The sequence below is a fragment of the Dromiciops gliroides genome, chromosome 4 (assembly GCF_019393635.1).
Source record: "Dromiciops gliroides isolate mDroGli1 chromosome 4, mDroGli1.pri, whole genome shotgun sequence".
In the NCBI taxonomy this organism is placed as follows: Eukaryota; Metazoa; Chordata; class Mammalia; order Microbiotheria; family Microbiotheriidae; genus Dromiciops; species Dromiciops gliroides.
The window spans coordinates 158,732,712-158,875,749 of NC_057864.1; the positions used below are offsets into that span (position 1 = coordinate 158,732,712).

At 46.0% G+C, this 143,038-nt stretch overlaps 6 protein-coding genes and 1 non-coding gene across 7 annotated transcripts in view; 2 read left to right on the forward strand and 5 right to left on the reverse strand.

Moving 5' to 3' along the window:
- Positions 1-537: 537 nt before the first annotated feature.
- Positions 538-25,143, reverse strand: SEMA4A (semaphorin 4A). The gene is given in 17 exon segments (XM_043964483.1): positions 538-1,434; positions 1,436-1,465; positions 1,467-1,921; positions 2,402-2,502; positions 2,945-3,108; positions 3,280-3,398; positions 4,254-4,434; positions 5,174-5,324; positions 5,961-6,133; positions 6,264-6,388; positions 6,619-6,735; positions 8,118-8,223; positions 8,628-8,726; positions 10,385-10,447; positions 11,085-11,245; positions 18,292-18,445; positions 25,062-25,143. Coding segments are annotated over 17 exon segments (2,361 nt in total). The 5' UTR covers positions 25,116-25,143; the 3' UTR covers positions 538-1,326.
- Positions 25,144-36,745: 11,602 nt separating this feature from the next.
- On the reverse strand, positions 36,746-64,251 carry LMNA (lamin A/C). Its single transcript, XM_044004154.1, is given in 15 exon segments — positions 36,746-37,903; positions 38,090-38,356; positions 39,039-39,128; positions 40,561-40,680; positions 40,795-40,902; positions 41,251-41,473; positions 41,644-41,864; positions 42,464-42,589; positions 42,807-42,977; positions 43,271-43,396; positions 45,733-45,889; positions 63,652-63,682; positions 63,685-63,769; positions 63,771-63,794; positions 63,796-64,251. Coding segments are annotated over 15 exon segments (1,989 nt in total). The 5' UTR covers positions 64,009-64,251; the 3' UTR covers positions 36,746-37,876.
- Positions 64,252-76,507: 12,256 nt separating this feature from the next.
- LOC122726994 lies at positions 76,508-76,614 on the reverse strand. Its single transcript, XR_006352979.1, has one exon. It is a non-coding gene; the product is annotated as a U6 spliceosomal RNA (small nuclear RNA).
- Positions 76,615-102,860: 26,246 nt separating this feature from the next.
- Positions 102,861-111,187, forward strand: MEX3A (mex-3 RNA binding family member A). The gene is given in 6 exon segments (XM_044005135.1): positions 102,861-103,041; positions 103,044-103,313; positions 107,964-108,041; positions 108,044-108,118; positions 108,121-108,714; positions 108,717-111,187. Coding segments are annotated over 6 exon segments (1,572 nt in total). The 3' UTR covers positions 109,091-111,187.
- Positions 111,188-115,572: 4,385 nt separating this feature from the next.
- RAB25 (RAB25, member RAS oncogene family) lies at positions 115,573-130,402 on the reverse strand. Its single transcript, XM_043963204.1, is given in 10 exon segments — positions 115,573-115,602; positions 115,604-115,696; positions 116,194-116,273; positions 118,645-118,785; positions 118,788-118,837; positions 127,095-127,111; positions 127,113-127,151; positions 127,153-127,241; positions 127,244-127,292; positions 129,938-130,402. Coding segments are annotated over 10 exon segments (630 nt in total). The 5' UTR covers positions 129,980-130,402.
- Positions 130,403-131,916: 1,514 nt separating this feature from the next.
- LAMTOR2 (late endosomal/lysosomal adaptor, MAPK and MTOR activator 2) lies at positions 131,917-134,636 on the reverse strand. Its single transcript, XM_044004314.1, is given in 4 exon segments — positions 131,917-132,541; positions 133,620-133,712; positions 133,714-133,783; positions 134,313-134,636. Coding segments are annotated over 4 exon segments (435 nt in total). The 5' UTR covers positions 134,381-134,636; the 3' UTR covers positions 131,917-132,337.
- UBQLN4 (ubiquilin 4) overlaps positions 134,379-143,038 on the forward strand; it is a 16,379-nt gene continuing 7,719 nt past the window's right edge. Inside the window, 7 exon segments of the mRNA XM_044003217.1 lie at positions 134,379-134,408; positions 134,471-134,560; positions 135,950-136,241; positions 136,244-136,298; positions 136,906-136,909; positions 137,296-137,447; positions 142,108-142,358. Of these exon segments, the coding sequence (XP_043859152.1) occupies positions 134,379-134,408; positions 134,471-134,560; positions 135,950-136,241; positions 136,244-136,298; positions 136,906-136,909; positions 137,296-137,447; positions 142,108-142,358 (874 nt within the window).

Sequence of the window (143,038 nt, forward strand, 5' to 3'; positions counted from 1 at the left end):
GAGTCAGGAGGACCTGAGTTCAGGTCTGGTCTCTGACACTTGATACTTACTAGCTGTGTGACCCTGGGCAAATCATTTAACCCTCTTTGCCCACCAAAAAAAAAATGCTTGTTGACTTAAAGACATCAATAACTCATGGCTTCAGTCATTTCTATAAATCAGGTAATATTCTGAGAGGGAAGAGAATGTAGAAATGGGTGTAACCAAACCATCATAGGGGATTTGCTAAGGAGTGGAAAAGGGATGAATAAAAGGAATGCAAAGCAGTTACTAGATAGCATGAATGTGTAACAAATGAGTTCACACTTCTCTGTCCATAGTAGTAACCTAGAAAGCAGATGGTGGTGGTAACTTTAGGTTGGGCATTGTTGAAGGAAAAAGTCAAGAGATTGAGGCAGTGTACAGGGTCAGAAAAGGTATGTTGAAATGGCCAGCCATGGGGTTCAAAATGTAAAACTTAGCTTGTGCACCCTACCTAAATTTATCCCAACTTCTCCACTGCGCCTTCAAGAAGAAAGTAGCCACATTTAAGTTTTGTCTTTTTAATAAAAAATAAACTGTGGCAAGACATACACTTTTCCAAAGACAAAAACAAAGGGGGAGAGTAGAGGAGGGAGGATGCATCTGTATGGAGACTGTAGGGTGGAGAAGGGCAGAGCAAGTTGAAAGAGGCCAAAGTTGGCCAGATATGTGCAAGGCTCAGATTACCCCACTCCCCATAATTCTATGGGGAGGGGAAGGGGAATTGGAAATTGTTCCCCATTGCATCAGGAGAGGTGAAACCTTGGGAGAGAACACCCAAAGGTCATTCATGAGAACACTGGGATGAAGAAGGCCATGGTCTGATCTCAGCACAGCTTATGATTGGGTTCCAGCCAGGGTCAATGACTGTATCACTTGGGAATATTATTACAAGAGGATTTCCAAGCATGGTCTCTTTCTGGAGGGCCTCTTGGAATGGTTTGTAACTGCCAAACTGACTCAGGACTCTGAGCAGTCTCCTGAAAAGAGAGGTTCCACCCTATGCTCTTGGTCAGAGGAAGGTGCCTAGGGCTGGCGTGTCCTTGCAAGATGGGTCATGTCCTAGGGGTGGTATTAAGCTGCTGGGTGTGCTCCTCGTTATTTCTGTAGAGTGGCTCAGAGTGGCAGAAGGAGGACGAGCTCCTCTTGGTAAGAGGAAGGTGACCATCCCTTCCCATTTGTTGTTGTAGGGTCACCCCAACAATTTCCTATGGTAGGATCAGGTGATCTTTACCAAGGATAACCTTTGCCATACCATAGTATCCATTACAATCTTTCATCATCTCATATGTGCTGTTGTAGGGTCTATGCCACTTCAGTCCCCAGCTGGTTGTTGTCAGCATCCACACCCCCTCTGTTCAGGGTCCTCGTGTCCTTGGTAGGCTGGAGAGGGGGCTCTCCACTCAATGGGGCCCTTTTCCCCAGGAGGCAAGGTACCACAGCCCCTGAACTTTTCTCTGTGCTTGGAGTGCCCTCAGTGGAGAAAATGCGAGGCCAATTAGGGCTCCTGAGAGCACTAAAACCAAGAGGACAGTGACAATGATGAAGTGGGACCAGTATGACCTAGGAGTGGCTAGGGGGCTGAGTCTCCCAACAGTCAAAGGAGTGTCCACTTGTTCTCTGGGAATCCCTTCCAATTCTGGATCCAGGGGCAAGGGATTCTCCTGGCTTTGTATCCAGTAGGAAACAACAGGATGGGTGAAACCACTCTCAGTTGCCCAGCACTGGTAGAGGCCTCTGACTTCCTCCCGCAGTAGGAGCATGAGGGAACCATTGTAGACTGCTGAGGAAGAAGTCTGAATGGGGGTTGCTCTGTGAGTCCAGTGGTAGGTAGCCAGGGCAGAGGTTTGGGGACAGGGGAGTTCCAAGATGGAGTGAAGGGGAGCCAGCACTTCTTTAACTATGTGGAGAGAGAAGGGGAAAGATATGTAAGGAGGTGGAAAGAAAGACTTTAACCCATGTCACTCTCTGGTATTTGGAAAAGGGATAACCCTGGGTTCCCTTATTTTCTTTTCTTTCTTACAATGGAGAGGCAGAACAGGACTGACAAATAAAGAAGGGAGCACTTGAAATTGTCAAATAGAAAGGAACAGGGTTCTAGGCAGTTCCTTACCTCAACTCCAAATGCAATTCTGGCTTCAACTTATTCTTGGGCCAAATACCTTCACTCTCTCCTTCTACAGAACCTGCTTCTATCTCCTGCTAGACTGTTTAATTCCTGCCTCCAAATGCCTGGGGCCCAAAATAACCAGGTAAATTGGACAGGTAGAGTTTTAGTGAACAACAGTCCTGGCAGGGGAAAGGATGGATTATCCCTCAACCTCTGTACCACCATCCTAACACCATACCCTCTCTCTTCCTAGTCCCATTCCATACTCACTGAGCTGGGGTGGACTCTTGGGTCGGTGGCTTCTGCCCATGGGCCCATTGACACAGGCCCATGCTGGGTTCCCTCGATCTACATCCTGTTTCCAGGAAGTTCTGGAGAGAGAAGGCAAAGAGAATAGGTTGTTGGAGGTTAGGATGGGGAGAGGAAAGGGTGGAAACCAGAAACTGCTAAAGGAGCAGGTGGGGCTCTAGAAAGCCTATTGTGGGAAGGAGTAGGGGTGGGGTGGGGTCAAAGATCCTAAAACTGTCCATATAGCTGGTTGAGTGGAGAGCCTGTTACCTCCAAGAGTAGAAAGATAGCAAAGATGGGGTGCCTCAAAGCAACTGTGATGGGGGAGAAAGAGAGAGCAGGCTGGGAGACAAGCCAGAATGTGAATCTATATATTGCAATTAGAGGAAACTTCAAATGAGATCCCCTCAAAACAGACCTAGGAGGGTTTGGTATAAGACAACCAGGGTGGGGAGGCATTGGAAAGCATCATTTCTATTCTGCCATCCCTAGAGCAAGAGTAGAGCTCCAAGCAATGACACTTACAAGTCTGTGGAGGTGTTGAAAAAGACACGGCAGCTTCTTTGAACAGGGTCCCAGGCACAGTGGGGGTCCCTGGCAAGGATACAGTCTATACAGCTCCCATAGACACTGCAGTTGGCTCGGGGGACCCTCAGAAGCCCCCCAGAGTAGCCCACAAATAATGCTCCCTGGGTGAAGGAGGCATAGAAAGACATGTCACCCTGAGCACAGAAATCCCAAGCCCAGCCCAAGTATCCCTTTCCCCAGAAGAGACCCACACATAGGCAATCCCATCAATGGCTAGCAAAGTTCCCTCCCTCTCCTTCCCCACTTAAGGCAGGGCTTGCATCCCGTCCCACCTGGGCAGGTTCCAGTAGTAGGTTTCGGATGGGCTCAGGTTCCTGGAACAGCTGGATCTCCTCCACCAGATGTGTATCCCTGTCCTCACTTACCACAGCCTTGTGGAGAGATCCCGTGTCTAGTAGGAGACACAGAAAGACTAGGGCTTTTTTTTTTCCCATGTGAGATAACTCCTTTCCTAGGCTTCCCTTTTCCAGCTATCAAGAAAGTTGGTGGGTTTTTTCCTCTTTCTGAAGTCTAACTTGCATCCTTCTACTAGATCACCTCTCAGATTCCTTGTAACTCTAAGATTCTACAAGATGGATTTCAGAGAATCCTTCTTAAAAATTCCCCCGTCTTCTCTTCTCTGGGCCCTAGCGACCCATCCCTTCCTTCTTGGTTTCCCTCACCTCTGAAAGGTATAGAGGCATGGCATAGTGGAAGGAGCCAGGTACTTAAAGTCCAGAGACCTGTGTTTGAATTTGTCCTTTGACATTTTCCACCTCTTTTGTCGTTGTTCAGTCATTTTTTTAAACGTGTCTGACGGTGACCCCATTTTGGGGTTTTCTTGGCAAAGACACTGGAGTGGTCTGCCATTTTTCCTCTAGCTCATTTTACAGATGAGGAAGTTGAAGCAAAAAAGGTCAAGTGACTTGCCCAGGGTCCCACAGCTAGGAAGTTTCTGGGGCCAGATTTGAACTCAAGAAGAGCCTCATTCCAAGCCCAGTGCCGTACCTACTGCACCACCTAGTAGGTGACTTTGAGCAAGTCACTTTCCCTTTCTAAACTTGTTTCTTCATCTAAAACACAGATAATTAAATTTATGCTGCTTATCTCATCGGATTGTTGTAAGAAATACACTTTATATATCCCCAAATGCTATAGAAATGGATGTCTAGAAGACATCTATGGTTTCCCACATCATAGCTCCCTTTTGTCTAGCAATAGACGGCCCTTATTCAAGTTTCTCTGAGGGGGATCTCTAAGCACTTACTGGTGCCCAAGTACATGACCAAGTAGCTTTTTCCACCGACATCTCTGGCTGTCTCCACAGCCAACTTAGTGTACTCCACATCCAGTTTCACCAACAGGGGCTTCCCCACCACCTTCTCATCCATCAGGAAATGTTCCTTCACGAAGGTCAGGGCCTTGTCAGAGGATGGACCCACTGAACACTGAAGCAAGGTCAAGGATTCCGGTTAAATAGAGCACTTATGCCCACCCAATTCCTGTCCCACTGTCTTCCTTTGGGGTCCTCTCTCCATATTGCCTTTAACCCCAGATAGAAGGGCATAAGGTGATAATAATAACTGTACTTTGTAAATCTCAGCAGCATAGGTGGCACAGGGGAGAAGGGTATTCTACTTGGAGTCAGGCAGGCCCGAGTTCTTGCATTAGATACTTACTAGCTGTGTGACCCTGGGCAAATCACTTAACCTCTGTCTGCCTCAGTTTCCTCATCTGTAAAATGAGGATAGTAATAGCACCTACCTCCCAGGGATATTGTGAGGAAACCATAAAGTTTTATATAAATGCTAGTCATTTATTATTATTATCATTATTTTATCTTAAAGCACTATAGATATCAGCTTCTACCCCTCCTAGTTGGAACTCCTCATTGTGGGGTTGGGCCCCAAGACATTGGTATCTTGGAGACAAAACACTGACTCCTTTGGCAGTCCCTTCAAAGGCAGGACCTTTGTCCCCTTTCCCCTTTCCCCTCATCCAGGATCCTGGGTCAGGTCTTCCTCCATGTCCTTGCTTTCCCCTACCTCCCTTTGGAGCTGCCGACACAAACAGTAAGGGTTGGCGGGCCACATTCTGGGTGTGCACAGAGAGACGGGTTGGCCCGTTCTTATCAGGCCTGGAAAGTGGAGCTTGCCAGGTTGTGTAGTGTTTAGAGGTGCAACTCACACTGCCAGGCCGGGGGCTGCTCACAGGGCCACTATATGTATTCCATCGAGAGCTTTCTTTGTTCATCTCCTTGTATTTCCCCTCGAAGACCTTCTCAATGTCTGAGAGAGAGAACTCACAGACCGCTGAGCTGTTAGTCTCTCCAACCTGCCTGAAGACACACACAGGGACTGGCATAGGCCTCTGCAGGCTGGCTGCCCTCCCTTCTGCAGGAAGGGTGGTGCTCAGCACTTAGAGATCCCCTCTGTGATGATGGCCACCCAGCCTAGGGCAGGATCTTTGCCCAGCATGTGACCTGAAGTGCCATTATCCTTAATGAGGATTAATTGGGGCTCAGGCCCAGAGGCAGGTGGCGGGCACAGATGGGTGGAGGTGTTTCCCACACCTGCTCTTCTTGCTTGCTCCACCCAGGACTGAGCTGCTGAATGGGAGGTGTAGTGAGACTGGCATAGTGGCAGAACCCAGGTTTCAGAAAAATCTCAGGAGCAGAGAGGGGATGATGGAAGCTAGATTTCTTTGTCCCTTCGAACCAGATCACAGATCTCTTACAGACCATCTTATGGTTAACCAGATTTCCAGCTGCTCTCCATACGGGGCTGTTGGAACACTATCTTTTTTTTTTTTTTTGGAACACTATCTTTAAAATTTAAAAACCCAGATAATTTGAGCTCCTGACCCCTCAATGACCAGCTCTCCTGGACACCAGATCCATTCAGATGCCCCAGGATTCTCAGTTACCAGACTTCCCCCCCTTCTCCACCCTTGAGCTCCTGAGCCTCTTCCTCACCACTGGGATGTGAAGACTGCATAGACTCTGGAAGAGGCAGGGGGGTCAGCAGGCATGAGGACTGCATGGCGGATCACATTGAAGGGCAGCTGGCCAGGCTGGGCACAAAGCAGTTGAGCTTTTAGGAATGTCGTCCACTTCTTCTGCAGTAGCTTCTCTCCACCAACATCATTCTGGAGAGCAGAGGCAGACATCAGGACCCCCTTCTTTCTCATGCTTTAGGGTCCATCCCCTCCGGTCAGCTTGACCCATTGGCCCCTCCATTTCCAGCTCCTCCATCCTATCCCAAAGGTCCCCTCTGACCTTACAGACTCGTGCTACTCGGGAGATGGTGAGTCTCTCGAAGAAGTCAAACTCTTTGGCTGTTTCCTCAAAGAAGAAGTAAACGACCTGGGTAGAGGGGATGGAGGCCACAAAGGAGGCATCCGCTTCAAGGGGGAAGAGGAGATGGGATTAGGGTCTGGGAGCCCAGAGGCCTAGGTCCCTCCTCACAGTGAAAGCCCATGAAGCTAAGGACCCCAGAAGCTAGGTTGCCTGGGTGTCCATTTCCCCTGTCTAGTCCAGGCCCTAGGATGCTACGGTTACATCCCACTCAAAGTTCTGGGACCTGTGCTGAGGTTTGAGGCCACCAAGGGCCACACTACTCAGGGGTCCTTACACTGGAGCCACTGAAGAAAAGCATCAGTCTTGAGGACAGGCTGGGTTCCCAAGGTTCGCATCAGGATGGGCTCATTACCCAGGAAGTTGTTCATGGTACCAGTGTAGAGCATCCCATCTGAGGCAAGAGTAGGAGGAAACAGAGTGATCAGGCTTTGGCAAGGTTCCCCTTAGGTAGGTTGGGGAGGGCCTGGGGAACTGGCCTTTTTTCTTCCTTTGGTCTCCTTGACCATTCCTCAGCCTAACTCCCTTCTTCCCTTCCTTCCTCCCCTCTAGTCCATGGATTGAGAGAAGACCTGGGCTCACACTGGGACTGTGGGAAAGTCATTTCATTTTTCTGACCTTATTTTCCTTTTCTGTAAAATGAAGAATTTGAACTAAATGATCTCTAAGATTTCTACCAGCTTTAAAAAGCCTAATAATATATCTGACATTTATCTGGTGATTTAAAATTTGTAAGGAACTCTACATGATACTAACTCAATTTCACAAACAACCCTATGAAATACATACTGCAAGTTTTCTTTTCTTTTCTTTTTTTTTGGGGGGGGGGCGGGGCAATGAGGGTTAAGTGATTTGCCCAGGGTCACACAGCTAGTAAGTGTCAAGTGTCTGAGGTCACATTTGAACTCAGGTCCTCCTGAATCCAGGACCAGTGCTTTATCCACTGCGCCACCTAGCTGCCCCATACAGCAAGTATTATTATCCCCATTTTATGGATGTGGAAACTCAAACTCAGAGAGGTTAATTTCCTTGCCCATGCTCACACAACTAATTAAGAATTAGAGGTAGGATTCGAACTCAGGCTTTTCTGACTCCAGCTCTATCCACTGCTGCTTCCTGAGACCCAGTGATTCTTCTCCAATCCAACCTGACCACTTAAAGAAGTCAGAGCAACTTAAAATTCTCTTATCATATTACTCTACAGCTCAAAATCCTTCAGTGGTTTTCCAGTCATGCACAACTGAGACCCAATGTGATCTAGACCAATCATAACTTTCCAGCTTTGTTTCCAACCACCCTCCTTCATTGTTCTGTTTGACTTTCCTTCCTCGACACACACAGCTTGTGTTTCTCCCTCTTGTCTCACTGGTCTCTTACCATGTCTCCTTTTACCCTCATCACACCCACGTTTTCTCCACATTCCCTCTGGGATCTTCTCTTGCCCCTCCTTTCTATTTTTTTTTTTTTTAGTGAGGCAATTGGGTTAAGTGACTTGCCCAGGGTCACACAGCTAGTAAGTATTAAGTGTCTTAGGCAGGATTTGAACTCAGGTACTCCTGACTCCAGGGCCGGTGCTCTATCCACTGTGCCACCTAGCTGTCCCCTTGCCCCTCCTTTCTAAATATCAAAAGCTGAGATGAGGAACATGTAAGAAAGGACTTCTAGCTTCCTTTCTTCTTTTTGCAGCCATTCTTCCAAACCTCCAAACTGGAGACCCCCAAGGCTGAAGATCCTAGGAAAGAAACTAGGTAGGAGAAAGGGGAACTTGACACTTACCCACCAGAACTGCTGTGTGCTTGTGGGCAGGGTCAAAGGGGCTCTGTCCTTTGCCATCCAGGATCCTCTCTTCTGGGATAGGGACTGGGGAAAAGTCCTGCAGCTCCTGGATTGGGGGCAGAGGGAGAGTGGAAAGGAAAGGCTGGAGACCAGGTTGATGGAGTCACAAGTCTGGGAAATAAGTTGCATGGGAGAGGAGGGAGAAGGGGTGGTTAAATCATAGGGCTCCGGGGGTCAGGATTTGAGAGTCTAGTATGTCAACATTCCATGTTTGGGAAAGAAATACAGAGAGTGAGGAAGGTTGTTTTTTTGTTTGTTTGTGTGGTTTTTTTTGGGGGGGGGAGGTGGGGAGGTAAGCCTGGATGCTAGGTTATTCACCCCATAACAGCCCTCTGAGAAGAAAAGCAGAAGATTATGAGTTGAGGATGCCCTCCAGCCCCGTGTCTGTAAGGGGATAGAAAAGGGGTTGTGGCTGGGTAAGAAGGGAAAGCCAGGAGGCCCGAGACTCACTATGTAGGTACAGGCTGGGCTGAAGGCAAAGGTTCCACAGGCATAGAGCTGAGAGGCATTGACAGCCACTAGGACTCTGATGAAGTTGAAGCATTCAGTCTGGAGGACAAGGGGAGGCAATATTTTCCTGATGATATCTGCCCAGATACATGAGTCCCTCCAAGAACAGGGCCCAAGGTTGGCCCAATGTCGAGCACTGGGAGGAGAAGGGCAGGGACTTGGGGGGCACTGGAGGACAGGGTTAGAAACTGAGGGAGAAGGTCCAAGACAATCCCAAAGGACTAATGATGAAACATACTATCCACCTCCAGAGAAAAAACTGATATTGATTGACTAGATTTTTTTTTTTTTTGGTGAGGCAGTTGGGGTTAAGTGACTTGCCCAGGGTCACACAGCTAGTAAGTGTCAAGTATCTGAGTCTGGATTTGAACTCAGGTCCTCCTGAATCCAAGGGCCTGTGCTTTATTCACTGTGCCACCTAGCTGCTCCCCCGATATTGATGAACACAGACTGAAGCATGCTATTTTGCTCTCTCTTTTTTTTTACTTGAGTCTTTTTATGTAAAATGACTAATATGGTAATGTTTTACATAATTGCACATGCATAACCTATAATGGTTGCTTTGGAACTCAAAACTTTAAACAAATAAATAAAAATAAAAATTTTATATCAGAAACTGAGGAAGAAGGGCATCTAGGTGGCACAGTGAATAGAGAACCAGCCCTGGAGTCAGGAGGACCCAATTCTGACTTGAGACACTTAATAGCTGTGTGACCCTGGGCAAATTGTCTCCCCAAAAAAGGCAGCTGAAGAACAATGGCAGGAGCTAGGAGAGAAAGGAGAAGACTGAGGGGACACAGGGGAGACCGGCAGGGACTGGAGAAGACACTGAGAAAGACAGGAACAAGTGGGGTAGGAATAGAAGGTGGAGAGACACAAAGAGGACAGGAGAGGAGTCAATCCCCATCTGACTTGTTGCCTCTTCAAATTCTGAGTGTTGACTGTCCTGTCCTATTGGATACTCTCTCCTCTCTTGGCTTCCCTGACACTGTTTTCTTCTGATTTTCCAACCTTCCTTCTAGTCTGGCTCCTATTTTACCTTTTAAGACTCGTTTCATGTCACTTTCCTTTCCCAAATGCTCTATTTGCCAAGCTGGCATAGTTACAGTTCTCTGAACTCAGCATTCCTCCTCCAACTCCTTGTGTCTTGGCAAAGCAAAACTTCCATTCCTGGAATGCATTCTTTCTTCACCTCCAAAGCCTGGCTTCCTTCTAGGCTCTGTTCAGGGGTCACCCTTTACATGAAGCCTTTTCTCATCTTTCCAATTGTCAGTATGTTCGTTCTCTCCCCCCTTCTCTTCCCCTCCCCTTCTCTCTCTCTCTCTCCCTCCCCTTCTCTCTCTCTCTCTCTCCCCTTCTCTCTCCCCCCCAATAAACTTACTTGTCTGTGTGCATATTCTATGCCCCCTGTAGAATATAAACTTCTTGGGGACAGGCACGGTATTTTATTGTAGTATTCCCAGCTCCTAGCATAGTACTGTGCATAAACATCTTGGTTGAATTGGATTGGATTAGAGGCTATCAATGGCACAACTGTAACACCCAAACTGGCATGCAAATAGGTGCCCATCCGTTGATGTCCCAGCCTGGGGATAGCCAGAGACCAATTCAGCTTTACAAACATTTATTAAACAGGTCTCAGCCCCCAAAGCTCCAGATTTCACCTTCCAGAGCTCTATCCCCTCACTTCCTCTTACCTCATTGCTCTTTTTCTTAAAGACACAATCTCTTTTTTTCTTGGGACTGGCTTCCCAAGGAATCTGGAAAGAAGGAAGAAGGTCGGGGGAGGGGTGTCCAAAAGGAAGCTCATTAATCATTGGACCCTAACGTTACCGTTTCTCCCCCCCCCCCCATCTTCCCCTTATATGGACTGCCCATCAAGTGAAAGTAATTTGTAAGGAACTCCCTTCAGTGAAAACTGCTGTTACAATTTTAATTAGCATGCCTATTAGCAACATTAATGTAAATCATTGACCTCTCTTAATTTTAATATTAATAGTTATAATGGTTCTTCAAACACTTCTACTATAAGTGGTGTTGTGATTGCAAATGTTTACAGGATTTAGAGCTAAAAGGGACTTTTGTAGTCTGATTTCCTCATTTTCTACATCTACTATTCTTTCCATCAAGCCTTGGAGCTCCTGAATATAGTGATTATATAATATTAGTCTATCAATAGGTGAAATCGATGCTCTTTTTTACCAAAATTTTAACATAATTATAATTATTATAACATTCATTATCCTACATGCTCATTCTAATTATTTCATTAATTAGTTATATTATTCATGAACATTAAATAATTAGTTACAAGTGAACAACCCAAACAGCCCACCCAGGGGCCATCAGTCTGTGTCCCTTTCTAGCAGTCCCCCTCCTTCTCAGTCTGGCACTCACCATACTCTGAAGGCCTGGGATGCCTGGTTTGCCAATGTTCAAGGCCAGGATGGAGTCCCGAGCACCCACGTACAGAGTGGCCCCATCCTCACTTAGAAGCAGTTCATCAAAATCCTGAAGACCCTTCTTGCTAAAGAGGCTCACAGAACGATGCCTATCACCTGAAAGAGGGTGAGGGTGAAGAGAGGAGAGGTCAGAGCTTGGTTTGGTCGTTGGAGAGCTGGGCAAGGGGAGGACCCAGCTAGGAAGCAGCAGAGGAGCAAGAGGATGGAGAACAGGGAAGGGATTGGCAGTGTGTGCCATCACTGCCCAGGCTCTGGCAGCAGTATCCCCCTCCTTCTGCCCCATCCTGCTGGCAGCCATGCCTGCTTTGTGTGAAGAACCAGCTGTGTTGGAGGGCTGGGCATCCAGAAGGCAGAGTAATCACAGCCCTGGGGCTGGAGAGTACAGAGCTTGAAGGAGGGGGACAGGAGAGGAGGGGCAGGCACACAGACAAAAGGAGAAACAGAATGTTAGAGGGAGAAAGGCCCTTAAAATCAAACCTGTCAAAGCCAATGCCCTTATCTTATAAATGAAGGAAATGAGGGTCACAGAAAAGATAGGACTTGTCCAAAGTCATGCAGGCAATTAATTGTTTTTTGGTTTTGTTCTTGTTTTGTTTTTGTTTTTTGTGAGGCAATTGGGGTTAAGTGACTTGCCCAGGGTCACACAGTAAGTGTTAAGTGTCTGAGGCCACTCAGGTCCTCCTGACTCCAGGGCCGGTGCTCTATCACTGCACCATGTAGCTGCCCCTGCAGGTAATTAATTGTAAAGCCTGAACCAGAAGGCAGGTCTACCATCCCCCACACTAGTATTTTTTCCACTGCACATTCAGCATATGAAGAAAGAGACACCAGGTGAGAGGTGCATGTCAAGGTGGTGGTGGGGGTTGGAGCTGAGTACACCAATGTCCCAAACCAAAGAGGAAGCTAGGAGGAAGGAAGTCGTGTTAAGAGATGTTCTCACATCATTGAGCACAGTAACCATGTCGTAATGATGAACAACCGAGAAAGACTTGGCTACTATGATCAATACAACGATTCAAGACAATTCCAAAGGACTCCTGATGGAAAAATAAAATGCTGTCCACCTCCTGAGAGTACAAACTGAGGTCTAATTCTCTCACTTTAAAAAAAAATATATGGCTAATATGGAAATAGGTTTTGCATGATTTTACATGCTTGCCTTCTCAGGGAGTGGAGGAAAGCGTAAGAGGAGGGGGAGAGAATTTGAAGTCCAAAATTTAAAAAGAAAAGGATGTTAAAAAAAATAAATAAGAAATTAAAATTTTAAAAGAAAGAGAGATGGTTTCACAGATAGACACGAAGGCCTTTGCAGATGAACAAACAACTAGAAGATGGAGCATAGACACACCAACAAGTGCAGAAATAACCCCAGACAGGATCATCAACAAGCAGACACACAGATGAGAACAGAAACACCCGTAGGTGGCTGCCTACTCGGTGTGATATTTAAGCAGCACCATGCAGTGTCCCCTCCCAATGATACCCCCCCCCCAGGAGCTTCCTTTCCCTCCTACCTGACTCAAGCTTTCCACCATTCCTTAGCCTCTGTTTTGGGAAAGAGAGAGAGTGTGTGTGTGTGTGTGTGTGTGTGTGTGTGTGTGTGTGTGTGTGTGTGTGTGTGTGTGTGTGTGTGTGTTCGCTCGAGCGAGCTCATGCATGCACTCAGGTGCATGGAAGGGATAGGAGGCTTTCCTCCAACACTCTCTTATTAGTGCAAATGAGTAATCCCAAGAGTGGGAAAGAATAAGCTCCAAATGAAATGCTGGAGAGTGAACAAGGCAAAATCAAGAGAACAATACATTATTACCACTATTACAAAAGGAAATAGCTTTAGATGGCAGCAAAACTCAGATAATAAGAATAATTAATACTCGTAGTTAATGTTTACTGTGTGAGATATATGTATGTACATACACACACACACACACACATAAAATTTCACTTGGTCCTCAGAACAACTCTATGAGGTAATGCTATTATTGCTCCCATTTTGTGGGAAACTAAAATTGGAGGGGGTTAACTGCCATGCCCAGGGTAGTGAGGCTAATATGATCCTGAGGTAGCTAGTTGGAGGAGGGGGTCAAGTTTGCAACTTGGAACCAGGAAGATGGCCATTTAAATCCTGCCTCAGATAGCGCCCAGTGTCAGAAACATTGGGCATCTTTGGTAGTACCTTATAAAACACCCATCTATCTATTCTTTCTGTTCACAAACAGAAAACTGCTAAAGAGTAAGATTTTAAGTACTATCAGTCACAGTCCTTCATTCATGGTATTTTATTTAACTGTTTTTAGGGACTTTGTAGGGTTGGAAAATTCCACTGTAGAGACACACAGTAGAGACAGACAGACAGCCTTTATTATGTACCAGGTACTATGCTAAGTTTGAAACAAATAAAGCAAGCAAGACATTGGGGTTGTGTTTGGTGTATTAAGACAAACTATATTAACAAAAAAATTTCAATGGGAAGTTGTGGGCAACATGGGGTAGGATGAAGGCTAGATGTTCCAGGTGGTCAGGGGATAGCCTAGGGCGTGGAGGATATGTTGAGGGGCATAAGAAGGTTTCCGAAGAGATCCCCCAAAGTGGGGAAGTGCAGCAGTAGTGGCAAGGAAGATGGAGACAATACACTCCAGAAGTTGGCCTGGGCCTAGTGTTAAGATAGATATGGGGGCAGCTAGGTGGTGCAGTGGATAGAGCACGGGCCCTGGATTCAGGAGGACCCGAGTTCAAATGTGACCTCAGACACTTAACACTTAACTAGCTGTGTGACCCTGGGCAAGTCACTTAACCCCAATTGCCCAGCAAAAAACCCCAAAACCACACCAAAAAACGCCCAAACAACAAAAAAAGACAGATATGAACACGTAGATTTGTGTCCCTTTTACCTCTTCAACTTCAGCCTCAGCCCACACCCTAACTAATCCCAAAGGAGAAAGATGAACAGTTCTAGATGCCTTGAGGAGAAATCCTAGCCCAGCCTTTTCTTGACAACAGGAAGTGCATCCTTCCTGAGTTATAGATAAGAGCCTAGGCAACCATGGGCCTCCAGGCAATGGGCAGGGTGGCCAGAATCTCCCTCTATGGCCAGGCTGTGTCATTGTGACCCTTGTGCCAGGTTTACTGTGTTTTCTTTTTATTTTATTATTTTTTTTATTTTTTGCGGGGCAATGGGGGTTAAGTGACTTGCCCAGGGTCACACAGCCAGTAAGTGTCAAGTGTCTGAGTCTGGATTTGAACTCAGGAACTCCTGAATCCAGGGCCGGTGCTTTATCCACTGTGCCACCTAGCTGCCCCTGGTTTACTGTGTTTTCTATCTCCAGGTATAATCATAGGTTCATACACCTGGAGTTGGAAGGGACTTTGGAGGTCAACTGGTCCAACTCCCTTGTTTTACACAAAAGCTAAGACAGGTTAAGGGACTTACCCAGCTCCTACAGGTAGTAAATGACACGTAGAATTTGCACCCAAGTCTTTTGACTACAAATCCAGCACTCTTTCCAATGTATTCTGCTGCTTCATAGCCTTAGATATGAATATGTGCTATGGAATAGTGATTTTTTTTTTTTTTTAGTGAGGCAATGGGGGTTAAGTGACTTGCCCAGGGTCACACAGCTAGTAAGTGTTAAGTGTCTGAGACCGGATTTGAACTCAGGTCTTCCTGAATCCAGGGCCGGTGCTCTATCCACTGCGCCACCCACCTGCCCGATAGTGATTTCTTAACTGTCAAATCCAATGGCCTTTTCTCAAGCCTCCTTCTCCTCAGTGTCCCTCCAGCCTTTGACACTGTTGATCACTCTCTCTTCCTCCATTCTCTCTAGGTTTGGAGGTCACCAACTATCTCCTGGTTTTCCTCCCACCTGTTTGACCACTTTTTCTAGATCCTCCTCCAGATCAAATCATCTAACTGCAGATGTCACTCAGGTTTCTGTCCCAGGTCCTCTTCTCTTTTTCCTCTATATAACTTCACTTGGTGATCTCATCAGCTTTCATGGTTTTAATTATCATCTCAATGCTAACAATTTTCCTATCTATCCATCCTGCCCTAACCTCTCTCCTGACTTCCAGTTTCACATCTCCAGTTACCTTTCAGTCATCTTGAACTGTATGTCTAGTAGACATCTTACATTCAATATGTCCAAAATTAAACTCATTATCTTCCCCCATTAGACCCTCCCTGTTAGATGGCAGCCAGGTGGCACAGTGGATAGAGTGCTGGGCCTAAAGACAGGAAGACTCATCTTCCTGGGTTCAGATCTGGCCTCAGACACTTAGCAGCTGTGTGACCCTGGGCAAGTCACTTCACCCTGTTTGCCTCCATCTCCTCATCTGTAAAATGAGCTGGAGAAGGAAACGGCCAAAGCACTCCAGTATCTTTGCCAACAAAAGCCCAAATGGGGTCATGAAAATTCGGACTGAAATGATTAAACAACAACAACAACAACAAACCCTCCCCATCTCCTTCTTTCCTGTTACTATAGAGGGCAACATCAACCTCCCTGTTTCTCAGGCTTACAACCTAGGTGTCATCTTCAACTCCTCATTATCTCTCACCTGCCACATCCAATCTATTGCTGAAGTCTGTCATTTTTAACTTAGTAACATCCCTCAAATATACCTCCATCTCTCTTCTGTCACTGCCATCACCCTGGTACAGGCTCTTATTTCCTCACACCTGGACCACTGGAATAGCTTATTGATTGTTCACCCTGCCACAAGGCTGTCCTCACTCCAGTCCATTTTCTACACAGATGTCAATTTAATCTTCTTAAAGTGAAGGTGCAGGGCAGCTAGGTGGTACAGTAGATAAAGCACCGGCTCTGGATTCAGGAGGACCCGAGTTCAAATCCTGCCTCAGACACTTGACACTAGATGTGTGACCCTGGGCAAGTCGCTTAACCCTCATTGCCCTGCCCCACCCCCCAAAAGGTCACTAGTTCTCAGAAAAAAGTATCTTCCATTTGTTTAAAGGAAAGGTCCAACCACGTCACTCTGCTACTCAGCAAACTCCAGTGGCTCTCTATCATCTCCAGGATCAAGTACAAAACCAAAGCCTTTCATAATTGAGCCCCCACCCACCATTCCAGTATTCTTCAATCTTCTTCCTCATTACATACTCTTGGATTTGGTGACACTGGCCTCCTAGTTGTTCCTTGAGCAAGACACTCCATCCCCCAAATCAGGCCATCTTCACTGCCTACCCTCCATTCCTGGAATTCTCTCTCCTCATCTCGGCCTCCAGGCTTCCTTTAAATCCCAATTAAAATTTCATCTTTTATTGGAAACTTTTCCCCAGCCCTCTTAGTTCTAATGCCTTCTTCTATTATTGGGTTTTGTTTTTGTTTTTGTTTTTTGTGGGGCAATGAGGGTTAAGTGACTTGCCCAGGGTCACACAGCTAGTAAGTGTCAAGTGTCTGAGGCTGGATTTGAACTCAGGTCCTCCTGAATCCAGGGCCAGTGCTTTATTCACTGTGCCACCTAGCTGCCCCCCTTCTGTTAATTATTTCTCATTTATCCCATGTATAGTTTGTACATATTTTTTTGCTTGTTGTCTTCCCTATTAGATTGTAAACTCCTTGAGAGCAGGGACTATCTTTTACCTCTTTTTGTATCTCAGGTACTTAGCAGAGTGACACATAATAGATGCTTAATGAATGTTTCTTGTTCTGTGCCAGCAGATTCCCAAGGATTTCTGTGCTATCCCTTCAGGGTAGGGAGTAAAGGGAAACCTGTGACCCTGGGGAGCTGAGAGAGGAGCACAGGCCATCTCCTTAATTTATACTCTTCTCAAACCTTCCCTAACTCAATCCTCTCCCAAATGAGTTTTCACTATCCATGTCTTTCCCCTCCTGCTCTAGCGTGTCTCTCTTCTCTATTTCCTACAATGTTACTCTATCTCAGTCTCTATAGACATTTCTTTCCCTCTTTTCTATAACTTTGTGTATAAATGTCTCCTGCCTTTTCTCTCTGTACACTCTCATCTTTCCATCTTTTTTCTGTCTTCCTTAATCACTATCACTTAGTGTTTATCACTTAGATCCCATTTCTTTTTTTTCTGTTCTTTTATTATCTTTCTCTTATCTGTTTCGCTTTTGTCACCCCACAGTAACCAAATCTTGTTTTTGTCTTCACGACACTTTACACATCTGTTCCCCTTTCTCCACCCCAGGCCCCCACCCTAGTTAAGGCCCTCATCACCTCTTGCCTGGACTACTGCAATAGCCTCCCTACCTTAGGTCTTTACATACTCTAGTACACCCTCCTCATAGCTATCAAAGTGATTTCCCCAAACTACAGATCTGCCCATATCACTCCCCTATTCTGTAAACTCTAATAGCTTCTTATAACCTCTAGAATGAAGAAGTCCCAATGCAACCCTTTGGTGCCTAAGGCTCTATATGTCCAGTTTCATTTCAGACTGGTCTTCTTATATGTGTGTAACATGTATATGCAATATATGTACAGATGTGTTTATGTATATACATGTTATCTGTCTGGATTATAAATCCCTTGAGGAGAGAGCTTATTTTACTTTTATTTTGGTATCTCCATTTCATAGTCTATTGCCTGGCACATTTAATATTGCTTGGTGATTGACTGATGGATCTTTGCTACCTCTCCCATCTCATTCTCTCTCCCTTTTCCCTTTCTCTCTTCCATCTCTCTGCCTCTACCCTCTGTAACTTTCCTGTGTCTCTCTGTCTTTCTTTATCTCCCTTCCAATCTCACTCTCCCCCAGCTTTGTGTCTCTGTCACCCTCATGTTTTTGTTTCTCCCCCATTTCCCTGTCTCTCCCATCTCTCTGTGTCTTTCTACCATGTTTCCCTAGCTCCCTCCTATTGCTTTCCCATTTCTCTCCTTGTTCCCACCTCTGTCCCCCTCCTTCTTCCCTCTCCTTTGAGACTCTTCACCTCCCTCTTCCTGTCTTTTTCTCAGCTGCTGTCTTCCACTTCTCTGTCCCTGTCCATGTTAATCTTTCTGTATCTTCCTCCCCTCTCTGCCTGCTCCTATGCCCTTCTCACTCTCATGTCTTCCTTTAACTCAATCTTGCCTTTTCTTCCTCCTCTCTTTCCTCTTCCTCTTCCTCTTCCTCTGCCTCTGCGTCTCCCCCTGCCCTGCCCTGCCCTTAAGGACCTTCTCACCTGCAGCATATTTGACCCTGGGTACTGGACCCTGCCCCAAACCTCCTGGGAACAGCAGCAGTAGCATGGTGGGGAACAGGAGAAGGAAGGAGATCCTGGAGTCCAGGCGGGGGGCTGAATGCACCATGGTGGCTCCCAATGTCACTTGGAGGCTCTGTAGAAAGACAGAGGAAGACACATATATATTCTAATTGAGGAACCCTCCCCACCCCCTTCACTCCACCCCCTATCTTCCCTCCCCCAGCTCAAAGAGACACAGCCCAGGCAGAAAGAAGTAGTAACTGGTAAGTTAAGGGTGGGGGGATGGTCCGGAAAGATTCAGAGTAGAGGAAATTTCTATCCCTCTCACTAAAATTTGGGTGGGTCCCCAACTCTGCCCTTGGTGGTAAATGCTCTCATCTCCTCTGGGTCTCCTCTGCCACCCTCGATGCCCCTCCACCTTCACATTCAAACCTTACCCTTTCAAAAGTCTAACCGATCTCCCTCCTGCTGCAGGGTCCTCCCCTCCCCTTCCCCTCTCCATAGAGGGGTAGACTAACAGTACCCAGCCTCCTCAGGATCTTTCTTCAGAATCTCAGGGACCAAGACACCTTCCCTCATCTTTTTTTTTTTTTTTTCAGAGCTTCTAGAGTCAGACACTGAGCCAGTGAGTGGCCGAGAAGGCCCACATCCACTCAGGTCCTGGATGGCTAAGGTTTCCCTTCTCCTCCATCCATTCCCCCCCCCCCTCAACAGTCCTCTGTCTCCATTAGCCTCCCCCCAGCCTACACGTGACCCTTGGGCACAGCTCTTCCTTTGCCTGAATCCGTTTGAACTCCAACCTCCAGCCCTGAGCTTCTCTCTCCCCCTTTGCCCACCCCCTAGCAAATTAAATTAAATTGAATTGAATTGCCCCACCTGATGGAACAGTTCCCCGACCTCAATTCCAGCTAAATGCAAATCAGTAAGTCCTTTTTGCCTCACACCTCTCCCCCACCCCTTCAGGGAGCAGAATGTGAGGGTGTCACATTATTAGTCCGTCTAACTGAGTGTGGGGACTGCTGTTTCTCTGTGTCCGTCTTTGGGCTGCCCTCTCTCCCTAGCCTTTATTTCCCTCTTCATGCCACCCTACGTCTCTGTATCTCCTTTCTCTATGTCCCTATGTCTTGATGTTTCTATGGTTCCCTGTCTTCATATTATCCTTCACCCTACCAACTTCTTCTCCCTCCTCCCCTTCCCCACCTAAGTCCTTCCCATCCAACCCAACCCCCAGCCCTTCCCACTCTCACATACCCTTGAGATGCAGTGCTCAGCTGCCCCCCAACAAGAACCCAGACGTCCTGGCTCCCAGCTGGGAGGATTATCCAAGAACAGGTGGAGTTAGGAGGGGAGTGGGGAGTGGGGAGTGGGGAGGGTTGGGAGGGGGTCGATGCCCCAGTGGGGCAGTGGGAGGGAAGGCTCAATCTGGCCGAGTCAAGAGGGCAGTAATCCAGGTGCCCATGGTGTCCAGGAAAATGCCAATTTCAAAGCAGGGAGTCCTGGGGCGGGTGAGTCAAACAAACCAGAATTTCCGCCTCTCAAGTTGCTACAGATCTCAATCCATACCCGGAAGTTGGGAGATTGGGAGGAGAGAAAGGTAAACTCCCCCTTCTTCCCAAGGGACCCGCCCCTTCTTCATCTACAGCCATCCAGAAAACTAAAGTTAAGTACCAAAAGGTAAAAAAGCAAAACAAAATAAAACCCCTACCCTCAGCCCTCTAGGGTCATATCAGCCATCCTCCTGCTGTTAATTCATGCAGTTACTCTCCTTCCCTTCCTCCCTATATCTTTTCTTACCCAAGATCTCCCAGGATGGGAAACAATACACCCTCTGATTTCCCCAAATTCATCTAACCACAACCTGGAGTCTTCCCTCTCATCCCTGACTCCTGGAAGGCCCTCCAGAGGTCTGATTTTCATTCTTCCTGCATAAATCCCAGCCCTGACCATCAAAAATAAAATAAAATGGGGGCAGCTAGGAGGCGCAATGTATAAAACACCGGCTTTGGATTCAGGAGGACCTGAGTTCAAATCTGGCCTCAGACACTTGACACTTATGAGCTGTGTGACCCTGGACAAGTCACTTAACCCTCATTGCCCTGCAGAATAAAATAATGAATAATATGAGTAGAAAGGATCATGCTTAGGGCCCTACAGCATCCACCCCTCTCATTTGCTCCCCCCCCCAACAGAATTGTCTCCTCATGCCCTCTTCTGTGACAGGATACTATTCTACCCACCCTCTTCAGCCAATTTTTCTTGGGGCTCCAGTTCCCTGGATCCTCTTCCTTCTTCTCCTCACTCCTAGCTCCAAGGAGAAACTCATAAAAGCCAAGTTAACAAGGCATCCCTCCATCAGGGGCCCAGCAGCCCATTAATCAAGCTTCCTGTTCACCCAGACAAGGTCAGCTCCAACCTCCACTAGCCCTGGGGAGGAGATGATACCAGGGCTGCCAGTTAAGGGTGCTTAGAGATCCCATGACCCACCTCATTCCTGGCGCTAAGGGACAAGATTCCTGGGTCCTGATTGCAGCCTCCTAGGAATGGGAGGCATGGGGGTCAGGGCTTATTGTACTCAGCCTCCTGCCTCTGTGCCCCATAAGTCAGGGTACTCTGGGAGAAGGAGCCCTGGAGGGGGAGTCAAAAAATTTGTCTTCCATCAATCAACCTATCAATCGATCAAAAGGCATTTATTAGGTGCCTATTATGTGCCAAGTACTATGCTAGACACTGGCAATACAAAGATAAAAAAATTGTCCCTGATCTCAAGGAGCCTATTCTATTAGGGGAGATGGATGATATACAAACTAAATTTCTACAGCATAAATATGAAATAAGGGCAAGGTGGTTTGAGGGGGAGAGCACCAGCAGTTGGAGAATCAGGGAAGATGAGGGAGGGTGCTTGATCCGGGTCTTGAAGGAAATAAAGAATTCCAAGGTAAGTTGGAAGTCTCAAGGGATGGCTAGAGCAAAGTGGAGATAGGAGATGGAGTGCTATGTGGGAAGTACAGAGAGAAGGCCAGTTTGAATGGACCATAGAATTCAGGAATGGGAGATTTTACATACAGTGCTGAGCTATATCCATCAATCCATCCATGCACATATACACACACATACATGCATGCATATATGTGTATTGTGGGCATGTATATAAGTATATGTACCTACATGTGTTTTGTACATGTATACACATATGTGTGTGTGTGCATGGAGTGAGAGATTAGAAAGCTAGGTTAGGGCTATGGTGTGAAGGAGAGAGGGGGAAGGAAGGAACAGGTTTTGGTTAAGTCCCAGGGACTTGTGCTCAGTGCTTCAAAATGACTTTCTCCTTTGATAATATTAGTCTCAGTTTGGCTTGAAAAGCCCAACAGAGAAGTTGATTTTGGTTTCTATTTTATCCTAGGAGGAAGTCACTGGAGTTTATTAAGTAATGGATGGTCATATATGGTCATATTCCTGGAGCAAATCATTCCATCTGCCCACTCTGATGGCTCCCCCCCTCCCCCATGATGGGAATGCTCCTCCCTCCTTACCTCTGCTTTCTGGCTTCCCTGGCCTCCTTCAAGTCTCAACCAAAATCCCACCTACTACCAGAGGCCTCTTCCAAGACCTCTTCAGTCTAGTGCCTTTCCACTACTGGTTACTTCCATTTAGCTTGTATATAATAACTTGTTTGTACATAGTTGTATGCAAGTTGTCTCCTCCTTTAGATTTTGAGCTCCTCAGAGGTGGGGATAGTCACTTTTTCTTTTTATCCCCAGAGCTTAGCACAGTGCATAGTATTTATTACTATTATCTCCACTTATGGAAAGTTCCTTGAATAGTTCTGTGGAGGCTATATAGGAGCAAGAGACTTGAGGGAGACCGATTCTAGTCTCAGTTCTGTTACTACTAGTTGGGGGAATCAGAAAATTAGTCACTTCCCCTGTCTACACCTCAGTCTTCTCATCTGTAAAATGATGTTAAAAAAAAACCCGCAACTACAACAATTTAGCAGGGGTCAGCTAAATCTTTCCAACAGGAGATTCATCCTTCAGAGTAATGGATCTCTTTGCTATCCATTCTTCCTGGATTATCGTTTGTTTGTTTGCTTTCCTGTTTGCTTTTTCCTATAGCATCAGCCTCTCCTGTTCTATGCCCTCCATAGATCCAGTAAAATCAGTCCATCCCAGCTCATGAAGAAACTGCATCCAAAGCCTACTTCCTTTCCCTGTCTTATGCTCTTTTTCTTGCAGTCTTTGCATCTAAATCCTCCTTTCTATCCTCCCATACATCTGAGGGGCTGTGGCAAGGCCCCAGGTAGTCCCTCTTCCCAGCAATTACTGTCCAGGTTAGAAATAATAATAATAATAATAATAATAATAAGCATTTATAGAGTGCTTTAAGGTTTGCAAAGCACTGTATATGTGATATCTTATTGAAAGTTATAGTTTTCAACAAGGCATCCCATCTCCCCTACCATCAGATGCCTGGCTCCCTGGGAGAGAGGACTGCATCAACCCTTCCTCCCCTGTCATCCATGGACTTGAGGGAAACTGAGTAACTTTCTTTTTTTTTTTTTTGGTGAGGCAATTGGGGTTAAGTGACTTGCCCAGGGTCACACAGCTAGTAAGTGTTAAGTGTCTGAGGTCGGATTTGAACTCAGGTCCTCCTGAATCCAAGGCCAGTGCTCTATCCACTGCACCATCTAGCTGCCCCGAAACTGGGTGACTTTCAATAAATACCCAGCCTATCCCAGCCTCCACCCCATCCCATTTCTGATTTAGGTGCCTGCCCTTTACCTCTAATCCCATCTGAAGAGATACTCATGCATCTGGGTCAGCTGGGAGGGGTTCTGATAAGACGGGGCTCCACCCTCAGCAGAACCTAGGACACCTGAGATGGGTTCCTCTGTACCCAGAATGGTAAGGGGCCTGGACACCATGACATATGAGGATCAACTGCAGGTGTTTAAACCAGAAGGAACATGATGGTTATCTTCAAATATTGGAAGGGCCTGATGGTGGAAGAGAGATTGAATATGCTCTGCTGGGTTTCAGAGGACAGGACTAGGAACAATAAGTAGTAATGTCAGAAAGGCAGATTTAGGCCTGATATAAGGAAAAACTCTCCAACAAGTAGAGCCGTCCAAAAGTGAAGTGGGAGGTAGTGGGTTTCCCCCACCTCTACCGCTAGAGCTCTTCAAGCAAAGGTTAGATTACTATCTAAAAGGAACAGGGTGTGTGTGTCTGTATGTCTGGGGGATTCCTGCCAAGGTTGGAATAGATGACCTTTGAGGTCCCTTCCACCTATGAAATTCTGTCATGTGGGGTCCTCTGGCCCAGTCCTGTGGAAGAATGAGGGAAGGAAGAACAATTGTGGAGGGTGAAAGCTAGAGAGGCATTCTGGCCCTTAGTTACCTCAGGCATCTTAATCCCCAGTACCCCCAAGACTCAGGCAATAGGGCCCTCCCCGCTTCCCAACTCCCACAGACACAGGTATGTGTGTCTTCCAGGCAACTCCTGTTGGAGGTTCACCCTGGGGGTAGGTGGGGAGCAGGGTATGCTGAGGGAAATTCCAGAAGCTGGATGCTCCTTTCCCTCCCTCTGTCCTGCTGTAGGGGAAATGGAAACCTCAGAAGAGAAAGTCCATTATCACTACCCTCCTAGAGCCTTTACAGTGAACTGCTTCTTGCTCTCTCCCTAAATCCAGCCCCAGGGGGATGGAAAGTACCTTCCTCCCTCCCCCTTACCTATGCCACTCAATCTAGTCCCTCCCAAAGGCTTTCCTCCACTGTGTGAATGGAAAAGGGAGGAGCTGATTTGGAATTCCTCCTCACTTAGAAACCAGAGATTGAGCCTTCGGACAGTGCAACCCAGAAGCAGGGGACTGACCATAATGACCTCCAAAAGGCCCTGGGAAACTCTAAAGTAGAAAGCCTTAGAAAGGCTTGGGTTTTCCATTAAGGGCTCCTCCCCCTTAGTTCCCAGACCACATCAAACATTAACCCCTTCCTGTCTATGCTTTATGGCCTTCGAATGGAGACCAAGGTGGGAGTGGGGACCCAGGCATCCCTAGCATCCCTGTGTTAATCACTACCACCCACACGCTCCCTCTGAAGCCTAAATCTTGGGATGGATAAGTTCCTGAACTCTATTAGAAGCAAGGTGGGAGGGTATCTTCTCTTCCAAGGGGGAGAAAGCAATGAATGATCTGGGCTTTTCTGAGGATTTGAAAATGGAAAAATCCATGCTGGTTCTTGTTCCACCCATCCACCCGGTAGGTCCCTTTCCATCTGACCTGGGAAGGGGGAGGGGGCCTTCCACTCTCAGGGAATCCAGGAAGTCCCAAAGGATCTCCTTTCTGTTGGATGCGTCTCTTTTTGCAGCTTTGATTTTCCTTGTGGTTTAAATAACCTCACACTCCCTCCTCACTCCTCCATGTCCTCAGAACCCCTGGCCCCTACCCCTCTCCTAATATTCTCAGCCCCTCCCTTCTTCCATAGTGCCTCTCATCTTTCCTTCCCTTCCAGTGTCCCCCTAACCCCTACCCCCTCTCTTCCTAATGATCTTTTCCAGCCTTCTGCCCTCTCCCCCACCCCCCAATCCTTTCCAATGCAATGACACTGAGAGAGCTGGGGTCTCCACACAATAGCTTGCCCCCGCCCCTCAGTCTATCTCTTCCTCAGACAGGAAGCAGTGCCAGACAATAACACGGCCCCCACCTCCTCAGTATACCATCTGTCTCCTTACTTTCGCCCCCACGACACTTACCTGGAGCTTGGGAATTCCGAGCCTCCCTCCCCCTTGCAATCGGGATGTTCCCATCTCCCTCCGTTTCAGTTCTTGCCACACCCCCGCCCCTCACAGCATCCTCATCTCCGCCCCTCTGGTCCTCTTGTCACCATGGCAACCGCATCTCCTTTGGGGGGGTGGGGCCATAATCTCCCCCATCTCTTTCCTCCTACCCTCCCCACCTTCTGTAACAGGAAACCAGATGTGGGGGGGAAATGTATGAGCAACCCCCAGCCATCTAATCCTCTGCCATTCCCCCCTCCCTCCTCTCCATGGATCAGGATGCAGATGTGCTCCAGATGTGGCAAGCAAATCTAACTACAGTCAATACTTCTTGTGCAGACCTTTTCTTCATCACTCAGATCTTACACACCCATCATGCCCAAGAGACTGTTGGAGAGACGGGACACCTGGGTTCCAGCCTGGCCCCAGGCAAATAAGGATAGTAATAGCATATACAGATAAGTGTGTATATCAGTGGGCAAATGAGGTAGTGTCCAATAGCATTCTGATCCCAAACCCAAATAAGCTTTTTCTCCTTAACCTGCTTTTGATGGGAAAGGGGACCCCAGGATATCAAGCACCAGCTCTCCTATTTGGTTACCCAGAAAGTCTCTCCTGACCTCCTCCAGGCAACTCTCTTTGGATTGCCCACTAATGATGCCCAAATAAGAAGGAGTGAGTCTGGCACTGAAATAAGGATAGAAGGTTGATATCAGAAAGCAATTCCCAATGTTTTGATTGGACTCTCTTCTCTAAGGAACTTAATCTAGCCAGGTAAGGAAGAGGAGGAGCCAGTGGGTTCAGAGGTAAAGGTCGGCCCTCTGCATTGTCAGTATCAGGTTGGAGGACCTAGGGGTTGGGGCTTATTTTATCTTGTGATACCCCAGCCCTAGGCCAATTTCCCAGGTGTTTCTTTTTTTTAAGAATCATTAGGCTGGAGCTTGGTAAAATGAAAACGGCACTAATCTTATATTCAAAAGCCTGAGGTTTGAATCTTAGCTCTGACACTTGCTAGCTTGGTGACCATGAGCAAATCATAGAATCATAAAACTAGATCTGGAAGGGGCCCTGAAGGTTGGACACAAGGTCCAACTCTCTCATTTTACAGATGAGGAGTGACTTACCCAAGGTCACAAAGGTATCAAGCATCAGAGGCAGGATTTGAATACAGGCCCTCTGAATATAGCGCCCATGCTCTTTCCATTATCACACTTAACCTTTTTGAGACTGTTTCCTTAATCATAGAATGGGGATAATAATACCTGTTCTACTTGCTTCAAGAATTAATACGAGAAAAATGCTTTGTAAAATACTACGAAGAGGGGCTGCTGGGTGGTACAGTGGATAGACCATTGGTCCTGGAGTCAGGAGGATCTGAGTTCAAATCCAGCCTCAGACACTTACTAGCTCTGTGACCCCAAGACAGTCACAACTCCAATTGCCTTTTAAAAAAAGGGGGCATTGTAGAAAATGTCGTCCAAACCATTCTTGAGGCTTTGAGGTGCCATGACTTTTTTCCAGAATCAGCTGCATTTCCAGTAAGAAATAAAAGAATAAGAGTGAAATAGTGTGTGTGTGTTTGTGTGTGAGATCAGAAGACTTGGAGGGGGTTTCAAAGGTTACATGAAATATACCCAGTTCCCCTTTAGAATGGCAACCAGTCTGGGGGTAGAGTTGGGGGGATGAGTAATTTCCTGCTGAGCAAGGTAGAAAGAGGAAGACCAGCTGGACCCACATCCCCTCCCTACCACTTCCTGTCAATCTGATCCAGCTTGTACCATTCAACATGATAATAGACTGTTGGTGGGGCCCCTGTTGGGGTGAGGGCATAGGGATGTTTCCTGTTCTGCCCTCTTTAGGACTGGAATAGCAACAATAGCTGGAGGAAATAGGTACTACATTTAGTAGGAAGACAGACCTACCGCAGGATAGATTTCCCCTGAGAAATTCTGCCTCAGAATGACAGTGATGAGCTGTCTCCATTTCCTCAACTGTAAAATGAGGGGATTGAGCTCAATGGGTCTTAAGCTCCCTTCTAGCACTCCATCTGTGATCCTCTGTCCAGCCTCATTGAACATGACTTTCTTTCCAATAGCCTGAGATTCAGCCAAACTGGCTTTCTCTGTTCCTCACTGACCCACTCAAATTCCCATCTCTGTGCCTTTGCCCTAGCTGTCCCCTCTGCCTGCCATGCATACTCCCTCCTGACTTCAGAATCCTTTTAAGATGAAGCTCAGCCACCATCACACACATGAAGTCTTCTGATCTTCCCAAGATCTGGTCCCCTCCCTCCCAAACAACTTTGTATTTAACTGTTTGATAGATTTGGATGGATGTGTTACATCTTTTTATATTTGTTGTCTTTCCTAACAGACTTTAAATTGCTTGCTAGTAGAGATTGCTTCATTCTTTGTACTTGTAATCCCAGTACAACGCCTGGCAATAGTAGATACTTAATGAATTCTTGTTAATTGATTGACTGATCCCACTTTACCCAGTTGAGTCCTTATGGCCCAGTTCCTGCTATTCAAGAAAGAAGCTAAGTTACTGTGATAAGGGATCGAGGACTTTGACCTTGGCCACAGAAGCAAGGGAGGAGTTGGTTGGGGTGAGCTGGACATGTGAAACCTTCCTTCCAGGGCCCATGTGAGAAAAGCCCTTTCTTTGGTCTAAACTCCATCTCTCCCGATATAGCAATTCCATCGCTATTAGTTTGCTTCTCTTTCCCAGCTTTGGTTTCCTCATTTGGGGGAAGCTAGTATGCTTGGGGATTAGGCCTGAGACTGGAGGGAACCCAGGAAATAGAGACCTGGAGACTGGAGAAAAGCAGCAAAGATGGGGGATCCAAGCATCCAACCTCCCTGTGTCTGTCTCTCAGGATCTCAGTGAGTTATCTGTCTTGCACCTATGGGTCAGAAAACTTCCCAATCCTGGAGCTGTACTCTCTGAAGAATCCAGAAATACTGGGAAGCCAGCTAGGGACCCTTCAGGAACTTGAATTAGAGAAGAAATCCAGGCATCCACATGTCCCAGCCCCCAGCTCCAGAGACTCAGGGCCCCTTCCCCCAACCCCAGATCTTACCCCTGGCCCAGCAGTAGAGACCCCAACCCAGGCGTCCAGGCTCCCAGAAGTGTCTGTATCAGGCAGGGGGCGGGGCAGGGAGGGCATGGTAGGGGGAGGTCCTCTGGTGCCAGCCCCCTCTGGTGCCCCAGTTCCCAGGCAGCTCTTAAAGGAGCCAGGTTGGATTAGCTGGGGGCAGCTTAAAGAGGTTGGTATGTGTAGAAGAGTAAATGGTGGGGCTGCTTGGGCCTTAGATCCACTCCACTCCCTTGAGTGCCCCAGATCAACACTGTTCAGTCACTTTCTGGGTCATGGAAAACCCAAGCATCCTATCTTCCCAGATGCTTGGTTTCTACTCTTCCTGAGCCTGTACTCCCCTGAGGGACTCTAGTGTCCAAACATCCCAGTTCCCCTTGATCCCAGGCTACCACTCCCCACAGGGGTCCAGGCACCCAGCTCCCCTCCCCCCCGCATTAGTGCCACCTCATTTCCTGACTAGGGCTGCCAGCTGGCACTGCCTGGCACGGAGCATGGGCACCCAGCCCCTGAGACAGGGCCCAGGGAGCATAAAGGGAGGGAGGGGGAAGGGAGCCAGATCCTCTGATTCTATAGGACAGAGTTGTCACATTTAGGGAGCTGAGTGGGCCCTGGGAAGAGAAGGAATCTGGGCATCTAGGTGCCTGGGGCAGGGATTCTCCTGTCCCCTTCTTGTTCTTCTCCTCAAGCCTTTCTTGTTTGTCTGTGGAGTAATTATGGAAAATTGGGGCTCTGAGGTGAATGACAGGGACGCGGGCAGCCTTCCCTTCCGTTCCCCTTTTCCCTTCCCCCTTCCCTTTCCTGGGGCTCTAGCCTTTGATGGAAAAAGAAAAAGTAAGCCCCTCTACTGAATCCTTTGTCTATGTAGGGGTGGGGCAGAGGGGAGCAGTTAGGGGAGAGAGCACTGAGGGAGGAGCTGTAGATGGCATTGTAGCTCAGGCTTTGTTGTTAATTGGCCCTGGCCTCATGGGCCTCAATATCTATAAAATGAGAGATTTGGACTAGAGAGCTCTCACTACTTGCACAAACACATACATATATTTATATGGGACTAGATAACATTATATATGCATACACATATATACAATTCTAGATAGCTCTATACACAAGTATTTGTACATATTTATGCACTGTTTTTCAGTTGTATCTGACTTTTTTTTTTACCCCAGTTTGGGCTTTTCTTGACAAAGATAGGAGAGTGGTTTGCCATTTACTTCTCCAGCTCATTTGACAGATGAAGAAACTGAGGCAAACTTGCTTAGGGCCATACAGCTAGTAAGTGTCTGGGGCCAGATTTGAATCCATGTCCTGCTGACTCCAGGCCTACCACTCTATCCCTCTATTCACGGTGCCACCTAGCTGCCCCATTATGTACATATGTCCAGACCTCTCTGATATGTAGATTTGTGTGTGTGTATATATATATATATGTATCTGTTTATATAATGTCTATGTGTACGTATGTGTGTGTATATTTATACAGGCCTATGTTTTAATATAATTGGTACAGGGAACTGAGCAAACTCCCTCTACCAATCCATAGCAGATATCAGTATTTTCTCTACAACACACAGTCTTCAGAGTTGGCTGGGGCACAGAGAGGTTAAGGGCCTCATCCATAGTCTCCCAGTCAGTCTAAGCCAGAGGTTGACTTGAATCAATGCTTTCCTGTCTCTGAGGCAGATTCTCTATCCACTGTAACATGCCACCAAGTACAATTGATAGAACATTTTATAAAAGCCTGGCTCAAGGGCAGCTAGGTGGCATAGTGGATAAAGCATCGGCCCTGGATTCAGGAGGACCTGAGTTCAAATCCAGCCTCAGACACTTGGCACTTACTGGCTGTGTGACCCTGGGCAAATCACTTAACCTTCACTGCCCTGCAAAAACAGATAGATAGATAGATAGATAGATAGATAGATAGATAGATAGATAGATAATTTTTTTTAAAGCCATAGCTCACATTTCTCTGGTACCTTAAGGTTTACAAAGTGATCTGCTAGCCACAGTCCTGATCTGCTAGCCACAGTTCTTTTCTTTTCTTTTTTTTGAGAGGCAATGGGGGTTAAGTGACTTGCCCAGGGTCACACAGCTAGTAAGTGTTAAGTGTCTGAGGCCGGCTTTGAACTCGGGTCCTCCTGAAACCAGGGCTGGTTCTTTATCTACTGCGCCACCTAGCTGCCCCGCAAATATTTCTTTATACCCATTTTAGATCTGAAGTTCAGAGAGGTTGCCCATGACTGAGCTAGGACTTAGATCACTGCTGACTCCCAGCTCAACTGACCTTTTCTTTTTCTTTTTCTTTTTTTTTTTCATGGCAATGAGGGTTAAGTAACTTGCCCAGGGTGACACAGCTAGTAAGTGTCAAGTGTCTGAGGCTGACTTTGAACTCAGGTCCTCCTGAATCCAGGGCCAGTGCTTTTATCCACTATGCCACCTAGCTGCCCTCAGCTGAACTTTAATGATGCCACATTGCCTCTCTTAGATTAGGTTAATGATTTCTTTTCTTTTCTTTTCTTTTTTTTTTGTGGGGCAATAAGGGTTAATTGACTTGCCCAGGGTCACATAGCTAGTAAGTGTCAAGTGTCTGAGGCTGGATTTGAACTCAGGTCCTCCTGAATCCAGGGCCAGTGCTTTATCCACTGTACCACCTAGCTGCCCCCAATGATTTCTTTCTTTTTTTTTTTTTTGGTGAGGCGTTTGGGGTTAAGTGACTTGCCCAGGGTCACACAGCTAGTAAGTGTCAAGTGTCTGAGGCTGGATTTGAACTCAGGTACTCTTGACTCCAGGGCTGGTGCTCTATCCACTGCGCCACCTAGCTGCCCCCCAATGATTTCTTTTTAAAAAATTTTAATAAACATTTTTATTTAAAGTTTTGCGTTCCAAACTCTATTTTTTCCCTCCCTGAGGCAGTAAGCAATCAGATATAGGTTATACATGTGCAATTATGTAAAACATTTCCATATCAGTCATTTTGTATAAGAAAAGTTGAAAGTGAAAAATTGCATGCTTCAGTCTGTGTTCAATTAATATCAGTTCTTTCTTTGGAGGTGGATAGTATGCTTCATCATTAGTCCTTTGGGATTGTCTTGGATCATTGTATTGCTGAGAATAGTTAAGTCATTCACAGTTCTTCACCATATAATATTGCTGTCACTGTGCACAATGTTCTCCTAGTTCTGCTCATTTCACTATATATCAGTTCATACACGTCTTTCCAGGCCTTTCTGAAATCATCCTGCTTGTTATTTCTTTATTATTATTATTATTATTTAGTGAGGCAATCGGGGTTAAGTGACTTGCCCAGGGTCACACAGCTAGTAAGTGTTAAATGTCTGAGGCCGAATTTGAACTCAGGTCCTCCTGACTCCAGGGCCGGTACTCTATCCACTGTGCCACCTAGCTGGCCCCTGCTTGTTGTTTCTTATACACAATAATATTCCATCACCATTATATACCACAGCTTGTTTAGCCATTCCCCAATTGATGGACATTTCATTGTTTCCCTCTTCTTATAGGCTAATGATTTCTAAGGTTACTTCCAGCTTTGAGGTTTTGTGGTTCTTCATGATGCTGGAGAGCCAGAGAGAAAGTGACTGAGAGAGAAGCTGAGACAGTCCAGGGGTGCCTCCCTGAGCCAGAGGGATGGGTGGATGGCACCCTGGGATGACACAGACTAGAAATACAGGCAGGCAGGAGGCAGAGCTGTTGATATATTCGTGCTCAGCTTCTGGGGAATAAGGCCAAGATGTCAACCACCTTATGATGGAAAGAGCAGATTTGGAGTCAGGAGAGACCTAGGTCCAAAGCTCTGTGTGTGACTTTAGACCAGTCATTTCTGCCTCTGGGACACTCAGTTTGCTTATCTATAAACTGGGGATAATAATGATAGTTCACTTCCATGTTTTCTTTCTTTCTTTTTTTTTTTTTGGTGAGGCAATTGGGGTTAAGTGACTTGCCCAGGGTCACACAGCTAGTAACTGTCAAGTGTCTGAGGCCAGATTTGAACTCAGTTCCTTCTGACTCCAGGGCCACTGCGCCACCTAGCTGCTCACTTCCATGTTTTCAAAAACACTTTACAAACATTGTCTCATTTGCTCATGGACAACCTAGTGAGGCAGTTATTATCTTCATTTCACAGAAGAGAACAGTGAGGCTTAAATTGGGGAAAAGGCTTCACCAGAGTCATAGCTGTTTGACCATACAATTACTTGACCAGAGTCATACAGGAGCCCTGGACAATTCTCAAGGACCTGGGGATGCAGAACAATTTCTAATGTGTGTGGATAGAAGAGCTTTGCCTGCTGGAAGTTCCCTGTAGGGGTAAAAATGACAGTTCTGGGCCAAACTGGTATTCCCAGGAATAGCTGGAAGGACCATTAGAGATCATCAAGCTTCAACCCATTAGATTATAGATGAGGAAACTGAAGCCCAGAGAGACTAGATGACTTGGCCAAGGTCACACAGGTAGCAAAAGGAAGAGTGGGATCTGAACCAAGCTTCTCTGACTCCAAATCCAGCACTCTTTTCATGCTGCTACGCTTCCTTCCATGTCCTCCGTGTCACCTCCTGCTCAAAAATGTTCACTAGCTCCCTATTACCATGAGGACATAATGCAGTCTGACACTTAGAGCCCTCTACAATCTTGTTCCCATCTATCTGTCTGGTCTTATTTCTTTTTCTTTTCTTTTTTTTTTTAAGTGAGGCAATTGGGGTTAAGTGACTTGCCCAGGGTCACACAGCTAGTAAGTATTAAGTGTCTGAGGCCTCCTGAATCAAGGGCTGGTGCTTTATCCACTGCGCCACCTAGCTGCCCCTGGTCTTATTTCTTATTACTCTCCTCCAAGTACTCACTGGTCCAGTCAATCTGGCCTGCCAGCTGCCCCAAGACATTTCATCTCCAAATCTGGGCCACTGTACCAGTGCTCCCCATGTGCTTGGGGGAACCACTTCACTCTTCACTACTGCCTCAAAGAATTCCTACCTTCCTTCAAGAGATAACTCAGGTATACACACACACACACACACACACACACACACACACACACACACGCACACGCACGCACATGCATTTCCATGTGCTTGTGTATAAAGGTATGTATATAAGTACACACAGTGCAGATTGTGGATAAATATTGCACATGCAAATAAATGTGCATACACACGCTTATGCATACAGTGCAGTGTATTGTGTTTCACTACTTACATATACACGCATGTGGGTACTATACACACAGTTCATATATGTACATATATAGGCCTATTGGATGTGGCTTTATAGAAGTATGTGTGCAGGGGCGGCTAGGTGGCGCAGTGGATAAAGCACCGGCCCTGGATTCAGGAGTACCTGAGTTCAAATCCGGCCTCAGACACTTGACACTTACCAGCTGTGTGACCCTGGGCAAGTCACTTAACCCCCATTGCCCCACCAAAAAAAAAAAAAAGAAGTATGTGTGCAAATGTATTCTGTACACAGTACATATGCACACACATGTATGTGTATGTTGCATTGTATATGTACACATTATATAACATACGATGTACACATATACTTATGTGTGCATTGTATACATGCAAATAATGTACATATATGCATAGACTCACTGAGTGGATTTGTGTGCATATATGTACAAGTATATGTAGTGTATATGTGCACATGTGTGTTGTATGCACGTGGCACATATATATATGTCTGTGTATATCCTTTCCTGAAACCTTCTGTTATTATCACTCTGTCCCTGTTGAAATTACTGTGATATTTTGTATTTACTGAGATAAGAATATCAGTTTCTTGAAGGCCCAGATTGATTTAGTTTCTGTGTATCTCCAGTGACCAACACAGTGCCTTTGCCCGTAAGGGCTTTAAAAATGTTTCTTGAATTGAAGTGTAAGAGGCAGGATTTGATTTCCCATGCGGCAGTGTGTGCTCCATCACACCACCATGGTGATGTGTACTTGTGCCAGTGACCCCCATTCCATGCATCCTTTGCCTCTGGGACCTGAGGACTCCTTGCCGAGGCTGGCAAGCCTACTCTCTAGCCAGGGGATGGGGGAAGCAGGGGCTCCTTTGCCCAATTAGAGGGTGGCCTCCTTTGAGCCTCTCTCCTAGTGTTGCCCACTCAGTGTCAGGGCTTGCAGGTGCTCACACTTGTGATTCCAAAGACTCTCAACCCTTTTTGCCAACCTCCTTTATAATGATACTAATTATTGTTATTAATAACTCACATTTCTATAGCTTTTTAGGTTCACAAAGAACTTTCTTCACAGCATCCCATGAGGTAAGTGGTTTAAACAGCATAGTCCCCATTGTATAGAGAATAATAGTTAGGGAAAGGCAGAGTTGGGGGGGGAGGGGAGAGACAGAAACAGAGACAGAGAGACACAGGGAGAGAGAGAGGGGGGAGAGGGAGAAACAAAGAAGGAGACACAGAAAAGAAGGGAAAAAGAGGAGAGGTGGAAGGAGAGAGAGACAAAAAGAGAGACAGAGGAGGAGGCAGGGAGGGAGGGAGAGAGAGACAGATGTCAGCCTTGGAGTTAGGAGATTTGGGTTCAAGTCCTGCCTGACATGTGCTGACTGTAGGACCTTTGGGCAAGTCTTTTTACTTCTCAGGAGCCCTAGACAACTCTCAAAGATGTTAAGTAGCAGAAGTTTCTCAAAGGCATAGAGGTTTGCTTGCTATACCTATAGAGATAAAACATCATAGGTCTGAACCAGACAGGGACACAAACAGGATCAGTCATTTCATTAGCATAGGGAATTCCTACATAAGGAAATTTCCTCTATCCATGCAGGCTGGCACTTTTTCTGGTCTTTTTTTTTTTTTTACACTTTTTCTGGTCTTAACTTGCCCAGAGCACTGAGATGTTAATTAAATTAACTTCTCCCAAGGTCGCCTAGCTAGTATGTGTCAGGGACAGAACTGGAACCCAAGTCTCTTGACTTTGAGTTCAGTTCTTTAACTATTATGTCACCCTGCCTCTCTGAGCCTGAATGATAAAAATGAATTAATTAATTATGATAATAATGAATTAATTAATGTATGTATATTATCTCCTTGGATGAAGAAACTGGATAGACAGTGTGGTGGAGTAGAGAGTGGGCCACAGTGGATAGTGGGAGTTAGAGCCAGCTCAGATATAGCAATTCGCCTGAGCCTCAGTTTCTTCACCTGTAAAAGGAGTGATGGTGAATGGGATGACCTCTAAGGACCTTTCCAGCTTGGAACCTTTGATCCCAAGGGGGTCATGTGACTTTCTTTACTCGAAGCCGGGCACTATTTCGAGTAGGCCATGTTGCCTCACCTTTTCAGCCCTCCTCACCCATAACCAGAGCTCCATTTCCAGTCTGTCAAGTCCACCCCTTATCCACTTCTGAACAGCCTGGAGTAGTTCCATAGGTCATTTTCCTACCTTGAGACATCATCCCCTCCTCTCCTTCCTACTTCTGTAATCGCTTCTTTTTTTCCAGGAAGACTTCTAGGTCTGTGTCTCCTCTTTGTCTTCAGCTGTAATGGCTAAAGCCTTGTCACTCCTTGTATATGTCCTAACCTGACTCCCCCTGGGACTGGGAGCCCCACCCCTCCCCAAGAGTAAGGTTTAACTCCTCTGGTGGGGAGAGAGAGAGGGAAAAAAAGAGAGAAAAGAGGAGATGGAGGAAACCCCAGGAGGGGAAAGGAGAGGGAGGAGAGAATAGTAAAGCCACGCTGCTTTTTTGCTTGAGTAGAAAACTAAAGGTATTTGGACATCATTTAGAGCAGGAGTTCTTAGCCTGGGGTCTGTTAATAATGTGTGTGTGTGTGTGTGTTTTTCAGTGAGGCAGTTGGGGTTAAGTGACTTGCCCAGGGTCACACAGCTAGTAAGTGTTAAGTGTCTGAGGCTGGATTTGAACTCAGGTACTCCTGACTCCAGGGCCGGTGCCTTATCCACTGCGCCACCTAGCTGCCCCATCTGTTAATTTTTAAAAAATATTTTGATAATTATTTCAGTATAATTGATTTCCTTTGCAATACCTTTTATTTTGTTTTAAGCATTTAAAAAACCATTATTCTGATAAGGGGTCCAGAGGCTTCATGACTACCATTCAGGCCCACGACACAAAAAAGGTTAAGAACAGCTGATTGAGTAATTGTCGGCAGAGCCAAACGGGCTTGGTGTGCCTGGGAAGTGACCCACCGGACTTCCTTTTCCTCACATCCCTCAGTCCCAGGGCTGCTAGCTTTTTGACTCTTCTTAGCCTTTTAGGAACAGGATCTAGATTGAAGTGGTCAAGGTCAAGGGCTGACCTCGTAGGTGACTACTGGGTCTGAGGGACAGAATCTCCAACTCTTCTCCTCCAGGTTACACCATCTGCCTTGAAGAGATACCATGGATGCCTGTTGTGGTTGAGTGCACTATGTTACAGGAACAAGGGGGATATTAAAGCGGACACAATGATGTAACATCTAGGGTATGTGGTAAAGGGTGTGAGCATCAGTGGCGACACGGTGGTTTTTTCCAACATGTTGTTCCCAGGATGTGAAATGTGAACCTGCCCCATCCCAACAAAGGACACCACACACACAGGGACATAAAAGTCTAGTGTATTAATTTGTTGGGGTTGGGGGGAAGGAGAAATAGGGTAGGGGAAAGCAGATGGGTTTGTGGGATTGGGGCAAGGGGCTCCTTAGTGTTTGCCAAAAGCCACCTGAAAAGCCTACTCCTCCACCCCACCCTACCTCCACACACTCCCTTTTCTTTTCGGGGGCTGGGATCCAGGTAGGTTATCTTCCCAGCTCTGCCCCCACTCTCTTCCTCTCCCTTCGTCAACCTTCAGTGACATAATGGAGCCCACCAACCATAAAAGCAGGTGGAGAGCAGAGACTCAAACTCAGCACCTCCCCTCAATTCCCCTCTCCCCTCATTCCCATCCCTTGTCTAAATAAAATGCAGGTAAAGGCACTGTAGCTGGGGGCTGAGCAGAAAGGAGGCAGCAGGAGCGACCCCCAAAGGACCAGAGAAGCCTCAACGAGGGGAATGGCCCAAGCGCCTTTTCTCCCAGTATGTTGGCCACCCCCTGGGAGAGCAAGGAAAAGACCCTTGTTCCTCATAGGACAGAAAGCGGCTGGGCAGGTGACTTCTTCCACCTGCAGATGAGGCACCATTCAAGAGGGTTCCTGGTTATATGAGGGGAGGAGGATATTGGAAACAGAAGCAGGCAGCATCAGAAAGCAAAAACTGGACTCCCTAAAAGCACCTCTCCCCCCTTGGCCCCTACAGGAAACCCTCTTTGGCTTAAAATATAGGGTTTGGGGTTTGGAGGAAGGGGCAAAGGAAGAGGGGGAAAGACCATTATCTGGAAAGAGGAGACTTTTTTTTTTCCCTTTTGTTTTTCGTTTTGTTTCTTTTTTTGTTTGTTTGTTTGTAGTTTTTTGTTGTTTTTGGGTTTTTTTTTTGGCGCTTGTGTTTTTCTTTCAGTATAAAACCACTGTAGAAAATAACTTCTCTTAGAAAAAAAACACAAAACACGGGAAGGGGGAGCAGGGAGGAGAACAAAACCATAGAAGGGTTGGGGGGTTGGTTTTTGTTTTGTTTGGGTTTTTTTTTTTTTTTGGCTTCAGACTCTCCCTCCAGGAAAAGAGGAGGGGGAGAAAATTGGCATGAAGTGGGAAGAGGGAGCAGACAGGGCTGCTGGGTTCTCCCCTCACCAGATTCCGGGTTACATGATGCTGCAGTTCTGGGGAGTCTAGAAGAGAAACAAGAAAGGGGAAAGGTGAAGACACTCCTAGGCACCTTCTCTCCCTACCCCACCCCCAATTGGGTACCTACCTCCTCTCTGGGGGTGGCTACATGAAAGCTTCCATAAAGCCCCTCCCCCAGATAACCAGGAGTATGGGGGAGGAGGGAGGAAGAAGGGAAGGAGCTGACTCACCTGGGTTCTAGGGCGTGAGTTCCCTAGGAGGAAGGATCGGGTAACCAGGTTGTCCCCAAAGCCACTGCCCCCAGTGCCTCCAACACTTCGGTAGCTTCGAGTAACAGTGACACTGGAGGCTGAGGAGGCAGAGGAGACAGAGCCACCAGCCCCGGCCCCGGCACCGCTCCCGGACTTGTCAGCTGGCTGCCCACAGGTCCCACACAACACCGTGCGAGAACGAAGGTTGTACTCGGCCGGATCCCCCGAGCCGCTGCAGTGGGCACCCTGGGGAGGGAGACAAGACTCAGGCGGGATGGGGCGAGTCTGGGATTGAGAGCAACTGGCCCCAAGTCCCTAGACTTCCAGGCATGAGGCTAAAAATAGGAAGGATCTCTGCTCCCTAAAAGACTAATGAGGCCAAGGGTGGCAGAGCATAAGGCAAACCAGGTAGGCAAAGGAAATGCCTTCAGAAGGTAAACAGTCCTCATATTAAGAAGGACCCAGAGGATAAGAGTCTGGCTTTGCCTTAGCTACTTCAGAGTGCTAAAGGGATGAGGAGCAAGGGATGAAGTAGAAGACAGAGGTATATGGATATATACAGGGGCTTCCTCTTGCTCTTATCTGCTATTCCTTGAAGCCCTAACTGAGGAAAAGCCAGATCTCACCCATTGCCTTGCCTCCCCTCCTATGGGAACACTACATGACACCAAGATGTCCTCCCCTCCCTCCCTCCCTCTCTAGGACACTCAGACACCTGAGTCCCAGGGTTTGAGGCATGAGGGAGGAGGAGAAGAAAGGCCAGGGCAGCTGTGTGAGGTTATAAAAAAAACTCTTTAATGAGAATATACTTGGCGTGGAAAGGCCCAAGGAAAGAATTGGCAGGGAGTAAGAGCACCCCTGTGGGTTGGACAGGGTGCCTAGGCTGAGGGCCACCTGTCCACTTGGCTCAGCGGCGGCTGCCACTCACGTGGTGGTGATGGAGCAGGACCTCTCCATCCTCGTCCTCATCATCATCATTGACAGTCACCGTGCGTACCAGCTTACGCATGGCCACCTCCTGGTAAAAGGAGACAGAGTGGGAATGAGGTCAAGGAAAGGGGGGAGGGGAACAGGGAGGGCATCCATCCCATGTGATTTAACATCAGGCTCACTTTGCTCTGCCCTTTGCCCTCCAAAGAATCCTTTCTTCTCTTCATAGTTGGAAATACCATCTCTTCCCTTAGGTGCCACAGCCCCCTTTGCCACTCCAGCTCCCATTGGCTCTCACCCTCCCTAAGAACCCTTTTTAATTTCAGTTTCATTCAGTATGCATTCATTAATCACCTACTGGATTATCAGTAAGAATATATGTATACTATATATAACTATATGTATAACACTAAATGTGTATATATAACTATACACACATACATATATACACACTACATATAAGTAATGGGGCACCTAGGTGGTGAAGTGAACAGAGTGCTAGGCCTGGAGTCAGGAAGACCACAAAATATAAGTAACAGCCACTGAAACTACAAAGATGAAGGGGCAGCTAGGTGTTGCAGTAGATAGAGCACTGGCCTTGGAGTCAGGAGGACCCGAGTTCAAATCCGGATTCAGATACTTAATGCTTACTAGCTGTGTAACCCTGGGCAAGTCACTTAACCCAAATTGCCTCACCAAAAAAACCCAAACAACAAAAAAACAATGAAATAAAAAAGAAACTACAAAGATGAAAAACCATATAACCCCTTCTCTCTCAAGGAGCAAGGAGCTCTGTACAAAATGTAAATAAGTACGCTAGAAGGTTGTACTGGGGCAAAGGAAGAATCTAGACAAAGTGCTCTAACAGATTTCCTGTTTCCCTACTACTCCCCCTCTCTGATCTTTTTTCCCAAATTGGATGAATTCTACTGTCCCTGCCCAATAATTCTTTCTCCAGTCTGACCTCTAGCCCTCCCACAGCAGGGAGACCCCCACCTCCCAATGCCTCATAATTCTAGTTCTTTCCCTCTGTTGTTGTTTCCTGTTGATCCCGTCCAGATCTCCTTTGTTCCCAGTTATCTGCCAGTCATTTCTCCCATTAGATTGTGAACTTTTAAATTCAAAGGCTAGCACTGCCCTTTTGTCTTTCTTTGTATTTCCAGTGATTAGGGAAGTGCCTGGCACATAGTAGGCAGCTAATAAAGGTGCCATTACTGACTTGCCAACCCTCTGAGAGGTAATCCTCTAAATGAAAACACAACAGAAAAAAGATAGGGATGGAGAGGGGAGAAGGAACACACAGTGCCAATAAAGGAGAGAAAAAATAGCCACTAGAGGGCGATCTTGTACAGCAAAAGGAGAGACTGGATGGGTGTGTGTGTGTGTGTGTGTGTGTGTGTGTGTGTGTGTGTGTGTGTGTGAGTGAAAGGGGTGCATGTGAGAGAAAGTGGTGTATGTGGGGGGGGAGTTATGCATGTGGGTGTATGTGTGAGAGAGGGGTGTGTGTGTTAGGACCTCACCTCTCCAGTGGCACTGATAAGTGCTGTGCGCAGGCTGTTTCCACAACCCCAAGAACTCTGAGCTTTCCATACCATGTCAGTGGGAGGACTATGGGTGGCTCCTGCCCCGGAGGCCCAGATCTGAAAAAGGAAAGAGGACAAAGTTCACAGCTGATCCACCCATATTCTTCATCACCCCCCCCTCCCCAGGACTTCCAAAAGAAAGCCACTCAAGTATGGAGGCGCCCCACTCACCGTCACCACCTGCCCAGCCTTGAGAGTGAATTTGGGGGGAAAGCGATAACTCAGCAAGGGCTCATCTCCATTCTGGCGCTTGATCTGCCAGTTGCCCATGGATTGGTCCTAGAAGAAAGGAAGAGGTGGGGATGGGAAGAGAAAGAGTCAGAGGAAGAGGAAGAAGGCAGAGTAAGCCAGAGGAGAAAGAAGAAAGGAAGCCAGCATCACCCACTGATTGATTCCCCACTTTCTTTCTTCCTTTACGTCTAACCTCCACTCAGAAGTATCTGACCTTAAATTCCTCCTCCATCTTCATCAGCCCTTTGAAGTCTATCCCCGTTGTTTATACATAGCAACACCCTCTCTCCAGTCCCCCAAGCTATAGGAGGTTGTATTGCAGGGAGGGCCCCTTGGAGAAGTATGCACAAAGTATCCGAGCTCCTCCCCACCCCCTTTGCCCACTTCCCCACCGACCTCATTGGACTTGTTGCGCAGTCGCACAAACTTGCCCTCTTCATCCACCTCCTCCACGGCCACTCGACCGCTGGTGCGGGCATGCTGGGAGAAGCTGCTCCGGCTCTCACCACTCTCCAGCTTCCGCTTCTTGGTGGCGCTACCCCCACTCTGGGTGTGGGATGAGTGCGATGAGGTCCGGCCCCTGCTTCGCTGAGATGTGGGGCTGGGGGACAGCCTCAGCCTGGCATAGGGGGAGGTAGATGAAGAAAGGGGGAGAGAGGAAGACTGGCACTTAAGGCAGGGACCTAAGGCTGGGAATCTTGGCCCTAAACCCACACCCAGCTCATCCTCCCCCTCACTTCTCAGTCCTCCCCAGCCGCCTGACCTCAGCTTTCCTCTTCCTGGCCTCACCTCTCCTCCTCTCCTTCCAGGAGTTTGCGGTAGGCGTGGATTTCCATGTCCAGGGCCAGTTTGATATCCAGCAGCTCCTGGTACTCGTCCAGCTGTTGCTGCATCCTTGCCCGCATCTCTGCCATCTCCCTCTCCTTCTCAGCCATCAGCCGCCGGCTTGTATCCCGCTCCCGGGCCAAAGCGTCCTCCAGATCCCGCAGCTTTGCCTCCTTGGCCGACAGCTATTTGAGGAAGAGAGATCCTTGAGGATCTAATGAGCTCTCAAGAGGGATCTGAGATGCCAATGATGAAATCCATAGATACCTAGGATCCATTACGTTCCCCTTTGTGGTAAGGGGTCAGCCTTTAGGATCTCCAGGAATTCCAGCAGATCCCAATAGCCCACTGACCTCAATACCACTTCCCTCAATGCCAGGAAATATTTCACAAGGTCTAACAATTTCAATTACATTCCACAAAACTAAATGACTCAGATAGAAAATGAACTGATACCTGCTGCTCTCAAAAAAACTGCTCAGCTGCTGCTAAAAAAAAAAAAACAAAACCCATGGTCTCCATTCAGAAGCCCCAAATGCACTCCCAGAACCCCGAGAGCTCCTAGTGTTTAGAGCCCTGTTCCCATACATGGGCTAACCTTGTCTAGCTATATCCTGTCTCTATTTGCTTGGAGGCTCCTGGAGAATTTCCCTCCTTCCTCCCCTTCCTCACTGTTTTACCTTGACAGCACCAGGGGGCAAATCTTTCCTCCCTGACATTGGTGACTCCATCACCCCCAGCCTCTCCTTTGCCATTCCTGCCATGGGGTAGGGCAGAGTAATACCTGCTTCTGGAGCTGGCTGAGCTGGGCAGAAAGGCTATCAATGCGGATGCGTGACTGCTGCAGCTCCTCATGGGCAGCCCCTACCAAGTTGCTGTTCCTCTCAGCAGACTGCCTAGCGTTGTCCAGCTGGTAGAGGAGGGGTGGAGAGAAAGTGGGAAAGGCAGTTAAGTTAGGGCTCCAGAGGCATGGTGGGACAAAGGGGAGAGAAAGCCATTGTCAGGGTGGATGGTGGACAGCTCTCATTGGCCACCCCACCCCTCCTGTGCCTAGAAGGCAGGGAACAGGCTTTGTAGAGAAGGAAGCCCATGAAAGCCCAAGGGAAGGCAGAGGGGGGTCGGGGCACCTTGGCAGAGTAGGTCTTCTCCAGCTCCTTCTTGTATTGTTCCACTTGATCCTCATGTTGAGCCCGAAGATCCTGCAGGGCATCCGCTAGCTTGTTCTCAAACTCCCGCTGCTTCCCACTGTCAATCTCCACCAAGCGAGTCTCATGGCGACGTTTGGTTTCACGAAGCTCCTAGGTAGTGGAGGGGAGCCGGGGGTGGGGGGCAGGATCAGAGTCAGGGCCAGCCAAGCATACAACCACATGAGCCCAGCTATCAGGCACTCTTCTCACACCTCAGCAGTGGCCTCACTCCAGGTGTTCCCCCTCCCCACCATCAACTCCTGCCAGCAAGCAAGGTTTCCTGGCCACTCAAGAAGCCTGCACCTTCTAAATAAACCCTAGGCTTCACCAACTGGGGGGGTCCCTGTGAACCAGGTAAGCCTTGCTACTCCCCTGCATCCCTGCAGTTCTGGACCCACCCCTACCTCGCTATAGATGTTCTTCTGGAAGTCCAGCTCCTCCTTCAGTGTCTGCAGTCTGTTCTCAGCATCCACTCTCCTCAGCATCTCATCCTGAAGTTGCTTCTTGGCCTCGCTCAGAGCTGCCTCTAGCTGTGGGGAGAGGGAGAAAGGAAGAGAGGGAAGTGTCATAAATCCTTAGTAGTTTTAGAGAGTGCCTACAACAGAGGTTCTTACTCTCTTTTGTGTCTTGGGACCCCTTCAGGAGTCTAATGAAACCTGGGGGCCTCTTCTTGTTGGTTTTTTGGGGGGGACAATGGGGATTAAGTGACTTGCCCAGGTTCACACAGCTAGTCAAGTGTCTGAGGCCGGATTTGAACTCAGGTCCTCCTGAATCCAGGGCCAGTGCTCTATCCACTGCACCATCTAGCTGCCCCCTGGGGGCCTCTTCTTAATGTTTGGGGGGTTTTTTGTGTTTTTTTTTTTTTTTTTTGGCAAGGCAATGAGGGTTAAGCGACTTGCCCAGGGTTACACAGCTAGTAAATGTCAAGTGTCTGAGGCTGGATTTGAACTCAGGTCCTCCTGAATCCAAGGCTGGTGCTTTATCCACTGTGCCACCTAGCTGCCCCCCTTAATGTTTTTAAATGCATAAAATAAAATAGAGGACTCAAAAGAAACTAATTATTTTGAAGTAATTATCCAAAAAACCTATTTCAGAACCCCTAATTTAAAATCAATTAATCAATAAACAAATAAGCACCTACTATGTTTGAAACACTGGGGATAGAAGCAATTGCTACTCAAACAGAGCTTACAATGTATTGGGGGGAGACAAGTACAGATAAACATATATGTAGCAAAAATACAACTAAATACAAGGTATCTTGGAAGGAAAGGCCTCAGCATTAGGGGGAAAACAGCATTAAAGGTGAGGAAACAGAGGCTGAGAGGACAGCAGGGCTGAAAGCCTGGTCTCCTCTACTCCCAGGCTAGTATGCTTTCTGCTGTACCACATGACCTGACTATCTCTTTCTCTTGCAAAATGGGACTTAACTCCACGTCTACCCCAAGGTCACCTAACTAGAGTTCGGGTGGTGGGGCCATGAGAAGACAGAAAGAGAAAGAGAATTCCTTTTTGGACTTTGGACTGGGTTACTTCCTTTCTTTCGTTTTTGTTTAATTAAGAAAAATTTTAAAGCAATTTTTTCAATGAATAATATTCTATTTTTTTCTCCCTTTTATTACCACCCATTAGAAGAAAAGAGAAAAAAAGGGGGAAAAATATGACAAGCATGAATAATCAAGCAAAACAAATTCCCAAACTGGCCATATCTTTAAAAAAAAAAAAAAGTCTCCTGCACCCTGAGTCTATCGGCAATCTTTCAGGAGATTCTTCCCTTCTCCTTCCTTGTAAGCACACACTAACCTCAGTAGAGGTGATTCTTCTTCTAGGGTTTAGTAAGAGTTGGAAATGAATCTGACACTAGTTAGGGCTACATCGGGCTAATCATCTGCCATCAGTCAAATCTTCGCCTCAGAAAGGAACTGTATGTCACGAGGGCAGGAAAAGACAGAGCAAGAGAACTCTGAGTCAGAAGGCAGGGCCCCAGCTTGGCCATTAACTAGCTAAGCTGAGCTTGGGTTGCTTACAGAACTTTTCTGGGCTAGTTTCCCTAGCATGTAACGTGAGGATAAAAGGAGATAATAGATAGGAAAGTGCTTTTGAAAGTAAAGCACATTATATAAATGCAAGGTGTCATTAGGACAATTACTCTGTGTGTCCCCTGCACACCATATAATTAATATTAAATAAATAGTCAACTCCCAATTATGACTTGTGTGCGCTCCTTAGAAACACACAATTCCCCTACAATGGAGACATGCAGGTCAAAGGGGGAGGAGTTTAGGGTCAGGCCTGGGCAGGATATATCCATTCCACAGAAAAATTGAAGTGATTACAGATTTTTAACTTCAATTCAACTCAAGTAATTAATGAGAGCCCCATGTGCCCCACAGAAATGTAAGACATTATTCCCTGACCTCAAAGAACTTTAGGATCTAGTGGAGACAAGATATACTTGGGTTGGTTTTTTTTTTGGGGGGGAGGGGGCAGGGCAATGAGGGTTAAGTGACTTGCCCAGGGTCACACAGCTAGTAAGTGTGAAGTGTCTGAATCCAGATTTGAACTCAGATCCTCCTGAATCTAGGGCCAGTGCTTTATCCACCACACCACCTAGCTGCCCCCAACAAGATATACTTGGAAACATTCACACCTCTTCTTCCCTTCATGATGTGACTGAGAGGTGATTATTCTTGTGTGTAGCTCAGATGGGAACCTCCTGAGGGTATGAGGTATAAAGTAAGCTTGCCAGAGCTGGAGAAAGGAGGAAGAAAGGTGGTGGGGAGTGGGGGGAGAATGAACGATATTTAGAAGGAGGAGGAAGTGTGTGGATCGTAGCTACCTGTAGAGCCTATGGAGATGGTCTTACCTTGGCCACCTGACCCCGGAGTTCATGCACCTCTCCATCCAGGGTGCGCTTCTCACTCAAGGCTGTGCTCAGAGCTGCCTCCTTGGAGTTAAGCAGTGCCTCCAGGTCCTTGAGCCGGGCCTGAGCCGACAGCAGATCCCCCTCCTTTTTGGCATTGCTGGATAGAAAAAAGAAGAGAAGGTCAAAGAAGGCACTGGACAAACCAAGGAAACTGGGATGGTCAGAGATAGAGCTACAAAGGGGAAAAGGCCAGTGTCCTGAAACATCTCAGCTCAGCTACTTATCTATTAGCTGCGTGGATGGTGGACAAATCAGCTAACCTCTATGGCCCTCAAGTTGCTCATTTTGTAAAATGAAGGACCAGAGTAGATGCCCTCAAAGGTCCCTTTCAGTTCTATCAATAACATTCCCTTTAAGACCGACAGCTGCTTCTTGCCTTTCCACTTGACACCAGCAGAGGGTGCCATTGGCTGCACCATTATTTGGTTCCTACCTAAAACAAAGAGTTAGGATACTGCCAGGGTCCCTCCCCTCCCCGCTCCACCCGCCCCGCCAACCCAAACACCAGGATGCAGCCAAGATTACCCAGGTCCCATGAAACAATCCACCTCTCTCATGACTCAGGGGCTAGGAAACGTGCCTGGGGGGTTGTAGGAGAGCCTGGGGTCCCATGATTTGAACTGATTCCCCCCTCCTTCCATTCTTCCTCTAAGAAACAGGGGTACCTTTGTTCCCCACCCTCCTACACAAGGCCTTAACTTTCTCTTCCTTAGGCCCAACCCACTTCTTTCAAACCAGCCTTCCTCACTCCCTCAACTCAACCACCCACATCGGAACCCAGCCACCACGGCTCTCAAGTTATTTCCATGTCTGTTTCCAAGAGGCTGCCACAGCAGTCAAGTCTGGGATTCCCTCCTCCCCTGCCCCTTTCCTCAATGCAGAGGGAAGAACCAAAAGGAAGAATTTGATTCTCCTGGAACTTTTGGGAAAGGGAAATCTCACTGGAATCAACATCCCAGACCTTGGAAAACAAAGCCAGAGGATTCTCCCTTTCTCTGCGCTAGGCATAGAAAGATGGCTAGATTCTCTCTCCTCTTCGTTCTTTCCCAGTTGACCACTTCTCTGGGAGCAGGGTGGGGTGAGGAGGGATGTTCCATCAGATTCATGGGAGAACTCGACCCACACTTCTTGCAAATGAGGAACCTCAGTATCTGACTCCAGATGTTGCTTCTCAGGCCAACTAGGCATATGTGGGTACTGACCTCAGCTTCCCTTAAAACTATTTCGAACCCAATTTAAAGCAAATCTAGGGACAACAGGGATCAACACATTCAGCTATCCCACCCTGGGGGCACTGGCTATTTCAGATAAATGGAGAAGTGGGTAGAAGGACTTCTTTCTTCTTATTAAAAAAAGACAACTCTTAGAATCCAGACTCAGATCAATGGATCCTAGAGAGGGAGAGGAGAAAGAGGGCCTATTGTGGTATATAAACTCTGGTCAGTAGGTGATCGCAATTTCCCTCTTTTGCTGAAAAATAGTCTCACTCTGTTCTTATGTGCATTAGGCTGCTCTGGTGTTTTGGGTTTTTGTTTGTTTTTTTTTAACCGCATTATTTGGGAGTGAGTGGACGGGTTTATCTGGAGCTTGTGGGAGTCACAGCCTCTCCTTCGCCATCTTGGCTCTGCCTCAGTATAGAAACTCTGTATATCTTTCATGGGTTTTGAAGTCCAGGAGTCTAGAATTCCAGCTGGATAGGACCTTAGAGACCATGCAGTCCAACCCTTTCATTTTCAGATGAGTAAAACTGAGGCCCTGAGAAAGATTAGTGAGTTGTCTAGGGTCATGCAGCTGAGTTAGAGGTAGGATTTGATTTCAGGTCTTTCTGACTCCAAATCCAGTGAGTGCCCTATTATCCACCTATATCACATTTGAATCATGGCTCTACTTAGGACCTGTGTGACCTTGGACAACCAAAGGAAATCTCCCTGGACTTTAATTTCCTGATTTGTAAAATGAAGGTGTTAAACTGAATCATCTTTCAAATTACTTTTAGCTCTAAATACTACCATCCTGTCTACATTGGGACACCCTTAGGATGGAGAGGGAAAGGGTTAAGAAAGAATCAGTTGGGGGCAGCCAGGTGGCGCAGTGGATAGCAAACCGGCCCTGGATTCAGGAGTGCCTGAGTTCAAATCCGACCTCAGACACTTAACAATTACTAGCTGTGTGATCCTGGGCAAGTCACTTAACCCCAATTGCCTCATCAAAAAAAAAAAAGAAAGAAAGAAAGAAAGAAAAGAATCAGTTGCTACCCCCTTCCTCCAATGCTATCTGAACTTCTTAAACTTAAGACCACAGCAGTAAATAGAAAGGGGAAAATTCAAGAGTGTGTCCCCACAAAAACCTATACTCCCTACCCGCTATGGAGAGAAGAGTCCACACTTTCATTTAGGCTTCTAGTATGAAAGCCCTAAGAATCATTTAAATTCACACTACAGCAGGACAGATGGAGGTTAGAACTTTAGTCTAGGGGAGGGCATGAGATTGGAACAGGCAGGCATATTTCTTCTTTCACCACCCAGAGAATTATAAAGATAAGAAGTCACCCTACCCTAACTAGATCTGATTGGCCCATGGAGAGGGACATGATGACCCTGGCAAGGAGGAGGTTGTCACTTCTGAGTTTTTGCCTTCTGGGTCTCTTCTGCCCATCGCTGCTATACACACCTCCTTCGCTCCCACCCCCACCCCCCACCCCAATCCAGGACAAGGTGCCTCCCTCATACAAACACTCAGCCTGTCTACAGAAGAAGTGATTTCTCCCTTCCTTATCTCAGCCAGAAAAAAGCTAAAAATAAAATCAAAATCCAGCCCTGGGTTTTGGCCGCCATCCCGTCCAGCCCCTGGCTGGGAGTACAGCTCCAACTTTCCATGACTTCAGAACTTTTCCAAAGTTGAAGCAGCTGGAGTTAAGAAGGAGGAGGAAAAGAAAAGGGGAAAACCAGCCGCAAAGTGATCGAGCAGAGGAATCTTTGTCTGACTCCAGAGCTGCAGGGGCTTGGTTTTTCCATGGGCCCTCAGGCCCAGAAGCACATAATAGACGGAATGCCCCAGATCCAGTAGGTTGGATTTAAGGTTAACCAGCAGGAAGGCCTTCCTGAGCCAGGACCCAGTAAAAACATGGCAAACTGGGAGGGAGGGAGCCATCCCCCACTCCCACACAGGTGAGCGTGAGCTGAGAAAGCTCTACCACCCTGGGCAGATGCAGGAGAGGAAAAGGGTGGATCTCAGTGGGCTGGGCTCCCCAGGGTTCCTGATGAGTCAGTCTCATTCTAAGAGGAGACATGTGGAATTTTAGAGCTAGAGATCACCTGGTGATTCTTATCACCATTGAAAAATGAGGAACTGAGGCAGAGAGGGATAATTTGTCTAGGTCATTTCTTCTTAACCCCGCCATCCATTTTCCTCCTCCTTGGTTTCCCCTTTTTGTTCTTGTTTTTGTGTGTGAGCAATTGGGGTTAAGTGACTTGCCAGGGTCACACAAGCTAGTATTAAGTGTCTGAGGTCGGATTTGAACTCAGGTCCTCCTGAATCCAGGAGCACCGGTGCTCTATCCACGGCACCACCTAGCTGCCCCACCCATTTCTCAAAAACACCTTCAGAGCAGATGAGTTATTAACACAAAAGGGAGGTTAGGGGTGAGAAATTCCCTCCAATTGGGCTAAGTAGGTAAGTCTTTCCTTAAGTCCAACTAGAATCCTTCCACTGTTGTTCCTAACCATGATAGTCCTGAGAAAAAAATGAACGAGGTGTAATTCCCTTCCCTTTTTGGTCCAGGGGGGCCTTAGTTATAGTTTGAGACAGAAAGATATTAGGGTATGGTGAGGAAGACAGACAGATCAGAGGGTCTCACCAAGTCACACCCCTCAGACTAGGGAAGCCGCTTAGGAGAGGAAGAAGAGTTGAGGCTTCTGTGGTTTCCTTAGCCAGGCTCAGGGGGTTCCCATCCCTTGGGAGGAAAGCCACCACCTCCCATGGCCACATGACTCAGAGCCTCAGAACCACAGCCAGTAACCACGAGGTGGCATCTGAGGGGTGTGGACTCCCCCCTCTCTTCAGTCCTGTCAGCCCACTGCGCTGATCTCACCATCTCAGGAGAACCTCACTTCCCAAGTTTTCTCTTTGCTCCAGGACCCAGAACCACATATCTAAACTGAATCCATCTCACTAGAAGTTACACCTGAGGAAACCGAAGGGAATTCTTCTTGTCCTTTCCTTCTGAAAAAGTTGCAGGGGAGGGGTCCTTCAAAAATAACTCATGACTGAAGGCCAGTGGAGATCGGGAGAAAACCCAAACTTCCAGGCAAGGAGATAGGTTTGAGATCGCCGTGCCTTAGTTTCCTCATCTGTAAAATTAGGGAGTTGGCACAGTGATCTGTTCGAGTTCTAAACTGTATTATCCAATGCTTGGGCTTCTGCTCAAGATGGCCGTTTGGGTGTCAGGATGTGGGCAAGTGTCCAACAGGGACAGCCAACGGGTTTGGTGGGCACATATCGACTTTTTTTATTTATGCCTGGGCAAGAGGCCTGGAAAGGGTGGGAACCAGGGGTTCCCCAGGTGACTCATCCTCATTCAGACAATACCCGGTCAAGGGAATCCTCTAGTGCCCACAGGGGAGACCCTGGTTCTACCCATGTCCTGTTCCAGACCCCCACACCCCTACCTCAGAGAAGGCACATCTACCCGCTCCCCCTTTGTCCTAGCCACCAAGATCTCAGAGCACAGTTGGGGGCATCCCTTGCTAAATCTTGATAAATCCAATTCCAAGGGAAGAGATGGGGAAGAGGGGGTGAGAGGGGGTGGGGAAAAAGAAAACTCAGGTTTAGCAGAAACCTAAGCTGGAAAATGAGTGGGTGGGTAGGAGCAAGAAGCTGGTGACCAAGAGATTTTGACTAAGGGGTAGAAAGAAGCCCATTTCAGGGGAAGGAATTGAATGCAAGGGAGGGCTAAATCGGGGGTGGGGTGGGGTATGGATCTAGAGCCTGTGTGAGGAGAGAATTCTGGGCACTGAGGCCTGAGGCCTAGCACAGGGCTGCCAGCCAGAGAAAAGGAGACGATGCGGGGGCTGCAGCTATGCTGAGAGGAGGGACTGGAGCCAGGGAAGGCTGAGGGGCCGGGCCAGGCCCAGGGCCAGCCTCTGACCCGCCCGCTGAGTCACCCAGACCCATCCTGGCTCCTACAGCCACATATGGAAACAAGGACCAGGGCTGGGTGGGGGAAGGGAAGCTATTGAAGCCTGCTGACTAGGGAGTGTGTGGTGGGGCCTGGGCTGGGAGGGAGAGGCCCCCATTTCCTCCACTAGGTTGGGGTGGGGCTGGGAAGGGGGGGTGGAGGGAGGAGAGGAGGAGTAAGGCTCCCCAGGCTGGGGCTAACAAAGAGGGAGGGCAGGGACAGACGGACAGAGGGAGGGAGGGAAGGAAGGAGGAGCTACGGAAGGGCTGTCCGTGAGCAATAGACCCAGCTATGCAGGGGAGACACACACACACACACACACACACACACACACACACACACGTTCCCAAACTAGACAGCATGAGATTTCTTAAAGACAGGGTGGGGACAGCACTGTGCCTGTCCATCCCTCCCCACCACCACACCCACACAGGGCATGTCTCAGGCCTAATTCTCCCTTCAGAACCTTTGCCCACGCTGTTCCTTCTTCCTGAAGTACCTGCCTGCCTGCCCTTCCTTCTGTTGATTGTCCCTTCCATTCCTAGTACCTATGGAACTCAGACTAATAACAGGAATCATATTTATTAGATTGTAAAAATCCTTGAGTGCAGGGACTGTCTTTTGTCTCTTTTTGTATCCCCAGCACTTAGCACACCACCTGGCATTCAGTTGGCACTTAATAAATGTGCTTCAGTCTCAGGCCTCACTGATTCCTACCACCATGGCCACCATCACCATAAGACAAGGTCAGCAGACCCGTTGTTTGAGTTCCAGTTCTGACACTTAGTAGGTGTCCGATCCCTGCCAAGTTCTTTTCCCTCGGTGGGCCTGTTTCCTTATCTGTAAAATCAGATAATGAGACTTGCAACACTTACTTCACAAGGTCAGTGTTAGGAAATTGTTCTGTAAACCCTGAAGTGCTGTATTAGCCTGGCATTACATCTTCTTTGTCATAACTGTTTGGTTATTTAGCACTTAATTATTCTGTTTCCCTGGGGTGTTTCATCTTAGTTCTTTTTTGTCCTCCACCCCCCCCCCCCAAAGTAGATGGTAATGCTTATTCAGTATAAGGACAGTATTATTTATAGCCTTGATCCCCGTCACTTATGTGCGCATATGTCACACATGTGTGTGGCACATGCGCGCGCGAGCGCACACACACACACACCTTCCCCCAACCCTACACACAAAAGGGTCACAGAGTATCATACTTGGAAGAGAACTTAACACTCCTCTAGTAGAACCACCTCTTTTTACACAAGGGAAACTGAGGTCAAGAGAGTTTAAGCACCTTGCCAAATACTTGAGGTAACAGAGACACATACAAACATGCTCCATGGGTGAGAGAAGCAGACAGAAATAGCAAGAGACTCATGGGGAGAGACAAGTGTTACACAGAAAGACAACAGTGGGAGACAGAAACACAGGAGGAGACAGTGAGGGAGGAAGAGAGAACAACAGAACCGCACACATTAGAAGAAGACAGAGACTAAGGGAGACACACACACTCATATATGTATATACAACCTCCCTCACCATGTACCATAGGAAACCTAAAGGAAGTTTCGGGGCTTATGGATTCTCTGCTCCTCAAAACAAACCACCACCTGGTTTCCTGAGTGGTCTGTGGCTCTGAAACCTCTTTCAGATGGGCAGGATGTGGAATCCGGGGACACCTGGGTCCTCTGCTCACCCCATCTGTTGCCTTCCACCTGCATTCCCTCATTCTGGGTATCAAGGACCCTTCCTCAAGTGAAGAAAAAGTCTCTGGAGAAAGGGAAGGTAGGCAGGCAGGCAGTCAGACATAGGGGTTCCAGGGTCCCAGAGGCAATATGCCATAATGGAAAGTGGGCAGCCCTTGTCAACAGATGGAAATCTGAGTCCCTGTTTGGCCAGTTACTACTTATGAGGTGGTAGACAAACCAATTCACCCTCTCTGGGACTTAGTTTCATCAGTCAACTTTGGGATTCCACTAGATGACCTCTCAAGTCCTTTCTAGATCTGACATTCCATACCATCCTCTTCCTTTTCCTAGCAAGAGGAAGTACCCATGGTATAAAGTTATAAAGGGCTCCTCCTTTCGCTGTTTCCCTATATGCATAGTGTCTCACACCACACCACACACAAATACTATCTATGCTACCTCCTAATTTCAAATACATGGAACAGTAGGTACAGACCACACCCCAGGCACCCCCCAAGAGACTTCCACAAGCATGTACTAGGTGTGGCAATCCTTCTCCACAATACACTTGGTGTGACACTCGCCCACATGCCCAAGGCATGAGGCCCTCAGATCTCCCATGCAGAGCCATCAGGGCTCCCAGCTGTTCTCCTACGCCCCTCCCCGAAGCTAGCTAGACAGATGCCAGGGAGGGGAGGTGGTTTGTGTGTTGGGGGAGGGGACAGAAAGATGACTATTTACATGTTCAGACACAACTGGAGAACAGAACTAGGGGTTGGCAGGGGGCCAAGGGCTGAGTCACAGCTGCTGGGTGTATCATCGGGCATTGTACAGAGGCTGTGGGCCAAAATGCCAAGGTCCTTCATAGGAAGCAAGTGGCAGGGGCTTCTGTGAACCCCTAGACCTCCTGACTCAACCTCCAGCTAAAAGTTTCTTCTCCTTATTCCTTACTTCCTTTTCTTCCTCATCTCATCCTTTTTCTACTCCCCTCTATCTTGGCCCAAAGTCATCCCTCTCTAGTTAGGCAAAAGGAAGTAGGGGCTAGAGAAAGAACTAATAGTATGGTGGGAGGGGAAATAACTGAGAAGGTAGTAAAGGGCAGTGATTGGATGAAGGAGGCAGCTGTCCAAGGTGTTGAGAGTGAAGGGAATCCCCTCCCCCCAAACTGCAACCTCAGCATCTCCTCTCAACTATTATTAACTCTCAATCTTCTGGTCTTGGCTAATTAACTCTACTTACCAGTAAGAGTATAGGAACCCCACCCCAGAGTTATGAAAGGAAGTAGGGGAAAATATGGGAGTTCTAGTCCCACCACATTCTAGTCCCTGGTATGGGTAAACACAGTGTTCCCTCCCTATCTGAGAAGAGTGGAAAGGGCAGGTCCCATTGCCCAGGAGCTGAGGACTCCCAGAGTAGCAGACTTCTAAGCCCCTATTCCTTTTCAGTCCCCTGGCTAGTTGAGAAAAGATCCAGTTGTCCTGTCCTCTGCACCCCCAACGTCCATCATAAGACAATATGAGTGGGGAGGAGAAGCAGTGGTCCCTTGCCTCGATCTGATTCAATCTCATTCTCTCTCTCTCTCTCTCTCTCTCTCTTCTCTCTCTCTCTCTCTCTCTCTCTCTTCTCACACACACACACACACACACACACACACAATTTCATAGAAGCACGAGGCCAGAGCATCCCCCAGACACCATTACATCCATCCTGCCAATTCTTCGAATTCTCCAAGTGCCACCTCACATGGCAGTTCCCTGGATTTTGACACAGCTCTGCCTCACCCCACCAAAAAGACCAAGACTGGGTATTTTGTTGCCAAAAAGCCCAGGAAACTAATCTCTAGCCTTCACAGGAAAGCTGGAGTTTGCCTTTTTGTTTTTTAAGTACTTATTTCCTCAGCCTTCTCTTCCCCAAACTTTAGAATCCCATGATCTCGACTTCTGTCTCTTTCCTAGCTCCCACCATGACTCAGCACTCCCACCCCTGGGATGCCAGCCAGAGTTATGCCTGGCTCCAAGAGAAGAGATCCCAGCTTCCTCTCCCAGTCAGAGACAGGGAGGTACCCCCCCTCCCTTTATGTTCCTTCCTCCCCAAGGGACTAATAAAGTCCCCAAACTACCTCATACCCTAGCCTGAGGAAAACAGAAGCCAGAAGCCAACAAACAGGACAGGAGGAAGGAAGGAATTCTGGACATTGAAAACATCACCCCCATCTTTCTGCAGGGTGACCCCAACCCTGTTGTCTATTCTATACAATCTTTTATCTGCTGTACCAACACTTCTTTTCTCTTATCCTAAGTGGAGAAAGGATTAAGATATCAGAATTCCGATCGATGCAGTAACTTTGAAACTTCAGAGCACTGGCAGCAAGCATACTTCCTCCCTGTGGCAGATAAGTGATAGACTGTAGGTGTGAAAGAGGGTATTCCTTGTCAAATATGGCAAAAGGGTTGGTTTGTTTTACTATACTGCATTTCTTCCTTGCTAGATTCATGAGGGGTAGAGGAGACATTGAGAAGAGACAGTGTTTTTAAAAGCACCACTGCTAATCAATAAAATATTTAATTTGTAAAAAAGACCAATTGCTCTTTCTTATTAGCAATTAAGTATCACTTAAGCCAATGTTGCAAAATTACTGATGAGGTAATTACTAGTCCTAGTCACTGTTCTTTTTTTGGGAGGGGGGGGTAAGCCAATTGGGGTTAAGTGACTTGCCCAGGGTCACACAGCTAGTAAGTATTAAGGGTCTGAGGCCAGATTTGAGCTCAGGTCCTCCTGAATCCAGGACTGGTGGTGCTCTATCCACTGTGCCACCTAGCTACCCCCCCCCACTGTTCTTTTAAAACCAAGGATATTGTTAATACTTTAACAACACATTTTATTGATGAATGTTACTAAGAATGCTCTTGGTTATTATATTCACGGTTAATGTAAATATTTTCATATTTATGTCATTTGGCACTTGATGGGGTTATTTCTCCATTTTGTGATTGGTTGATGATAATAGCACTTTTTGGGACCACAGACTAGCACCTGAGGTCTAAAGTGATTTGAGATCTTCAAAAAGCATTTGAGCGAGAGATTCAATGCTTAACTACTTAATAAAAAATATCAGTCACTTTCAGTATTCTTTTTTTGTTGTTGTTTGTTTGTTTTTTTGGCAGGGCAATGGGGGTTAAGTGACTTGCCCAGGGTCACACAGCTAGTAAGTGTCAAGTGTCTGAGGCTGGATTTGAACTCAGGTACTCCTGAATCCAGGGCCAGCACTTTAACCACTGCACCATCTAGCTGCCCCCACTTTCAGTATTCTATAGGACAATGGGAAGAAAACAGAAAGCAATCCTGTCTTCCTTTCATTTGGGGAGGAAGAAGAAAGAGTAAAAGAAAGAATTGTGGTTGGATAGAAAGAGCACTAGACTCAGGAGCGAATAAACTGACAAACCCTGCAACCTTGGGTAAAACATTTTCCCTCTCTGGGGCTCAGTTTCCTCATCTGTAAAATGAGATGGTTATACTAGATGATGACTAAAGTCCCTTCCAGCTCTAACATTCTTTCTGGCAGGGCACAAGGGCCACTATGAGATGAGGGCATTTGACCCAGAAGCCAGTTTCTCTCTCCAGTTGTCCCAGACAGCTGTTCTGTGCTTCAACTCCAACACTGAGGTTTATTGAATTGAGGGTAAGGGTGGGGTTAAGGAATGCTCAGACACATTGTACATTGAGGTCAGTTTTCTTACCCTACTAGGACCAGAGAGAGAAATATTTCTGACCGATTAGGAGAAATTTGAGCAACAGAAATGAGGAAAAAGTTTTCTTGTGATTCCTCTTGAAATTTAAATCCTTTACAGACTCTAGGCTGAGGCACTGGATAGGGAAGCCCAGTAACCAGGGAGATGTCTTGACCAATCCCTCTTCCCCCGCCCCTTCTCTAGTCTTTACATCAGGAGTGGGGATCAAGGATACCCTAAAGGGCTCACTTCACACCCCCACAGTCTAAAGGGGAACACAATCAGCTTTTGGTTTCTGCCAATGGGCATTGCCTCCTCCAAAGAGAGAGGGAGAAAGATGGAGCCAGAGACAGAGGCAGAGAAACATCACTTCCAAGTGAGGATTCAGGACTGGTTTTTTGGCTAGAGGCAAAAGTGGATACAGAAGAATCTGTCTATACCTCTGCCATGTATGCACATTTCTCTAGCCAACTGAATGAACCCTGTGACTTCACTGCCTCCTAACGTGTTGCTTGGCAATAAATCCTGGTCATCATGCTTGAGAGGCAGTGGAGAAGTAGAGTAGAAAGAATGATCATGGACTTGAAGAACAAGGGTCCCAAATCCCAACATCTCTAATCCTTTCTAGTTTGATGGTTCTAAGCATGTCCATTTCATCTGCCTAAGCATCCATTTCCTCATCTCTAAAATGGAGATCCTACTTATATTGAGAGTATATTATAGCGGGGGCAGCTAGGTGACGCAGTAGATAGAGCACCGACCCTGGAGTCAGGAACACTTGAGTTCTAAATCCGGCCTCAGATACTTGACACTTACTAGCTTAGCTGTGTGACCCTGCGCAAGTCGCTTAACCCCAATTGCCTCACCAAAAAAAGAAAGAAAGGTAAGAAAGAGAGTATATTGTAGTGAATGAAGGGCCAGTTTTGAGGAGTCAGGAAGACCTAGGTTTAAGTCATAGCTCTGATACATACTAATTGTGTGGCCATAGCAATTCACTTAACTTCAGTCTTTTTAAATTTTTTTTTTTTTGGTGAGGCAATTGGGGTTAAGTGACTTGCCCAGGGTCACACAGCGTAGTAAGTGTCAAGTGACTGAGGCTAGATTTGAACTCAGGTCCTCCTGACTCCAGGGCTGGTGCTCTATTATTCACTGCGCCACCTAGCTGCCCCTAATTCACTTAATTTCAAAGGGCTCTAGCATCACAGGTTATAGACCAATGGACCATCTGCATTGGGGGAGGGAGCACTGACAATTGGAGGTGATACCTAAACCAGTCCTGACTCCCCCTCCCCCCTCATCATCTCTCTGTAACTACATAGATGTATATATGATACACATATACTACCTGTCTCACAAGGTTTGTTTTAAGAAAATAACTTTGTAAAGCTAAAAGTACTATAAAAATATGAATGATTATGAGCATGGGTGGGGTATGGGTTGTAGTGCTTTTGGAGTTAAGGGGAGTAGAAGTAGGAGCACAGAGGTGGGAAAAAGTCTATCCAAGTCAAAAGGAAAAATTCAGACCCATAGCATAGCTCCAGTTCATGAGACTTCTAGCTCCTAAACCTAAAGCTTTCTTATCACTAAGTACCCGAGACAAAGATGTCATAGGGTGGTATAAAAAAGCATTGGCCTAAGATTTGGGAGACTTGGGCCCTATTTTGGTTGATGCTACATTGGCTATGGGACCTTGGATGAGCCTCTTGAGATCTTGAACTGCTGCAAAAGAGGCATAACTTCTAGGAAAAAGGAAGTGACAGTCCCATTGTACTCTTTTTTTCTTTTTTTTTTTTTTTGTTGGTGAGGCAATTGGGGTTTAAGTGACTTGCCCAGGGTCACACAGCTAGTAAGTATCAAGGGTCTGAGGTCGGATTTTGAACATCAGGTCCTCCTAAATCCAGGGCCGATGCTCTATCCACTGTGCCACCTAGCTGCCCCATTGTACTCTCTCTGGGTCATACTATATTGGGAATATTATACTCAAAACCAGGAACCATAGTTTAAGAAAGACATTGAAAACCTGGAGAGGGTCGGTTATAATATATTAGCGATCCCCTATCATGGATAGATTGAACTATATTCAAAATTCTGTGGTCAGGTGAGTCATAGGAGGGCAATGAGGATGCCGAAGGGCCTTGAGTTCTTGCCAAAAGAGTATCAGTTGAAGGAACCAACTCTGGGCTAGAGAAGAGAAAACTCAGGAGTGGATACAATAGCTGTCATCAAGTATGTCATTTTAACAGGGATTAAATTTGCTTAGTTGCTTCTACAGGGCAGAGATTGCAAAGAGCAAATGATGATGATGAGCAGCTTTTACATCATTTTTGTGATTTTTGAATTTTTTAAAAGGTTTTCAAAGTGCTTTACATACATCATCTCATTTGATTGTCATCACAACCTTGCGAGGTAGATGTTATTAGTATCCCCATTTTACAGATGCTTGTAAAAATTTGAGGTTTGATGTCAGGAAAAACTTAAGAATTAGAGATCTTCATAATTTGAATGGCCCAGATTTGGGAGGTTGTATGATCTCCTTCATTAGTGGTTTTTAAAAGGAGGATAAATGATCGCTTGTAGGCTGTGTTGTAGTGGGGATTCCCTTTTTGGCTATGGTTTGAACTAGATGGCTCTTGAGGTCCCTCCCAACTCTAAAATTCTATGATTCCAAGAAATCAACTCTAAACCTGTCTCTCCATCCGGCAAATTAGAGGATTGGACTCTATTGCTGTCTAAGGCACTTTTCCAACTTTGATAATGAATAGAATGTTAGAATCTCCTTAATGCCAGAGTTTCACCCTCCTAGTCCTCACAGGAGCTGGGAGGGTCTAGTAATTCAGGAAATCATCAAGCACGAGGACCCTGTCTGGAGGGAAGAGACTGTTCCGCTTTTAGAAGCCCAGGGTCTCCCCCTGCTAATTCAGACTTCCTCTCCCCCAGGGACCTTAATGGGGAAAGGGATGAAGGGGCTGATTTCCCACATGAAAGTTGACTTCATTTTAGCTCTGTCCCTCTCTCTTCTCATCATCTCATAACTTGGAGAGCCTTCTCGAGCTTGACTTTAACATACCTGCTTCAGAACCACTTCCCTACCTAGACTCTAGATTCTGGAATTCCTCCAAGAGGAACAACTGCAAGGTTAGGAGGCATTCCCCTCAACTTCCTATTTCTTTCTCTCAAAATAAAGGATAGGGGAAGAGGATGGTTCGAAAAGGGGTGATTTCCCCATGGAAAAGGTTGTGGAATAGTAGGACACGGAGTCATAAGAACTGAGTTCAAGTTTTATCTCAGACATGAAATGGACAATTTCAGGTAAGCATCAGTCTGACTGTGTCATTGCCCTGCTCAAGAAACTTCAGTGGTTTCCCAATTGCTCTAGGATACTATACAAACTCTCTCACTTCTTATTTGGAGCCCGTCATAATCTTCTTCCAACCCATCTTCCTAAGCTGCTTTACATTATTCTTCTTGAGCCCTCAATGGTTCAGCCAAATTGACCCTCTTGCTGTTCTCCTATACAAAATTCCATTTCCTATCTCTATCTTTGGCACAGTCCGTCTTCTGTGCCTGTAATGTTATCTCTCCTCATCCTTGTGTTTTTCTCTTGAATCCTCACTCACTCTATGGCTCAGCTCAAGTACCACCTCCCTCATAAGACCTTTCCTGATTCCCCCTCCCCTCATCCCTTACCCCCCAATTATTAGGTATTCTCCTTCCACTCTAAATTACTTTGTATTTACTATGTATGGGTTATATACATATATGTATGTATATGTAAAATTGACATTTCTGCATGTAGAATTAAGCCTACTTGAAGGCAAACACTGTTTCATTTTTTGTCTCTGTATCCTCATCACTTGGCATGGTGCGTGCACATAGTAGGAGCTTTTGGGGGGGGGCAATGAGGGTTAAGTGACCTTGCCCAGGGCCACACTGCTAGTAAGTGTCAAGTGTCTGAAGCTGGATTTGAACTCTCATCCTCCTGAATCCAGGGCCGTGATTGTTATCCACTGCGCCAGCTTTGCTGCCCATATAGGAGCTTAATAAAAAAGAACTGCATTGAGCCTTCGATTCCCTACCGGTTAGATGGGATTATCAATCCTTGTACTTCCTATCTCATAGTCAGGAAAAGCAAGTTGTGAATCTCAAAGTGCTTAGGAATGTAAGCAATCGTTCTAGGGACCACTCTTGCCAAAGTGGGAAACCTGGGCTCTTGGTTATTAGTCCCCAGACACCAAGATTCAACAGTTTATCAGTCTATATGCCTGCCCTTTCTTTGAGGTATATGTTAGCTATGCTCTCCACCACCATCCCCCTTGTAAAGCCACAGGGTGGGGATATAAATAAGGCAACAACTGTGAGTCACCAATACAGCTGTCCACCATCCCCCTTGTCTCCCCCCTAACATTTTCCTAAGCTACTGATTCTGACTATCCAAGACCTGGGACTCCTCTAACTTTGATTCTACTTTCCATAGACTCAGAGGATCAATCCTACTTGACTCAGTGGAAAAAAAAAAAGAAAGAATCTGGGAGGTGGCGGAGGTCACAGATACTTTCGGAAGGGCCTTGACTTTGCACACTTACCAATATGAAGAGTTGCTTAGACTTTGGGGTCCAGAATATGGTAAACGGGTAGGTGTTGTTGAGGCAAGGGCTGGAAAGGATCGGCCCCCTCCTGCTGTTACCTCCAAGCCTGGCCCTGAATTCTTATTAAACATTAAACCAACACTTGCTATCGTGTGTGTGTGTGTGTGTGTGGTGTGTGTGTGTGTGTGTTACGTGCGCGCGCACGCAGAGCCAAATGTTTTCTTTTAGTCCAAACATGTGCTCTGCACTCCCAAGACTTCTGTATATACAACAGGGAGGAGGAGAAGGGTGCTGTCCCCAATCCCCTACCACCCTGGGTATGTGGAAGGGGACAAAAAAGATGTGAAAGCACCTTTTATCCCAGGCACCCCAACCCAGAACCGTCAATTTCCCTTTGAAATTTACCCTTATCCCCACTGCCCCAGGGCACCCAGCCTTCTCCCGGAAGCCCAGCCCCACCCCAAGCCAGGATCTGTGGGGGAGAATGGAAGCAGCTGGCTAAATATAACACATACATTGCATACACCCCTGTCTCTTTCCCCACCTCCCCCACCCCACACTCCACTGCCCTCCCAGAACCCAAGATGGGATAGCTGCAATAGAGGGAGGAGAGTTAGACAATAGTTTCAGAATCAAAGAAAAAGAATGACCAACCTGGCTCTTTCTATTAACCCCACAGTTCTTCCGGCAGAAAATAGCAGCCTAAATCTCCTGTTCCAGAGGAACTAAAAGCAGGACTTTTACAAGACTATTAACTAATTCTTACTTATTTCTTCTTGACTCCTTCACCTTGAGAGATCACACTCAGAAAATGATTGAGATCCCTCATCTGCTATCCCTCTGGTCCCTAATTAGCTACCCTCTGCACTCTGTAAGTAATCAGATCACATGGGGGGAAAATGGGTTAAATTATTTAAGTAAGACCATGAGGAGAGTTAGTTGTTTTTCACACTTCACTAACGTGGATTCTTCCTAGGCCAGTGCAGAATAAGATTGAAAGAGAGGGAAAGGCATAGGGTGAAATTTAACAAAGGGGGTTGAGGGTGGGGGCAGGTGGGAAGGCACCAAAAAATACTCTGGGAATTCTTCAGAGAGGAATAGATGGGGGGGGGGGGGGGGAACTACTTTAGAGAAAACGACTAAGGAAAGTGTGAGGAAGGGCAGGATCCTGAATCCATAGATTCATTCACTGGAGAATCTCTAAGCACTCTTACTGGTCTCACGAAGGAGAATTCAGAAGCAAGCATTAGAGAAAGAAATGCCTTAGGACTTGTGGGAAGACCTAACCTCCCCAAAGCCATTTTTTAAAAAAGTGGGGTGGGGTGGGGTGGGGTAGAGGAGAGTAGGAGGGGCCAGGGGAGGGGCTGCAGACTTCCAACGGCTGAATTTTTTAAAAAAGTCATAATCTCCAAGCATTTTAATAAGGCAAAGATCAAACTTCAGAGAGGAAAGGGATGGACCAGATGACATAGTTGCACAAACCTGACCACAAAAAAATGAAAGTGACCAGATCAGTCAGAAAGACTGACAGGGGTCTCTGGCAGGCAATAAACAGACTCCCACTAACTGAAGATTGAATTCTCACTGAGATCAGAGGGTGCTAGGCTCGGAGGGTAAATTTCTTCCCAATCTTCCTCTGAGGTAGGACACAGGAGCAACATAGTCCATACTGGAATCTCTAGCCATGCCCCTTTCTCTCTTTATTTCTGAGCCAGAGAGGCCAAAGACTGTGGGGAACTCTGGGTGCAAAAACTTTTTTTTTAACACTCAGCCTGTGTAAAAAAAAAAATCAGGAAAGGACCCAGGCAATTGGTGGGGGTGGGGTATTAGTAAGGAGGACAGTTTATTACAAGAAAGGAGGCTCACTTAGTCCTTCCAAGAAGGGCAAGAGTGCCCATGCTCACCATTGGCTGGAGCAGGAAGTTTCCGTGCGCCCATGTCAGGGGCAAAAGGGGAATCAGCAGTCTTCTTAAGCTCCCCTCCACTCCCACAAAAAACACTGCTAGGTATCGTGCCAGGTTGGAAGCCCATGCTTGGGCTAGTATACCACGTGCACGGAGACAGCCTGGGCAAGGTAGGCGTGGAGCCAATTCATGCAAGGGTAATACTTGACAGGACCCTTTCAACCACCCCAACACCTCTAGGACTTCCTGACTGGTCAATGCCAGCTCCAGTTGGTCATTGCCCAATCTTCTCCTTGGGGCTTCTGGTACTTGGCAAAATCCCATCTGGTACTCAGCCAGTACTCGTCAGGCAGGAACCCAGGCTCCCTGACAGGAGAGTCTATTGCTATCATTCTCCAACTTGCTTCCCACACCCCCTCCAAATGCGCCCATTCCCCTACGTGCCCTACTCAGAGGCTATCCTGACCTTACATGTAATTGGCCATTCGACTCAGCCCGAGCAGCTAGGGGGGTTAGAGACCCTGGAACAGGCAAAAGAGTTCTTTCCTATAGTTCCTTCCTCTACCCTTACCTGATCTGGCCTCCCAGAAGGAAGCCCGGATGCTGGCGCTCGCTCGCTCGCTCTCTCTCTCTCTCCCCCCCCCCCGCCCCCGGCTATGCCACCTGCCTCTTCCCTGCTCTGCTCTCGGGAGCTGCAGACACCACCACCGCCACCCCACCCTCCCAACACATAGCCCTTCCCTGGGCCGTACGACGTCCTCGGAACCAGGGCCCACTCACCGGGCTTTGAGCTCCTTAAACTCCTCCCGTACTTGCTCAGCTCCAGCTGCAGGCGGGCTCGCTCCTTGGCTACCGAGTCGAGGGTCTTGCGAGCATCCCCGAGCTCGGCCTCGTAGGCGGGCCTTGATGCCGGACACCTCCCGGGCTCACCACCTCCTCAGACTCGGTGATCCGAAGGCGCAGGCCCGCGTTCTCCGTCTCCAGCGAGCGGACCCGATCGATGTAGACAGCCAGCCGGTCGTTCAGCTCCTGCAAGTCCTCCTTCTCCTGCAGCCGCGTGATCCGAGTCGGGGACAGCGGGGTGGAGCCCGCCGGTGCCCCGCTCCGGGTGGCACGCCGCTGCGACGGGGTATCCATGGCAGGCAGGGTGGCAGCGCCCTGGGGGCAGGGGGTCCCTGAAGATTAAGGACCTGAACACGGGGAAGGGAAGAGGATTTGCAGAAGTCGGGCAGCTGAGCCTCCTCTCGGAGACAGGTGCCCGGTAGGGTTCTGAGCTCGGGTATACGACCGTCCCGGAGTTCTGACTTAGCCTCTCCTGCGTAAGTAGGGCCGCCCAGTGTAGACGCGGCGCTCTTGGACAGTCTGAGTCTGAGTCACCCGGCTGTGGGGCTAAGGCTCAAATAAGCCTGGGAAGAGGGGAGGGGCCACATTCTTAAAGGGACAGCAGCATGGCCACCGAATTCTTGGGGTGGGCACTAGGGCCTTAGGATGAAATGGAGTGGGGGGTGTCCAGACCCTTCGTGGTGTCCTTATGTGCGGTTGTAATTTTGATCGATGCCCCTGTGGTTTGGGAATTTCTGCCTGTACAGGGCTTAAAACCTCTTGGAAGATGGGAAAGACTAAGGACAGAAGAGTGAAATGAGATTGTGGAGAGAGCAAAGGGTGGGTCAGGGTATCTGAAAGGGGGAATAGGAGCCAAATAGTGGAGCCAGGGGGGAAGACATAGTTAAGGGGTCCCAGGCAGTGAGGGGTAGGCTGGTGCCAAGAAGTGACTCACTCCACTTCTCCCCATGGGTTCCCTTTCCTTTCCCTACCATAGTAACCAATGAGTCACCCTCTCTTTTCCCCCTCTTGCCCACATCTGGGCATCCATTCAGCAACTAAGATTTGAGCAAGCCAGGTGTGGGGGAAGGGATGCCTGCATTCAGTGGAGGGGCTCAGGAAGCTCTGTATGCCTGAGACGCCCAAATCACCCACCTACCTTGAGGCTCTGGATTTTTTCTGCCCTTTATCCTTCCCTCCTACTCCCCTCTCCAACTCAAACCTAGGTTGGAGAACAAAACCCATGGGACCTGGATCCCATCCTGGCTATCTCCCCAAGGTTCAATAAACTAGAACCTAAATGTTGGGGCCCAGAAGATGGGAGAAGAACCTACCTAGGTCCCTCCCCCCCCTTTTCAGCCCCTCTCCCTTCCTTAACTGTAGGACTTATTTTTAACTAGTAATTCAAAACAGACGCCAGAGCCGTGCGTCACGTTGCCAGGACACCAGGGTCCCAGATTCCTGTGGTTCTTGGAGGGGCCAGGAGGAGGGGAGTCAAGCATAAGACTAAGAGGCCAGATGCCTGAATCCCTATCCTCATTCTCATCAGAAAGGGGGCAGTGGGTTGGAGCTGGGGGGGGGCAATATCAACAGAAGCCTGGACCAGTGGATCCTGGGCCCTGACCCTGCTTTTTCCAGAAACCAAATGCAAGGCCCAGGTTCCACCATCTGATCCTCCTGAGTTGTAGCTAGCTCTAGAGCAGCCAGGTGAACTGGATAGGGCTCTCACCAAACCTAGGCTTGGGAATTCCTAAGTTTGTCTGGCCCAGCTATGGCAGGTTTCTGCTTTTACTGGAAATCCAGGTTTCTAGTTCCATTTCCACCACCCACATACCCTGAGAAGTGTCCCTTTCCTTTATCCACCCTTTTCCTCCACAACCTCCAGGGCCAGGGATCAAGGACTCAGACCTGTACCTATTCTGATGTCCTCTCCCAATCCCCCTTCCTCCAACTAATTCTCTAAATGAAGAGCCACAGAAATTGAATTATATTGTTCTTCTCTCCGCTCCACAATCTCTAATAGTTGAAGGAAGATGCCTGGGTTCTCAGTTTAGGTTCTGAACCAGTTATTTGGGGTGGCCAAAGGGAAGGAAGAGGGCTGAGGAACAGGGACTTTGGGTTGTCCAAGTTGACATCAAGAAGAATGGGAAGGGGGGGCAGCTAGGTGGTGCAATGAATAAGGCACTAGCCTTGGATTCAGGAGGACCTGAGTTCAAACCCAGCCCTCAGACACTTACTAGCTGTGTGACGCTGGGCAAGTCACTTAAACCCCATTGCCCTGCAAAAAAAAAAAAAAGAAGAAGAAGAAGAATGGGAAGGGGGGTAGCTAGGTGTGCAGTGGCTAAAGCACTGGCCCTGGATTCAGGAAGACTTGAGTTTGAATCTGACCTCAGACACTTGACACTAGCTGTGTGACCCTGGGCAAGTCACTTAACCCTCATTGCCCCATATAACAAAACAAACAAACAATAAATAAACATAACCTCAGGAGGACCTGAGTTTCAAATCCAGCCTCAGACACTTGGCATTTGCTGTGTGACCCTGGGCAAGTCACTTAACCCTTATTGCCCCGCCAAAAAAAGAAGAATGGGAAGAGGGGCAGCTAGGGTGGCACAATGGATAAAGCACCAGCCTTGGATTCAGAAGACCTGAGTTCAAATCCAGCATCAAACACTTGACACTTACTAGCTGTGTGACCCTGGCAAGTCACTTAATCCTCATTGCCCTGCAAAAAAAAAAAAGGAGGAGAAGAAGAAAGAAAGGAAGGAAGAAGGAAGGAGGAAGGAAGGAAGGAAGGAAGGAAGGAGGAAGGAAGGAAGGAAGAAGGGAAGGAAGGAAGGAAGGAAGGAAGGAGAAGAAGAAGAAGAAGAAGAAGAAGAAGAAGAAGAGAAGAAGAAGAAGAAGAAGAAGGACTAAGGGTTGGGACACCTGGGTCCCTACATTAGTGAGAACAGGGTGGAGAAGGTGGTTGCCAAGGGGGAGGCATAACATTTGGGTTCCATCATTTGGATCCCATTGGCTCTCCCTAACCCTAAGACTAAAGCCTGGCTCCCCACCCTAGGCAGCTCTCTCCCCTTCTAGGGTGTGGCACTTCACTACCACCAACATCAGCTTCCCTGACAAAACAAAAGCTTCTGTTCTCCCTCTTCTGTTCCCAAATCAGAGCCGGGGGCGGGGCGAGCGGTGGGGAGGGGGAGAGGGAGAGAGCCAGAGAAACGTAGGAAACGGGCTCGTGCTGTTCTCGTCTGCTTCAGCCCCCCACCCCACCCCCTTTGGCATCTTGCCCCCCCCCCCCGCCCCACCCAGCCAGCCCTGGCTTCCCTTCTGGGTTAGGGAAGAAAAACCACATTTAACCATTTTCCAACCTGGAGTCTCCCCCTCTGGAGGAAGAAGAAATGGGCAGGAGGCAGCAATGGAAAGAATTTAACCTTCCAAGTCCTTTCTCTGGGTCCAGGTAGTTCATCCCTGTTTCCAAGGGATGAACCTAAATCTCAACGTCAAACAAAGTCTTATTCTAGATATTGGATCTGACCTCAAACTCAAAGCTCTTGCTGAGGCCAGAGGATTTTATTTGCCATTTCTCTTCCCACCCCTTCCCAGGACTATGTAGTCTGAACACGGTACCACAGATTGGATCCTTGGAAATTAATTATGGTGAAGGGATTCCAAAGTCGGTAAATAGCGGAAAACAGACCAGAAAGCAGAATAATGGATTCGTGGCAGGAAGGGAAATTTGTCTTGATAAGATGGGAAAACAGCATTGTGCTGAAAGTCAAGAGACCTGTGTTCTAATTCTAGCTTGTCTTGAGCAAGTGACTCCATCATTCTGGGCCTCAGTTTTCCCATTTGGAAAATGAACTCTAAAATCTTATGATTCTTCTGGAAGGACGTGCTGGAGCCACCAAGAAAGGTACCATGGGGTGAACAGCTAGCTATAAGGCTGCCAATTTGGAGAATTTGGGGTCTGGGTTGGAGAGTGCTTTGAGCTAAGCCTAAATCAAGAAAATTGGTGTTCTAGTCCCTATTCTGCCTCTTTCTTCATGACCCTGGACTGGTCACTAAACTTCCTGTAGCTTCAATTTTTTTCTTGTCACACGGGAGATTCCTAAATTCAACAAGTATCATTGCCCATTTACTGTGTACAGAGCCAAGACAGCAGAAGAAATCTCTGCCTACTCTTGGAAAGCTAGGCTATACACACATGGAACAAGTTTAGAGAGCAGTTACTGAGCAACTTACAACCCAAAACAGAGCAGGATGAACAGATCAGTCATGACGGGGTGGGGTTAGTCTAGGCAGGCTTCTTGGTGGAGGGAGGCTCAGAGCCCAAGCTTGAAGGAGGTGCTCAGTAACAATTGGTTAAATGAAAGAGACGCTGGCAGTGGATTGGTGGAGGTGGGAGGGGAAAGAAAGGAAGGGAATGGTTTGTGTAAAGGCTTAAAAAAGTGGAATAAGAACTTATTTGTTGTGCTGGGACCAGTCAGAAGCCTGGCCTGGTTGAAGTGAAGGGACTCTTTTGGGGAGTAAGTAAGGTAAAGCTGAGAGGGGAGGGATGGGGAGTTAATAGGTACAAGGGCCTTGAAGGCTGAGCTAAGGGTTTTGGATTGGCTATAGGGATCCACTGTAGATGCTTGAGCAAGTGTAGAATGAAATGAAAACTGTGTGAAAGGTTACTGTAGCAACTCGGGTGGGAGGGTGGTTAGAAGGAGTCGAGGAAGCCAATTGGGGAGTCAAATGCAGAAATCTAGGTGTGGGGTGATAGGAGTCTAGATAGGGCCATTGGCTGAAAAAGCCGGGGAGGGTGGGATCCATGAGAAATTATGATGGAAGAGCTAATCTTCAGCAGGAGGAAGAGCCGACTTTGATGACTGACTGCATGTAAGGGTAAAGAGAGAGAGTCAGGGAGAACCTTGTACCTTCAAGCTTCAGAAACTAGGAGAACAAGGGAGGGGCAGACTGTGCCACTGCAGGAGATAGGGAATAGATAGATTCTGGCTTTGGGGAAAGTGTAGAAAATGAGTTTTGGTCTTGTGTGTTGGGTTTTGAAGAGGCCCAGCTGAAGAGAGAGATGCGTCTACGACTGGGGGAGTCAGCCACAGTCAGGTGATAGCCATTGTGTGTGTGTGTGGGGAGCTCCTTGAGGGAGGGGGAAGGGAGGGAAAAGACCATAATATGAGGCCTGAGTTTTAAGAGTCAGCTCTTCCCTCCCTACTCCAAAGGGTAACTGTGGGGATATAGCAACAAAGACCACAAGGAAGCATTCAGAAACAGGAAAAGTAAGCTAACAGCTGCAATCATCTCTATCTCTTGGTTTCCCTGGTGTCCCACCTAAAAATCTCACCTTTTACAGGTAGCCTTTCCCAATCCCTCTTAATTCTAGTTCCTACCTTTTGTTGATTACTTCCAATTTGTGCTGTATATATATATATATAGCTTGTTTGTGCATAGTTATTTGCCTGTTGTCTCCCAGTTTACTTCAATTTCCCATCTGTAAAATGAGCTGGAGAAGGAAATGGCAAACTATTCCAGTATCTTTGCCAAGAAAACCCCATAAGGGGTCTACAACGAGTTGGACAGGACTGAAAAGGACTAAACAACAACTCCACCCCTACCCCCACTCCCACCCATTAGATTGTGAGCCCCTTGAGGGCAGGGACATCTTTGGCTTTCCTTTGTATCTCCGGAGCTTAGCACAGTGCCTGAACCATAGCAGGAGTTTAATAAATGTTTATTGTCTCACTGAATCAAAATATCAAAACTGGAAAAGACCATTTAATCCACCTAATTATCTGAACAGAATTCTCTGCCACATCCCATATAAATAGTCACTTGGCCACTGCTTGGAGACCTCCAATAGCTGGGAGTTGACTATTTCACTAGGCAGGCCCATTCCAGAATAGCACCATTTACCTTTAAAGGGTCCCACAGAGGAAAGCCAATGGTTCTGAGCCAGGGAAGGTTGACAAGGGGACTGGTGAGCTTGGGGAAGATCCCCGCTAGAGCCCTCCATCCAGATTCCAAAGGTCTATTGTCAGACTCTGATGCCAAAAGAGACCCTTTCTCCCAAAGCCACAAAAATCTTGAACCCAAATTCTGAGCTCTTCAGATGGACCCTGGTACCCAACGGTTCCAATCGACAATATCAAGTAACAGCCAGACTAGATACCAGATTGTGAGTTGAATTGAAAGCCAGGCAAAGGACAGAATAGGAACCGGCTGAAAAGAAATGATGCTTCCTCAGAAGTGTAACCACCCTGAAGTATTGCCACATTCAGAGATGACACAGCCTCAGCTGAAAGTCTTGAGTCCTCTCCCCATCCCAATTCAGTTACTTCCATGTAAGTAATTTTGCTTTGGTCTCAGATTGCTGCCTGGGACTCTCTTCTTGTGTGAAATGAGTGGAGGAGCAGGGAAAGAGGATTATAAGGTACCTCTCCTGACATTCCTGTTTCTCTTGACACCAGCTGGCTGAACCAGCAGGAACAGGTCAGCTATCAAGGCTGTGATAACCCATTAAATTACTCCAATCTACATTATGCCTTGTGTACTTTTAGTCACTTTGTGGACAGGATCTGGGGCCCTTGGTAAACAGTTTCTGCCTCACTCTTGACCATTTCTTTCTTTTTTCCTCGTCTTCCTCAGGCCTAAAGTCTCCATCATGTGCTCTCACCAGGACCAGTCTTATAATGAAGAGGTCATAGAAGAAACAGGCTTTCAAAAGGAGCAGTGGTGTAAATGAGACCAACGCTGGTTTGGGATTAAACTGCCAACATCTTCAGGGACATAAGGAGTCTAGGAATAACTGAGAGTTGGACAAATTGTACCCCAAGTCCCTCTGGCCCCTGAGGGGGAAGGGTGGTAGGTGGTAGAGGGAAGTCAGAGTGAAGGAAGAGGAGCTGAGCCTCTGACGCAGCAGGAGTAGGAGGCTGTGTGTGTGTGTGTGTGTGTGTATATGTACGTACGTGTGTGTAATGTACTCATGTGTCTGTCGTTGCCTGGGGCCTCCCGGCCTCCTCAATGGGGGTTTCCTCTCCTTGTTGCCAAGAAACAAACAGAAACACTACAACTCTGACCAGTGTAGAGAATAAAATGAGAGAGAAGAGAGTGGGGAAGCCTTGTGCTCCCCTTACTTGGAAGGAGTTCCCCTGCTCCATTTCCATCTCTATTCTCTTCAGCCTATCTCCTCTAGAAAACCTTCCAAAATCAAAAAAGTAGAGAAAAGGAGGACTTTTCTTCCTCCCAAATTCCATGAGTTTAAGTTTCCCTCCCTTTCATTGTCTAGACTATTCTGTCTTTTCAGCTTCTCCACCGCAACAGCTGGAACTAGATATAGCAAAGGGATGGGAGATAAGGCCTCAGGAAGGACCCCTTAACAGGTTGCAGGATAGAGTGAAACGAGGTGAGAGTGTGGCCTAACTTCCCTGAAGTCTCGAAGGAAAAGCTCCCTTTCTCCTTAGTTTGACTGGAAATGAGGCTGTGCCACATGCTGATGTTAGGGAGATGGACAGAATGATCCAGGGCATCTTTGCTTCCCCTCCCAGAGGGCAGGACTGAGTCCCTAACTAGAGTAAGTGCAAGCCCTATTTTACACCAATCTACTCCCCCAATTTTTTGTCTATTCTTCCCTGTCTTCACTATTCCCAACCACCTGTACTTGTCTTGCACACCTTCTCTCTTCCTCCAGCAAGACTATCCTGAACAGTAGCCACAGCAGTGGAAGCAGGTGAGAAGGGGAGGGGCCCCACCTGAGGATAATTAGAGGCTTCCTCAAGATTCCTCCTTTGCCTTCCCTCCACTGCCCCAGGGTTGGGCTCAGGGGCATCTGTTTCCTTTTGGCTTAGGCTCCCTCCAAAGGAGGTTAGAATGCTTTGGATTTCCTGGCTTGGATTTCCTTGGGTGAGAGTTGCGTCCAGCAAAAAACATCCGATCTCTCCGTTGACACCCATGAATCTGGGACCTGGGAGACTCGATTTTGTCCTGGGATGGGTGAAGCTGACTTCCCATGGGAGGTGTGTTAGGTGGGTAAGGAGTCTGAACATTCTCAGAGAAGGATGTTACCAGTGACTTACTAGGCATCACTGAGTAGAAAGCTCTTCTGGGGAAAGGAACATCTCTATGGGAAGCTACTGTGTCCACTGGCAGAGGGAGACTAGTGAAAGCAGGAGCAGAACTGAGAATTGAAACAGAGGTGATGATTTATGGAGATGTGCAGTGAGTTGGGAAAGAGGAATGACAATAGTAGAGGAAGGAGGGGAAGAAGGAAGGGACAGAAAGGAAGAAAGGAATGAAGAGGAGGAAGGAGAATAGAGGAAGAAGTAGGGAGAGAAGATAGAAGGTCAGGGAAGGAGGACAGAAGTCAGGGAAGGAGGAAGGAGGGGAGGAGGGAAAAGAAGGTTTGTGGGAAGAGGTTAAGTGAAGGAAGGAGGACAGAGAAAAATGGAGGGTGGAAGGAAGGTAAAGAAAGATAAGCATAAAATGGAGTGGAGAAGAACAAGCCCAGTCCCATGCTTCCCTTCTCCACCAAAGATTTCAGAGGGATTTGGAACCCAGGATCAGTGAGAGAATTGGGGGAACCAGAGGAGTGGAGCTGGGGAGATGAAAGACAAAGACTAGAATGCCCAGACAGGCTGGCCAACACAGAAGCTTTAGCCCCAGATCCTGGTGGGGCAAATATTTACCCGTTGCTAAGGAGGAAGAGAAACCAATAGCTGGAGGGGCTGGAAGGGCTCCTCCCTTTTTCCCTCTGGCTTTCGGATTCTGGGGAAACTGGCTGTACTCCCCCACAGTTCCTTCTTAGGGGCCACTACTGTGACTGTCTATGCACCACCCCACTTATAGTGTCACCCCCATTTCCCCAGTGCCGTGAAAATCTGGTTCGTGGTATCTCCAAATAGACCTGAGTGTACGGCTTCCTATGTGCAGAGGTCTGGCTAAGGAAGGACACCCTAGAGGGATGGAGCGGGTTGGCTTAAGCCCTAGGTTGCTAGGACAAGAAGGTAGAGCTCCCGGGAGGTTGAGGCCAACTCCCAAAGGGCACCAAATAGTACTCCCTCAATGACCCATTGATAAATGTTGTGGGGGTGGCATGAAGAGGGGAAAACAGGAGAGAGCTGGGCAGAGAGAAAACAAGCACATAGACTAAATTTTGAATGATAACAAAGATTAACATGATCCCTGTACAAGGATGAATTGGAAATAGGGGAGGGGGATTAAAGGGAGATTGAGAAGGGAATTGAGGAGAAGCTGGGGAGAGGGTCAGTGAGGTAGAAGGGAGAATTTGGGGACAAAAAGGCACTTTTAACTTTAGGTCATTAGGCATCTTGGGGGGGGGAGTGGAGGAGGGAGGGTACAGCAATCTTCAATGCCTGGAAAAGCAGGCTGGGAGTTAGAACTGGGTGGGGCTGGGTGCCTGGGGGGAAGAGGGGGGGATGGTAAAGGATGCTCAACTGAAGCCAGATGTGGCGGTGTGTGGTTGTGTGTTCTCACTGCTGCTGGCACGCAGACCAGCCACTGGGAAAGATTAGTCAGCCCTGCAAGGGGAAGATAAAGGAAAGGGGGTGTGGTGGAGTGAACACCAGGAGGGGAGGCCAGTCCTCCAACCCAGCAAAGGAAGTTAGGAGTTGGGGGGTATGGAGAAAACCTAAGGTGGTTGGGGGGTGACAATCCTGTGGGCAGCTGGTGTGGCAATGGCCTATGGACATAGTTTGTGGCAGTAGACTACTCTTCCCCACTTTTGGGTTTCTTTCCCCACATATGAAGCTCTTCTTCCCCAGTAGCTCTTCTTACATGGAGTTTCCCAACTTTTTCAGGAATTCTGTGGGGTCCTTTTTTTCCATAGGATCTCCAAGTCTCAGTTTGATGGGGGTAAACCAATATCAATCTGACATGGGAGAGACTAGGGAAAGACAACCCCGTGCTCCCAGTGATTTGGGATGAGAACTGGGGAGGATTAAGAAGAAGTGGAGTCCTGGAATCTGCCCCCCCCACTTCTGAAGAGTCAAGGTTTGCTATGCAATTTGCAAGGCAAAATGTGGTTTTTCATTTCAAATCTGAATGCCTTATGCCATTGTTCTTTTGTCAATTTTGTGTTAGAGTGTAGCTAGTACTATGGGGTAAAAGAAAGGGAGGGGCTGAAAGCAGGATGCAGAAAGGAAAGTTCTTTGGAGACAATAAGTAGCCTGGATCCAAGATTCAAAAGGGGCATCTCAGAGGATGGGTGGAGGCACGAGTGTTGAGTATTTAGAGCTGGCGCAATGCCCTGGCAGGATAGCTAGCTACTAGAAGGAGGTAGGGATTGGCAGAGTGAGAGGGCTCCATCTCTTAAAGGGAGAAGATGGACCCTGCAGCTGCCAGAGGTAAGAGAAGACTATACCACAAAGTGAACCTCTTTCTTTAGCATGTTTCTCAAATGGTGCTGAAACCCCATAGCACCCCGAGTTGGTTTTTAAATTTAACTTATGTTGTTTGGTAATAGATATGAAAAATAATTTAGAAGATTTTGCTACAAGGGTTCTGCCAAAGTATTGTTAAAACTGGGAGAGTTTTACTACTGTGAAAAAGTTTGAGAACCACTGATCTAGTGAGAGGGTAGTATGATATAGAGGAAGGAACATTGGGCCTGGAGTAAGAAAGGTCTGAGTTTCAAATCCACCATTTACTTAGATATATCACCCTGGATGTGTCCTTCATTTTTTTTGAGCCTCAAGATTTAATGATGGGGGGGCAGCTAGTTAGGCAGTGGATAAAGCACGGCCTTGGATTCAGGAGGACCTGAGTTCAAATCTCAATCCAACCTCAGACACTTGACTCTTACTAGCTGTGTGACCCTGGGCAAGTCACTTAACCCTCATTGCCCCTAAAAGAAAGAACAACAAAAAAAAAGATTTAATGATGGGGCAGCTATGGTGGCATAGTGGATAGAGCACCGGCCCTGGAGTCAAGACTACCTGAGTTCAAATCCGGCCTCAGACACTTAGCACTTACTAGCTGTGTGACCCTGGGCAAGTCACTTAACCCCAATTGCCTCACTAAAAAAAAAAATAATAAAAATTAAAATAGAATCAGTAAAAAAAAAAGATTTAATGATGTCTATAAATGCTGACATTAGGCTGTTTGTAAGGATCAAAGGAAATTATATAAGGTACTTTATAATCTAAAGAACTATATAAATGGCAGTGGTGGAAAGGGTATATAGGCTCTGACATCAGAAGACTTGGGTTCTAATCCTGGCCCAGCTGTCCTACTACCTGTGTAACCTTGAGCAAGTCACTTCACCTCTCTGGACTGTTTCCTTAAATATAAATGAGACTAAATGATCTCTATGTTTTCCTTTAGCACTAAATCCTAAATCTTATGGAATGTGTTGAAACTAAGAACCTAACAAAAGAGATGGATCATAGGTTTTTAGAGTCAGAAGGAACCTTAGAGATCATCTAGCTGACCTCCTCCTATAGCAAGGCAGCTAGATGTGTAGTGGGTAGAGGTTGGGCTTGCAATAAAAAAAAATCTTTAATTCAAATCTGCCTGAGGTACTTACAGTTCTGTGACTCTGGGCAGTCATTTAACCACTGTTTGCTTCAGTTTCCTCATCCATAAAATGGGGATAATAATAATACTAGCTCCCAGGGCTACTGTGAAGATCAAATGAGATAGTATTTTTAAATTGCTTTGCAAATCTTAAGGCATTTTATAAAGTTTTGTTGTTACTATCTTTTATTATTAATAGATCCAGTTCAATTCAGCAAATATTTATTGAGTCTATTATTAGAAAAAACAAAAAGAGTCCATTATGTGCCAGGCACTCAGCTTAGGTTCTGGAAATATGAACAGGGGAACTACCATTCTCAGATGAGAAAACTGAGGTTCAAAGGGGGTGCAGTGATAGATCTTTATAGAGGCATTAAGCTGCTGTCCTATTTTCTGACTCCAAATCCAGTAAAGCTTTGAGATTAAGGGATTTGGACTGGATTACTTCTAAAGGGTTTTAGCATCTCTAAGACCTGTAGAGTGTATGGTTCTTTGAGTGACTGATGGTTGGGAGTGGGTCAGAATTGGGAGATTCCTCCCTGTTCCACACATATTCAGTTCAGGTGCTTTTCATATGAATGCCTGAAAGTCCTCTTTTTCATTGAAGTCCCATTTTTTCCCTGGAAAGATTATACACAGTTTTGGCTACTTGGTTTGTAATACCAGTTTCCTTTGCCCTCTGAATATCATATTCCATGTCCTCCCATCCTTTAATGTAGAAACTGCTAGATCTTGTGTTATCCTGACTGTAGCTCCACAGTACTTGAATTGTTTCTTTCTAGCTGCTTGCATATTTTCTCCTTGACCTGGGAGTTCTGGAATTTGGCTATAATATTCCTGGAAGTTTTCATTTTGGGACCTCTTTCAGGAGGTGATCGGTGGATTCTTTCAATTTCTATTTTACCTTCTGCTTCTAGACTATCAAGACAATTTTCCCTGACAATTTCTTGGAAGATGATGTCAAGCTCTTTTCAGATCATGGTTTTTAGGTAGTCCAATAATTTTCAAAATTATCTCTTCTGCATCTATTTCCAGGTCAGCTGTTTTTCCAAGGAAATATTTCACATTGCCCTCTATTTTTTCCCCATTAATTTGGATTTGCTTTACTGTGCCTTGATTTCTTGTAGAGTCATTAGCTTCTATTTGCTCAATCCTAATTTTTAAGCAATGATTTTCTTCAGAGAGCTTTTGTATCTCCTTTCCATTTGGCCAATTTGGTTTTTCAAGCTGTTGACCCTTGAATGACCTTTATGATCACTCTCATTTCTCTTTCCATTTTTTCTTCTACCTTTCTTACTTTATCTTCACGAATTTGCATGTCACCTTTGCGCAAGGGCCTTGCTAATCTTCTCTGTATTGTTCCAATTTCAGTATGTGTGCTGCCGAAGCAAGCACTTAATTTATCTTCAAAATCCTTTTTGAGTGCTTCTATGGCCTGAGACCAATTCACATTTTTCTTGGAAGCTTTGGATGTAGGGAGCTTTGACTTTGTTATCTTCTTCTGAGGGTGTATTATTGATATCCCTTGTCACCAAAGAAACCTTCAATGGATGGTCTGCATCTTTTTCTGCTTGCTCATTATCCTAGCCTATTTCCTGGCTTTTAACTCTTTCTTAAAGTGGGGGCACTGCTTTCAGGACACACTATCCCAAGCTTCAGGGGGTCCCCGTAGTATGATTTAAAGAGAGGCACGGGCAGCTAGGTGGCACAGTGGATAAAGCACTGGCTCTGGATTCAGGAGGGCCTGAGTTCAAATCCGGCCTCAGACACTTGACATTGACTAGCTGTGTGACCCTGGGCAAGTCACTTAACCCCAATTGCCTCACCAAAAAAACCTCCACTAATTAATTAATTAATTAATTTTTAGAAAATAAATAAATAAATAAAGAGATGGCACATTCTCAGCTCACCGGGCCTATGCTTCTGGTCTATCTCCACACATTCAAATAAGGCTTTCCATTCCTCCCCTTCATAGACTGTACCACCTAAGGATGCTGGTCTCCTTACTGTTCCTTGAACTAGGCACTCCATCTCCAAAATCCTAACAATATATTTTCATTGACTGTCCCCCATGCCCTGGAATTCTCTCCCTTCTCATCTCTGTCTCTCTTTCCTTGCTTCCGTCAAGTCTTAGCTAAAATCCCACCCCAAGAAGCCTTTCTGATTCCTCTTTAATGCTGGTGACTTCCCTCTGATATTATCTCCAGTTATATATGTATCTTATTTTTACATAGTTGTTTAAGTGTCGTCTCCCCTGTTAGGCTGTGAACTCCCTGGTAGTGGAATCCTCTTTTGCCTTTCTTCGGACCCTCAGTTTAGTAGTGTCTGGCACGTAGTAGGCACTAAATAAATACTTATTGACTTGGACTTGGAACTATTAATGTAGGACGTCCAGAGAAGCCACACCCAGAGAGGAGAAAAAACAGATGGATCGAAGGACCAATGGAGCCCCAGGCTGGCAACTCCAAGGATGTTATTTCCAAACTTTCATACGGAAAGTTTGAAAACACACACACACACACACACACACACACACACACACACAAATGAAAACGTGACTCACTGTCCCCGCCCCCTTCCCTCCCCTCTCCCCAGGCTGTGTGATTTTCTCCCAAGAGTTAATTCAAATCACATTCTCAAGGAGACTAAAACAAGACTTTTAATGAGAAGGGGGTGTGGAAAAGGCAGCCAAGAGAGGGCCAAAATAGGGTGGAGAGGAACTGGGTTGAGCATGAAGAGATGGAGGGGGTTACCACTCCATAGGCAGGAGTAAAGTTAGACCACCGGGAGGACTTGCTTGAGCCTGACCATCGAGGATCTTGGGAAAGGGAGGATCTTGAAGGGCTTATGGCTTCATTCCTTAAGCTTATTTCAAAGGGGAAAGAGGATCAGTGCAGTTGAAACTTGGAAAGAACCTTAGAGGTTACTTAGTCCAACAGCTCTCATTTTATGGATAGGAAATGGAGGCCTGGAGAAACAAGGGTGATTGATTTTTTGTTTTGTTTTTTGGGGGCGGGGTAATGCCCAGTACTGGCAGTCCACAAGCTTTGACCTGATCCATCTTCTGTGTTTGCTTGAACCGTGCCCATTTTTATCCCTCCGTAATGACGCAGTAGCTTCCCCTCTGCTTAGAGAGCTGGATGGCCCTGGAAGTTTATCATGTTACTTTCTGGACTTGGTGGGGGAGCCTGATTGGCCTTGGCCTTCAACTCAGAACTCAGAGCCTAAGGGATCACTAGTCGCAAGCCTCCTCAGCATTAGAGGAGTCACAGCACCATGCCCCATTTTAAATGACTTTGTTTTCACTATGCCAACTTGTCTCCTCCCTAGTCTTCTAGAGCCAAACCCAAGATATCAGTCCTCGTCGTCTCTTTGATCTGGCTCTGGACACAGGACAAAGGCCAGGTCCTAAGGGTGGTACCTTCACCTGACCTCTCTCTGATGTTTCCATCCCCTCCTTCATAAAAATCTCTCCCTTTTGTCTTCTGGGTCAGCTGGGGCAGCTAGGTGGGTACAGCGGTTGGAGCACTGGCCCTGAGTCAGTGGGATCTAAATTCAAATTCGGCTTCACACACTTACTAGCTGTGTGATCCTGGGCAAATCGCTTAATCCTCATTGCCTCCAAAAGAAAGGAAAAATTGTGGGGCAGCTAAGTAGTAGCAGTGGATAAAGCACCGGCCTTGGATTCAGGAGAACCTGAGTTCAAATCCGGCCCTCAGACACTTGACACTTACTATCTGTGTGACCCTGGGCAAGTCACTTAACTCCCCTTGCCCAGCAAAAAAAAAAAAAAGAAAAGAAAAGAAAGAAAAGATGTTCCCCTCACCTTTTACCATATGGAAGCTCTCTAACAAGGTAGCTCTAGGCTCAGGAATTCTCACCTCAATCCATAAGGCATAAGGAGAGGGAAGGGAACTGCCTATTTTATGGATGAGCTACTTGAAGCCTGCACACACTCATCTGAAGGTGATCTTTCCCTCCTCAGATTCTCATTGCACCTAACCTGACATCAACTTTGCACTGTCTCATTCTCTCTCTCTTATTATACTTAATGTATACATATCTTTTCTGCTCTTTCCTGTGGATTGTTGAGGTCTTTAAGAGCAAGTTCTGTATTCTATCCCTCTCTGCACCCCCAGAATAAAATAACAATATTATATAGCACTTTAAGGTTTGCAAAGCACTTTACAAATATGATTTCATTTGATCATCACAACAACCCTAGGTGGTAGGTGCTGTATTATCCCTGTTTCACAGATGAGGAAACACTGGGGCAAACAGAGGTTAGATGACTTGTCCAGGTCATACAGCAAGTAAGTACCTGGGGCTTCACTACATGCCTAGCTCTTTATCCACTGCAGCAACCTTGTAGATGGTAGGTGCTTTATATACATTGGTTAACTTGAATTGAGTCCTGTCATATTACAAGTGGGGAAACAATAGTGTCTATTGACTTCTTTTTTTGTTTTTTATTTTGTTTTTTGTGGGGCAATGGGGGTTAGTGACTTGCCCAGGGTCACACAGGTTAGTGTCAAGTGTCCAAGGCCAGATTTGAACTCAGGTACCCCTGAATCCAGGGCCAGTCTTTTATCCACTGTGCTATCTAGCCGCCCCCCTATTGACTTTTTAACATTTCATTCTTGGGCAGTGTATGTACAATCTAACTCTGGTTCAATACTACACATTCTGTCAGTTGCTGTGTTATTTTTGCTTAGTTACTTTTAATCTTTCTATTTATTTAATTCTTTGTTACCAGGGATGACTTGCTAGCTGGGGGAGCAGGGAGGGGCGTATTCAGAAATGAAGGTGATGATGTAAAAACCCAAGATATCAATCTTTTTGTAAAACACATGATCATTTTGTATGACATTTTATAGGGTTGTTTTTTAAAAAAATATGTCATCACATCCATTATCTCATTTGATCTTTACAACAACCCTATGAAGGAGGCGGGCAGCTATTATTATCCCAGTTTTATAGCCAAGAAACTGAGACCCAGACAGGGCAAAGGGACCTTACTCAGGATAAAATCTAGGCCTCCTGCTACCCACTCCAAAGTTCTTCTATTAGCCCCATGCAGCTAAAGAATACTAACACCTGCACGTGGTCTTTCATAGAAAAGAGGAAATGCTAGAGGAAGTTTGAGAGAGAGATAGTGGAAGCTTGCTGCCCACAAGCCAAGCTCTTCCTAAGGCTCTCTTAGTCCTTGAACCAGGGTCTCCCTTACAGTGCTAATTGATACATTCCATTAATTGCCTATCACAGGGAGGCATTATGCCCCATTATGGAGTGCAAGCTAATTAGTACTCGTGCCTCCAGCAGCTCTGGCACCCCTCACCCCTTTGGACGTCTGCAGAAATAAGCTAGCTGTCTCACAAGTCCTTCCCACCCCCAGGGGAAAGGAGCTGCCACCATCATCATCGATGGTAGAAAATAATCTTTCCAGATGTGCTTTGCAAGAGGTGAGAAGTGAGGCATTCCCACCATACTTTTCTCTCTAGACCTCCTCTCTCCCAGTCTCATGTAACAGGAATTCTTTTGTTTGTTTTGTTTTTCAGAAAAAGAGAGGAGGTCCCATTAAAGGTCTCATCAATGGTATCTTGCACCACACCCCTAGTCCTTAGAAATGTTCATATGATCATCTAACTGCTACTAGCCCAACTAGAAAGTCATCTTCTCTCATTTGACCTAACCTTCCTTTTCTACCTCCTTTATCACAGACACCACCTGAGAGGCAGGCAATCGGAATTTTAGTTCTAGCTCTTCTGTTAATTCACTGTGTGACCTTAGGCAAGTCACTGCCCCACTCCAAACCTCAATTCCTTAGTTAAGAAAAGGAGAGATTGGAATAATGATCTAAAGTGGCACAGTAGCTAGAGCTCTAGAGTGGAGTCAGGGGAGGTAACTTACTGCTGTGTGAGTCTGGGCAAGTCAACCTCCCTCAGCCTCTGTTTTCTGATCTGTAAAATGGAGAATAATAATAGTACCTACCTCCATGACTATTGTGAGGATAAAATGACATCTTTGAAAAGTGTTTTGCAAACCCTAAAATGTTCTAAATGCTAGTGGTTATTCCTATTGTTAAAGTCTTTCTAGCCCTAACATGCTGTGATTTTTGCAATTTAAAAGCCCTATGGGCTAGTGGAAAGAGAAATGGTTTGAGGGTCAAAAGACCTAGATTCTAGTCTTGGCTTCATCATTAATTAGTTGTGAGACCTAGGCAAATCATTCACCTTTTTCCAGCACCAATATCTTCATCAGTCAAGTGGGAATAATAATGCCTATCCTGCTTATCTCAGAAGATTTTGTGAGAATCAAATAGGATGATGTATTTTTGCTTAAAGTACTTTACAAATAAGAGGTTATTAACTCCAATCTTTCTGCTTCAGCCTGAAGATATTTTTGTAAGTTTTGGGTGGGGTAGAGACTTTCCTCTTTCATGGCACCTGGCACCAAGGCCCTGCGGGAGGGGATCCCTATTTCCTCTTGAGACTGGGGATAGATAAGAAGCCCAATGGGTGAGGAAGAATGAAACCAATCTTCTTGAAGATAGTGGTAGCATGATAGGGCCATAAAGACACTCTGAAACTCTTAGGAAGGCAGAGAATTGACTCTCTCCTTACTTTGCCACCCCACTTTCATACCCATGTTCAGGAAAAAAGGGAAGGGGATGCATGTGGGGACTATGTTGCTGAGATATGGCCCATTGAATTTTCCCAGAATGTTAGATAAACATGGTTTCTACAGTTGGTACTGTGGGTATCAGGCAACAGAGTACCATCTTGTTTTTTGCTCCTCTCTGCATAAAATCTATGGTGGATTGCCAAATTAATTGGGACAAGCAGTCCTTTTGGTATGGTTTCATTTTATATAGAAAGACATTATGATGTAGTGCTAGAGGGTCAACTCCTGCCTATAATCACATACTGACTGTGATCCTGGGCAAATAACAATTTCTCAGTATGCTAGACAACTTTCTAAAACTCTATGTTTCAGGAAAGGCGCTAACCTATATTAGTAGAAAGAGGTTACTCATTTGGAAGTTCCCTTTATGAATGAAATTACAAGTCTAGTCCTATCCCCTTCATTCTGTGACAGCAATGGTCATTCCTGTGTGCTATGACACAATGTAAGACCTTGATTAACTGATACCAGATTGAGCTGGTTTCCCAAAATTTAGTTAGTTCTCTAAGTTCATGCCATTCACATGTTTCAGTTTTATCTTGTGGATTTTAAGAATGGACATTTCTCCAAGGAATGGTACAAAAGTTTGCTTTTACAGAGTACACTTCAATGACTATTGGTGGCTGTTGGTGTGGGGCAGTTAAGCATTTCAAGGATTATTCAAGCCTACAATGAAAGGAAGCAGTAACACTCATGTATGGTTTAAAATAAAAAATTTAACTATTGCGGTAAAACAATCTAATTTTGAGAAAACAAGAAAAGATCTTCAAAGGAATCTGGCAGCTGAATGGGTTGGCATTATTAGTTCCTTCAGAGTGTGGCACAGTATTTTTTGAAGTTGGAAGAACAGCAAGAAGACCAGTTTTAAAAAAACCTACTGTTAAGCATTGCTATGAAGAAAACATACTTTTCAAGGGAAAGATAATACAAAGACTGGTGTAATGAAGATTGGGCAAAAGTGATTTTTACTAATGAAAATCACTTCTTCATTTAAGGCTATATCAAAGCTGTTGTCAGAAGAAGTTCAGGTGAATGTTTAAAATCTGGGTGTCTTCACCAGAAATAAAACATCCATTACAGAAACATTTGGGAATTAAAAAAAATTTCAGTAGGCCAGAAATTTTGTCTCCATTGAGGTAATGATGAAAACTGATAAATATATTTATCAAACATTTCAATAATATGAATCAGAATTACTCCAGAATTACAGAAATTCCCAAAATTTAAATGGAATGCTATAAGACGATTTTACACAATACCACATATCACAAAAGTTAAGAGTTTGTCTAGGGCAACTAGGTGGCACAGTGGATAAAAGCACTGGCCCTGGATTCAGGAGGACCTGAGTTCAAATCCAACCTCAGACACATGACATTTACTAGTTGTGTGACCCTGGGCAAGTCACTTAATCCTCATTGCCCCACAAAAAAAAAAAAGTTTGTTTAGAGATGGTGATAAACATACATGTTATGGCTTGTGAACTGGCATGATTTAAATCTTATTGAAAACCTATGGCCTATATATAATCAACATTAGACTTGGGGAAATGGACTGTTTGCCAAAGGGACCCTTACTGTTTGATTGTCATGGTTAAGAATTAAGCATACATGTCAAAATCTTATGATCTCAATGACAAATTATAGTAAGCAAGTGACTACAGCAAAGGGATGAACATATTAAAGTTTTTTAAGTCTGTAAAAAGTTGTAAAATTCATTGTTCACTTCAATAAATGTAATTATTTTTGCTTTGTCCCAAAGTAATTTGGAATTCCTCTAGGCTGTTTCGACTGGGCAGACTGAAACAGGGTGAGGAATGCTGTGGAGTGCCTAAGGAAAAGATGTCCTCCAATGAAGCAGAGATATTAAAATGGAAAGGGCCTTGGATTTGAAATTAAGGTAATTTGATATGAATCCTGTCTCTGTTTCCTGCTGCCATGAAACTGGGTAAATTATTTAATCTCTTTGAGCCTCAGTTTCATCCTCTGCAAAATGAGGGGGTTGTTTGAAACCTTGATTCTTCTCCCCCTCCCCAGAAGTGCAAGGCAGGGGAACAGAGTGCAGAAGATGGAAAAGGTGCCAGAAAAGCATCAGGTTCCCCCAAACACCCTGCTGCCCCTGGCAACCCTTCCTTTCCTGCAATGAATCACAGCCCCACAGCCCAAGGGACCCAGGAGTCCCCTCCTCTCCACAAATACCACCATTTCCATAGCAACCGGGCCACTTTGCTTCCCTCAGTGACTGATTTTTGCCACCAACCCTATTTCCCCAAGGGGTGGTCTGGGTTCCTAGCTTTTTTTTTCCTTTTTTTTTTGTAATGAGTTTTGTTTGGTCTTAGCCTTTGACTCATTAGGATCTTATTTGAATATCATATGTACAGTTGTTGAGTTCCTTAAAAATCACCCCAGCAGCTCTCTGCTCGTTTTCCTACTATGTTCCAGCCTCTCGCTGCCCACTAAACCACTGCCCCTCTCTCTTACTTTCCTTTCAGCTCCTCTCTTCTCTTCTGAGGTTTTTTCACATCCAATAAGACACATGAGAGGGAAAACTTGTCCTGGAAGTCCCAGTTCTACCATCCTTGCTTATGGTACTCTGTGTCATTCATCTTACTACTCAGGACGGATTTCTTTTTCATGTCTTAACACCCCAACTCTTCATTTCCCTGCAGTGAAGAGGCAGCACCTTGGCCAGCAGCCAGATTTGACTACGCACCTAGTGGCTCAGGCTCTAACTTTCGTGCCTCTCCCCAGCCTGGCCCCACCCACCCACACCCATCCAGCACACAAAGTGAGCCACCTGTCTGCTCTTCTCAATCCTCAGCCCTCTGTGGGCGAGTTATGTGCTAGATGACAGAGGTGGGGCCAAGGGGGTGGGACTCAAAGGAAGAAAACACAATACTGATTTCAAGAAGCCCCCAGTCTGATGTGAGAGATACAGTCCTGCTCTATGGGATCATACTCCATAGTCCGAGGGGAAAATCCCTGCCCTGGGGGAGTTATCAGTCTAATAGGAGAGCTCCAATCACAGTCTTTAGGGAGCCTGATAGAGATGACGGACACTAAAATAGAAACAAAGACAGTTTTAGATGTAGTTTTATGTATCTTGATTAAGGCGTATAGAAAGGAGTTTGGGTATAGCAGAGTGGAATAGGGGTTAGATAGCATCTGGAGAAGGCTGCCTGGGAGGGAGAGAAACTAAAGTAGGGTCGAGAAGGTAGATGGAATGATGCTGGGTAGAGGATAGGATGGACTCCCATGCTTGAGGGAGGGCAGAGCATGGTCCTATGAAATTTTACAACTAATATTTATTAAGCACCTACTTAGTGGGCACAACACTCTGCTAGATAATGGAAAATTGAAAGAATGGAGAAAGGCATTTCTCCATAGTGTGATAGAGCACTGGACTTGGAGTCAGAAGGACTAGCTGAATAACTAGCAAGTTACTTAACCTCTCCTAGTCTATTTTCCCCTCTGGAAAATGGGTTTGCTACCGATACCACCTACCTCAGAGGGCCATTCTAAAGAAGTATTTTGTAAATTTTAAAATATTATAATAGGGGATCAGTGAACTTTAAAAAAAAAAAACAGGGGGCAGCTAGATGGCGCAGTGGTTAAGCACTGGCCCTGGATTCAGGAGTACCTGAGTTCAAATCCGGCCTCAGACACTTGACACTTACTAGCTGTGTGACCCTGGGCAAGTCACTTAACCCCGTTGCCTGCAAAAACACACACACACACACAAACAAAACCTAAAGCATGTTAGCGTAGTGGATAGAGTGCTAGACTTGGAGTCATGAAGACCTAAGTTCAAATTCAGCCTCAGAAATTTACTGTGTGACAATAGGCAAGTCATTAAACTTCCCTCAGCCTCAGTTTCCTCCTCTGTAAAAAGGGGACAATAATATCACCTACCTTTGAGGATAATTGTGAGAATAAAATGAGATAATATTTGCAAAGCACTTTGTAAACCTCGAAGCACCACATAAATGTCATTATTATTGCTAAAATATATTGATAACTATTTCAATAAAATTGGTTTTCTTTGTAATGGAATGTATTTTTATTTTATGTATTTGAGAACATTACTCTGAGAAAAGGATCATAGGCTTCATCAGACCACCAAAGGAATCCATTATGCTAAAAAAGGCTTAAAAAAACCCAAAACCTGGGGGCAGCTAGGTGGCACAGTGGATAAAACACCAGCCCTGGATTCAGGAGGACCTGAGTTCAAATCTGGCCTCAGACACTTGACACTTACTAGCTCTGTGACCTTGGGAAAGTCACTTTGCCCTTATTGCCCTGCCCAAAAACAAAACCCAAAACATGCTATAGAATAAGGAATGGCTAGCTGGGGAGAGAGAGAGGAAGAGTGAGGATTAAGGGAAATTTAGATGATATAAAAACAACAAAAAATCAATATATTTTTAAAAAACCAGTGGAAATGTGGATAATTCTTATTCTTCCTGCATTGTACAGTAGTGAATTGTGTGATTGGGACATTTATCTATCTGGAATGGAAAGCCTGAGCTGAAGGAAAACTGAAGGATGAGGAGAGGTACAATTGAAAAACCTATTGGAGTTCCATCAAAGCAAGGTATGTGTTCTTCCTAAATGTTACTGGTGGGTGTGGGGCACAGGAGCCTTTAGTCTTGTTAAATCAAGTTTTGTTTTTTTTGTTTTTTGGTGAGCAGTTGGGGTTAAGTGGACTTGTCCATGGTCACACAGCTAGTAAGTGTCAAGTGTCTGAGGCCAGATTTGAACTTAGGTCCTCCTGACTCCAGGGCCAGTGCGCTATCCACTGCACCACCTAGCTGCCCCCAAGTTTGGTTTTTTAAAAAAGTATTTATTAAAGCACCTACTATATACCAGGCATTGTACTAAGAGATAAGTCGATGTGCTAGCACTGGCTTGTTTCCTTTGTCTTAGTCTCCTGGGGGAGGGGATGGGTTAGAAGCAGAAGGCCAGATTCTCGACAAGGGACTTTGGTCAGTAGAATGAATAGAGTAAGGTGGCTTGTTATGGGGGGTTGGAGTGGAGGAAGAATAGAAGTGGAGGCATATAATTAGATGACTGGAAAAGGGGGGGGAAACATATATAGAGCCCTGTCCTGTAGATTTTCCTTGACCTTCATATGCCTTAATTCTATCTCTAGTCTAGGAATCTAGAAAATAGATCTTTGTTCTTCCCTCACCCCACCCTATCCAAAAGTCACATCACCTCTTGGCCCCTATGTTCCTTATCTATAAAGTGAGGGGAGGTTTGGAATACATATCATGTGGGGTCCCTTCCGTCACTTCCATGAGTTTATGACACTCAGACAGTGAGGATCACCAAAGATGAGGACTGACTTGGGATAGTGACCAGATATCAACAAAAGAAAGAACATGGGTTGTTGGAGGAAGAAGTCAACATAGTCCACATTACAATAGAAGTGAGGCATGAATCAACATCTCTGGGCATTTAGTAGTCCCAGCTATGCCTACGGTGCCACCTGGTGGACAAACTCAGACCACACTCTCCTTCCCACCTTTCCTTCCCAGTGCCAGCCTGCCAACCCCAAATTGAGTTCATTCCCTCATGTGTGGCTATTCTAGACATCCTGGCTTCCTCAGGTCTTCCTTCTATTTATCTCATACCAGGCTAAAATTCCACTTTTCTACAGGAAGCCTTCCAAATTACTCTTTGTTTTTTGGTGAGGCAATTGGGGGTTAAGTGACTTGCCCAGGGTCACACAGCTAGTAAGTATCAAGAGTCTGAGGCTGGATTTAAACTCAGGTCCTCCTGAAGCCAGGGCCAGTGGTTTATTCCATTGAGCCACCTAGCTGCCCCCCAAATTACCTTAATTCTAGTGCCTTCCCTCTAACAGAGGAATTGTTTCCTATTTCTCCTGCCTGTAGCTCTACTATACATACTTATTTGTTGGTTGTCTCCCTCATCAGACTGTGAGCTCCTCATGGGCATGGACTATCTTCCTTCTTTGTGCTTAGCACAGGGCCTGTCCCCATAACAGGCCTTAATGTTAACTGACGCCTTAGCCTTCCAATAATCTGTGCCTGATTTTGATGATTCAAAGACCAGCTAAAGTCTCACTTCCTCTAAGAAGCCTTCTTGGGATGCCTCCAGCCCACAACCTCTCCTTGCTGTCTTCGAACTCATTTATTTTGTTTTTTTATCAGAAAAGTATTTTATATTTTTCCAGTTACATGTAAAGATAGTTTTCAAACATTTGTTTTCATAAGATTTTGAGTTCCGAATTTTCCTCCTTCCCTCCCCCTTCTCCAGACATAAAGGCAATCTGAATAGATCATATATGTATATCACATTAAACATATTCCTGCATAGGTCCTGTCATGAAAGAAGAAACAGAACACAAGGGAAAAAAACTCCCCATGGTGCCTAGTATAGTTCCAGGTCTAGAATAGATACTGAAAAAAATACTTGTTCAATCAACCATTTATTAAGTACTGTGCCAAGCACTGGGGTAAGTGTGAGGGTACAAAGAATGAAACAATCCCTATTTACCAAGGAGCTTACTTGCTTGCTGACTAACTTACTGGACTCTTAGCTCAGAGGTTCTAATTCCAGCCCTGTCACCCCCTCCCCCAGGCTGCACCAGTATCCAGGTGCCTAGATCCCTGCCCTTCTCCCTCTCCTCCACACCCCGCCCCCCCCAGGCGAAAACCAGAGCTGGCGCCACTGGGTGAAGAATCCAGGGACCAACTGTCACAGCTCCAGTGTCTACAGACACCGGGAAGCCCAAGTCTGGCCTCCTCCCCCACCAGGGGGTCCTCGCTAACCAGCTGTCTTTGAGGGATTGGGGCCATCCTGCCCCTGGCATTTCTCTGAACTGTGCTCCCTGGGAAATTGTGATGGGGGAGGGGACTTGTTAGACAATGGATGGGGAGATGGCTGAAGGAAAGAATAAGTAGGTCTAATGGTTTAAGCCCCAAACTCTTTATCCGGGCATCAAAGCCCTCCACAATCCCTGCCCCAAACTAGCCTCCTGGCTTATCTCCGACTCCTCTCCAGCCCACTTCTTTGTTCCTACCTTTCTTTCCTACATAAAATATTTCTTACCCATCCTCCAAGAAGATCTACCACCCATGTAACCTTTCTAGTCCTCAGAGATGGTTGAACTGACTATAAGATCTCTAAGGTTCCTGTGAGTTCTAAGTGTTATGATCCTTGTCTCCAGCTAAAGGCCTCATTTCTAAAATATATCGTGAGTGGGGTAGCTAGGTGGTGCAGTGGATAGAGCACTGGCCCTGGATTCAGGAGTACTTGAGGTTCAAATCCAACCTCAGACACTTAACACTTACTAGCTGTGTGGACCCTGGACAAGTCACTTAACCCCCCATTGCCTTGCAAAAACAAAACAAAAACCACAAAACAAAATATATCGGGAACTAAATCAAATTTATAAGAATCCAAGTCATTCCCCAATTGAGAAAGGTCCAAAGGATATGAAACAGGCAGTTTCTGATGAAGAAAGCAAAGCTATCTATTGCCATATGAAAAAATGCTCTAAATCACTATTGATTAGAGAAATGCAAATTAAAACAACTCTGAGGTACTACCTGACATCTATAAGATTGGATAATATGACAAAAAAAAGAAAATAATAAATGTTGGAGAAGTTGTGGAAAAATTGGAACACTAATTCATTGTTGGTGGAGCTGTGAAACTGATCCAACCATTCTGGAGAGCAGTTTGGAACGATGCCCAAAGGGCTATAAAGCTGTGCATACCCTTTGACCCAGCAATACCACTATTAGGTCTTGATTCCAAAGAGAATCATAAAAAAAGGGAAAAGGACCCACATGTACAAAAATATTTATAGCTGCTCTTTTTGTGGTGGCAAGGAATTGGAAATTGAGGGGTCGCCTATCAATTGGCGAATGCCTGAACAAGTTGTGGTATATGAATGTAATAGAATACTATTGTGCTGTAAGAAACAATGAGCAGGGAGATTTCAGAGAAACCTGGAAGGATTTGCATGAACTGATGATGAGTGAGATGAGCAGAAACAGGAGAACATTGTACACAGTATCAGCAACATTATGTATTGATCAACTGTGATAGACTTGATTCCTCTCAGCAATACAATGGTCCAAGATAGTTCCAAAGACTCATGATGGAAAATGCTCTCCAAATCCAGAAGAAAAAAAAGAACTATGGAATCTAGATGTAGATTGAACCATACTATTTCTATTGTGTTTTTTTTTGTTGTTGTTTTTTTCTTTTTTGAGGTTTTTCCTTTTTGCTCTGATTCTTCTCTTATAACAGGACTAATGCAGAAATATGTTTAATGTGATTGTACATATATAACCTATATAAGATTACTTGATGTCTTGGGGAGGGGCGAGGGAGGGGAGGAAGGGAGAAAAATTGAAACCAAAAATCATATAAAAACAAATGTTTTATTAAAAAAATGTTGAAAACTATCTCTAAATATAACTGGAAAATAATAAAATATTTATATGGAGAAAAAAATAGATTGCCACCCCCTATTAGAATGTGAGTGTCTAGAGAGAGGCTACTGTTTTGTATCCCCACCCAGCATTTGTCCTAGTGCTTGGCACATAGTAAGTACTTAGTAGATTTATTTTAATTCACTTATTTATCATGATCCTAAACCTTCTCTAACAACTTTGGACATGAACAAGCTCTCCCTCTCTTCCTTCTCCCCTAACTCCCTCAGTCTGTGTGAACTAACTATTCATTTTCCTGCGTGATCCTAGGCTGCCTTTTATCTTGTATCCATGAGTCTTACTTCTTTTGTTTGCTTCTATCACAGTGTAAGACTTACATTTGGAGGAGTTAGGTGCTGTAGTGGATAGTGTACCAGGGCTGGAGTCAGGAAGATCTGGGTTCAAATCTGACCTCAGCCACATACTAGCTGTCAAGTCACTTTAACCTCTATCTCAGTTTCCTCATCTGTAAAATGGGGATCACATTAGCACCTACCTCCCAGGACTATTATGAGGATCAAATGAGATAATATCAGGGTTAGTTTGGCATATAGTACTATGTGCATGTTAATGATAATAATGATCATTATTAAATGTATACTCATTCTCAATTTTCAATCCACATGCTTACTAATGAGACCCCAGCTTAAGGAGCCCTTCTTTTGGATCCACACCAGCTTAGAATCCCTAACTTTCTTTGAGGCTAAGTTGAGTGCCACATCTAAATGTAAGCTCTTCCAGTCCTTCTACCTGTGGTTTCTAGCTTGGGATCAATGAATGTTTTTAGATATTCTGATAACTCTTTCAATCAGATTGCTGTCCTTTGTAATCCTGTGTATTTTATACGTTTAAAAACATTCTTCTTAGAGGATATCTGTAGGCTTCACCAGACTTCCAAGAGGTCTATAATACAAAAAAGTTTAAGAACTTCTGCTCTAATAAAGAAATGATATCTTTTTAAAAATTAAATTAAGGGTGAGAGGAATGCACTGGGAGAAAGGGGAAGGGAGAGGTGGAATGGAGTAAAGTATCTCACATAAAAGAAGCAAGAAAAAGCTTATACAGTGGAAGGGAAGATGTGGGAAGTGCTAGAGAGTTAGTGAACCTTACTCTCATCAGAATTGGCTCAAAGAAGGAATAACATACACACTCAATTGGGTATAGTAATCTATCTTACCCTGCAGGAAAGTAGGAGGGGAAGGGGATGGGGGGGTGATAGAAGGGAGGGTAGATTGGGGGAGGGGGAAGTCAGAAGCAAAACACTTTTGAGGAGGGATAGAGTGAAAGAAGATAGAGAATAGAATAAATGGCATGAGGAAGGAATAGGATGGAGGGAAATACAGTTAGCAATAGTAACTGTAAAAAAATTTTGAAGCAAGTTTGTCTAATAAAGGCCTCATTTCTCATAAGAGAACTGAGTCAAACTTATTAAAATAAGAACCATTCCCCGATTGATAAGTGGGCAAAAGATATGAACAATTTGCACATGAAATAACAAAAGCTATCTATAGCCATGTGGGGAAAAAATTCTCTAACTCACTGTTGATTAGAAAGATGAAAGTCAAAATAATTCTGCGGTAGTACATCATACCTATTGAATTGGATAATAGGACATCAGAGAAAAATGACAAATGTTGTAGGGGATATGGGAAAAATGAGGACATTAACGCATTGTTGGTAGAGTTGTAAACTGATTCAAACATTCTGTAGAGCAATTTGGAACTATGGCTGAAGGGCTATAAAACCATGCATACTCATTGACCTAGTAATACCACTACTAGGTTGGTATCCAAAAAGAGATAAAAACCAAAAAGTTAAAGGACCCATATGTATAAAAATATTTATGGCAGCCCTTTTCTGGTGCAAAGAATTCAAAATTGAGGAGATGCCCATCAATTGGGGGAATACCTGAACAAATTGTGTGGATGAGATTAGTGGATGGGAACACTATTGTGCTATAAAGAAATAAGAGTGGGATGCTCTCAGAAAAACCTGGAAAGACTTACATGAGCTGATGCAAAGTGGAAATGTACTGTATACAAAGTAACAGCAGTATTGTAAAATGATCAGCTATGAATGACTTAGTTATTCTCAGAAATACAATGATCCAATACAAATCTGAAGTATTTATGAGAAAAAGGTAATCCATCTCCAGAGAAAAAACTGATGGTGTCTGAATACTATTAAAGCATAATTTTTTAGTTAATTTTTCTTAAGTTTATTGTCTGTTTATTTTACAACCTGACTAATATGAAAATGTTTCACACAACTACACATGTATAACTAATATTGAATTGTTTCTTAAGGGGGGCTATGTCGGGGGAATAGGGGGGGAGGAAGAGATTTGGAACACAAAGTTTAAAAATCGATGTTAAAAAAATTTTACATGTAATTGGGGAAAAATAAAATTCTAAATAAATGGGAAAAAAAGAAGAAAAAAGAACTTCTGCTCTAAGATGTTACTGTTCTCTTCTTCCTCAATTTATCTCATATATATTTATCTCTTTAAGTGTTCTATCACTTTCAAAAGAAGGGATACTCCTGGAAGGCAGCAACTATTCTTTGTTTTGTCCTTGTATATAGGAGGAGATTAATGAATGTTTGAGAGGCAACCAGGTGGCATAGTAGATAGAGTGCTAAACCTGGAGTAAGAAAGACCTAAGTTCAAATCCAGCTTCAGATAATTACTAGCTGTGTGACCAAGAGAAAGTCACTTATCCTCTGTTTGCCTCAATTTCTTCATCTGTAAAATGGAGGTGATGATAGCACTTATATATAAAATTATAGCACTTAATTATAAAAATGCTATTATTATTATTATTTGAAGAGCTATGGTGAGATTAGAACTAAGAACGATATAGGTAGATGTTGCAAATACATAATTGATGTAAACAAAAATTTCATAGTAATTAGAGCTGTCTCAAAGTGGAATGTGCTATTTAGGAGGCAATAGACACACAGTATTGTTATTGGGATTCTTTCCAGGTATTTACTGGCAGTGTGATCTTAGGCAAGTCATTTCCTTTAGTGGGTTTTATGTTCCTTTTCTATAAAAGGAAAGGGCTAGATTATATGATCTCTAAGGTCCCTGACAGCTCTAAATATATGAAAATTAATTAATAAGTAGTACATGTTCTATCTATTTTTTTAAAGGCAATTGGGGTAAGTGACTTGGTCAGGGTCACCTTAGCTAGTAAGTGTCTGAGGTTGGATTTCAGCTCAGGTTCTCCTGACTCCAGGGCTAGTGTTCTATCCACTGCATCGCCTAGCTGCCTCTATATTTTATCTCCATTGTAAGTTGAAGAGAAGCCTCAAGAAGAGATAAAAGTTGGAAGACTGGACAGAGTTCCAGAAAACTCTTTTAAACAAAGAAGGAAGCCTCTTTTGGCCAAGATCAATGGAGGCAAGAGAATGGATACAATAACCTCTTAAAAAGGGACAGTTTTCTAGGTAGGGCTTGTGTTGCAAGTTGCTAATGTTTCTGCCTTTCTCCTCTCAAGAGGCCCTGAGCATGGTGTCTCCAGATGGGAGAAGGAGGATTCTTCTACTCCCTTCCGTTCTTTGGTGTCTAGACAGTAATTCCAGGTGACAGATGAGGGAAGGGTTATCATACACACACACACCCTATCTACCTTCTATCTACCACTCCTCTAGTCACCTAGTTGATGTTTCTAGTCAAGAAGACCTGAGTTCAAATTCTGACTCAATATTCCCTTAATAAGTGTGTGATGCTGGGCAAGTCACTTAACCTCAGGTTGCCTCGATTTTCTATCAGTATAATGGGGAGCTTGATTTTAATTTAATAGTACTTAATTTAAATTTAAATATCCTTTGTTTATTTCCAATTTAAAATTAATAATACTTAATTTTCAGGATTATTATAAGGATTGAGTTGATATTTGTAAAGCACCTGGCATACAGTAGGCACTTAATTATTGCTTGTTTCTTTTCTTCCCTTACAATTAACACCACACACATACTCCACATAATATTTGGTCACTGAACCTGGAATCAAGCTCAACACTATAAAGTGAGGGCTCCAGGATTTCTCTTACTATACCATGCCCAAATTTCCCCTTTCTATTTCTATGTGTATTTCCATATATGTGTGATTATGACGTTTCAAAGCTAAATGTAAGTAATTCAGGGATTATCTTCTATTTGGTATTTTCTCCACTTTCTATTGACTATTGTTTTTGTTCAGAGCTGAAAGCATGCTGGTTAATGTCTTTAGGGAGAGAACAATTAGGAAAGGCAAGTATAGGGGTTTCTGTTAACCTTCTATTCCCAGGGCTAATTGTTTGCTTTACTCACTGTCCCAAAAGTCTTAATGCACTTTTAAGGTTTAATAGCTTTTAAGTTTATTTAATAATTATTTAATTTTAAAAGCTTTTAATTTTATTGAATAGCTTTAAACTGCACAAAGACTTTTGGGACACCTTGTGGCACATTCTCTGACTTCATTGGAACTCTAAAAGAATGTGTGCATGTCTTTGTGTCTGTGCGAGTGTGTACCTATACACACTCCTCAAAAGTCAGCTGCTTGGTAGGGCTCAGAATCAATGGTTTGGGTCATTTAACTTTCCTCCAGGGACAAGCTCTGATACTATCCTTCCTTCAGCCTACCCTAGACTGCAAGCTGAGTCATAGTCTCCTCTAACCTCAGTGCCTCTAATCTCAATCTTCACTCTGATGTTTTTACTTCCTCTGTGATTTCTTACAAGTCAGTTCTCCCCTATGGACCCTAGTTTCCTAATCTTTAAATAAGGGGGGTGGGGCGCAGCTAGGTGGTGCAGTGGTTAAAAGTACCAGCCTTGGATTCAGGAGGACCTGAGCTCAAATCCCAGATACTTGACTCATACTAGTTGTGTGACCCTGGGCAAGTCACTTAACCCGCATTGCCCTGCAAAAATAGAATAAATAAATAAGGGGGACAGATTAGGCTAGGGTTATTACCCTGAATATATGAATTTAAATTATTTTTGATAGCTTTTCATTATAATTGGTTTCCTTTGTAATCCTCTGTATTTTCTTGTATGCTTATGAGAACATGATTCTGAGAAGGGACCCATATGCTTCTCCAGATTACTGAAGGGTTCCAAGACACACACAAAAAAAAGGTTAAGAACCTCTGGACTAGATGAGTGGGGGTGGAGGAGAGTCTTTCCTGTTTTGATTCCTATTTTCCTATTAACAATGATCTGTGCCAGAGTTTGTCCCAGGTTCACCATAGACCCATCCATGACTATATAAATAGCAATATGGAGAATCCTAAAAGTGTTAAGTGCAGTTTTTAGTTTCAACAGCTTGAAAACGGCACTAAGACTTTTGGGACACCTTGCACTTCATTACCATCAACATTACCAACAGCAGTTGACATTTATATAGCACTCTATAGTTTGCAAAGTTCTTTACATATATTGTCATGTATAGGCCTGCCCCACAAGATATAACATGCACACATACAAACATGCATAAACACATGACCTATATGCATCCTCATGCCTGCGATATGGTATGTGCACACTGGATGGACTTACATCTTATATATTTACATATACCTGCATACACCAATGCATGAGATAGTCTGGGAATGGTGATGAAGAGGAAAAATTCTCCTTCTGATAACCTAGACTCTGAGTCAGGAGCCACTTGGATTTATAATCGTAACAGATACTTCCTAATTGTATGATCTTTGGCAAATCAATTCCCACACCTTAATCTCAGTTTTCTAATTTTTTTGGTGTGGGTGGGGCAATGAGGCTTAAGTGACTTGCCCAGTGGTCACACAGCTAGTAAGTGTCAAGTGTCTGAGGTCAATTTGAACTCAGGTCCTCCTGATCCAGGGCTGGTGGCTTGTAGCCAGTTGCACCACCTAGCTTGCCATCTCAATTTCTGATCTGCAAAATGGTAATACTATACCTTATACCTTATCATTGAATGGAGTCTCTACAGGTGTTGTAAATGCAAAAAACAAAAGAAAGCAGTTCCTGTCAGGCAGCTGGTGGCAGTAGTGGAAAGAGCTCTGGCCTAGTGTCAGGAAGACCTGAGTTCAAATGTGGGCCTCAGACACTTACTCAGTGTGTGATCCTGAGCAAGTCACTGAACTCTGTTTGCCCAGTTCCTCAACTGAAAATAGGTTTAATAACACACCTGCCTGGCAAAGAATTGGAAATTGAGGATGCCTATCAATTGGGAATGGCTAAACAAGTTGTGGTATATGAATGTAATGGAATACTATTGTGCTGTAAGAAATGATAAGCGCGGGCAGCTAGGTGGCGCAGTGGATAAAGCACCAACCCTGGATTCAGGAGGACCTGAGTTCAAATTTTACCTCAGACACTTGACACTTATTAGCTGTGTGACCCTGGGCAAGTCACTTAAACCCTCATTGCTCCACAAAAACAAACAAACAAAAAGAAATGATGAGCAGGAGGTTTCAGAGAAACCTGGAAGGACTTACATGAACTGATGCTGTGTAAGAGGAGCAGAACCAGGAGAACATTGTAGAGTATCAGCAACACTGTGTGATGATCAACTGTGATAGACTTGGCTCTTCTCAGCAGTGCAATGATCCAAAACATTTTCAAAGAACTCATGGTAGAAAATGTTCTCCACATCCAGAAAAAAGAACTGTAGATTCTGAATGCAGATTGACCATACTGTTTCTACTTTGGGACTAGTTTTTTCCCCCCTTCTTTTTTGAGGTTTTTCCCTTGTTCTCTGATTCTTCTTCACAATATAACTAATGCAGAAATATGTTTAATGTGATAGTATATACTTAACCTCTATCAGATTGCTTTCCGTCTTGGGGAGGGGAGAGGGAAGGGAGGGTGGAGAAGAAGTTGGAACTAAAAATCCTATGAAAACAAAGTGTGAAAACTATCCTTTACACGTAACTAGAAAAGAATAAAATACTTTATAAAATTTAAAAAATAACAGTGTCTACTTCTCAGGGTTGGTTGTGAGGATCAAATGAGATAATATTTATAAAGTGCCTGGCACATAGTACTTACTCTATAAATGCTTATTCCCTTCCCCTGTCCTCAGCAAACTTGTGCTTTACTAGGGGAATATAGCATATGCACAGACACAGGACCCCTTGAGAAGGAAGGGGTGGGGAATAAAGAAAGCTCTAGACTATCTGCCTCATATGTCTGTAAGGAAAATATAGTTATCCCATTTACATCATGGGGTTAGGGATGCAGTGCCCCCACAATCTGGAAATTCCACATAAATTTTTGGGCCCTCCTTTTGTACCAGAAAAGAAGTCTGAATTTTTTCTTTTTATTTATGGGGTGTTTATAGTACTTTATTGTAAAATTTGGGTTGATATTATACAAGACAATATATTTTATGTATTTCTCATTTTCTAAACTTTTTCTGTGTCATCTGATGGCCTTTGTGTGTGATGTGCCATTTGACACTTCTGCAAAACTCCCCCAAAATTCCAATTTCCAACTCCCCCAAAATTTAATTTCTTATGACAACCCTCAATATATCAAAACAGCAATGGGGAGAGTTGAGATGTGGAAGAGATAACTGTACTTCAGAAAACTTAAGGTGCTCTAGAAATGTGAGTTATCATGCACACCCACGTGTGGCACAAAATCATGCATGTTTGTATGTGCCCATAAAACATGCACCCATACATATACATACAAAATATACTTACATGTATATCCCCCCAATGTATATGTGAATACAAAGCATGGGCACATTCATGTGCATGTCTTCATGTACACACACATTATATGCATATGCATTCGTGTGTACAAACAAACCACCAAAATCCTACACCTCTCCCATTGGTCTTTTTAATGGAAATACCTTCATTGATCCAGCATTCAGATTGTACAAGGACTTCCCAGACACCACTAAAGTGCCCCTGTCTACCTCTAGGGGACAGTCCCCTCATTAAAGCAGAACTGCCTGCCAGGAAGGATCCTATTCCTGCACATCTCCAGAGACCCTCCTGGCTTTCACAGTCCTTCTTCTTGGGAGGAAGTAGATTCAGCAGATGTGTTCCCTCTTTCCCATCCCCCCCCTCTTTGTTTGCCTCTCTTGTCAAATCCCCTGGTTGTAGCCTTGGTTGTCATTAATCTGCAGACTTTAATTGGCTTGGGAGGGGGGAAGCTGAGGGCAGTTGAGACTCCAGAGCAAGGATCTGGAAGAAACTCAAGGGACCAAAGATGGGGTGAGAGGCAGGGCTGCATCTGGCAACTGGACAATTACAGTTAGCTCATCCACCCAAGAGTAGGTCCCACTAACTGCAGAGGACGTCTCCCTTTCCCACTCTTACCCCAAGAGACTGGAACAAACTCTGAGGGTTTCTGTAGACAGCTCTATAATAAAAAGGCATTGTGTGTACACATAGCAAGACCTACTGTAACTTTGGGCTGGCTCCTAACACATCCCTGGCAACCCTAAAGTGATATTAGCCTGATCCTTTGCCCTTGCTTTCTAGGTATGCCAAAACCCCATGACCTGACAGTCCCACTCCCATCCTTCTCCCCTCAATTCTCTTTCCATTATTGTATTCACTCTCTCTCCAGTTTCACTTCCTCTCCATATCCTCAGTCTTTCCTCCAGTGTGAATTGTTCGCAACCTGTTATGAGTCAAGAGTGAGCCAGAGCTTTGTTAGACCAAGTATCTCCAAGCATCTTTAGCCTCAACTGCTAATGGCATGTGCTTCTTCCCTGTCTCTCAACCTGCACTCATCTCTCCCTTCACTCCGGCGTTCCACAGGTGTTCATTCTTATTCTCTTTTGGAGCACTTGGTACAGACAATCCATGGTTGGAGCTCATGTCTACAAAGGCAGAATACTGCTCTAACTGTCTCCATCCTGAAGTAAATTCAAAAGAGAAGCAGACATCAGGTTGCTAAACCCCTAACTTTCCCAATCCCATTTCAAGTTCTGGGAAGTACCAAGAAAGGAACACCTAGATCTCATTGATCATTTCACTCTTTCTGTTAAAAGAAATGATCAGTGGTTCCCTGTTGTCTATTTAGTAAAGTTCAAATTCCGTTTCCTGGTATTCAAGGCCCTCCACAAAGTGGTGCCACTCTATCCAGTATTAAATTCCTTTTCATGAATGCTATGCACTAATCAAACCAGCCTTGTCCCCCTGGAAAATTCACAGCACTCAGTCACCTTGGTGCCTTTGTTCTTACTGTCCTCTGTGAATGAAAAGCTCTCTCTCCACCTCTTTGTCCATTTAATTCTTTCTCATCCCTTAAAGCCCAATTCACATGCTACTTACTCCACAAAGCCTTCCCCTACCCCTCCTATGGCAAAAGCTCTTTCCGAGAAGGACATTGATAAACTGTTCAGATGTTCAGACATAGGCAACAAGAATGGATGGTGAGGGGACTGGACACTGTACCATATGTGGAACAGATAAAAGAACTGGTGATATTTTGCCAAGAGAAGACAAGACTTAAGTGGGACTTGATAGCTCTCTTCAAGTATTTGAAGGGCTGTTGTGTGTGAGAGAGATGAGACTTGTGCTATTTGGCCTTGGATGGTTGAAATGGGAGCGATGAGTGAAATTGCAGGGAGACAATTTCAGTTCAATGCATGCCTAAATTTTATGAACAATTAGTGCCATGTAAAAGTGGAATGGGATGCTTCTTGGTCTTCAAAATGGAGGTTGAATAACTAGATTCCCCCCTGGAGTCCTTTTCAATTCAGATTCAAAGACTTCCCTAATCCCGATGCCCCATCCTGTTCACTCTCCACCCCCAAAACACAACACTGGAGAAACCTTCTCTCTCAAACTTCATCTAACACTTTGTTTTGCAACACTCTGATGTACTTATCAAGTAAAGTATATTTCAATGGATCTGTATTTGTGTCCTCTGGAGAAGCAGCTTAGCATAGTAGACAGAATATTGGATTTAGCATCATCAGAAAGACCAGAATTTAGGGGCAGCTAGATGGCGCAGTGGATAGAGCACCGGCCCTGAAGTCAGGAGTACCTGAGTTCAAATCCGGCCTCAGACACTTAACACTCACTAGCTGTGTGACCCTGGGCAAATCACTTAACCCCAAATGCCTCACTAAAAAAAAAAAAAAAGAAAGACCAGAATTTGTATCCTACCTCAAACACTTACCTGCTTGTGTGATTCTAGACAAGTTATTTTAACCTTTCCCAGCTTGGGTTTTCTCATCTTAATAGCACCTACTTCACAGGGGTTGCCAAGGGGGTCAAATGAAATAAATGCAAAGCTCTTTGTAAATTCTGAAGTGGGGGCAAGCTAGGTGGCGCAGTGGATAGAGCACTGGCCCTGGAGTCAGGAGAACCTGAGTTCAAATCTAACCTCAGACACTTGACACTTACTAGCTGTGTGAGCCTGGGCAAGTCACTTAACCCCAATTGCCTCACTTAAAAAAAAAATAAATAAATTCTGAAGTGCTAGACTATGTCTTATCTAAACTTTTAATCTCTCCTACAATCGGATACAATGCATTTAATAAATATCTGTGGTTGAATTAATGTGGTTAGTTACCTTATTCTTCACCAATCACCTCTATTTTTAAAGTCCTCAAGAAGACACATCTCTCTGGCTCAATTCTAAGTTACCCATTTTGGAAGTTCTTTTCAGGTCTATCTGACTTAGATCTCTCATGCTGTAGTTACAACATTCCCCCACTTTTTAGGGAAGTTGATAATTGGGGGATTTCAGAAAGAAAAAAAGGGGAATGCTAGGGACAAGTGATCCCATCCACTCCCCTCCCCTAACCCAATTCCATTCAAATCCCCACAGAGTCAGAGACTCAAAGGCCTGACCTGGTACTCAAGGTCCTGTGAAGGAGAAAGGAAAAGTTGAGTGTGCTTAAGGGCTCGATGTCGGGGAAGAAAATGCAGATCTTTGCTTCAGTTCTATTCAAAACCAAAGTCTGAAAGCCTAGGTTCCAAGCTATTGTACCTTTTGCTTCCCTCCATCCGACACTCCCTCTCTTTCTCTCCATCTCCCCATATCTAGTCGTCCTTTAAGCACCCCCACACACACACACCCCCGGTCAATTTCTTTCCAGCTTCTTCCTAGCTCTCCAAAGAGGGACCCCGCAGATTCTAACCACAGTCAGGTTCCCCAAGAAACTGATCAACTCACCTTTCTGCCTGTAGATGACGCCTCTTGAGTCCCCCAACTTGGGAAGAGATGACCTGACAGTCTGGAGACTAAGGGGTCTCGCGTTCTTGGTCTGTGGTCCCCCATTCCGGCCAGCCTGGCCCACTCTGCCTGTCCTTCACCCCCTCCCCATATCCACAGTTCGAGGAGCCCGCCTCTCCCCATATCTCAGCTTTGTCTCTGCAGGGAATATGGAACTGAAGTCGGCATCCGGTATCTAGTTTCTGTGAGTGAGAGCGCGGGAGAGAGAGAAAGCGACAGAGAGAAAGAGAGGGAGAGGGAGAGTGTAGAGAGAGAAAGCCGCAGTGACGGAGCCGGACCGCTCCCTGCTCCCAGTTCCCCCCTCCCTCCTTCCAGGCCTGCCTCCTGCTTCCCTCATTTCCATAAGAAAGATGGACCTGGGGCTGGGGTGGAGGAGGATGGGGGAGGGGGTGTAGGGAAGAAAGGAGGGGGAGAACGTTTGCCTTTTGCAAACATGAGCTATTGGTTCACACACCCTCTTGGCAAAATCATAGCACCATCTTCGGTCCGCTTTCGGCCACCCAACCCCGCCAAAACGCTTCCTTTCTTCGGCATCTGAGATGGAGATGCAGGGAGAATCTTTCTTTTGCTTGGTCAAGAAATGGGTTTCCCCCCCAGTCCCTCCCCCGTCCACCCCGCGCTGAGCTGGATGAGAAAAACTACAATTCCCAGCATCCCTCGGGCCTCCGCCCCCTCCCCCTCCCCCAGTCAGTCCCATGCTGCTCTATCCAGGTTCATTTAAAACAAAAGAGTTTGAGAGCTGAAGGGGCTGGGCTCTAATTGGGGGGGCGACGGAGAGCCGCTGGGGGGCTTGGTGCTGGGAACCTAGACGGGGGGGGCGTCTGGACTGTGAGTGTCTAGAGACTCTGGATCCGAAGCGGGTGGGGTGGGGGCAGAGATCCCGCAACCCCCCCGCCCCCCCGCCACCTCCACCTTCACCCCCAGAGAGGGGAAGAAAGCTGCTCTCTTGAATTTGCTACAACTCCCCCCACCCCCCCAGGGGGCTGGGGAGAGGGGAAGTCGGATTACAGGGGTGTTTGGGGAGGGGGGGCGCAGGGGGAGGGTCTATCTTTCTATCTTGCTTTCTTCACCCCCTCCCCAGTTCTTGTTCCCCCCTCCCCACACCACACACCCCCTCCTCTCCCCTTCCCTCCCCTTCCACCTCTCTCTCTCTCGCTCTCTCTCTCTCTCTCGCTCTCTCTCTCTCTCTCTCTCCTTCTCTCCCTCTCTCCCTCCCTCTCTCCCTCTCGCCCTCTCCCTCTCTCTCCCTTTCCCCCCCCTCTCTCCCCCTCTCTCTCCCTCTCTCCCTCTCTCTCAGCTTTTGTTTCGCCATGCCTAGTCTAGTGGTATCTGGAATAATGGAAAGAAATGGGGGATTTGGGGAACTGGGATGTTTCGGAGGGAGCGCGAAGGACCGGGGTCTCCTGGAAGACGAGCGGGCCCTCCAGCTCGCCCTGGATCAACTCTGCCTCCTTGGTTTGGGGGAGCCCCCCGCCCCCACGGCGGGCGAGGACGGGGAGGTGGGGGGGGCAACGCCCCCGCCCCGTCAACCGCCCCCCCTCAGCCTGCCCCGCCGCCGCCACCCCCGGCGCCCCCGGCAGCCCAGCCGGCGGCCCCCCCGGCCCAGCCGCCCCAGCCACCAGCGGCCCCTAAAGGGGCAGGCGATGCCAAGCTCTGCGCCCTGTACACAGAGGCCGAGCTGCGGCTCAAGAGTAGCAGCAACACCACGGAGTGTGTCCCCGTGCCCACATCGGAACACGTGGCGGAGATCGTGGGCAGACAAGGTAAGTGGAGAAAGGGGGGAGGCACCGGGACCCTGGCATCCCCCCCTGCTCCCCTCCCGCCCATTCCAGCATCCTCCTTCTCCCGGGCCAGGAAAAGTTCATTCCCCCCTAACCAGTCCCTAGCTCCATCCCTTCCTCACAAAGGGGGACCCGCCTCCGCCCCCAATTTCCAAGTGACATAAAGTTCCCTTCTGATCCCCACTGGGATCGTTCCGGGGGCACCCTCCCCTAGATTCTCCCCTAAGACAAAGAAATGCTAACAACAAGGGAGTCGGGTTTAGTGGTCTTGCCACCCAGACTGGATTGTCGGAGGGGGTGTCCGTTCTGAGCTGGAAAAGCTAGAGGAATGTGGGGATAGTCACTCCTTTGCACCTACTCCCCCTTGGCAAGTGGGCGGGGATAAGAAGAGGGGTGCCCTGCAATCGCTCTGGCCCCCTGAGTTACATACTTTTGGGGGAGACGGAGCCTGGGTAGCTGGGACTGGGTGTCTCTTTGTTGGACTGAGTGTTGGAATGGAAGGGGGTGTGGCTGGGGGGGAAGGGCTGGAACCTGGGGGAGGGGCACTAGAAGGGTGGGTGGGGGTGCTTAGACTATAGGAGGTGGGGGCTTCAGACCATCTTTCCACCAAAGTTCGGAGGCTGGGGTGGGGATGGCATGGGGTGGGGGCTCCCTCCAAGGAGGTCCTGGGCCTTGGATCCTGGTCCTGTCCCCCACCCCTCCTCCCTCTCTCCTTCTCTTGCTCTAGCTTTTGTTCTGGGTTGGCGAGCCCAGGGGGGACAGGAGGAGCCTGAGGAGTGGGTTTGCTGCGGGTGGGGTGAGAAAATAGGGGTTCTGGGAAGGGGGAGCTAGATACCCCTGTTTGGAGAGATTGGCTCCGGGGAGGAGTTGAACCTGAGCTGGGGGAGGGGGGGGCGGGGGTCGATTTGCAGAATCAACCTAGTGTTGTGTGTCTCTACCACACCCTCCTTTCCAGCATCCCTATGCTGAGAGTTGGGAGGTAGGAAGAGTCCCAGAATAAGCAAACAGGGGTCTTGAGGGATCCTTCCTTCTGCAGGTTTACCTCGGGGAGGGAGGGGGTGGATCTAGAAATTGCAAAGGGACTAGGATAGGAGAGGGGGAAGGAGAGGAGGTGGGGCTGTCCCAAGCCTTGGAAACAATAGAGGGGTAGGATTCTAACTGGGAGAGGGTGGGGGGAGGTGGCAAAAACACAGGAGTCCTGGCTAGTCCTTATTTTTAAAACTCCACCCTTAAAGTGTGAGAGCTTAACCGGGAGACTGATGGAGAAGTAAGTAGAAGTATGAAGTCTCTTTTCATCTCACCCTCCACAGATCAGGTGCTAAATCTTTGGGAATGCTGGTTTAGAAAGTTGGATTTTCTGTTGTGTTCACAACAGAGAAATCCTGACAAGTGGAATTGTAGGATTGGGAGGCTGACACATTTTCTCAGAGAGGGGGAATTTTAAGAAGCTCACCCCCACCCCCAGACTGTCTGGGTCACCATGATTTTTTTTCTTTCTCTGCCTCTGCCCGTATATAATATGGGCCAGTCCTCAAGTTGGACTAGGAGAAGGTCTGATTCTGAAATGTCAGTCAGGAAGTCTTTCCTTCAGTCTAACCTCCATCCCTCCTGCTGTAGCCCCAATCCCTTCCTGTCTGTCTTGAGCCCAAAGTGAGTTTCCATATCCAAAAAATCCCCTTCATGTGGTGTCTACTTTCATCTTCTCAGCTACTTCCCCCATCCACCCCCTGTCAGCTTCTTAGCCTTTCTTAGATCTCTAGCTCTTGTTCCTAGATCCTAGCTTCTCCTTCTTCCCCTAGGCCCCTTTGTAAGGTGTCCAATCACACTTAAGTTCTATGTTCCAAACTTGGATACAGGTGTTCTCTCAGAGGTCATTGCAGCCATCCCACTGCCTCTGAGCAGAGGTGCTGAGGAAGGAAACCCCTCACCGTTCCCCAAGTCTCCTTGCATACAGAATAAATAACTACTGATGTTGAAGTAGGTGGGATAGGGAGCTCAGTAGCAAGCAGGTAGATGATAGAGAAGACTATTTCCTAGTCTTCCCAGTCAAACTAGCTTTAAGGAGGAGGCTGTCCGGAGTAGAATACAGGGAGACAGAACTACGAACTAGGGCTGTGGGAGAACCAGTAAATTGGGAGGTACTCAGTGACCTCGATCTGGGGGTATTATTTAAAGAAAGTCAAGTCAAGAAGCATTTATGAAGTGGCTCTTATGTGCTAGATACTGTGCTAAGCTCTGGGGAATACAAAGAAAGGAAAAAGATAGTCTCTGCTCTCAAGGAACTCCCAGACTTATGGGGAAGACAACATGCGAACTATATCCAAAAGAACCATAGACAGGGTAGATTGTAGGTAATCTCAGCGGGGAGGGCCTAGCATTAAGGGCAATTGGGAAAGTCTTCTGACTGGAGATGAGAGTTTAGCTGGGACCTGAAGGAAGCCCGAGAAGGCAGGAGGTGGAGATTAGGAGAGAGACCATCAAAAGCATGGGGGGATGGCCGGCGAAAAGTCAGGGAAAGTCAAGGTAGTAGGGAAAGGGTTCGTAAGGTCTGTCTGGGATCCCTGAAGTCCAGAAGATTGGGAGCATCAGTGTGTGGGAAATCTTGTATATATTTTGAAATGGGATGTGTTTGAATTGAGATGGGGAAGAACGTACATTTGTCCAAGGTGTGTGGATGTTGTCAGGAGTGTCTGAGAGTGTCTTTTTTGCATTATCTTAACGTGTGTATTTTGGATGTATGTGTGCAGGGGGAGGATCAGGGAGTGAATTTTGTGTCTGTGTATATACACGTGTGTATGTGTCAGTGTATGTTGTGTATTATATACAGTGTATATTACATTCACTGATGTAGCAAACGGTATGTGCTTTTGTGTAGGGGAGTAGGGGAGCATCCCTGTCAGATGTTCCTATCAAGTGTCCTGTTCCATCACTGTGTGTCCGTATCTCCTCCATAGGAGGAGGAAGATTGACATGGAAAAGAGAGGAGAGGAGCGATTCTCTAGTCTTCCTGTGGTCATGGTGCAGGGTGTGCCCTTAGTTTAGGTGCCTACTCCCTACACACACTCACATACACACACACACACACACACACACACGCACACACGCTTTTCCTTTCCATCTCCCTCTTTGTCTCTTTGTCTCTGCCTTTCTCTTGTTCTCCCTGTTTTGTACCCAACCTCACAGATATAACATTTCTCATCTAGTCCCCAACCCCAAAGCTGGGGGAGGGGGTCCTTACTTTACTTACTTACCTTACTTTACCCCTACCCCACATATACATATCCTGGCCTGTCATCTTTCTTCATGGGGGAGGGGGTAGTGGACAGGAATTGCATGCCCAAGATAACATATTTTGTCGCTTCTCCCACTCCTCTGTCACTAATCTTAGGCTCATCTCTTTCCTTTGCCTGGGTCTGGTTATTTCTTCAAACTCTGTAGGGTTGAGGGAATATATGGGGGTCAGGGCTAAATCAGAAGATAAGTGACTACACTGGAGAGTAGACAAAGGCAGTCGGGGGAGACAAATGAGTATATTTGGGGGGGTCTGAATGGATTGCAAGGGGTCTTTCTTTAAATTGGAGGTCACTGGGTAGATTGGGGTATCAGTGGTTGAATATAAGGGGTCAATAAATTTTTAGAGGGTCATTAAGCAGGTTTGGGGACTATTAGGTGGATTGGAAGATTAGCAAATAGATTGAGGGTCAGCAGGTAGTAAGTAGATGCAAGAATCAGGTAGATTAGAGGCTCAATGAGTGGTCTGGAGGGGTATTGGGTAGATTTGGAACCAGCAGGTTTGGAGGTCATGAGTATTTTAGGGGTCAGTGATTGGATTGGAAGCAGGTCTATGTGGAGAGTTGTGGCATATGAGTAGATTTGGAATCAGTGAGTATTTAGGGGGAATCATTAGATAGATTGAGGGTCAGTAGATAGACAGGGGATCCATTGTACAAACTGAAGGGTCAGTGAGTACTTGCCAAGGCCCAATGAGTAGGCTTGGATGGATGAGTAGCAGATGATGAGAGAGGTCAGTGTGTGGATTTTGGGTCCAGTGGGTCTGTGAGTAATTTGAGAAGACAGTAAATATATTGGGAAGGTTATTGGGAAAATAAAGGGTCAGTGGGTGTCTAAGAGGATCACTGAGTGGATCAGGGCATCAGTGGGTGGTTTAGAAAAGTCATGGAGTGAATTTAGGGGGTCATTGTTTAGGTGAGAGTTAATTACTAGATTGGGAAGATCAATGGATTTAGACACAATTGTTGGATTTGGGGAAGAGTTAATAGATCGGAGGGTCATTTGATGGATTAGGAGAGACTATGGAGATATTGGAACAATGAAAATATTAAGGAGTTTACCACCCGCTGAGTAGTCTATTCTTGGCCCAGATTAATCCTAACTTTCTTTTTTTTTTTTTTTAGTGAGGCAATTGGGGTTAAGTGACTTGCCCAGTGTCACACAGCTAGTAAGTGTTAAGTGTCTGAGGCCGGATTTGAACTCAGGTACTCCTGACTCCAGGGCCAGTGCTCTATCCACTGCGCCATCTAGCTGCCCCCTAACTTTCTATCTTAATAAGATCCCCTATATTTCTAGATCCCCTATATTTCTCCTCTATTCTCTTTATCCTTTCCCCCTTAGGCTGCAAGATCAAGGCCCTACGAGCCAAGACCAACACCTACATCAAGACACCTGTAAGAGGTGAGGAACCAGTCTTCATGTAACAGGACGCCGGGAGGATGTGGCCACTGCACGACGGGAGATCATTTCAGCAGCCGAGCACTTCTCCATGATCCGGCCTCTCGAAACAAGTCAGGGGCTGCCTTTGGAGTAGCCCCAGCTCTCCCAGGGCAGGTCACAATTCGGGTTCGAGTACCATACCGTGTGGTGGGCTTAGTGGTGGGGCCCAAGGGGGCCACCATCAAGCGGATCCAGCAGCAGACTAACACCTACATCATCACACCCAGCCGGGACCGAGATCCCGTCTTTGAAATCACGGGTGCACCGGGCAATGTGGAACGAGCACGAGAGGAGATTGAGACCCATATTGCTGTTCGCACTGGCAAGATTCTGGAGTACAACAATGAGAATGACTTTTTGTCAGGTAGCCCCGACCCTGCTCTGGAGAGCCGCTATTCCGAGGCCTGGCGAGTCCATCCGCCAGGGTGCAAGCCCCTCTCCACCTTCCGACAGAACAGCCTTGGTTGTATTGGAGAATGTGGTGTCGAGTCAGGATTCGAGGCACCTCGGCTTGGAGAGCAAGGGGGTGACTTTAGCTACGGTGGCTACCTGTTCCCTGGCTATGGAGTGGGCAAGCAGGATGTATACTACAGTGTGGCTGACACTAGTCCTCCACTCTGGGCTGGCCAGGAGAATGCCACCCCCACCTCCGTCCTTTTTCTTCTGCCTCTTCATCTTCATCCTCTTCGGCCAAGGCCCGGGCTGGTCCCCCGGGGTCACACCGCTCACCAGCCCCAGCATCAGCATCGTCAGCCGTCCCAGAGCTGGCTGGGCTTCCAAGGCGACCGCCGGGGGAACCCCTCCAGGGCTTCTCCAAACTTGGGGGTGGTGGGCTGAGGAGCCCAGCTGGAGCAGGGGGAGGGCGGGACTGTATGGTGTGCTTCGAGAGTGAGGTCACAGCAGCCCTGGTCCCTTGTGGACACAACCTCTTCTGCATGGAGTGTGCTGTACGAATCTGCGAGAGAACCGATCCCGAGTGTCCTGTTTGTCACATCACAGCCACACAAGCCATCCGAATATTCTCCTAAATACTCCTCCCCAGTTTTGGCTTCCCTCCCTGCTTTGGACTGAGTTTTCCACCAGGGTCCTTTGAAATTGGCAATCGTGTGGGGGACAGGGTGTTTAAGGATCCCTGCTTTGGGATTCGGGAGGAGGAAGTCCTATGGGAGCAGGGTAGGGTGTGGGTCTTTATGCCCTCCCAGTGGCTCCATCTTGGGGAGATGAGGGAGGGCAGACTGGGAATGAACGACATTCCCTTTGAGAGTTACAACTCTGATACCTCAATAGACCCTCAAATCTGGAAGCAGCTAAGAGAACCTTTTATATTTTGCAGGGGGCAAGAGTTTTGCCCCATCTCATCATCCAATCCCTCCCTTTCACTAAGCCACCCTTTCCCTTTCCTCAGTGATTGTTGGGAAGACAGGGAATGAGAAGTAAAGGTACCATCTGAATCTGGAAGGGCTACTAAACCCCTAGAACCCAGAATGCTTTAATTCCCCTAACCCATAATTCCCAACCTCCAACCTCTGACCTCTTAATCTACCCTAACCCTTGTTACCTTTTCCTACTCCTAGCCCCCAAAAGACACACATATATTTAGAAAATCTCAACTCCTGGGCTTTCCCTACCATCCTGCTTTGGATGAACTTTGTTTTGGGTAGGATAGAAGGGAAAACTCTCATGGGGAGTTCCATCTCTCCCCTCTTCTTCTTCTCTCCACTACAGTATTTTTAGAGAATTGTTGGGGAGAGATGAATGAGGGGTTAGGGTTTGGGAATTAAACTATCCCCTACAGTAAGCACTGAGTTAGAGGAACAAGTGGGGATGTTCTCTGCCTCCCTTAGCTCTTACTTTCATACACTTGTCCTTTTCTATCTAGTCTCTATACCTCCACTATTTCTTCCTCACTCTCCCTCACTCTTCATTTCTGCTCTACTTCTTTATGCCCCATCTAGCCTTGTCACTCTCTCCTCTCTGTCTCACTTTCTCTCCTGTCTCTTTCACCCCCTTTCCTTCTATTCCCTATCATGTCTCCTCCTCTCCCCTTTCCTTCCTGTTCCTCTAGTTAAGTTCAGCTTTTGGGAAGCCATGTTCCTCTGGAGGGAGTTGGGGGGGAGAAGGGGTATGCCTCAATGGCCCTTTCACATTTACTAGATCTCACCAACCTCTTTCCATTCCCAACCTCACCTCCACCCCTGCCACCACACATAGCCTCCACCTTCCTCCCTGCCTACAAAGGAGACACTCTGAATGCCCAAGAGAAACTAACCCTGCTCTCTTCAGCATCACCAGGCATCTGAGGGGCAGTAGGAGGAGATACCTCCACTCCTTGACCATCTGTTGGCATTAAATTTGTGTATCTGTTGTGGGGGGTGTTCATCTGAGGGGAATGATTGGTTGGCAGTGGCCTGGATTGGGGAAGGAATGAAAGCTGATGCCCCTATAGCTTGGGATCCTAATTGTTCTGTGGCCTGGTAGGGGCAGGAACTGTGTGAAAGGAGAAGAGCAATAGCCCTACCCATTTGTGGGGGTATGTTCCCCTGCCATTGTTCTATCTCCATTCATTGTGCTGAGCTCAAAGCCCCCAGTCCCTCCAGTTTGGGCATGGGAAGGTGACTTGAAGAGAGGACTATGTAGGATTGGTTGGGGAGGGGGCCTCTCTCTGGGAGCTGTTCTGAGGGTTATCTTGTTGGGAGAGAGGATCTGATACATCGCCTTTTCCCCTCCCAAAATGCCTACATCAGGGCTGCTGTTGACCTCTTGACACTCCCCTGGTTCTGCTGGCCAGGCTGGGGAAGGGGCAGGAGAGTGAGAGTCCTAGGTGAATCCAGGGACCCTTGTAGATAATGGGTTGGGACTATTGAGTGATCTCTAAGCACTTAGAATGTGAATCCCATTCTTCCTGCTTTGTAAGGAGGTGGAGAGATAGGGAGGCAGGGAGAAACTCCTTTCTCCCCTTCCCCCTATCATGAATTAACTAATCCTCCTCTTCTCCCCTTTCCTTCCCCAACTCAGGGAAGGGAATGGAATAAGATATATATATATAAAAAAAAATCCATACTGTGATAACTTCCATCCTTCTCATTGTCATGAGCCATCCCAAGATGCGTCTGTACAATAGCAACCAAAACCAAATTGGGACCCTCGGTTGTCGGGGGTGGGCTTGGGAGGGGGGGTGGGAAGAAGGGCTGTCTGTCTCCACCCCTTGCCCCCTTCCATTCCTTATCCCTTAAAGGCAGAAGACTGTTAATCTAGAGAGCTCGAAAAACCCAATCCAGCCCCCTACTACTTCTCGAGCTAAACCTAGAAACAAACAAACTTACACACACAGAGTGAGACAAAACAGGAGAGGCGGGAGAGTGAGTGAGAGAGGTGTCCAATACAGAGGAGAAAACAAAAATAGCAAAAAAAAAAAAAGCAGTTCTTTATAATTTAATATTCTATTTTAATAAAGGCGTTTATTACCATATAAATGTAGCAAAGAACCTGGACTAATATGGAAAAAAAAGACTTTTTATTAGGTAATTTATTATATGAGAAGGATATTTTATTTTATGATAAAGTGATCCTTAAAAAAATAAAAAAACTTTAGAAGGTTTAGAATATATGTAGGGAGAGAAGAAGAAAAAAATAATACATTTGTATTCAGAGTTAAAGCTTAAAAGTGTTTTTAATATATGTTTGGGTTTATGTTCCTTTTTCTTTTCCCCATTTTTTCAGGGGGGGGGTGTCATTTGGTTTTCCAGAGGGTGTTTCAGAAGTGTTTGAAGTAGGCCTGACCCCTCCCAAAACATGGGAGAGGGGAGGTGGGGGGGAGAAAGTTAGGTTGAGGAATTCATCCCCTCTCCTTGGCCATTCTTCTGGGAGAGTCACCAATAGGCAAAGATGATTTAGTTTGTTTCATTCAGTAGGCTCTCCCAGCCCCATACCTCTCCCCACCCCCCCACCCCCATCGGGGCTAGCCAGGCTGAGCCAGACAAAGTAGGGGATGAACAAGAAATAGAGAATGAGAGGACTGGGAACTCTCCAGTGTAACCCCTTCCCACACACACACTCTGACCAGGGGGTTATAGGAACTAATACAGGAAAGGAGGGAATCCCAGCTGAGGGGGGAGACCCTGAGTGAGGGAGAAGGGTGAGAAGATTCAAGAGAAATACTTTTTTTTTTTAACCAAAAAAAAATGAGAGAAGAGAAGCCGAGGGGTTTAAAGAAAAAATTACTACAAAATAATAATTATTAATAATAATTCAAATTTATTTCATATAATCCTAGAGAAAAAAGAGAGAGAGAATTACTAGTTACTGAGTAGATGATATACAGATAGCTTAAAGTTTAGTAGCATTGAGGACCTCTGTGTCCAGTAGAATGTATAAAAGACGTAAGAAAAGGAAAATAGAGAAGGAGGGAGAGGTGGCCCTCCCCATCTTCAGATACCCAGTGGGGGAAGTTTCCTGGCTAGACTTAGGACTTCTGGGGGGAGGGGGGAAGGGGGGAGAAGGGAGGGAGTTAATTCTGAAAATTCCTGTTTTCCATTTGCAGGGTAAATTGGGGTTTGGGAGTAAAGGAGGTTTTGGAGGCTCCTTGGAAAGATAGAAAACTGATCTTGGAACTAGATGAGGCTGGACTGGATGAGGAGCACAGGGGAGGGCAATTCTTTAGTTTTCCTTCGATCTTCTAGTCCCCCACTCCTGAAACTATGTAGGGACCATTGGGTCCTGCTCTCTACACACATCTGGCAGGCCATAACATTAGCCCATTCTAAAAGGATCTCTCTTCTTGAGGAGAAGAGAATGCTGCCCAAATCCATTCAATGCTAGCATCTCCCAACTTCAAATGTGGGAAGTCCTTCTTGAAAGTTTGACCCTCCATCCCACTTGCTTTAAATGTAGGACCTTTCTCCAGTCTACTACCATCTCCCCTCCTATGTGTCCATCCATCGCAGTCCCGAAGGTCCCACTTCAGGGTCTGATAGGTCATCTCCAACCCCACCTTTTGTCTCGTGAGATTCAAGGAACTGCAAAGTTTCACTGGGTCTGGAAAGGGCATCCTTTCTCCACAGATCCTCCCCTACCCTCACCCCAACCCACACCATTTAAAATAAGCCAACACTACAGTAATAGGGATGGATATTAGATTTCTAGGAAGACTTTCCAGTTGGTCATAAGGGTTAAGATCTCTTCCATCCCTAAGACACCCACACCTTAAATGGGCTTGAACCAGAGCCAACTGGTATAGAAGCAGGTAAAGGGCTATAATAAACTCAGAAGGACCCTGCCACCCACCCCTGGTTCACTATATCCATGAATCTTTGGGTGGGTGTCAGGAGTGAGCCAGCAGGGAAGCAAATCTAGCTTCCTTAATCTAAAAAATACCCTTCTCACCCCAATTCCCAAAATGGGGGCCCTGGCTCATTTAACCCTTTGAGACTTACATCAAGGAGGAAACGTGATTTCTTAGCATTTGCCTCCCCCTCAACCTCCAATCAAATCAGGCTCCTTCCCTTCCTTTCTCCTCCACCACAGGGGGATTTCCCCTTTCCAGGATGAGATTAGGTGAAGGAGTAGAACTGTCACTCCCTGCACGCTGAGAGGGAAGCAGGGATGCTGGGTGCTCCGACTGCCCACATTCACACATCCCCATCCCACCTTCCCATTTAGTCCATCCATTTCCACCAGGAACAGATTTCACATCCACTCTGTGCTGTTTGTCCTGGGGACACCCAATAATAGGGGATGGTAGGGTTTTTACTCCCAGGATGGGGCGGGGAGGGGGGTGTCTTCCCACTGTAGAATGTAGAAGTAGGATTGTGGTCAGACTTAATTTGAGGCATCTAGGGAAGACAAGAGGAATTCGAAATTTGCGAAGGAAAAAGGAAATGCAAAATAAAATAGGGGCAAAAAAACCAACCCATGAATAATGGAGTCAGGATGATGTTGCACAAAATGCAGAGAAACCTAGAAAGGGGTGGGGAGTTAGTGTGTTAAATGTGGCTATTATAAGAACTTAATTTTAATTAAAATTATTATTACTTAAAGACCCTGCTTCTTTTCTGCTCCAGCAGAGGGGTGTGTGGTGTGTGTGTGTGTGTGTGTGTGGGTGTGTGTGTGTGTGTGTGTGTGTGTGTGGTTGTGTGTTTAGTGGGGAGGGCAGGAGAAGGAACAACTTGAAGGGTGGGTTCTGGGTACATTTTGGTTTTCTTCCTTGTCTTACCGTGGGGACAGTTTGATCTCTCTTCTCTCTGTCTGTGTCCATCTCTGAGCCTATTAACCCCTCCCTCTTCACTACTTTGCCTCTCCTTTGGATTTCTAAGTACTTAATCACCCTCACCTGCTTCCTTCCTGTTCCCCAGCCATGGAGAGAACTTTTGTGCCCCAAAGACATTTGGAAGTGGGGCCCTGTCTTCCAGACTGCATTTAGGAGGACAGAAGATTGACTATATGGGGGAGAAAAGGCAGAAATGGGACACAATAATCATCCTCAACGTGTACCAAAGCCATCAGCTCTCCTCTTTAGTTGCTGAGGAAAGAAAGGGAGCTTAGGTATCTTGTTCTTTACTTCATTACCCACTACCCCAAAAGACAAGGCCTGAGGTGCCCCAAGCTACCTCTTTGCCCTCCTGCCCATCTACGGCTGGGGTTTAAGGTGCCTGCTCCCAGAACCCTCTTCCCTGCTCCTCCCCCTGCTGTATAGGGTGACCTCAGCTCTTGGCACCAATGCCCAGGGCACCAGATGGTTCCTGCCAATGCTGTTTCCTTTGTCTTCCCTTCTAGGTCCCCTTCCCCCTTCCCTCCCACCTGCCCTGAGGGTGGCAGAGGGGAGGGTGGGCACCTCCCCGCCTCCTGGCACCATCCCCAGACCATAGGACTCCAGAGACAGCTGGCACTGGGGGGCAGAAGGCTTGTGGGGAGGAAGACAGAGGCTTGGGGGCTTCAAAGAAGAGATTTTAGGGAGGGGGCCCTGAGCTAGAGGGAGAAGGAAGGATGCTGAGGGCCCATGGGTGGGTGGAGAGAGGGGAAAGGATAAATACAAGAGAGAAGCAACAGGTGGCCCTTGTAACAAAAACAGTTTTATTGTGGATCCAGTAGGATGGGAGGGGGGGGGGGGGCATTGCTGGAGGGGAACATGGCCAAAAAAAAAAAAAAAGCAGGCAATAAAATCCTGGATTCCCAGATGAGTGAGAGCAAGGGACTTAGGGCCAGGTGACCTTCTCAAAGGGCACAGAAATATCCCAAAAGCTAATTAATCTTGTGTAGAGGAGTGACAGGGAAGGGGTGTGGAATCAGTTATAGACACTCCCCTAACACTAAGAAAGTGATCAGTCACAGATCCCCAAAGCCAACTAGGAATGGCTTTTTTAGACATTTGCGTCCCTCCCTCTCTCTCTGTTTAGTGAGGGGTGCAACTGAAGGGGTCATCGTCTAGGGCCTGAGACTCATGGGGGGAGAATGATAAGAAATTCAGGTCAACAGGAGAGGCTTCACGCCAAGATACTCAGATCACCAGCTGGCTTCAGAGGCTGATACAGCAAGCTTCTTCTCCTGAGACCCAGCTCTTGCCCAGTTTGGGCACTGCCCAGAGTGATAGCGTTGGCACGGGCACTGTTCTGCCGCTGCTTGGACACCTTGCTGAAAATCTCTGGAGGGCAAAGGATACAAGTCAGAAGTGAGGTTAGTTTCACCTTCATTTAATTCCCTTTCTTTAACACTGGGAGCAGCATGACTTGAAAGGAGCTGGAGAATTTGGGTAGCTGGGTTCCATCTCTTGGAACTACAGTGACCGGGACTTCGGGAGTTCTTTCCCTACTAGTAGCTAAGTTGTGAAACAGATCAAAGGAAGTTTCCTAGGGGAAAGGAAACAGATACATATTAGGAGAGAGAGACGGAGAGAGACAAAGCAGACAGAGACAGATAGGACAGAATCAGACAGACAGATAGACAGAGACAGAGAAATTAGGAGCCCTATAAGCTGGGTATAGCAGGGAATTGGGATGAAATCTTGTGAGATGCAGGGGGAACTCAGCTATCTGAACTTCTAGCTGACACCCGGGAGAGCATCACATCAAGAAAAGTCCTGGGAGTGAGCAATAGGAAGGGTGGTGGCCTGTAGAGACATAAAGAAAAACATACAAACCTTGAGGACAGTTTCGAAAGCCAGCTCGACATTAGTGGAGTCAAGAGCTGAGGTTTCAATAAACAGGAGTCCATTAATTTTCTGACACAAAAAAAAGGAAATCATTAATTGGCATTAATATTGACAATCTGAGGAACCTTGGAAACTCCTTACAACCTTGATCATCCCCACTGAAATTCGCTGTCAGGACAGTGCATACACTGATCATAAACTTATCATGGGGGATAGGGTGGGAAAATAGGCATACGAAAACTGATCATTTTCATCTTAAACGAACTCCTAGTTACCATAGGTTGCTCTGGGAGCCTACTCAAATGTTAATGTATCGCTAAACAGCGATGATGAACAAAATTAAGGTTTTTTTGTTAACAACAGTGTTATACAACGGTTTCCTCTGACACTATTCACGGGTCATAAAGTGAACTCTTCCAAAGAGACTTTCCTTAGGCATAGATTCTGGCCATTTTCCCAGTCTCACTGGATATTACTAGCACTCTTCAATCCAGCCATACTGACCTTCTCTCCATTCCTCACACATGACACTTTATCTCCTATCTCTATGCCTTTGAACTAGCTGTCTCCCATTCCTGAAATGTGCTCTCTTTTTACCAGCCTCCTAAAGCCTCTCTTTCTTTTAATATGCACTTCAGAAAGCATCTTCTGGATGAAGCTTTTCCTGATTTCTCTCTCCCCTCCCAGGCTACCTTGTATTTAATACTTTGTGTGGGTGTACATACACTTATATACACACATATATACCTACATATGCATACATATGTATGTATGGATGCATGTATTAACTTTACATTGGGCAGCTAGGTGGTGTCATAGTGTACAGAGCTCCAGGCCTGAAGTCAGGAAGACTTTTTCTCCTGAGTTCAAATCTGGCTTCAGACACAAGCTATGTGCCTTGGGCAAGTCACTTAACCCTTTTTTGCCTCAGTTTTCCTCACTGTAAAAGGAACCGGAGAAGGGAGATGGGTCAACCACTCTAGTATCTTTGCCAAAAAAACCCAAATGGGGTCACGGAGAGTCAAACACGACTGACAAATGACTCACAACAATTTAAAACTTTATACAGTATCTGGCACCAAAGAGATGCTTATAAATACTTGTTGATTGATTATGTCACTCCTCTACTCAACAAACTCCAGTGGCTCTCCAATTATCTCTAGTATTAAATAAAAACTACTTCATTTAGTTTTTTAAAGTCCCTCACAATCTGGCCCCAAATCCCCAGCACTTATCACAATGCTTCTCACATATCATTGTTCTTGTTATTGTTCAGTCTTGTCCTACTTTTTGTGACCCATTTGGGATTACTCCACAAAGATACTACAGCGTTTGCCATTTCCTTGTCTATTTCATTTTACAGATGAGGAAACTGAGGGCAAACAGGATTAAGTGACTTGCCCAGGGTTATACAGCTAGTGAGTATCTGAAGACATATTTGAACTCAGAAAGATTCCAGGCCCTGCACTCTGAGCACTATGGCGCCACCTAGCTGCCCCTCCTCATGTGGTAAGTGCTTAATACATTTTTCTTTTGATCATTGGTTCTTCATTCATTCATTCATTCAACTTACCTCTCCACCCTCATTATATATTACTCCTGCACTCTTTGGTCAAACTAAATTGTCATTCTTACTATTTCCCACACTATATCCCTTTGCTCCTACTGTTCCCCTATCGTAAGAATGCATTCTTTCCACTCTTTTGTCTTCTTGGTGACTCAGGTCAATCACCATCTTTTTATAGGGACCCTTCCTGATTCCCTAAAACACTAGTAGGGGGATTCTTAACTATTTTTGGCATCATGGGTCCCTTTGGCAGACTGGTGAAGCCTACAGATGACCCCTCTCATGAACAGTAATTTGTTAATGCAATCAATAAAAATATGTAGACATGAATACAGGAAACCAATTATATTGAAATATAGTTATCAAAATATTTTTAAAACAAGGTTCACAGAATCTAGGTTAGGAATCCTGAACTAGTGTCCCCCTCCCCAAAACTACACCTGGTGTTTATTTTGTATATATATCTTACAAAAATATATCAACATGTGTATGTGTACATGCAGTTGATTATTTCACTGTTTAGGGCCCAGGCCAGGTCAAGCACAAACTTTGGCAGAACCAAAACTACAAGGTTCTAAAAGCTTATACTACTCTCTGACCCTCCTAGTTTGGAAGGGCCATCGCCAAAGTGATGAATTTTTTGACTATAGCAACTCATGAAGAGTATGGACTAAGACATGGAAGGGCTGCAATCTGCATCAGGGAAGGAGTACACATATTGAGGAAGTCACCAGACCCCTGAGGGTTCAAGTAACTCTTCAGAACTTGGCACTGGGAGAAAGAGGTTGGCTGGGGAATCATTGCTGTGAGACTTGAAATAAACTTGCAAAGAAAGCCCATGTGAGTCACAGAGTTTGAGCCCCAGCCCTCACCAGCAAACATTCGAGCCTCATCGGTGGGCACCTCTCTTGCATGGCTCAGGTCACTCTTATTCCCCACCAGCATGACAACGATGGTGGCCTCTGCATGGTCATATAGCTCCTTCAGCCAGCGCTCTAACACGGCATAAGTCTGTGTTTGGTTAGGTCAAATACCAGTAGGGCCCCAACTGCCCCTCTGTAATACCTAGGAGGAAAAGTTGGAGAGGGAAGTATGGTTTAGGCTAACCCCAGACACATAGAGAGGCCATGGTGGTAATGATGTCAGTTGGTGTTGTCCCAACCAAGAAGGTTGGACATGGATTCAGGAGGATACTCTGCCCCGGATACTTATTGGCTGTTCATCTATTTCATAGGGTTTTGTAAGGCTCAAATGAGATAATAATGTAAAAGTGCTTTCATAACCTTAAAACAAAATAGCAACTTAATTTTTTATCGGAACTGTGGTTTATTGGCATAGGAAACTACCAGATGAGGGAACTCCCTCTCTAACAATGCCCTGGGGCACCTGCTCTGTAATTTTAATCTTAGTTACTTAGGACCCTGTGTCAGAAGCAGGGAGTGGAGGTGGGGGAGAAGTTCATGAAAGGCTTCATTATCTTCCCTACTCTCACTTTTCTTCTTCTTTTTTGCAGGGCATGAGGGTTAAGTGACTTGCCCCCAGGTCCACACAGCTAGTGTCAAGTGTCTAGACTGATTTGAACTCAGGTCCTTCTGAATCCAGGGCTAATTGCTTTATCCACTGCGCCAACCTAGCTGCCCCAACTCTCACTTATCTTCATTCTCTCCCTGTCCTACTGGGTACTTCCCTGCTACCTACAAACATGCCCATGTCTTCCCCCATCCTCAAAAAAAAAACCCTTCACTTGATCCTTCCATCTCCACTATCTATCATCCACATCTCCCTTCCCTTTTGTAATTAAACTCTTGAGAAGACTGTCTACAATAGATGCCTTCACCCTTCTTCTTACTCTTTTTTTTTTTAGTTTTTTTTTTTAAGTGAGGCAATTGGGGTTAAGTGACCTTGCCCAGGGTCACACAGCTAGTAAGTGTTTAAGTGTCTGAGGCCGGATTTGAAGTCAGGTATTCCTGACTCCAGGGCCGGTGCTCTATCCACTGCACCACCAAGCTGCCCCCTTACTCTTTTTAATACTCCCATTTGGCTTCTGACTTCATCATTCAACTGAAACTGCCCTTGTCAAAGTTCTTTCTTTCTTTCCTTCCTTCCTTCCTTCCTTCTCTCCCTCCCAACCTCCTTCTCTCTCTCTCTCTCTCTCTCTCTCTCTCTCTCTCTCTCTCTCTCTCTCTCTCTCTCTCTCTCTCTCCTGCCCTCTCCCTCTCTTTCTCCTCTTTCTTTTCCTATTTTAATGTTTTCCCTATCACCTCCAAGATCAAATATAAAATCCTTTGTCTGGTGTTCACTGCACTTCCTAACTTTCCACTCTTTTTATACCTTGCTTCTCTTATGTACTCTGTTATGCAATGACACTGCTCTATCTCCCAACTCCAGGAATAGCTCCTGGCTGTCCCCCATGCCTGGAATACCCTCCCTCCTCACCTCTACCTTGTGGCTTCCGTCAAGTATCAATTAAAATCCCACCTTCTATTAGAAGCCTTTACTGATGCTTTTAAGTGCTAGTTTCCTCTCTGTTGATTATCTTGGATTTATCTTGTGTGTTCGTGCATGCGTGTGCGCACGCGCACGCGTGTGTGTGTGTGTATGTGTGTGTATACACACATACACATAACATATACATATACATATACATATACATACTTGTGTATATAAGAGAGAGTGAATTTTGCAGTTGATTGAGCACTGGCCCTGGAGTCAGGAGGACCTGAGTTCAAATCCGGCCTCAGACACTTAATACTAGCTGTGTGACCCTGGGTAAGTCACTTAACCCCAATTGCCTCCAAAGAATAAAAATTTGAAGAAGAAAGAAGGAAAGAAGAGGAGGAGAAGGAAGAGGAGGAGGAGGGGAGGAGGATGTGAGTGAATTTCAAGCAAAGGGAAAAGCTATGTTCATGAATGAAAGCTAGAATACAGAGTTCAGTCAGGTGCTAGATTATAAAGTTTTGTGAAAGGGAGCAGTATGAAATAAGGCTAGAAAGGCAGGCTTGAGTCACCTTGAGAAGGGCCTTCCATGCTCAGCTGAAGAGTTCAAATTTTATTCTAGAGGCAATTTGAAGGCCTTTGAAGGTTTTTGAGCAGGGGAGTAGCTTCTCTTTAGGTATTGTCTTCCCCATCAGAATGTAAACTTCTTGAGGGTAGAGACTCTTTGTTTGCTTATGTATATATATCCAGCACTTACCACAGTGCCTGGCATATATTAAGCAGTTAATAAATACTCTGTCTATCTGGAAAGAGATCACAGTCGGTACAGTGGATAGAACCATGGAGCTGGAATCAGACAGACCTTAGTACAAATTTGACCTCATACACAGCTGTGTGACCTTGGGCAAGTCATTTAACTTCTTTTTTTTAGTGAGGCAATTGGGGTTAAGTGACTTGCCCAAGGTCACACAGCTAGTAAGTGTTAAGTGTCTGAGGCCAGATTGAACTCAGGTACTCCTGACTCCAGGGCCGGTGCTCTATCCACTGCGCCACCTAGCTGTCCCAAGTCACTTAACTTCTATCTGCCTCAGTTTCCTCCCATGTAGTAGCACATATTTCTTAGGATTGTTGTGAGGATAAAGTGAGGATAATATTTGTAAAGTGCTTTGCAAATGTTAAATCATTATAAAAATGCTAATTAGTCATAGGAGTAGTGTATACACACAGACCATATTTTGGTGGTGACTAACCACTTCATGAAATATACAGGTAAACCCTACTAGATACCAGGAAACTTGTATGACTGCTAAAGTATTGTAAAAAAAAAGAACTTGGGGCAGCTAGATGACACAGTGGATAGAGCACTGGCCTGGACAGCAGGATGACCCGAATTCAAATCTGGCCTCCGACACTAGCCATGTGACCCTGGCCAAGTCACTTACCCTGATTGCCAGAAGAAGTACAAGAAGTATTTTACAGGGCATAGACTTCCCACTTGGGACCATTAAGACCAAGGCAGAGACTTTGAAAGCACAATACTCTGAGCAGTGTCCAGCATCAAGATGCCTAGGACTTTACCTAACTTACCCTAGAGGGTATCTATAGACTAATCATTTCAACCATACCTTGATAAACATGTTAGAAGCACTAAGACCAGACAAAAATCTCAGTGGCATCAACATAGGTAATGTTCCTGGTAGAGGCTCTACCAGGATGATGCAGAGGCTTTTTACCACACCTGATGTTGTTTGGACGAGAATCAGGCAGGCCTATTAACTTGTGTTTTTTTGTTTGTTTGTTTTGGTTTTTTAAAAGCTCATTTATTTTCATTCTTTTGTGTGTGTGTGTGTGTGTGTGTGTGTGAGGCAATTGGGGTTAAGTGACTTGCCCAGGGTCACACAGCTAGTAAGTGTGTAAAGTGTCTGAGACCAGATTTGAACTCAGGTACTCCTGACTCCAGGGCTGGTGCTCTATCCACTGCGCCACCTTGCTGCCCCTTAACTTGTGTTTTACAGTTCCTGAGGATGGAGAGACCTGCAGATGCTAACAACCAGGACCTCTCTTGGCTAAGAAGGTTACCCCCTTGCTACAACTTCAACTCAGAAGAGTACTGTCAGAAAAAAGCATAATGCTTGGCCTTGTTGTCAAGACCTCGGACAAAAAGATGGTTTAGCTAAGAAGTCTTGCTTCTTTGTAGTTAGTTGTAGACAGACTGGGCAACTTTCCCATTTTATAGAATAGCACCAGAAACTGGGGGGTGCCCTATAACAACAATTCATTGCAATCATTTTTTTTTTTGTGAGGCAATTGGGGTTAAGTGACTTGCCCAGGTCACACAGCTAGTAGGTGTTAAGTGTCTAAGGCCGGATTTGAACTCAGGTGCTCCTGACTCCAGGGCCGGTGCTCTATCCACTGTGCCACCTAGCTGCCCCCCGGAAACAGATATTTCAAGTGAAGAAGATTCAGTATACTGTAACTCAGCAACCACTCCAATAGGAGGAGAGGACTGAACCCCTTTCTTGCTTAGATGTTCAGCTTCAAAGACTCCTAAGATACAGATATATCATACATATAAGATATATCTTAGATAGCTAGATTTAAGATAGATTGATATAAGTATCATATCTATCTATATCTATGTCTATATAGATATATTACTACATAGAGGTAGTAATACCGCTAGCCAGCCTGCACCTTTCATGAGTTTAATTTTAGGGATATAGTACAATTATTGCTTCCACATTGTTGGGTTAAGGGTGCAGTGCCCCCACAATCTGGAAAATCTGCACAAATATGTTTGACTCTCTCTTCGAACTAGAGAAGACTGAATTTTTTTTCCTTTTTCTTCCATGGGGTGTTTACAGTACTTTCTTGTAAAATTTGGGTTAAGCATTTGGTCACAGGCTCTGTGTCATCTGCTACTCTTGCAGTATCATCTGCAGCTTCTACAAAACTCCCTCAAGATTTCCATTTAATTTCTTTCCTTCCTTCCTTCCTTCCTTCCTTCCTTCCTTCCTTCCTTCCTTCCTTCCTTCCTTCCTTCCTTCCTTCCTTCCTTCCTTCCTTCCTTCCTTTCTTTCTTTCACAGGGTAATGAGGGTTAAGTGACTTGCCCAAGGTCACACAGCTAGTAAGTGTCAGTGTCTACGGTCAGGTTGAACTCAGGTCCTCTTGAATCCAGGGCTGGTGCTTTATCCACTGTGCTACCTAGTTGCCCTCCCATTTAATTTCTTTTTTTCCTTTTCCTTTTTCTTCTTTTTTTTTTTTGTGAGGCAATTGGGGTTAGTGACTTGCCCAGGGTCACACAGCTAGTAGGTGTCAAGCGTCTGAGGCCAGATTTGAACTCAGGTCCGTCTGACTCCAGGGCCGGTGCTCTATCCACTGTGCCACCTAATTGCCCCCCATTTAATTTCTTAGGCCGATCTGTGATACATCAAAACTGCGAAGGGGAGAGTCGAGATGGGGAAGGGGTAATTGTACTATAGTTCTAATGATGTCTATGATCAGCCCATAACATCAACAGTTCAGGTATAGGGCAGAAAGGTCTGCAAATTACAGAACACTTAAGTGTATTTGATCTTTGTCTAGATTGACCCATGAGGTTTCTAACCATATAATAAGACTAACATAAGTTGTGTCTTGCATGTAATTACATATGTTCATTGGTATACGAGGTAATTACTTCATTTTTATGTACTATACACATTAGCATAATTTAGCTTGTTTCTCGCTGCTGGCTGTGGGTTCTGTCCCCTAGGACAGAGTTCTCCTTCTACCATTTTACTTAGTGATCTTTTTGTGTGTGTGTGTGGGGGGGGGGGGGCAATGAGGTTAAGTGACTTGCCCAGGGTCACACAGCTAGAAGTGTCAAGTGTCTGAGGCCAGATTTGAACTCAGGTCCTCCTGAATCCAGGGCCGTGTTTTATCCACTATGCCACCTAGCTGCTCTGTACTTAGTGATCTTACCAACTTCCATGGATTCAATGATCACCTCTCTGTTGATGATTTTTCAATTCTATTTACCAAGCCTTCAATCTCTATTCCTAACCTCCAAACTCACATTTTCAGCTGCCTATTAGACATCTAGAACTGGAGGTCAAGTGGACATCTAAACTCACATGTCTAAAACTGAACTCATTTAGCTTCCTCCCTGAGCCCTCACCCCCTCCCAAACTTCCTATTACTGTACAAGGGACCACAATCTTCCCAGTAACATGGGTTCACAACCCAGGTTGTCATCCTCTACTCCCCACTCTCTCTCACATATTCAATCTGTTACCAAGTCTTACAGTTTACCTTAACACCTTTCCTATACATTCCCTTCTCTCCTCTGACTTTGCCACTGCCCCAGTAACAGGCTCTCATCACCTCATGCCAAGACTACTGCAATAACCTGCTAGTTGGTATCCCTGCTTAAAGTCTCTTCCCCCTCTAGTCCATCCTCTCTCTATTCAAGCTTGTCAAATGACCTTCCTAATTAATCTTCCAACCATGTTGCAACTTCAAGGAGCTCCTTATCACCTACAGGACCAAATGTAAATCCTTTGTTTGGTATTATGTCCCTTCACAGCCTGACACCCTTCCTACCTTTACAGTCTTCTTCTTCTTTATGGGGGGGGGCGGTGTTTAGAGGAGGTAATCAAAGTTTAAAAGACTTGCCCAGGGTCACATGCTAATAAGTGTCTGAGACAGAATTTGAATTCAGTTTCCTCCGGACTTCAGGGCCAGTGTTCTATCCACTGCACCACCTAGCTACGCCCCAGTCTTCTTATACCTTACTCCACATGTTCTGAGATCCAGTAACACTGATTTCTTGCTTTTCTTTTTTTTTTTTGGCGGGGGCAATGAGGGTTAAGTGGACTTGCCCAGGGTCATGCAGCTGTAAGTGACAAGTGTCTGAGGCTGGATTTGAACTTAGGTCCTCCTGAATCCAGGGCCAATGCTTTATCCACTGCACTACCTAGCTGCCCCCAGTTTTTTTTTTAAGTGAGTCAATTGGGGTTAAGTGACTTGACCAGGGTCACACAGCTAGTAAGTGTTAAGGTTCCTGAGGATGGGATTTGAACTCAGGTCCTCCTGAATCCAGAGCTGGTGCTCTATGCACTGTGCCACCTAGCTGCCCCCATCTGCTTTTCTTAACAAAATAATCTGTCTCTCATCTCGACAGTTGCCCCCATGCCTAAGATGCTCTCCATCCTCATCTATGTCTCTTGGTTTCCTTCAATTCCTGGCTAACGCCCACCTTCTGCAAGAAGACTTTCCTGACCCCCCGATGATGTTATGTCATCAATTTATCCTATATTACCTTGTTTGTAGGGAGTTGTTTTCATGTTGGTTCCTCTAAGACCCTGACCTCCTTGAGAACAAACACTGTCCTTTTGCCTTTCTCTCTATCCCCATTGCTTAGCTCAATTAACCTGGCTCATTGACTTGACCTCGTCTATTTGCAGGTATGTTGCTATTTAGGCATATTCTATTCCTGTGTTATTATGGCATTGCTGTATTTTGCTGATTTTGCCTATTTGCTTGTGTGTATATGCAAGCATGTGCTATCGTTACATGTGCATATAAAATTGTCTGGAACATAATTTAAACCTGTAGTTACTAAACTTCTATCTAGAATTTAGGACTATGGACAAATATGCCTAAATTTTCTTCAGTAGATTTGCCAGAGACAGTAAATGTTTAACTAGGAGAATGTAAAGGAGATGGTTCTTGAAAGCCCAGAAACTAATCACAGAAAATAGGCTAACAATTTGTTAAACTAACAAAAAAAAGGCAGCTATGCCAGGTGATCTCCTTTGGAGGTGGACAAAATCCCTTGAGTGAATAATTTGCCACACCCCTGGCTAACTTTTAAAAGTCAATCTAGGTAGAAGCAGGAAGAGAACCTAGCCCCAGATTAGTCATGTAAAAGATGCATGATTGAGATAAGGGAAATCCATGAAAAACCTGTATGGAGCTGAGAGAGTGGAAGTGATGGGAGGCCAAGACTCTGGGAGGGAGGGAAGCTGTTTGGGTTAATCAGTCACCAAAGAGGGTCAAGATAGATGGTGAGATGCTAAAAAACCTTCCCTAATCTATGGACCTTTATAATCCTTATCTCCTTTCTCCCCTTGGGCTTCCTAGTGGCAGCCTGAAACCTTTCCGGGGAATGGGGGAAAGTCTATTCACCTTCTCTGCTTTAAGATTTACTTTGTCTCTAATAAACAGAATTAACCAAAGGTCTTTGCTAGTCTAGGTTTACTTATTGGAAATAAAACTCAGGAGGAGGTAATTAAAAAGGGAGTACCCCCAGAGAAGAGAGTGAGCACTGGAGTATTTTGCCAGAGAGCTATCTCTGGCTGGGAGCTCAGAGCTAGATAGCTAGATATAGATATATAAAGACAGAGATAGATGTGTGTGTGTGTGTGTGTGTGTGTGTGTGTGTGTGTGTGTGTAATGACATATTCTTTAATACAACTTCCTAGAGCAGAGAAGAAACAATAAGAAACCCATCTAGGGGGCAGCTAGGTGGCACAGTGGATAAAGCACTGGCCCTGGATTCAGGAGTACCTGAGTTCAAATCCAGCCTCAGACACTTAACACTTGCTAGCTGTGTGACCCTGGGCAAGTCACTTAACCCCCCATAGCCCTGCAAAAAAAAAAAAGAAAGAAACCCATCTAAGCAATAATCTATAGTAGGGTGTGTAGGGCAAATAGTTGAGCAAACTCTGATCATTATACCTTCCTACTGCTGCTACATTTAAACAGGGGTGTTGGGGAAAAAAAAATTCTGTATAGATAGAAACTATTGTATAGTTCAATCAGCTTCTCACTTTCCTGTTCCTAAACACAGTCCCCAAGTTTCTCCTGCTCCCATCCCTCAAAGCCCCAAGACAAATCACGCTGAAGTGATGGCACGGGTATCGCTCCAGCCCAGCTGTGTCCCAGATCTGGGCTTTTGACAGCAGCTGTTCCTAGCAGCACAGTTCGAGTAGAGAATTCCACCCCAATGGTTGTCCGACTGTCATGGTTGAACTCATTTCGTGTGATCTTGACAACAGGTTGGTCTTCCCCACTCCAGATTCCCCTATCAGCACCACGGAAAGAGATATTGAAGCAGAGAAGTGTTAAAGGGTGATGGTGAGTCCATGGTGAGTGCTAGCTAAACCACCTGCTAGGTGAAGAACTGAATAGCAGGCATTCTTTCTGAGCATCTCAGCATCTCTCTTTAGAGCCTTTGATTCTGTCTGTTTCTAGTATTCTGTTACTTCTCTTTTTCTCTATGCTTCTGCGGGTTATCACTATCCTGGGTATTTTGGGGATGGTCTGGCCCCCAGCTAACAAAGCCATCTCAATTTTTGGTATTTCTACGCACCCCATAAACTTCTTCTGTTTCCATTACAAGTCCATAGCTACAAATGTGGCTGTGGGAGGGGGAACCTAGGTCTCTACCTTCTAACAACTCTTACAATGTGATGGAAAAGCAGAGGGGAGAATGGAAGTTTCTTTAAGAGTTAAAAATGTCTAATTTTTCCAAAATTAGAAAAAATTCCTTCCTTCCTTAATTGGGGTAAAAATGACTTGCCCAGGGTCACACAGCTAGTAAATGTCTGAGGCCTCATTTGAACTCAGGTCCTCCTGACTCCAGGGCTGGTGTTCTATCTACCTGTTTTCTTACAATTATTAGCAATTGTTTAGGTGTGGATATTTATGCCTGCTTGCACTTGTATGTATATGTATGTATTATGTGCTCTTTTATATGTTACTTAAATCTCTCTCTCACAGTTGTCCGCATCTTTAAAATGAACCTGATGATGCAGACAACTGTGAGAGGGAGATTTAAGTGATTTGTCCAATCACACAGCAAATTAGTAGTAAGATCAGGTCTTGAATCCAAGTCCAGAACTTTAATCCCCTGTGCCACCTTGATGCCCCTTGCTTTTATGTAATATATGCCCTATATATGTACATATGTGAGGGTACCAGGTTTTCATGAATTTGCACGTCTGTGTTTATATATTGTCTGTATGTACAAGGATAGGCATTTGTAGGCAAGTTGACAAGTAAGAATATTCATATGTATCTGGGTCCTTCTGTCTCTGTTTCTCTGTGTGTCTGTCTCTCTCTGTCCCCCACTCTAAGCCCTATAAGCTAATTTATCCCTCGGAAGAGGATGGGCCTCTCCGTCTCCTGGGCACCAGATCACCTCTGCTCCTTCCCCTGTTCTTTCCCACTCCCACCTTTCCTCAGGTAAGAAGGAGTGCAGTTTTCCCCAGCTCCCTGGGTAAATGTCCTATTGCCCTGTAGGGAGTTTGAGCCAGAGTAAGGGCTGGGTCTGGGAGAGGCTTAGTGTGTGGGGTGGACTGGGGAAGCTGGGGTCCTACATTGTACACCCTGCCCTGAAGGGAGAGTGGGGTGTAAGAGAAGCCGACCACAGGGTGGCCACACATGCTAATGCAGAAAGAGGGTGGTAGAAAGGGTCAGAGTCTGCAGCTACACTTCTAAGGGAGACATCCAAGAGGAATAAGAAGCAGGGGAGAGAATTGAGGGGCCCAGACCCCAGATGCCCTTGTTTTTCAAGGGTGAAAACTTTGTATTCTCAGCCACCTAGCACAATGCTGGTAAATAGTAAGTTCTTCATGTATAACCTCTATCTCATAGCCCATCACCTCAGCCAGCAGGAGGGGAGGGAGGGGAGGAGGCAGAGAATTTGGAACTCAAAACCTTAAATAAAAATGTTTATAAAATTTTTTAAAAACAGTAGGTGCTTAATAAATGTTTGTTGACTAATTAGAGGAAGTTCACTTCCTAAATCAGATCATATATTTAAAGTTTAAAGTACCTTAGAGATCAACTAGCCTAATTCCTTTATTTTACATATGAGGAAACTGAGGCCCAGAAAAGTTAAGTGATTTAACAAAGTTCACAAGGGTGGTAAAAGTGGCACAGTCCTAGTCCATTAGCTCCAAATCCCAAAGTTCTTTCCACTACTCCATTGTTGTTGTTCAGTCAGTTTTAGTCGAGTCTGACTCTTCATGATCCCATTTGAGGGTCTTTGCAAAGATACGAGTGTTTGTCACTTCCTTCTCCAGCTCATTTTACAGATGAAGAAATGGAGGCAAACAGGGCTAAGTGACCCACACAGCTAGTAAGTATCTGAGGCTGGATTTGAACTCAGGTCTTCCTGACTCCAAGCCTGGAACCATTTTTACTCCACCACCTAGCTGCTTCCCACTACACCAAGTCACCTTCTAATAAGTCTCCTTCCTTAACAGAGAAATCTAACAATCCTTCAAAGTATTGAACCCTTTCCTCTGTCTCTATTTCAATACAATATAAGGATGACCCACCTTTTTCTATCCCTTTCTTCCTTTCCTGTCTTCCAGGTTTTTGTTCCTTTCATTTTGTGGGAAGGGCAACCTCAATGAGTGGAGTTTTTCCTAAAGTCTAACCTCCATTACTTAACTATGGACTCTGGGGCAGAAATGTGCGGTGGAATTTGTTTTTCTGATTATAAATAATCCACTATTAAGAACTTATCATTATTACTAAGCCAAACAAACAAACAAAACAAACAGACTGAGGAAACCTCTCTGCTCCAGCTGCTGTAGAACCCTTTGTCATCTGCTGGAATGAGGGGCTGGGGGGGGGGGGGAGGGCTACTAGCACAAAATAGAAAGCAGGGGCCTCACATGTAGTCTGTTTAGTGTCTAAGTCTCTCTTCCCCCAGAGACCCCAACTCACCTTTGAAGACAAAGTTTATAATCCTCTCTGCTCCGTTTCCCATCTTGGTCCCGCATGGAGTGTTGTGTGTATGAATAGGTGAAGTTGGGGTGAGAGGGGTGGATGGAAAATGGGCTCAGGGCGTTGGCTCTGTGCCCCTCAACCCTCTGCTCTCCCGAGGCCTTGACCCTGACTCTCTTCTCATTGGGGACAGTTAGCCTTTGCAGTGGGAAGGAACCAGTGCAGAGTCGGTCACCACCGGTGGGCTGGTGAGTCTCAACTAATTAGAAAGGGGAGGGTCACAAGGAGGGGAGGTCACAAGGAGAGGACGGAAGCAGCAGAGAACAGGAAGAGCCAGGCGGCTGGAGACTTAGAGCCCAGGTGGGTGGAGAAAGTGATGACGTCACAACAGGTTGGACAGGTTGGGTTGTCTCTCTCAGGCCCTGGCCCTGGGTGGGGAGCAGGACAGATTTCTTAGGCCAGGTTGGAAGGAAAAATAAGACCCAGGAGGCTGAACCGAGCAGACAGGACTAAGTTAGCATCACTAGGCTTTCCAGGTCTTTGATAGGGCAAGTTAGCTCCTGATCTTAAGTTTGCAACAACCATGAGGGGAAAACAGAAAGAAATCCCGTCTTCCGATCCTGTACTGCAGAAGTAGCTAGAGAGCAGCAAGCTAGGGGGCTGCACAAGAAGCACTCACAAGGAGGAAGACTTGTCAGTGGGCTGGAAGCCTTCAGTTTAGTTGGGAGAGAAACAAGTTCGCCTGTACAGTTGCTATGGTAACAACCCCTCCTAGGGAACCAGGGCAGTAGGCAAGGTAGCCTTTTTTTTTTTTTTGGTAGTTTTCCACCCCCAACCCCTAGGTAAGGCTGGACTTTAGGGCTCTGCCCACTTTAGGAAACTGAAGTACTTGACAGCAGGGACTGGTAGTATTCAGCTGGGGTTGGTTGGGGGTGGGGACTCTGGGCATATCATTGGTCTCTGTTAGGGGAACTGAGAGCTCTGAGTTAAAGAAGCAAGAAACAGAAAGAGGACCACTGGGAAAGGGGAAGAGCAAAAAGCAAATATAGCCTTTTCTAGCTACAGGGTTCTAGAAACAGGTTCTGTGAGGCGTGTATATACATGCACATGCACACACGCTAGGGGAGGGTCTGGAGCTGAGGCTGAATAGCCGAGGTCTCTGATCAACCTTTGGCCTCCTCTTAGTTGCCTGGACTCCAGAATTCCCAGTTGTCTGGCCTGGGGCTTCCTTCCAGACAGCACACCTTAAAGCAGCTTGCAGATTCCAATCAAGCTGCTGTCCCTCTTTGTGTGTGTTGGGTGTGGGACGGCACTTAAACCCTAGGAAGCCAAATGTCCTTGGTAGCTCTCACTCAACTTCCAAACTAAGAAATGTACTCAAAAATGGGTATGCCTGAAGGAGATGGGGAAGGGGGTGTGGGGGGGGGGGGGGAGTAAATATGGTCACATGACCCTCCTGGACTAGGAGTTGGGGCATCTGGCTCCCTGTGTATAGAATGTGACCCTCACTAGGTCCCTCCCACCTAAACTCAGGCATCCATCCAGGCTTACTGCAGATCATGGGTGATAGGTGGGAAAGCCCAGCCAAAAACCATTTGGCTCCCGATGAGAGGGGAAAGAATCTGTTTTTTACAAATGCACATTAGGAGGGATCCCTTATCCATCTCAGAATCTGGGAGTTGGAAGGGCCCTCAGCAGCTCTCTAGTCCAATCCAGACACACAGGAAAGACATCCTCACTATTAACAGAGCCCACAAGTGGTCACCTTTCCTCTGCTTTCAGACCTTTAAGGAGGGGGAACCTAGCTCCTCTTAGGGCAGCCCATTCCACTTCTGGATGCCTCTATTGATTGTCCTGATCTGTGGGAGCCTAAATTTGCTTCTCTGAAACTGCCTCATTCACTTCCCTATGAGACCTTCCTCTGCACCTCCCCACTCCCCACCCTGAACACGCCCAAGGAGAAAGAATCTAATACATAAGACAGGTGTTAAATAGTTATTTCAGTGAGATTTTTTGGAAAACTTTCCTTCAGACTTCAGGAAAGGTTTGGGGGGGGGGGGCCTGCCCCGCCAAAAGGTTAGCCTTCCACCCTCATCCCCACTCTCAACGCCCATCATGCCCCGACTGGCTAGGATGCTGCCACTTGAGTGAGGGGATCCTCCAGGTACTGGACAGGGCCTGGCCTGTAAAAGGGTTAGGTGAATTTAAGTTCAAAAACAACAGCTGTCGGGGGCAGGGCAGCCTGGGACACCAGACTTCCCAGTTCCACGCCCTCCCTCCCCATCATCCTACGCTTTTACACCCATATACTCTTTTCCTCAGTTAACAGGACTGAGATGTCTGAGCTTCTCATTTCTACTTACTCTAAAGAAGGGTTGGGAATAGGGAAGAAAGCTCAGAACTACCAAGACGAGGGCATGAAGGGGGTGGGGGTTCCAGAGGAGAAAAGGTAACAGCGATGGCATGACAAGAAACAGGAGAGGTTTTTTAAAAAGGAGATGGGATAAGGGATCACCTTGGCCTTCAGCATTCCAAAGCCCACAGTCTCTTTGGCGTACATACACAGCAACAGGTTTGCCACTCGGGTAGATCGCCACCCGGCCCTCTGCAGGGGTGGGAAAAGGGATATACTGACTGCTTATTGGCCCCCATTTGTCCCCACCATCAAGTTTCTTAGAATCTGGGATTTTTGTAGGGGTATTTTTGGAAGAATAATAATACTTGTGTGGTTTCTAATGTCAACTCCCTGGGCCCAATTTTCCTTAGGGAGTTAGAATAGATGACTTCTGAGGTGTCCTTTCAGCTCTAAATCTGGGATTTATGATCTTTTTTTAGGATCATATACTGTCATATACTCCCTTGTACTGTTCTCAGTTTGATGTATTTATTCTCAGCAAAACTATAAGCTGTCAGGCTTATAGACCCAGGCACTGACAGTTCACATGAAATAGTGTCTTTGGATGAGGTGGAAAGTTAAAGTACCAGGCTTCAGATCCCTGCTCTCAGGGAGATTTGAGATTCTGCACTAAGAATGTTGTTGGGATCCCACCCCCACGATGCACCTGGGAGCTACTGTCTTCTCTTCCCTCCAACCATCCAGGATCTGCTCTAGGTCCACCACTAAGTTAAGGGTAATCAGAGTAAAGTGGAAACAACACTAAGTTTGAAGTCAGGGGATCAAAGATCAGAAGAATAAGAGGTCACCGAGAGTGAGAGGAGGGTTTGCTTTATGTTTGGTCTTAGTATCCCAAACTCTTAGCACAGGGTCCAGTGCTTAATGATTGCTAAATTGAATGGAATTTCAAGATGAAGGCAGCCTTGAAGTGCACTGAGTCCAATCTTCCATTTTACAGATGAAAGAAACTGAGGCTCTGAGAGGTCACGTGACCTTGCCTGAGAATTAGCAGCATTCAGTTACCGGAGCCAGTGTCTGAACCCAGGTTATCTAAATCTAAATCCAGCACTCATTCATGATTAACATGGTCTAATCTGGGCTTCTGCTGTGTTTGTGACCTGGGCATATCATTTGGCTTTTAGTTTTTCCATCAATAAAACATGAAGAGCTGAATGAGAAGATCTCTATGTTCTTGTCCAGCCCTAAATCAATGACCCTAAGGATCTACCCACCAGGCGAGTCTAGTCCAAATTCCTCCCCACCAGGAGCTCCACTCCTTCCTTCATACCATGCAGTCCATTAGGATGAATTTGAGATTGTCTTCATTAAAGGCTGGTTTCCCATTCCGGTCGTAGGCAGCCCAGATATTGCTAGCAATGGCAAGCAGTGACCCTAGCATCGGTGTCCCCATAACCAGAGTAGGCCAGCAGGGAGCCCTCATTATTCCGCAAGCTGGTGAGAGGGGAGGAAAAAAAGGAATGGTTAAGATGACCTAATAGAGGAGTCCTATGATTGTGCCCATGGGTGAGAAGCCTGAGTTTCCTTTCCCAAATTTCACTTTCTGCAGGCAGCTGAGGACCCAAGCTAAAAGCTATTCAGTCTCCCCCTACACAATTTCCAGGCCAAGGCTGAAAACCACTGCCTTCTTCCCCACCTCACCCCGCTATTTCTCAGCCAGGATTCATTCCCCTAATAGCTCAAACTCTAGGAAGGCAGAGTTTGCTTCATTTTTGTCTTTGAATCCCCAAACCCCTGCGCAGTTTCTAGCATCTAAATACGGATGTTTAATAAATGCTGGCTGATTGAATGATGGATTGATATTGAGCTCCTTCTCTTCCTACACTTTCTTGTTCCTGGGGTACGCCGAACTCCCACTCCCCACTCCAAGGCCTGACTAAAGGGCTGTCCCAATTCCAGCAATACTGCAAGGCAACTTGCCCCCTTTCCCAAGGATGCTCCCGCCCCCGACCCCTACACTTACAGTGTGCTCTGAACACCTCCGGTGTTGGCTTGACTTAGCACCTGGGTTAGGGCTTTGGGGCGAAGCATGACGATGGTTCCGAATCCCGGCAACCGGGTCTCACTCCCGGATCCCTAGGGTCTTCCCCCCGCCCGGGCTCTGTCCTACACTTCCCGTAGCCTGGCCGCTCCCCTGCGGCACGCTGGGAGTGTGTAGTCTCCAAGATGAATGAGCCGTTCCATCCACCGTTGCGGGGCACCCTGGAAATTGTAGTTCTTCCTCACAGCCGCGAGGCATCTTGGGGCTGTAGTTTATAGGTTCAGTCTCAGCCCATGGGTTTTAAACCTGTGGAGAAGTAAAGAAACATGGAAGACATTTAACCCGTTTTTGGGAAAGAGGAAGTTAGTCTGGTCTGCATCTACTAAGTCATTCATTTAATTTTTGTGTGTGGGCATATCCCTTGCACTTTTTCAATCCACTTTCATATGTCAGGCACTGTGCTAAACCTACAAACAACTCTGTGGAATACAAAGTACCAGTATTATTAATCTCTATTTGATATAAATGAGGATTAAAAAGTGACTTGACCAAGGTCACACAGCTAGCTCGTGGTTGAATTATTGTTTCTCCGTTCTAGTGCTCTTTTCACTACAGCATACTGCTTTTGTTTACTTAAGGGATGAAGGTTGAATAAAGAGGGGAATCTACCATAAGGCAATCAGGTGTTAGATTCCACAAAATCAATCAACCAACAAGCCAAAAAATACCTGGGTTCAAGTTCTGCTCCTGCCATATATTGATTGGGTAAATCTGAGCAAGTCACTTAACCTTTTCCTGCAGTCAACCAAGGCTATAAATAATTGCAGAGAATTTGCTCACTCAGGAGACCCCTGAACCAAAGAAATCAGGGGCAAGCCATCCTTATTCCTATTAAGTGCAATGTCTTCTAGATTCTAGATCTAGTTGACTAGAATCTACATGACTGGGATACACTTTACACAGGATTCTGAAAAGTTGAGGACTGAGGCTATTCCAAAGGGAAAGCAAGATCCCCAACCAAGGCTCAATAAAGTGGAGAAGGAATGACACTCAGAGGAAAGATAAATAATGTTATCACAAGGAGAGAAGATCAGGCCTGGAGACAGAAAGACCATTGTTTGGGCCTGTGTTTCCCAGGATGTGGAGTAGCTGTGGCACTGACCACTTGCTTATAACCTATTTCTCTGGGATGAAACCTTCCCGATGTGTTGTCTCCCCCATTAGAACGTGAGCTCTTAGGACAGTCTTATTTTTATTTTTATATTTATATTCCAATTCCCAGGGCATAACAATAAGTCAGTCAATAAATATTGAGGACCTACTAGGTGTCAGATACCATGGGTTTTGCACAGACTAAATGCTTATTAATTTTTTTCATCCATCCCTCTCTCCACTTATCCATCTATCCATTCACACAGTAAACATCTGAGGCCGTATTTCAATCCAGGTCTTCTTTACTCTTCTTTGTCCAGTGAGCTCATCATTCAGTGAGGTGCGCGACCTTTCCATCCAGTGACCCTAAGGAGCCTTTAAAATCAGTGCCTGTCTAGTCTAGTGAGCTTCCTCTCCCGGTCCGCTGGGGGCGCTGTGGCAGCCGATGACTGGAGGTGGGGGAGCAGAGCCTCGAAGAGGCGGGGCTGGCCGGGGCGGGGCGGGAGGTGTGGGGGGAGGGACAGAGGGCGGGCGGGAGGCTGGGGTGGGGGGGAGGGCTGGGGACGCCGTGGCCGGGCCGGGCCGGGCGGGGAGGAGGAGCCGGGGCCGGGCTGGCGGGCGGGCGGGCGGCGGCGGCGGCATGGCGGAGCCGAGCGGGCCGGGGCCGGAGCCGGGGCCGGGGCCGGGCCAGGGACCGGAAGCCGTGGACCGGGGCCGGGACCGGGACCGAGCCGGGGCCGGGCCCCCCGATCCGGGTCACGTCAAGACCCCAAAGGACAAGGAGGAGATCGTGATTTGCGATCGCGCCTCAGTGAAGTGAGGTACGGACGCCGCTGTCGGTCCTGCGGGCCGCGGAGGCGGGAGAGTAAAGAGCGGCGCGCTGGGGGCCGGGCCGGGTTGGGCGCGGGCGCGCGGGGAGGGGACGGAGGGGGCGGGACGGGAAGGCGGGGAGGGGGGAGAAAGGGGGCTGTGGCACATGGTGGGGCGGGGAAGGTGGGGGAGGTCGTCCATCCTAGGAAACCGAAGGGAGGGGCGTGAAGAGAGGGTTTCCAGAAGTGAGGTTGAGGGGCACTCCGACCCACGAGGCTCGGGGCAAAGGAGAAAGCTAGAGGGTGGCGTGGACCACTCCGGTCCTGGAGCTCCGCGGGGTTAGGAAGACCCGAAAGGGGGCCTAAGGGTGAGGCAAGGATTTTCTCCCTGCCCCGAATCCCCGATTTAGACGTTTCCCTTTAAGGCCTTGCTTGCCCCCACCGGGTGTTGGTTGTAGGCTGGCCTGGCCCTTGTCCCCTCCTTCACTGCCTCCGTTCCTAGAATGAATTTAAAGATAACGCATCCCACTCCCAGCCCCATCTCTATATTTAAAGGCTGGAGAGTCAAGAAAAAACTGAAGGAGGGCAATGGCTTTGGATCCAGTGAGGGGAAGGGAGGTTAGGAGCAAGGACATTTTTGTGGGGTGTGAGATGCTGTGTTAGGGACAAAAGACCACCGAAGGTCAGAGAAACGGGCCTTCAGTTTTAGCTCCTCTGCTTACCTTGGGCAAGCCCTCTCACCCCCTCATCTTCTGGGATTGGACTAAGCGATCCGTAAGGGTCCCTTCCAGCTTCACCATCCTACGAGCAAGGGAGGACTAGCCCCCATGGACTTCAGCAGGACACAGAGATGCTAGATTGGAGGAAAGATTTCTGATGACTGGAAATTGGAGCAGGGGAGTGAAGGGATTCTAAAGAAGAGGAAGAATAACAATCTGAGCTGTTGGACAGCCTTGCTGTGGGGCAGGCCACACTGACCATGGACTTTTGACCTGATGTCACAGTTCAAAGAGGAGATATCCCGGAGGTTTAAGGCCCAACAAGACCAGCTTGTCCTGATCTTCGCTGGCAAGATTCTCAAAGATGGAGATACGTTAAATCAGCATGGGATCAAGGATGGGCTCACTGTCCACTTGGTGATAAAGACCCCACAGAAGTAAGTTTGGGATAACCAACAGGAGTTGCTCTCTGAATGATCCTTGAAAGGCCATTGGTGTCATTATCCCTGCTTTCTTACTCATCATAACCCAGTGGGATTCATTTAAAGGTCAGGGAAAGAGATGCTATAGTCTTGATTGCCATTTTAGGGTTTTTAAATGCTTAAAATTTAACTTAACGTCCTCCTATTGTTAGATCTCTGGGAAATGAAGACTAGTTAGTGCCTTACCCTTCCTTTTAGAATCTTTGCTGAGAGGCTCATCCTTTATTAGCTTTCCATTTTCTTTCTTTTTTTTTTTTTTTTGCAGGGCAATTGGGGTTAAGTGACTTGCCCAGGGTCACACAGCTAGTACGTGTTAAGTGTCTGAGGCCGGATTTGAACTCAGGTACTCCTGAATCCAGGGCGGGTGCCCTATCCACTTCGTCATCTAGCTGCCCCTAGCTTTCCATTTTTCTTTTGACCCTACTTTTTTTTTTTTGGTGAGGCATTGGAGAGTTGTGACTTGCCAAGGGTCACACAGCTAGAAGTGTCAAGTGTCTGAGGTCAGATCTGAACTCAGGTCCTCTGACTCCAGGGCTGGTGCTCCATTCACTATGCCACCCAACTGCCCCTCCATTTGCTTTTTTCTTTTTTTTTTTTTTTTGCAGGGCAATGGGGGTTAAGTGACTTGCCCAGGGTCACACAGCTAGTAAGTGTCAAGTGTCTGAGGCCGGATTTGAACTCAGGAACTCCTGAATCAAGAGCTGGTGCTTTATCCACTGTGTCACCTAGCCGCCCCCTCCATTTTCTTTTTAAAAATATTTCTTTTGAAAAAAAATTTTTGATGATTTTTCTTTTTAATCCATGTTACTTTCCAGTGATTCTTTCCTCTATCCTCTTAAAATATAGCAGTCTTTCCCATAACAAAAAACTGTAGTAAAGCCAAACAAATCTTCATATTGGCTGTTTCAGCCAGATACTTCATTCTGCATTTATAGTCCTTAATTTTTCTGTCAAGGGAAGGGAAGTGTTTTTGACCATCAGTCCTCTGAAGTTGATATTGGTCACTGCATGGATCAAATAATGATAGCTAGCATTTATTTATACAGCACTTTAAGTTTTACAAGCCATTTTATCTCATTTGATCTTCAACACTGGGAGGTATGTACTATTATTATCCCCTTTTACAGATGGAGAAACAGGCTGAGAGAGGTTAAGTGACTTGCCCAGAAGCTAGTATTTGACTGAAGCAGGATTTGATCCTAGCTCTTCTTCAGTCCAAGTCCAGTACTCTTGCCCACTGTGCCACCTACCTAGCTGCCTAATGTTCTGATGACTTTCATTGTTTTCCTTTACATCAGTATGGTCATTGAGTAAACAATTATAATAAACTTATAGTTCTGCTCATTTTGCTCTGTATCAGCTAATTCAAGTCTTCCCAGGTTTCTCTGGACTCTGCTTATTTGTCATTTCTTATGGCATAATAATATTCCATTCCATTTATGGTATGATTGAGAAGAATACTGGAGTTAGAATCAGGACATAGGTTCGAAGCTTGCCTGACACTTGTAGCCTCTTTGACCTTGGGTAAATCTCTTAACCTCATGGGATCTTAGTTTCCTTGTCTGTAAAATGAAAAATAGATTCCCAGTTCTAAATCTATGATCCTATGCTCTAATTGATGGACACCCTCTTTATTTCCAGTTTCTTGCTACCTCTGAAAGAATTTTTATAAATATTTTTTGTATGTCAGCCCTTTCCCTTTGTCCTTGCCCTCTTTGGGATATGTCAATAAATCAGTTACTAAGTCAATAAACATTTATTAAGCACCTGCTGTTTGACAGGCACTGTGCTAAGTACTGGGATACAAATATGAAAAAAGAAAGTGTGGAAATGTTTTACATGACTGTTCCTGTATTGCTTGAGTTCTTGGGAGGAGGGGAGAGAGAGAGGAAGAGAATTTGGAACACAAAGTTTTAAAAAATTGATGTCAAAATCTGTATTTTAGATAAAGCACTGGCCCTGGATTCAGGAGGACCTGAGTTCAAATCTGGTCTCAGACACTTGACACTTACTAGTTGTGTGACCCTGGACAAGTCACTTAACCCTCATTGCCCTGAAAAAAATAAAAAAAATTTTTTTTTTTAATTTGTATTTTACATGTACTTTTGGAAAATAAAATTCTAAATATTGAAAGTAGAAAAAAGAAAGAAAGTCCCTGTCCTCAAGGAGCTTACACTCTAACAGGGGAAGATACTACACAAAAGAAAGGTGAAGTAGGTGTAGTAGGTACCTGATGTGGGAGCATGGTGGAGAAGTCAGAGGAGTCTCAAAGCCAGGTGAGAAATTAGATGTTCTGAGCTGAACTCCCTCCTTAAACAGAGATTTGAAAGTTCCTGGCATGACCTTTCAATCAGAAGGGCAGAGGGTGGTAAGAAAGTGTAATCCCAAGGTTCAAAAGATCTTGCAGAATGTGAGATTGTCCCAATAATGAACTTCTTAGGGCCTGGCTGAGAAGTCAGAGATGTTCCCACATAGTGCAGTCAGGTGAGAAATGTGGAGGCCCATACTCGGTGTGGGTGTGGGTATAGTTTGGTGACTTCTACCCAGTTCCTAATGTTTTCTAAAACAGTTGGGCCAATTCACAGTTCTGCTGATACAGTATGAATGTGCCTATCTTCTAACATTTATCATTTGGTCATCTTTACCTATGTGCTGGATGTAGGGTAAAACATCGGCGTTCTTTTAATTTGCATTTCTCTCATTTTTAGTGATTTCGAGCATTCTTTCATGTGGTTGTCAATAGTTTGCAGTTTTCTTTTGAAAACTGCTCCTGGCTTTCAACCACTTTACATATTGAGAAATTTCTCTCATTCTTTTTATATATGTGTTTGTATATTTATGTATATGTATATATGTACAAATATATATACATATGTTAGCATTATTTTTTATCTTCATATAATATGCATGCGCATATATTATATAGACATACATACACACCTTGGGTGGTCAATGCTGTTATTATCCCCAGATGAAGAAACTGAGATTGAGAGAGGTTGAATGACTTCCGAAGGTAAAAGTCTGAGGGAGGTTTTGAACCCAGGTCTTCTTAACTCCAAGTCCAGGAATCTGTTTCCTTTTTCTTTCTTTTTTTTTTTTTTAAGTGAGGCAATTGGGGTTAAGTGACTTGCCCAGGGTCACACAGCTAGTAAGTGTTAAGTGTCTGGGGCCGAATTTGAACTCAGGTCCTCCTGACTCCAGGGCCGGTGCTCTATCTACTGGGCCACCTAGCTGCCCCAGGAATCTGTTTTCCACCTAGCTGCCTATATGAATGAGTTCTTTCTATATCTTGGTGGACTTCTCTTTTCTAGTTCTGTTGTCTCTTTTGGCCCTTTCCTCTTTCCTGGGACCCTGAGAGTTGATAGGAATCAGTAGTATGTTTAAAAGAACATTTTTTTTTTTTTAGCTAAATTGCAGCATGGATGTTGGAGGTTAGAGTAAGAAGGAAAGGACTTCCTGAAAGTGACCTGGAGAACAAGAAGTTGTTGGGAAAGAGAGCATTGTCTTCCTTGGCAGTCTAGCGATGCTGATTGCATGGGTGAAAAGCATGGAACTTTGAGCTGAAGGATGAGTTCCAGTGTTGGAACTCCTGTTTACTAGCTGTGTGGCTGTGGGCAAGGACATCATTGACCTCTTTGAGCCTCAGATTTCTCATCTGTAAAGTGGGAATGATATATCTACTATATCCCCCAGGAAGTTGTGAGGGAGGAATGAGCACTTACTATGTGGTATAGTGGATGGAAAGCTGGCCCAAAGGCCAGGAAGACCTGGGCTCAACTCCTGCCTTGTACACATATTGACTCTGTGACTGTGGGCAAGTCATTTAGCCTCTCTGCCTTAGTTTGCTCATTTGTGAAATGGGGATAGTAAGAACACCTACCTCTCAGGATTATTGTAAGGATCAAGTGAGGTGGTATTTGTAAAGCCTTAACATAGTGCCTGTAACAATTAATAAATAATTGTTTCCTCATTTGGTAAAGGGAGTTTCTTCCCCTAGAGAGTACCAATGAAATCGTAGCTCTAGTGCCTTTCCCTCGACCTCCTGTGTGCTAAGCACTAAGGGTAGAAACACAAAAGCAAGACAGTCTCTGCCCTCAAGGGGCTTTGTGACCCTGGACAAGAGATATTTCTAATGGGGAAAGAAGGCCCTCTTCCTCTTCATTCTTTTCTCTCTCCTCTCGCCCCTGGGGCTCGGAGTGACTGAGTGATTTGCCTGTGCTCATGGAGCAGTTTAGTAGTAAAGCCGATTCTGGTGCCCAGGCCTCCTGAATGCCAAGCTAGTCCTCCTAAGTTATCACAGCTTTCCCACCTGAGCCTCCTTTTAAAGTGGGCTGGGAAGGGGCAGCTAGGTGGTGCAGTGGATAAAGCACTGGCCCTGGATTCAGGAGGACCTGAGTTCAAATCCAGCCTCAGACACTTGACACTTACTAGCTGTGTGACCCTGGGCAAGTCACTTAACCCTAATTGCCCTGCCAAAAAAAAAAAAATAAAGTGGTCTGGGAGAGGGGTGTGGGGTTGTGAGCTTCAGGATCTCTTTTAGCTCTAGCATTCTATGCTTCCATAATTCTTTGATTCCTGGGTCCCTGGTTTAGGATTTTCCTTTCTCTGTCCTCAGGGCTCAAGATCCTGCTGCTGCCTCTGCCACTGCTGCCACTACTGCCGCCACCGCTGCTACTGCTGCTTCCTCTGCCCCAGATGCTGCTTCTGCTCCAGCCCCCACAACAGCTTCACCTGCTGCCCCTGCTCAGCCATCCACCTCAAGCAGCACTGCCCCTGATGCTGCTAGTGGAAACCGGAGGAATAGTGGAGGTGGTCCAACCCCAGGAGCTGGGGATGGGTCTTCTAGTGGTCCTGCATCCATACTCTGTAAGCCTCTTGAGGAGGAACTTGGGGAGGGAGTGCTCAAATGCTTTTTGTTTCACTTTGGGTTTGGTATGCGTGGAAATCCAGAGGAAGGAATGTGTGCTCTGCTCTCAGAGAGTTCCTGGTCTGTTTACTGAAGGAAATGTGATAGGCCTTTAGCTTGGGGGCAGAAGTTACACACATGGTTATGAATGATGAATGCTGGGAGGAAATAGTGGGGTAAGGTTGGGGTCAGTTTGGGAAGGCTTCCTGGAAGAGGGAAATGTTACGCATGTTTAGAAAGGGAGGTTGGGTGGCAGGGAAAAGGGGTGATGAAATTCAGGTGCTCCTGATGAAGCCAGGCTGAGGGTTCCTAAGAGACCAGTTAGTGGGCATTTCTTAAGTGCTTTCTACCTGCCAGGCACTTGGCTAAACACTAGGGCTACAAAAAAAAAGGCAAAAAATGGCCTCTGCCCTCAAGGAGGCGCCTGAGATAGCATCAGGACAGAGTCCTGGAAGCCCAGGCTGCCCAGCCGTGTTTGGATATTGGCAAGAAGAGAGCCCTGATTTGGGAAAGGAGCAGGATAAGGAAATAGAACAGCTCTTAAGGAAAGTGATTCCAGGGTAAACTAAGGAGAATGTGCTGAAGCCCTCCATGAAGGCAGGGATGGGGCCACGACTTGTTGAAAAGAATGGGAAGGGGC